We start from the raw sequence: 144,179 nt of genomic DNA, 5'->3' as shown, positions 1-144,179 counted from the left end.
CATGTCGCCCTGTTATGATTTTCCATACGACCGCAACGCCCACATTGGATTTGTTGTACTTCCTCGCCTTTAGACGATATTCTTTTCTTGTTCAGCCTCCCGGGTGGTCGCCGAACAGCGGAGAGGAGCATAACATATTTATCTGGGCTGATTTCAGGTTTCTCAACTGTTGGGATTAAGTATATTGTGTGAGAATATGATGCCCGATAGTTGGCAACGTGGAGATACGGATCAACTAAATCGTTTAAATCTGTGCCACTGTTGAGGATGGTGACCATTGCGTGTTCACAAGGCAACCCATTTGTTTGCCATTGAAAACATGAACACGTAAGCTTTCCAATATCTATCAACATGAATGAGTGGGAGTGAACCTCGTACACATCATTGTTTGGTCGGCTAACTGTCCATGATCTACCCTCCTCGTATACCTTATCCAATTTGTACTCCATTTTAGGACATATTATTCTAGCCTATGTAGTGGACGCCCCCCGATGATCCGCCATCTGATTCATTATCTCAATTCTAATTGCGTCAACTAACCTGGTGATTGGTAAATGTCGTGCTTCCTTTATCCAATTGTTGAGCAGTTGAGTTACGTTAAATGATATCTCTCCATACCGATTGCCCCTATGTATTTGTGGTAAAATGTTAGTTAGATGAACTAATGGCATGTGTACTACGTTTTCATTGATGTGGGTAAAAAATTAGCAAGAAGCGATCAATTATTACGTGAAATACGCATTGGCCTAATGGCGTGGGTCCAAATCCTTCAAGAAATTTATTGCAAACTGGTGGCTAGATTGTATAAATTGTTCTAATTTTTGGTTGAAGTCGGACACGGTTGGTGCATACGCGTATTTACGGAACTTACTAACCAGCCCAATACAGTATGGGTTGTTGACATACTTTATTCTGTCTCTCAAATTCCTTTGTAAATGTTGCATACAAAATGCATGGTGTGATGTTAGAAAAATAACAGGTATGGATTCCAGGAGACCAATATGATGATCCGAAACAAACGTTAATGACCGAGACCCATCAACTATGTTAGCAAGATTTTGTAAGAATCATTCCCAGTTTGATGCATTCTCTAAATCAACAATTGAGAATGCCACTAGAAATAACCCTGCAAGAAAAAAACAGAACATTGTAAAACTATGTGAGACCACCGGTTTTGTGATTTTTGATACGTTGCAAACACATATAACTCAACCGAAAATGCACCAGTCCATACCAACCCTGTAGTGTAAAAAAACTGAAGCATTACAACATGTCAAATAAAATGGTAAACACACATAACCTGTGTTGCCATCTTTGGCGATAACTACGAGCAAGTTACCATTGAATCTCCCTTTTAAGAACGTACCATCCAAAAATAGCAGCGGCCAACACTGATTGAACCTATCAATACATGCTTTAAATGATATGAAAAGCCTATTGAACCGACATGTGTTGCTTGTATCAAATTATAGATTAACATAACTCCTTGGATTGTATTCCATAACGGCATTGCTGTACCACCGCAATTGGTCGAACAAGGCAGAATGATCACCGAAAAATTCCCCCATCGCATTCTCAACCCCCAACCAAGCTACACGATAACTAACCTGCAATCCGTAATCTTTCTGGAAATGATACTTTACATCTATTGGACGCATCAGCGGCTTGTCACGTACGCGTTCTGCCATGACATCAACAACCAGTTCGGAACCCATCCTCTGATTATTTGCAGTTTGCACAACAACCCCGCAGGTGTGCTTGCTATCCCATTTCTTCAAGTAAAAAAACCCATTCACATTCATCACCCTAGCATGGACAAACCATGGATATCCCGTTGACTCGTTAAACATGCAGACCGCTGTAATTCTAATCGAGTCATTCTTCTTGAACTTAAATCGGAACCCGCATTCAATAGCATATTTGCTGAGAACTTTCTGAAATTCTATCGCCCCACCTTCAAAACACTGCCCCACATTATTGATGCCAAAAGCCCATGACTCCAACAACAATACCTTCTGTGTGTGCATGCGAAAATTAGGTAACAAGTCATCATCTTCGTTCACATCTTCTGTCGCGTCAATTCCCCTCCCCCCACATATATACATCCACCTTGCGAATTCTCACTGATGCCCCATTGGCGTTCGTCCACCAATGAGTCCATGCCCAATTCCACAACGATGTCAACGTGATTCACCCAAAAAGAACTAACAAGGCACATCATGTTTTGGAAGTCCAATTCGTTGTCCATGTTGAATTTATTGTACCCGGCAATCCTGAAGAGCATAGACACCGAACCCAGAGACACCCCCGAATCGTTCGCAAAGATGACTAACCAGTTTGCTATACGTGAATGTCGCATCAACCATGACAGCAACGTTATAATCACCGTACGAACACAACAACATTAAGTTATCCTCCATCCCTGCAACTAACAAAAACAAAATATGCGATTAAATCCAAAGAAAACAAATACTCCAAGACATGGATTTAGAAAAGAAAAAATATACACCCAACAATCCATCCAACTCCCCTACATTCACAACCTTTCATATCGCACAACATCGGCATCCCCATTCCCCCCCACACCAACACTATGAGAACCCAGACAACCACATAACCGTAACACCGAATACGTTACCTAAGTGCAATGACAACCTGATGACCACAGATTCCTACGTTCGCAATCTCCTAGCCAAAACCCCAGCTACATCAATCTATTCAGTATGGTACATTACACCACACACACATCCTTCAAATACACACAGAAGCCTACCCTCTACAAATCTTCCTTCCCAAATAAGATTCGTAATCAATGGGATTGTCATACCAAACAAATAAGTTACCATACCGAACAAGGGCAAAGCAGTCACATAATCTTTCCCAAATCAGCCAAAATGGGATCTCCCGGATAACATTACCGACAAAATGGGACTTCCAAGAATATTAAAAATAAAGAAGGATCTTTCGATCCAAAACCGCCCCAAATGTAATTTTTCAATAATTTTTCCTAAAATATATGACCATTATTTTTTAACACAGGGGTTGTTTGGCAAGAAGGTTTGGCTGGGTTAGGGGCTAAAATAGCCACAAAAAATAAAATAGGCTATTTTAGCCACAAAAAACAAAACATCAAATCCAACCCATAATCATTACAATCCTCTCTCACAAAAAAAGTCAAAAAAGTCAAAAAGTCAAAAAGCCCTTCCCAAACCAGGCTAAAATAGCCCATGCTAAAATAGCCAAAAAGCCAACCCACTTCCCAAACGGAGGCACAATTAGGGTGTGTTTGGTAACGTTTACGTTTTCAGTTTATAGTTACAAAAATTTTATAAACTAGTTTTTGTTTATTTTTTGTTTATTTTTAGAAAAACATAAACTACAAACGCGTTTGGTAATTGACAAAATGTTTAAAAAAATTTAAAAATATAAAAAAGAGTGAGAAATAACAAGTGGCGACGGAAGACGGTGGTGGAAAGTAGTGACGGTGGGTGGTGGGTAACTCGTGGTGGTGTGTGGGTGGGTGACGGCGGTGGATGGTAGGTGGTAGTGAGTGGGAGGTGGTGGTGGGTGGTGGTGGCAGGTGGATGGCGGATGGTGTTGGGTGGCGGGTAAGTGGCGGGTGGTGGGTGGCCGATGGCGGGTGGTGGTGGTGGTGGTAGGTGGGTGGGTGACGGTGGCGGGTGGTGGGTGGTAGTGAGTGGGCGATGGTGGTGGTGGTGGTGGTGGCGGCGGGTGGGTGGCGGATGGCGGGTGGTAGTGGGTGGTGGCGGGTGGGTGGGTGACGGTGGCGGGTGATGGGTAGTAGCGAGTGGGTGGTAGTGGTGGTAGCGGCGGGTAGTGGGTGGTGGTAGTACGTGGGTGGCGGATGACGGGTGGTGGTGGGTAGGTGGCGGGTGGTGGTGGTGGTGGTGGTAATGGGTGGGTGGGTGACGGTGGCGGGTGGTGGTGGTGGGTGGTGGGTGGTGGTGGCTAGTGGGTGTCGGGTGGTGGTGGTGGTGGGTGGGGTGGGTGACGGTGGCGGGTGGTAAGTAATAGCGAATGGGTGGTGGTGGTGGTGATGGGTGGTAGGTGGTGGTGGTGATGGGTGGTAGGTGGTGGTGGCGGGTGGGTGGTGGGTGATGGTGGTGGTGGTGGTGGCGGGTGGATGGCAGATGGCAGGTGGGTGGTGGTGGCAGATGGGTGGTGAGTGATGGTGGCAAGTAAGTGGCGGGTGGTGGTGGCGAGCGGTGAATGGTAGTGGCAGGTGGTGGATGGTGGCGGGTGGATGACAAGTGGGTGGTGGTGGTGGCGGCGGCGGCGAGGAGTAGGTGGATGGTGGCGGGTGGATGACAAGTGGGTGGTGGTGGTGGCGGCGGCGGCGGCGAGGAGTAGGTGGTGGTGGCGAGTGGGTGGCAGGTGGGTGGTGGCTGGTGGTAGCGGGTGGGTGGTGAGTGGTGGTGGAGGGTGGGTGGTGGGTGGTGGTGGCGGAAGACGGTAATGGAAAATGGTGGCAGGTGGTGGCTAATGTTGGGTGATAAAAAAAAAAAAACTGAAAACTCAAAATAAAAACACATTTTTTGTATTTTCATTTTTTGACCAAATTTATAAACTGAAACCACTGATTTATAAATCAAAAATTTTACCAAATAAATTTTTATTTAAAATTTTAAAAATCTTATAAATATAAATAGAAAATTAAAAAGTAAGTACTATCAAACAACACCATAACTTCCAAGTTTTAAGAAGTGGAAATGGGTTCATAGGACTCCTGTGTCCAATCGTCTTCCCACATGACAGCCACGCGTCAAAAGAATAACCAATCAGTCCCAAACAAAAACACGCAATCCATTAAAAATCTTTTTATTTTCCTTCCGCCCCCCACAAAACTCCAATTTCTTCAACAAAAATCTACTCTCTGAAAAAAGCCATGAACGCCAGAGCTCTTCTCATCTGTCTCCCCTCAGATTTCCACTCATCTCCCAAACACAACTTTCCTCCCGACATTTTCATTCCGAGAAAATCGCAATTTCGTCTTCATTTTCGGTTTCGGTTTCGGTTTCATGTCTCGCGTGGAATTTCGGTAACGAAGAAAGGTTTGGTTCGGAGGAGGGGAATTGGGAAAGTATGGGCTGAAGTGAAGTCGGAGCAGTACGACGTCGCTGACTCTGTCCCCCAAGCGGTCAAGTTCAAGGACTCTCTCAGCGACGTCGTTTTGGACGATTTGGATGATGCTGCTGCTGCTGCGGTTTCCTGGAGGAAAGAGTTCCCCAAGCGTTGGGTGATTGTAATCCTCTGCTTCTCCGCATTTCTACTCTGCAATATGGATAGAGTAATTACTTTTACTTTTATTACTTGTTAATTATGTTCCCATACCCCCATATTATATTATATTATATTATATTATATAATAAACACTGTTTGCCATTTATTAATAAACACTGTTTATTTATTTATTAATTGCCGTTTGTTAATTAATTTTATTATGTACTATTCTTTAATCTGTAGATGCAATGGCAAAGAAAATGATGCCATGTTTGTAAATCAAAAATATTAGGAGAGGTGATAGTAAGAAATACTCCTATATGAATTTATTTACCTTGTTTGGAAATATATATATATATATATATTGTGCAAATTTGATAAAATATCAAGGGAAAATTATTGTTTATGGTGGTTTTTAAAAAATAATTATATATTAGTGAAAATTTTTATGATATTAATTATTGGGAAAGACTATAGGTGTGTATTATAATTACAGAAAATCCATACCCTCTTTTAGCCATAACTTAACAAAATAAATATAAAAAATAAAAAAAAAGTAATAACCAAACATAAAAAAAATTATGACCACAATCTCAAAATAATATCATAACTAAAGAAAAAAAATGACATTCTGATATAGAGTATGTATAATAGAATTCTCTTTGATTATTAATATTTATAATATTTTTCACTTTTTTATAAATACTTTTCACTGACATCATGTAATTCCCCCAAATATCAATCTCTTACTAAGTTTAAAATAAAAATGATTAAAACGAATATAGATGGTGGGTATGTAGCCCCCCGGAATAAATAAGGTAAAATATATATTTCTCATATTTTTTCATTTACAGGGCTAATGAATTAGTGATAAAAAGGGGGCGGAGTGTTATGAGAATTAAACATTATGGAAGTGCAATGTAAATCGGTAAAACTTATGGGGCTCAAGTGTATTTTTTCCAAACTTCGATTAAAGTTAGTGTAATTTGCTCATTTATTTTATTTAATTCATTTAGCTGACCCATTTGGTTGGAACATAGGTCATGTTTGTTTGGCTCCATAGATAGGGGGATTGGACTATCAATTGTGGGTCCTACATAGCCCATGTTTGGTTGACAAAAATAGAAGGATACTAGTAGTCCTATGGTGGGACTATGAATACTCTCACATAGAGGGATTAGCTTGGTTGGATTTTTGGTGAGATTAAGAAAATAGTGAAGGAATTGAGTCTATTTTATATAAAAATTTTATTTTTTTTAACCAAGTGCACCTGTTTGTTTTAATATTTATTCTAATTTTTTTTAATATAGAAATAATTTATTTATTTATTTTATATAAAAATAATTTAACAATTCCATCACTAATCACCTCCCATACTATAATCAAAATAAACATACCTTTATTTAATCTTCTCACTAACAATCCCCACATTAACAATCTCTTCACTATCAATCCTTTCACTAACAATCTCATCCAACCTAATCCGCCAAACAAACGTGGAAATAAGTTGGGTTTGGTTTATAATTTTAATGTTCATGTCCAAGCATAAATGCTCAATCTTGATTAGATCCAGCAACCCGAAAAAATAAATAAACAAAATAAAATTACTGTTGCTTATCCTGAAGTGCTAAAATTTGTTCAGCTGGAATAGGGTAATAAGACAGTCTAGTAATACTTTATACTATTCTTTAACAGCTCTTAGTCTTGGGAAGATTTTTGTTTCCATTCTTGTGGTTCTGCTTTCATGTCGCGACATTGTGCTGAATGCAGAATGGTCATTGCAATTTCGGTTACGTTAATTAGTCTTATTTTGAAACAAATTTTGCAGTAATATCATGACTTCTATGCCATACCTGTCTTGTTATAGTTAGTGTATATACTAACACAATGAAAGAGTGAATCTAAGAAACTCATGGGGTGAATTGCTCATGAAACTTCCTCAGATGAATAAGTTATTTTAGTTTCCAATGAAGCTCCCTCAGATGTAAAAGGTGAATTGCTTGTTGTACCCAGGCCAATTTTATTTTTCTTTCAGGTTAATGAGTATTAATTTTGATGATTCAAACCTTTGCAACTCATCCATTGCTCCAACATTACAACCCTCTTGCCCTTTTGTCATTTTGAAGTATTTCAAAACTAAAGCAGAGTGCAAAAGGATTATATGTAATGGGAGGATATGCATACTGCATTTCATTGTCATTGGCATGTAAAATGAGATGAGGTCAATGTCCCTTAAAACTGCCTCTTGAACCAGACAACTGATACTTAATTCTTTACTGCCTTAGTTACTGTTCTCCTTTAACAAGTGATCAACCAAGTCAAGGCTTGTATATAGCAGTGGCACACTGCTAGTTAGTAATTTGGGGTCTGATGTCTTCTGTTAGAAACTTTGAACAGTTTATGTTTGGCAGGTAAACATGAGCATTGCCATACTTCCGATGTCCCAAGAGTACAACTGGAATCCAGCAACTGTTGGTTTGATACAATCTTCTTTTTTCTGGGGTTACCTTCTTACTCAGGTAACCAAAGATCTTTCCCTAAATTTGTTGTAATTATCAATTGGCGAATTTTTTTTCTTCCTTTCTTTTCATTTGCGAAACAAGTATCCACGGTAGTATTACAACTACTGTAGTTATAATAATATAAGAAAATCACACTTCACTTTTTAGAATAGAGGGCAAAGTCATTTCTGTTATGAATTTTTTTTACTATTTTTTTTTTCCCCTAAATTTTTATAATAAGCTCAGGTTGCTGGAGGTATTTGGGCAGACAAAGTTGGTGGAAAGCTTGTTTTGGGATTTGGCGTGGTATGGTGGTCTATTGCCACGGCTCTAACACCCATTGCTGCGAGGGTTGGTTTGCCTTTCTTGCTTGTGGTTCGTGCCTTCATGGGAATTGGTGAGGTTGGTTCTCTAATTAACACGTACATTTATTTTCTTCCATTCTCTAATATGTGGGAAAACAATTGAAATGAAAAGAAAGGAAAAAAGGATATACTGAAGATAATTTATATTAGTGTAATCTACTAACGAAGTTGTCTTAGTCTTGCAATTCTATGTTCCATTCTTATTTTCAAATTGGAGACGTGATTTTCATTGCCTAGCAAAATAGTTCATCGTAATATCATTCTTTCTTTTATGACAGTGTCTACCTTTTTCTCCTCTTTCAGGGTGTTGCCATGCCAGCAATGAATAATCTCCTATCAAAGTGGGTTCCTGTAGCTGAGAGGAGTAGATCGTTGGCCCTGGTATATAGTGGAATGTACCTTGGATCTGTGACTGGTCTAGCATTTTCACCATTATTAATACATAATTATGGGTGGCCATCTGTCTTTTACTCCTTTGGTTCTCTTGGATCAGTTTGGGTTGCTGTATGGCTCACTAAGGTAACTTTTAAATTATTACAACCTTTTTTTTTCTTCTTAAAAATCAAATTCTGTTACAAAGTCTGTGGAGCTGATTATATGTTGTTAGTCAGTTCTTTTTTTCCAAAAATGGAATTTTCTTGCTTATCTTTGTGTTGCCTTTATTTTTTATTTTTTCACTTATTTTCTATAGGCATACAGTTCACCTCTTGATGATCCCCAACTGCGGCCTGAAGAAAAGAAGTTAATCCTTAAAAACAGCATATCAAAGGAGCCTGTCAAATCAATACCTTGGAGATTAATCTTGTCAAAAGCACCTGTGTGGGCATTAATAGTGTCTCACTTCTGTCACAATTGGGGAACATTCATTCTTCTAACATGGATGCCTACATACTATAACCAGGTAAATCACTTTTTTCATTGCAATTGTATTCGCTTCTCTACTTTGAGGCCATGAAACAACTAGTGAGCTTACAACCTCAGTATCTTCCTGGATTGTACAATGTTAAATTATTTATGTGGCCCATAGGATTAACTAATTGGTGAATGGTGTTTGCTGATCATTGCTTAAACACTAAAAACATCAATATTTAGGTAAATAATGGAAGGAAAACCTAGACACAAGTTACAGTAACAGAACACCTAAATCCTAGTCTCATTTTTCCCCTATTCATTTGGTGCTGATCGCATAACTAATTTTAGGCAAGCCATGTTAGCAGGACTCTCTATGTTGCCAATTGACCAAAGCCTTGGGCAGGAACCATAAAGACATTTTGTCAAGTGTTATTTGTGTATTCAGTTTTCAACCTGTGAGTTTTAGTTGAACACTGTGTTACACATGCTGATGTAGAACACCATAGGGGAAGAGAAGAAAGAAGAAGAGAGATAAAAAGAAGGGCCACAACCCTAACACAATGGCCACAATCTTAAACACCCAATTTAATTCCAAAACTTTTACACAATGCCAAAAACTAATATTTATAAGCTGGAAAGAAACCCTAATCAAAATAGGAAATTGAATCTATTATTATTTGGAAACCTAATCCTCAATAAAATAAGAAACCAAAGACATCTAATAAAGCTCTTAATTTAATTAAGACTACTAATTAGCTATAATCAATTAAAAATAACAAATAAACATGAATATTACAAATTATAAAATTATAAATAAAATCTCCACCCAAAATTGATGTATGCTCGTTCCGCATCATATAGACTCTTCTATTTCTCCTAAAGTATCTATGTCCATTGGATATGACAAAAGTAAGGGTGTGGGATATGGATTTGATATTTGTATCCAATTTAGACGCTTGAATCCTCTAATTTTTTACGATGTTTGAAGAAGAAGAAACTCATATTAAATGGATGAGAGAAATTTAATATTTTTCGTAAATCCTATTTAATTTCAAGTTCACTTTTACATAATTTACAATATCTTATCTAAGAATATTATACAATATGCAATATAGATGTGAGTTCATCATGTTTCCTCGTTTGGTCATACTTATATCCAACTTTTGCATACTTATCCTAATAGCCTAAGATTTAGGTTTATGAATGTCTGATAATTTTTTTTTTTTTTTTTTTTGGAACAAACAACAACAATGAATGTCTGGTGCTGGAATGTGCACTCGCACCCGATACTCATATCCAAGTCCATGTAATTGTGAAGCGAAGTCCCACATTGCTTGAATCCTAAAGTAATATTATGCATATAAGCGTGAGGGCACTCTTACCTTAATAGCTAGCTTTTGGGGGTGAGTTCTACCCAAAACCGTATAACATGGTATCAGAGCTAGAGTACTCAAGGATGGATAGGGTGCACATATAAGTGTGAGGGCATCCTCACCTTAATAACTAACTTTTGGGGCGAGTTCTACCCAAGATCTTGTAACAGTAACATGGCACAACATGACTGTTAGTTGGATGATGTTGCTGCTAAAGCTGTGGTTTTCTTCTTACCTTTTTGTTGGCAACATTGTTTAGAGTGGAGATTGCTCATACAGTCAAATACTGATGTCGCTTTTCCTATAAGTATCTTGACATCTTGTAAAAGAAAATTCAGATTAGAAGTATTGATTTGAGAATTTCCATTTTCAATTAAATTCTTTTGTAGGTCTTGAAGCTCAATATTACGGAGTCTGGGCTCTTCTGTGTATTGCCCTGGCTTACAATGGCATTTTCTGCAAATCTGGGAGGATGGATTGCAGATACACTAGTGAGCAAAGGTGTATCTGTGACCAAGGTTCGAAAGGTATATCTCATTTCTATAATTTTTTTGATAGCTAATATAAACTAAATGATTCACCGTGTAGTAGTCTTTATTATATAAAATTTTCCGGGAGCAATGTTTTCTTCAATAATAAAATCATACATAAATTCATCAATTATGAATTGTAACTAGTGCTTACCTTACGCATCAGGTGAGTTGTTGAGTTCTGGACTTCCATTTTTTAATGTACGATTTGTAGCCTCAAGTCTGTACCCAATCTACCCCTTCCAAATGCCACCAATAGGAACTAAACTGAGTGTACTTTTTGGCTATTTTTAGCCTCAACTATGTTTCTGAATTTGGATTAATTCATCTACTGGTGGATCTGCCTATAATTGGCTTCTCTCTTCTTCTTTTTTTTTATTCTTTTTTTTTTTTTCCCTCTCTCTCTACTTGCTAGACAGTCATGTTAAGCTAATAAATTTCTTGCAGTGGCTTTCAAAAATCTTTGTGGCATACTCTGTTGATAAAAACACAGCTTGTTCAGTTGATCCATCTATTGCAGTTTTTGGAATATTAGCATGTCTGAATTGCTGGAGTATGTTCTTCTGTAATCTACTTTGCAGATCATGCAGACTATTGGATTTCTTGGCCCTGCTTTTTTTCTGACTCAGTTGAGCCATGTTAATTCTCCTGCAATGGCCATTTTGTGCATGTCGTGCAGCCAGGTTTGTTTTTACTTGCAGAAATAGAAAAATAATAAGAGCGTAATTCGATTTGGTATCGTTTCCTTCCTAAAACATCTTACCTTAAGTGTTTTGCTTCATGGAGTTGCAAGAAATTTTTTGACTGCCGTGACAGACTGCATACATTGGGTTTTCAAATATGCATCTTTTCCTTTATGCACATGCTTCATTTCTTCTCTCATAATAAGATCATTTGTTCAGACAGTCCCCCATGGCCAAAATAAATATGAAGTGAAAGTAAAAATCTGGTGTCCTGTATTATCACAATCTGAAAGCTCAATACATCTTTCTCTCTTAATTCATTATTCAGCACCATGAATTATGCTTCGAGATGATCCTAAGTAGTGCTGTTCCCCTTTAACCAAAAAAAAAAAAATCTCTTTGGAGAATCCCACAAGCAAGATATATCTACTCCTTTCGTATGCTTTTGAATTTATTTATTTTTTCTCCAAGGGTCTTGCAATTTCCTTCGGCTAGTTTTTTTTCGTTCCTTCTGAAAGTGCTTTGCAGTTCTCTTACAAAGTCCATAGTCATCTCCCACCTAGAAAGCATGGATACGGATACAAGATATGGATACGATACGATATGGATATGGCAGTATGACAAAATCTAAAAAAATAGGATACGGGTACGGCTACGATACGTTTGTGAAAAATATATATTTTTAATTTATTATTTAGTGAGTTACACATAATCTAAAGAATGTTGAGTAACCATACTGTAATTTTATAATACAAAATACTAACTTTTAAGAATTAAGTACTAATTTAAGCTAGTAACTTGTTTACCTTTTAAATTTTTAATAGATCTTGCAAATAATTCATTTGAATATCAAGTCTAATATGCTTATATTACAATAATAGAACAATTCACATCTTGTCCTTGTGCTTTTCCTTTTGGCACTAGTAAAAAATGTTGTATTTAAGCTTACTTGCTTATTTATTTATTAATATTTAATTTTACTATTATTATATTATCTTGTTAATCCTTACTTTCTATGTAGTTATAGGGGACATGCATGAAACAATTAGGATATATCAATTTGACAAATTCTATTATTTAACTCACTATTTTCTAAGAACTAATCAAGGTATTAGAAAAGAATATTCTTATATGTATCCTTGCAATTATATTATATTATATTATAATACTGTTAAACAAGTATTACATAACTTCGAGTATCCAATACTTTTAATAATTATCCGATACGTATCTGTTACGTCACCCTATTTGAAATATCTGTGCTTCATAGTATCCCACAAGGGTGAAACAATCCCTAGTGTTATCAAGTTCAAGTCTACACCTTTATGCTTTCTTCGCAGTACTTCATAGCATGTAAAAGCTTATTGCATAATGTTCTTGGCTTCTTTGCAAAGTTGAATTGTCCAGAGAATGGAAAGAAAATCCAAAGAAATTGTTTACATATGTATATTCTTTTTTTTATTTATTATTTTTCTTTTCTTCTTTGAAATAGATATCAGAATGATGGTCCAAATCTGCTGGCGTAATTCAATGTGCAGTATTAAGATTTTTATTTTTATTTTTTCTCCTTAAAACAGGGGACCGATGCATTCTCTCAGTCTGGTTTGTATTCAAACCATCAAGATATCGCCCCTCGATATTCCGTGAGTAGTATTATTATTATTTTTTAACAATGTTCATGTCTAATTTTAATATCTCCTTCTGGGAATATTGTTACCATGAGATAATCATCTAGGGTTTTAATGGTCCATCAGCTAGACTGGTGTGTCAGGAGCAAAGTAGTGTCATCAATACCACCATCATTTTCTCTAAGGCTGTCTTTGGAGCATGAAATTGGGTAGGAATTAGGCAGGGAAAGGAAAAGGGAAAGGTAGGCGAAATGTGAACGAAATATAATTACATTTCACACACCTTTTCTTTTTCCCTTTACCTTTCCAAATCCCTACCCAAATCTGTACTCCAGACACTGCCTAAGGGGATAAAGCAGTGTGTTATGTTTCTTATTTTCAATTAATTATGCAGGGGGTATTGCTTGGTCTATCCAATACTGCTGGAGTGCTGGCAGGTGTTTTTGGAACTGCAGCAACTGGTTACATTTTGCAACACGGTACATTTCATATCCTCACATTATGTATACTGTTAATTAATGTCCAATGTAGATATATATATATATATATATATGTGTTATGCTTCTAAATACTCAAGTTTAAACCGCCTGTTCAATAGTCCTTCAATCTGTTTCTGGTGTCTTTCATGTGAAGAGAACTGCTTCAGAACTGTCATAACATGATTACGTATATACGATTGCAACCCTGATCCCGGTTTGTTGGAACATTTGGGTGTGGTACTTGCCACTAGCTTTGTAATTGAAACAATCCCACCCTGCAGACGTTTCAAGGGAGGGTTATGCAGTTGATAAAGGCCTAGCAAACCATATGTTGCTGTCTGCTGAAACCAGGCTATTGTTGAATTGTTTTAGCTCGGGGTATTGTGTTTCTGAGAGAGAACATTTAAATAATTGGGAGAATATCAAAAAAGTGGAAAGATAGTAAAATAATTTCAAATACATGAAAGTATAATATTTTTTTGCACAAATTAGTGCATGTGCCACTTGTACTTTTATAAATTTCAAATTATTTTACCATCTTTCCACTTTTTGGATATTGCCCATAAATAATTCATGGATCTCTCTCTCGACACATGTTTGTATCACACACACACACACACACCCCTTAATAGTTACAAACACAAGGCTATTAAGTCAGAAATTTGGTATGCCAAATGAACATGGCATTGATTCTTTTAGCCTATACTTCATGCTTGTGTTAGCAATAGATTAATTCAAGTAGTCTTAAGTGGTTCTTGCTTGAGCTTTTTGCTTATAAACTTTGGCAAGTTAAACCTTGCGACTGATAAGGGGCTCAAATTTTAGTATCAAACCTGAAATCACGTTGGCCTGGGTTTCACCTACTCTGAAGTATCATTTGAGCTGTATACTATACACATTTGTGTTTTAGTCCTGCTGTTTGGTTAACTTGGTGAAGACTACAGTGTACAAGGTCAAAACAAGCCTTGATTTTAGCAAAATAGGTTGGTTCAGCTAACACAGAAGTGTGGCGAATGTATATCTAGAAATATCTGAGTTAATCCCTTCTTGTGACGAAAATTATGAGGTGGCATCTACTTCTTGTTGGGTTTCAAACGTGCTTATACACATACTTTAGCTGTTTGTAGACTTGCAATTGCTCTTATACTCATTACTCACCGAAAGGTTTTCACTGAATTTTCAGGTTCTTGGGATGATGTCTTCAAGGTTTCAGTTGGACTCTACTTGGTTGGAACCGTGGTTTGGAATCTTTTCTCAACCGGTGAGAAAATAGTGGATTAAGTCTCATGAATAGGTCATTAGGATGCGAAGATTCAGGCTTCACATGGCCCGAGCCAAAAATGGAGAGAAACAACCGGAGGAATTGATAGAAGTAAACTCGGTTAAATTGTTGTTTGGCTGAAAATTTTTGAACGCCAAGCAAAGAGTTCGGAAACATAATTATGAGAAGGCCATGGCCATGTTGCCGTTGCTCCTGCACCATCTCAATGAGGAGAGAGTAAATATGCAAAAATAACATTGACACAGCTTATACATGTATGTATTGATAAAAACCAACACATCAATTTGTGATCATTAGTGTAACATCTTTTCCATTTTGTAGTTTCTCCATTGTATACTTCTGTTCTTATAGGTTAGAAAAATGAAAAAAAAAAAAATATATATATATATATATATAAGAAATAGTGGATGATAAAAGGCCCTGAAAATGATATGGTTGATCACTAATTGTTCTAAAAGTTTAATATTCTCTTATTAACGGTACATTTAAACAAGTAAAGTTAGAACACCTTAAATTAAAAACATTCAAAGAGGGATAAGACTTGGTATTATGAGAAAGGAAAAAGTTTGGGACCTTAATTTGAGGACTTCCATGACTTTCAAATGTGTGTGATTGGTATATGTGTATTTTTATTTTTGTTTTTGTTTTTTTAATTTTTAATTTTTCCTCTCTCACATAGCATGATGTAGGGGTTGTGGGGGTAGAGTTTTTGTGATGTCTCAATCATTGCTCTATAAGAAACAGCTCCCAAAATACAAATGACTTAGACCCACAGGGCACTCCCATGACCCCCTCTGGCTATGATTGGCCAGTGTGTGTTTTTTTTTTTTTTTTTCTTCTTCTTTTTCTTTTTCATCTTCTCCAATCACCAGTCTCACGTGTATATGGGAGTGGTGGGAATGGTGATTGAAGGGGGTCTCAATCACTCCTGAAAATACAATTTAGGTTTTCACTTTCACCAGTTATGAGAAAGCCACATTGGTTGATGCATGGTTATATACTGATGGTGGACCTTATAAGCTTTGCTTCTTTTATTTATTTATTTTATTTTTTTTTTTTTTTGCTGTGCGAGCCAAGTGTAATTTACCCTCTACAGATTTGATTCTTTGATCCTCAATTAAAAATAAGAACATGTATATTTATGTTTTATTATTATCGACAAATAAAAGAAAACCCATATCTATAAATATTTTTGGATAAAAAACAGAACCTTTTCCATTGACTATAATACCCTCCTGTATACCACCAACGACCATGCTCAAATTGAACCACCCCAACCAAAAAGCAAACACTTTGATGGAAATGTATATAACGAAAGTAAATACAAATTAAATTACCAATTTCCCTTCAACGCACCACCTGAAAAAGCCTTTAAGACGAAAAAGCCCTCCACTTATGCATACGTGGATAACCCAGGAGCTGCCAGGTCACGTGGATGCAAATACACACGAAGCCCATGCTTCATGAACAAAGTCAGGGATATCTTCTGTTCGACCCGGTGACCGGGAACCAGTGATAGCCGGTAACGCAACAGCACAGCCGAAGCCACTGACTTCATTTGCAGGTAAGCCAAGTCCTTCCCGAGACAAGTCCTCGGACCGCCATTAAACGCCACAAACTTGTACCCATCTTTTGGCGGTTCGAACCGGTCTCCCCGCTCCGACAACCACCTCTCCGGTTTAAACTCCAAACAGTCCTCTCCCCATATAGTCTCCATCCTTCCCACAGAATAAATCGAGTACGTCACGGTCGAACCGGCCGGCACTTTCGTTCCGTCGGGCAAAACGTCGTCGTTTACGACGTACTTGAAATCCTCCGGTACCGAAGGGTACAATCTCAACGACTCGGCCAATGCCGCTTTAAGATAAATCAATTTGTCGGCTTCGTCGAAGGACAGAGGCTCTTCGAACCATGTTCTAGGATCATCGGGATCGCGCGAATCTTTTAAGGTATTTACTATTTCATTTATGATTTTTTGTTCGACACTTGGGTTGTTCATGACGAGCCAGAAGAACCAGCTGAGAGCGACTGACGACGTGTCTCGTCCTGCGAGGACGAAATTGAGAGCGATTCGCTTGAGGACTGAGCTCGGAAAGTGATTTCCGTCTATGTCTCGTTTCTTCATGAAACGAGACAAGAGATCGTCTGACGGAGACTCTTTCCGAGCTTCCAGAGCCTCGGTCATGTAGTTTTCGACTACGTCGAGGCTCTTTTTTAACCTCATTTCGGCTCCGAACCCCAGTATCTTCTTCAACCGCCATAGAAAACCCGGGTAAAGTAACCGTTGAAGAGTGGCTTCGGTTGCGGAATCAAATGCGTTTGCAAACGGGTTGTCGGGTAAATCGAGGGATAACGTTTCCGGGTCCTTCCCGAATGTGAGTCCGCAAATGTTATCAAAAGTTAAACGAAGCAACAAATCTTGTAAATCTACAGCAATATTTTCGGTTGATGCTTTCGCTAAAATGTGCCATAACCGGGTCTTGATGGTCCGGTTCACCCACCTAGCCATGGCCTGTCGGAGAGTCCGGGTCGTGAACTCGAGAGCGGCGGTTTTGCGCTGGATAAGCCACGTCTCGCCGTCGCTGTTGAAAATGCCTTGACCCAAAAGATCATGAAAGGCGGTTTGCCAAATCGGACCCTTCGGGTAGTTGTCGAACCGGGTTCGGAGAATGTGTTCGATGTTTTTCGGGTGACAAGTGACTGTGTAAAACCCTTGTTTACGAGCAAGAAAAGGTACACAGATGGTGGAAGTCTGGTACGTGGCGGCGGCGCCGGTGGAGCGGAGATTTTCGGATATCCACTCGTGGAAGCGCCGCTGGTTCAGGAAAAGAACCGGGAGGCTGCCCACGAAAGGCCAGACAGGTGGACCGGTGAGGCGGCGGGCTAAGAGGTAGAACCAGAGGAGATATGCTGACGTGGCAGCAATGACAGTGAAGAAGAGAAGTGGGTTTTCCATGTGAGTGGTGGTGGTGGTGGTGGTTGGAGGGTGGGTGGGTGTGGGTGGGTTGGGTTAGTAGACAGAATTGAGGGAGAAAGTTTTGGTTTTGGGAAGTTCACTTTTTGAAGTGTTTATGTAGTGATTCGTGAATGAGAAAGGTGAGAGGGAGAGTAGGGTTATATAGAGAGAGAGAGTGATGATTTTGTGAGAAAGGGTTTAGGAGAGAACTGTTGGGAAAATTGTGGGAAATGGATTCGGGGGTTGCCGTTTGGTTGATAGGAACTGTGCAGTGTGGATCTTGAATCACGTAAGAAAGAAAGAAAACCATGCAAATGTGAAGTAAAGGTAGGCCGGTGGGCCTACTACAAAACTTCTCCACTGCAAGACGACAACACTTTCTCTTTTAACACGTGGTGTTTGTGACATAATCAAGGGTTGGGTTTTATTACCTACCAAACAAAATGCTAAAAACAAAAAATATATATATAAAAAAATGTATTAAATTATATTGAAATGTATAAAAAGTGTATTGAAATTATAAATTGCTGGGAATGGTTTGTCTCTAGTTAAACTTTTAATTAGATCAGACAGATAAGATTTCTCATCGATAAAAGTTATTAAACAGAAGACTTTTATCAATGAAAGTTTTTTAAAAAAATCAATTAGGTCATATTTTTACAGTTTTATGGTTAACAACTCTTACCGGTTAGAGACCTCAATTGTTTAATTCAGTTCAATTTTTAATTAGAAACAAGCTAAATCCTAAATTGTTTATCATGTTGTAGTATTTATTGAGAGCACATAGGATTCTCATTAGTAGTAGGGACCCATATACAATTAAGACTAATTATATTATCAGTGACAAAAATGTTAGAAATTCAAAATATTCTATCAAAAAAATTATCAAACAATCACATACTACACCTATATAAGTATTTGATAGATTTTTTTTCCTAATATTTAGATATCTCTAACATTGCTCTATTAGTAATGCTAAAAACACTAACTTACAATCCACCGCTTGATGTTAGACTTATTTAAGATTGTGTATTGTTAATATATGTTTGTTAGTAGACTAATAAGTTCATTATTATTGGATAATTTCCCATTATTGGATCCATCGCCTATGAGATCCACCTAACATTATGTTTATTTGTTAATACACGAACAAGTGTTTGTAACTTTATTAAAAATCTTAGATAAACTAATAAATTTTACAAATATTTTTGAGTAAATTAAACTAATTTCCCTCAAAGTTTGGAGGATATAAACAAATCTTACAGTTTTAATATAATTACACTGACATCCTTTTTAGTAAGGTCAAAAAGATTGGTATTAATACAAATGGTGTGAAGACAAAAATAAATAAAATAAAATAAAATGTATATTTCAATATAACAGATATGACAATATTATTTTTGTCGTTCATATAACAAACAAATTTCTAATGAAAATGAAACTAAGTTATATGAATTAAAATATTCAGAGAGTTCAAAGTAATTATATTAAATTTATGAGACTTACTCTAATTTCTTTAAACCTCAACAAAGGACAATGTAATTTATCCAATTTATGCAAAAAAAAGTTTAATTCATTAATATGACAATATTAAATTATTGAAGTGAGTTAGATTTCAAATGTTCTTATAGTTTGTATAATATTACTTTTTCATAGAAAAATATTTTACAAATAAGTTTTTTTTATACCTAAAATTCATACAAAATTATGTGATAATGATATTTTTACAAATTTAAATTACAATTATAATAATTTTGCTTTGAAATGAAAAGACTATATAAAAGGCCATATCATTATGCAGAAAACTTTATTGGTATAGCATCACCCTCTATATTATTAGAAGAATAAAGATAGTAACATGTATATTTTTGAGGCAGAGGCATATTTAGGTCACGTTTGAAAACTTGATTTTTTAATCAAAAAAATTAAAAAGTCATAAAAATAAACAAAAAAAAAAGACAAATTTATAATTTGGTAGGAAAGAGATAATAACTAATGAATTACTGATGAAAAATAGTAAAGATATTATGTGAATTAAAATCTTGATGGACACTGTTATTGTTAATGTAAAATGTAAATTGTAAAATGTAAACTACCATCCACCTACCACCTCCACTACCACCCACTCCACCCACCACCTCCACTACCACCTACACCTACCACTACCACCTACCACCTTCTCTTCTATATATACAGTTGTAATATACACTACATACATCAATCAATACACATCAATCATAATACATGCAATTTATTCTCTTTCTATCAAATTATCTTACATGGTATCAGAGCTAGGTTAAGAACCTAGTATTTTCGTTCCACCGGCGGGCGGCAATCTCGCCTTGGCCGCCCGCCGGACAAACCCAAATTTCCCTAATTTCTTCTTCAATGACAGAACACACCCAGCACACCCAACACAGACCACACACACACAGATACACATGGACAACACATTATACACACACCATGCACACATACACACACGGGAACACACATGCACAGACATAGACAACACACACCAAACCCATTTCTCTCTTCTCTATCTAGACATTCCTAAGAGCATCTCCAATGCACTAGGCATATAATATTTATTAGTTAAAATGCCTAGTGTGATTCATTTTTTTCAATTCCAATGCACTAGGCATATGATTAGGCATTTTGGCTCAACTCATATTCACTAGCTACATGTAGCTAGCCTTCAACGCTAGGCAAAATGTATTCAATCATTAAGATCATTTCCCTCCATCTTTGTTGTTGACGTGGCATTCTGTAAAATTAATAGTATTTAGATAAACAGCTAAAATAAAGAGCATGGTTGGAGTAAAAATATAAAATAGTTGATAGGCAAAATAAAATATATACTTTATAGTAATATTTAGATAGGTAAAATGCCTACTACCGTTGGAGATGCTCTAAGCTGCTTTCTCTCTAAGACACACACCAAACATGCAACACACCTCTCTCTCTCTCTCTCTCTCTCTCTCGACAGATTTGAGAGTAAAAAAAAAAAAAAAAAAGAGCAATGGCATCATCACCAACAATGGAGTCACTGATTCTGCAACTCCACAGACATCTCCGCCGTGAAGTTCGGCAACTTCAAGCTAAAATCCGGCATCTCCTCTCCCATCTCCACCGACCCCTCTGGCCACCTCCAATCTCTCTCTTCTGTTCCATCACTCGACCAACCTCTCTCTCTCGGCGATCGACTCTGCTGAGCCACGACAACGATTTCAGCTGCATCGGAAACTCGTCACTGGGTCACCACATCATCTCTCTCAGATCGGCGGTGGGTTCTTCTCTTTCGATTAGCATCATGATCGCCGGTGTAGACGACGCAGTCGAGATCAGATTGGATGGCCTTGACGGCGCACCACATAACTCTCTCTCCGTAGCTGCCATCGTTGGTGTAGGGGTGGAAGAACCCTCACCGGCCGCCTCTCCACCGATCCCTCTGGCCACCTCCACATCCTCTGCAATGACTCTGGCATCGCATTTGTTCACGCTGAAGCCAAACACATATCTGTGTTCCACCAAACACACCACAACAAAGCTTCCAATGTTACTCTAAAATATTATCCCCACTCATCCACCACCCCACTTTCTTTTTCTTTTTTTTATTTTATTTTTCGTAATCATTATCAAATATTATCTCCACTCATCCACACCCCACTTTCCTTTTCTTTATTTTATTTTATTTTTCGTCATCAAAAAAAAAAAAAAAAAAAAAAAAAAAAACCCTGCCGACCTCACCCGGAAGCACATGTTTTCCACTGGCAGTGTCCCCCTTTTGCACTCCACTTTCTTTCTTTTATTTTCTTTATTTATTTTTTTTTTCATTCAAAAAAAAAAAAACCATTGCAGATTTTCCCACCACCGTGGGCCACGACCCACGTGAACCAATCTCTTTTTTTTTCCCTCACTCTCTCGTTTTGATTTCACATCTCTTCTAATTCTTTCTTTTTTTTTTTTTATTTCTCTTTCACTTTATTTTTCATCTTTTTTTCATTGTTATTTCTTTGCACCAAAAAAAAAAAAAAAAACAACAACAACAACACAGAGGAAGAAGATGAACTTATTTTATTCATGTCGGGGCTCATCCCGATCACCATTTTACACCACACAAAAAAAAAAAACAACAACAACAACAACAACAAAAACAAAACCAAACCAACACAAATCGGCACAGTGGGATTTTTCTTCTCTACTCTGCCGCCGGTCTCTTCTTCTTGCTTCCGTCCTGGGCGGCCCTTGCCGGTGTTGCCGCCGTGTTTCCCACTCCACTGGGCATGATCACTACTCTCTGCTCCTCCACTGCAGCATATGGCGGACCTCCAAACCGGAACATCATGGTGGCCTTCCGCTTCAGCTCCTTATTTTCCGCCTTTAGCACACTTATCTCTGCTCGCGCATCCTTATACATGCGTTGGAGCAGAGCCAGCTGGGAGTTTAACTGCTGCACCTCATTTGTCCTACTCTGCAGCCAGTTCGACAAGTTTGTGACTGCCGTCATGGTCTCCACACATGACTTCAATGTATACTGACTAGCCTCCACATCCGACTGCACTGCCATTCTTTGCTCTACCGACCGCATCGGAAAGTTCAATGGAGCAAAACCAGAGGTGTTTGGTTGAGGTTCACGGGCCCCCACACCAGTTGTCTCTCTTGTTGACTCGTTGAGGTCGGGAAAGAGGGTGAGCAGACCGCGGGAAGACGAAGCCATTTTCTAGGCAACAGAGTGTTACAGAGTCTCTCTCCCAGAAACGACAGAGTTTTTTTTCAGAGGATTTTTAGCAGGTTTTGTCTCTGCCTCAGCCACAGTATCCGCCTTGGTTTATATCGACACTGACGACGCGGCCGACACGCCACTCTGTCGCTCACGTGCCTCGCCGCGTCTCCGGCTCACCTTTTGATGGCTCGACACTTTCTGTCGGGCACGCCTTTTGATGAAGTGGGCGCGCCTTTTGAGGGCGCGACTTTTGAGGGCTCGCTATATATATCTCCATGTATATCTTTTGGGCAGCCTATATACACACTCATACAGTGTCTTCTACACCGGTCCGCTTTATCAATCTCTTTGTTTCCACCTCAAATAGGTTTCTATCTTCACACCTATTTGAGTTTGAGGGGGGGTTATACACAGTATCATGTATAAGTCGCTCATGGCGCACTCCCTAAGTCGCCCCCTTGGTGCACCACCACAACCTGCTACTACGGTCCGACATGACCCCATAAACTGTCCCGACATTGATTCCGGTCAGCTTCTACACCGGTCCGACATGACCCCATAAACTGTCTTCTACATCGGTCTGACACGACCACACAGTGTCTGCTACATCGGTCCGACATGACCTCGTAAACTGTCCTGCTACATCGGTCCGACATGACCTCGTAAACTGTTCTGCTACATCGGTCCGACATGACCTCGTAAACTGTTCTGCTACATCGGTCCGACATGACCTCGTAAACTGTCCTGCTACATCGGTCCGACATGACCCCGTAAACTGTCCTGCTACAACGGTCCGATATGACCCCATAAACTGTCTTCTACATCGGTCTGACACGACCATACAGTGTCTTCACCAACGGTTCGACACGACCATACAGTGTCTCCTATCTCATTTTTAATTGTCAGCTTATTTTTCTGTTTTGTTACTCTCTCCAAACTCAAGTTGGCTAGTACCTATCCTCCTTGAGTTTGAGGGGGGCTGTTAATGTAAAATGTAAATTGTAAAATGTAAACTACCATCCACCTACCACCTCCACTACCACCCACTCCACCTACCACCTCCACTACCACCTACACCTACCACTACCACCTACCACCTTCTCTTCTATATATACAGTTGTAATATACACTACATACATCAATCAATACACATCAATCATAATACATGCAATTTATTCTCTTTCTATCAAATTATCTTACAGTTATTATGTAATTTAACCATAATAAAAAAAATGATATTACAAACTTAAACTTAACTACTCAAAAATTATTCATAATTATTATCTTGTGATTCAAATTTATTCTACACATGAATTCTATATTATATAAATTCAATTTCGACTACACAACTCTCATTCAAGATACATAAGTGGAGTTTATAACATTTTTTCTTGAAAACATGTGGACTTGAACATTGGTCATCAAAGCTAGCAAGAATACAACTTTTAAGTACCAATACAGCAAAAACCATCATTTTTTTCCCTGGAAATCCAAACGACCAATATGATTGGCTACACTCAATTTGAGAGCGAGAGGAGTGGTTGGAAGCGGCTTACCCGAATTGAGAAATTGGGTTAATTCCGAAGTCTGAAAAAAGAGTCTAATTGAGGAATGTGATGGAGAAGCTGTGTGTGAGAGAGAGAGAGAGAGAAGCACACGAATTTGAGAGTAGTTAATTTTTTTAAGAGGAAAGGGTTGGGTGGTGTCGCAAGTCAAATATACATTTCCATTCTTTCCATTTTCTTATGGAAAGTCCACACCAACTATTTTTTTATACTTGCTTTGCTTACACATCTATAATATATATATATTCAGTTTGCATTGCATGAGTGAGTATACATCTAGAACAATCCCAATCATTAACCCGACAAATCACTTTTAAACGTAGCCAACTTGTTACCATGGTTTGTCATGACTAGGACTGCAAATGAATAGAGTTGTTCATGAATAAGTTTGTCTCGGCTCGGCTCGGCTTGTTAAGGGTTCAGCTCAGCTCTACTCGTTTAGTAAACGAGCTGAGCTCGAGTTTGAATATTAGGCTCGTTTAGTAAACGAACCGAGTTCGAACTCACATAAGCTCGGCTGGTTTATCTTTATTTAAATTATATAATAAATATATTATTTATATTTAAATAATATAAATAATATTAAAAAAAATTATCGAGCCGAGCCGAGCTCGAGTTTCATTAAAATTAACGAGCCAAGCCATCGAGCCGAGCTCGACCTCAATAAACGAGCTCGATAAGTAAACGAGCCGAACTCGAGCTTAGCATAACTCAGCTCGGCTCGGCTCGTTTGCAGCCCTAGCCATGACAATTTTACAATCTTTTTCACAATATATCTATCATCATCATCATCCTAGTTCACTTTCTTTCTCTCTCTTTTTATTTATTTATTTATTTTATTATTATTATTATTATTTTGTCTTTCTTTCTTTGTTCATCTCACTTTGGTTTTTTGCTTATTTTTATTTTTGCCACGGGTTTTTATCCCGCCCAAACCCGTACTCTTAACTGGGTTCTGGCCTGACTTGTTGGCCATGAGTCAGCTTGTCAGCTCGGCCTACAAGCCTGATAAAAAAGCAGTGAAAAAAAGAAAAATGCTTGGGAGCACTAATTAGTGCTCCCACTAATTAGGTGGCAGTGGGTCCCGCCATTAATGATGTGATATTTTGGTCTTGGAGTTGTATTTTATTTTTATTTTTTTTACTTTTTTAATGCATTAGTGCTATTAGTGGTGGTGTTTTTAGTGGGATGAATCATTGTTGGTGAAAAAAATTAAAATAAAAAACACTAATGCTTGGGACCCTCAACTGGCCAAGCCTAAAATAAAAAACACTAACGCTTCGGACCCACAAATGTGTGATGCACAAATGTGTGTGGCATCACGGTGTTGACTCTGGGATGGGCGCACCTTGACACTTGGTCAAGCCTAACTTGCTTGTTGGGTAGGGATTGAATATGTAAACAAGAATAATCATGAGTGATTATGTTTAGAAAAATGTTATGAATTTTAAATAAATTACTAATTTTTTTACCAATTCTCTCCTAGGGAGAGATTTAGTAGAAAATTTAATAGTTTATTTGGGATCCCTAAAATAACTCTTATGTCTATATATTATATTTAGACATCATTTAATGTAATACGACATTAATCACATCATTCAATAAATACCTCCTTATATAGGTAATGTCAAGAATAAAAAAAGAAAAATAATGACATTATTAGGGTGTCGTTTGGTAACACTTACGTTTCCAGTTTTCTGTTTATATTTACAAAAATTTTAAAAACTCAAATAAAAACTTGTTTGGTAAAATTTTTGATTTATAAATCAGTGGTCTCAGTTTATAAATTTGGCCAAAAAATGAAAATAGAAAAAATGTGTTTCCATTTTGAATTTTGAATTTTTTTTTTTTTTTACCACCCAATACTAGCCACCACCAGCTACCATTTTCCACCACCGTCTTCCGCCACCACTACCCACCACCCACCCGCCACCACCACCTGCCACCACTACTCACCACCCACCTGCCACCACCACCACCCGCCACCACCACCCACCACCACCCATCAACCACCCACTCGCCACCACCACCTATCTCTCGCCGCCGCCGCCACCACCACCCGCCACCTACTTGCCACCACCACTCACCACCCACCTACCACTACTATCCACCACCAGCCACCCACCACCATCAGCCACCTGCCACCCACCCGTCACCATCACCCACCACCCACCACCACCCACCACCACCCACTCGCTACCACCTACCACCCGCCACCGTCACCCACCCACCCATTACCACCACCACCCGCCACCACCTACCACTACCCGCCATCCACCACCCACCTGTCACCACCACCCACTCGCTACCACCCACCACCCATCCGCCACCGTCACCCACCCACCCACCACCCACCACCCATCCACCACCACCCACCGCCACTTGCCATTCGCCATCCGCCACCCACCTGCCACTACCACTCACCACCCGCCGCCACCACCACCACCACCCACTCGCTACCACCCGCCACCGTCACCCACCCACCCACTACCACCACCCGCCACCTATCCGCCACCACTACCCACCCGCCCGCCACCACCCGCCATCCGCCGCCACCACCCACTCGCTACCACCCGCCACCGTCACCCACCCACCCACTACCACTACCCGCCACCTACCCACCACCACCACCTACCCGCTACCACCCACCACCACCACCTGCCATCCGCCACCCACTTGCCACCACCACCCGCCATCCGCCACCCACCTGCCGGCACCACCCGCCACCACCACCACCCACCCGCTACTACCCACCACCCGCCACCATCACCCACCCACCCACCCACCCACCACCACCACCAACAGCAGCTATCTACCACCCACCGTCACCACTTTCCACCACCGTTTTCCGCCGTCACTTGCCACCACTTGCCATTTTCTCACTCTTTTTTATTTTTTAAAATTTTTTAAACATTTTATCAATTACCAAACGCGTTTGTAATTTATGTTTTTTTAAAAATAAACAAAAAATAAACAAAAACCAGTTTATAAAATTTTTGTAAATATAAACTGAAAACGTAAACATTACCAAACACGCCGATATTCAAAAAAATGTTAAAAACTCTAAAATTTTTATCAAATGTCTTGTATGGGTGTGAAACTCGCGCCACGTGAATCTCATGTAAATCTTATATTCATATAAAATATTTGATAAAAAATTTAATAAAATTTTTATAATCTCTAACATTACTATTAGATGCCCCTCTCAGTCCAAACTAAATGCTCTCAACAAAAGAAATGTTAAGAAGCTTTCACATCCTTGTGAGAGCTTCTAGTGTTGATTTATGACCATTTAGTACACGTGCATAGTATTGTTCCATTATCAATGGTCAAATTTAAATATATAAATTGTACTTTCCTTGATACGATAACAAAACTCAAATATACAAAAAGAATTAGTATTTTTTTTTTCCAACTTATAAAGGGCCTAACTTATAATTTTCACCTTAAACCTTGAGTAAACTTTAATTGTCTCTCTATATATAGCAACTCTTTTGTTCAATTGGTCGAGTATATAGCAGATTTAGAACCACTGTTTATGTAATCAAATATGCAAATTTGAAGAGTTATTGATGGTTTATTCAAATTTTGTTGAAAGTATAAAAGTATTTGGCCAAGTCTAATGCTGACTTCTAGCTTGAATTATTTTGTCCAAGCTCGAATTACAGTTTATCTCAACGAGCTCAAATTATCTAAATTCAACATAATATATATATATATATATATATATATATATATATAGATAAATATCTTGATTTGAGTATTAAGTTATGCAGTTATTCTAAACTGATTATATTACACATTTTTTAAAACAAAAATAAAAAATTTACAAATATCATAATAATAAATTTGATTTATGTGTATTAAATAATAAAATTGATTGCTTTGGAATATAACTTGATTCAATGATAAGAAAATAAATAATATTTCATTTTATTTTATGTTTAATAATATAATTCAAATTATTCATGTCAAATGTATAATTTTTGGATTCAATTCAGATTATTGGGGTTGGGCCATCAAAATGACACCTTTGGACAACTTCCATTGGTTATTACTCTAACATAGAACACAATATAAACAAAACATTCTTTTATGGCCCATTTTATATTTTTTGCGAGACCATCTCATTGATTAAGCTAATAGAGTAGCGTGTTTCGTTCCCTTTGTATAAATAAGAGCAGGGAAATTATACTATGCGCTAAATCTTATTTTGGTCCTTATATATGAAATCATAATAGTTAATTTCTTACATTTTTTGTCAAAACTCACGGTCCCTATAGATAGAATCGTCTTGGTCAAACCCCCTACACTTCTAGTCAAGTGTCAATTTGTCCAATTTGTTACTCCATTATTTAAATTTTTACCATAATCCAGTCATGTAACAAACATGTGGCTACAAAATGAGTGTAAGAGAGGAAAATTATTCTCATTTCCCACCAATATATACTTTGTCCCACATGATAAGCATGTAAGAGTTATATAACACAATATATGTGTGTTTGTTCATATGTTGAAAATTAGGATGAAAATGTAAAAAAGTAGAGCTTTCAAATTTATTTATTTTCTTAAAAAAAAAAAAAAAAAGGCAACTGAGATGTCAAAGACTCTGTTACTATGGAAAACAAAGTTTCATTATTCCAATTTTTGCAAAACCCTAATTTATCCTTTTAATCGTTCACAATTTACGTTTTGTTTGAGCTGAATACAATCAAAATTTGATATAAATTTTAGGACGAAATGTGTATAAACGGAAAATTTGGGTGATTTTCCTCTTTTGCCATCATTTTATAATCATATGTTTGTCACATTATTGACTTCTATTAAAGACTTATATGATTGAGGTAATAAAAGTAAGACATTGACACTTGATTAGAAGTGTAGAGAGTTGATTGTCACGTTTTCATAAATGCAGGAAGTTAACTGTTACAATTTCATGTGTAACGATCAAAGTAGAATTTGACCAGAAGTGTAAGGAGTTGACTATCACGATTTCATGTGTAAGGACCAAGGTAAGATTTGGTGCAAATCGTAGGGGGTACAAAGTGTAATTTTTCCAACAAAAGCAATGCTATATACCAACACTTTTATATTCACATATTCGCTTATAATGATATGATAAGAGAGTTGATTCTTATATCATTGAGTGTATAATAATTTTTTTTTTTTTTTTTGATAAATGCATTGAGTGTATAAGAAATTAAAAGTTGACATATATAATATTACATCATTTCGGTATTTTATGTGGGTCTCAAACATTTTCTGTGTAAACAAATTCATACTAAAATAACACGTGTCAAACTCGTAGCCATGTCCCCAGGAGGATGAGCTCCTTTTTTTCCTACTTGTCAAATTTATCCAAAACAAAAACGAAAACAAAAAACAAAAATTCACAGGATAAAATATTGTGAGTGCTGGTGGTGCAAACATTTCCATCACAATCTTAACTTCCATCACAATCTTAACCTCCATCCAACGGTTGTTATTGACCTAAGAGGAACCAGAAGGATCAAATTGCTACTTTTTTTTTTAGGAGTGTAAAAATGGCCTGCAGCCCGATGAGGGCATGGCTTGTTTAGGGGCCCAAGCCCAGGCTAAGCTCTTAGGTTTGGGCCTGGGCCATCATTTTAAAGCTTAGCCCATTGGCCCCACTCAAAGTCAGGCCCGAGGGCCAGTGTTTTTTTTAGTGAAAAATAATAAATATTGATAGAAAAAATTTTAAAAAATGAAAAAAATGGTCAGACCCACCCAAGCCCGAGGCCAGGCCCACCGATTTGGCCCAAGGCCCAAATACTCCTAGCCCTAGACCTAATTTTTTGGCTCATGGATCAAACCGGTCCGGCCTGAATTTTGGCAGGAGTTCGCAAGGCTCGAATGGGCCGAGCCAAATTTACACCCCTATTCTTACTATCCTCAACCTCAACTCTATCATTCTTCTGGATCGAAAGAGTGAAGATAATAGAGATTTCAAGAGAATGGCTTCCCTGAACCGGTTCTTTTCACTAGCGGTGACCACCACCGGAAGAGTGTACGTGGCCACGGTAGCGAAGAGCTCCAGCGAAAGCAAAGAGAAAAACATCATAGATATGATCATTGGAGGTTTACAAAAGGAAGATCAGTTGTTGGAGACCGATCCAATCCTGAAAAAGGTGGAGGAGAACAATGGCGGCGCAAAGAACTCTGTGGCGGTTCCGCCGAAGAAGAAGAAGAACAACGGCGGAGGCAGAGGATTTGGCGGCCTTTCGTTAAGAAATGAACAGTGACTTACTCTAATTTCATGGAAAATGATTTATGAATTTACATTTTGGCCCACTTTTTAAGCTTAGTGATCTGTTAATAAAATAATTGATTAATAATTAAAAAATATTTAATTATCAACCAATTATTTCCTTCACGCATCTTTAAATCTAAAAAATAAGTTTAACTTTTGGACAGTTGTTTCAAGTATTGCTGATTCTCAAATCGCTAAGTTGTGATCTTGTTTTTGTTTTTCGTGTTTGTGAAGTAGTAATATACTATTTCTATATTTTTACGAGTTCATTATCAATTCATTGTGAAATCTTGGACTCCAAGGTTAGTTAATTGAAATTCGAGCATTGGACTGATTAATTTTTAGGGATACTTATACGTAAGCCTTAATAAGTGAATTTATTGTCTAATAAGTCTTATGAAAAAAATTTGTCATAAAAAAATCACTAATTGTAAGTTTTAGTGACAATTTATAAAAATCATGACAAAAAAAGTCTATCAATTTTTAGCGACGTATGTAAAAAAAATTGTCACAAAAAAATTATTTTTAGGGACAATTCTACGAAGACTTATTTTTAATAGGACTTGATGGGAATTAAGTCTTGTTGGACAATCTTCACTGTATTTAAAAAGATTTAATTCTATTGTGTACACAACAACAAATAGAATTTAAAGAAATAAAGAAAAGGAGAGAAATTGTTTGATTACAAAAATCAAACTCGAAATAAAAATAAATAAATAAAAACAGATTTTATTTTGTTACAAAAACAAAATTAAAATCTGATTTAAATAAATAAAAAACAACACTGAAAATAAATTAAATAACTTACTTGATTTAATTTCTTCGAATTATTTTCTGATCAAGTCCAGTGTTTGACACTGTGTCCTTAAGACAGATTCGTCCTCTCCACGGTGCTTTCAGAATTTGGACGTCTATCTCCCAGGATAAAATGATCTACTACAAACAATAGCAGCACTACAAATTGTTTGCCTTACGAACACACTAAGTGTTTATACTCTCTCTGACAAGAAAATAATGCAGCAAAATGAAGAGGAAGTTTGCAGAATTATGAAGAACGAAAATTAGAGTTTCAAAATCCAAATGAGGGTGGTCCTATTTATAGATGTGAAGGTGACTCTTTGTTTTGAATTGAACAGGTATCATACCTGTTGGGTTTTGAATTCAAACAGATAGTAAAACGGGAAGGGCCCTGTTTGGGTGTGCATTAATTCCAAAACAGTTTATTTCTGTTTGAAAACGAGAAGGGCTCTGTTTGGATGTACACTAATTCCAAAACAGTTTATTTCTGTTTGAAAACGGGAAGGGCCCTGTTTGGATGTACAAAAAATCCAAACCAATTTAATTTGAATTCTGGATTTTATTTTAATAAAAAATAAAATTAAATTCAAATGTTTTTGGCCCAACCCAACCACGCCCAAGCCCAGCCCGCCCGCCCGGACGGACGGACGGCGGCGCGCGCGTGTGGTGATTTTTGGGTCTAATGGGTCTAGCCCATTTTGCCCATAACCTCTCCCTCTAAAACACTTGGGTACCCCTTGGGGCACACCCCAAGTATCTCACCCTAAGCCTTATAAACCCTTTCAAAACCTCCCACCAAATCAATGTGGGACAAGCCAATTTACAACCTTAAGGAATTTCCACCAAAACTCCATTTCCATGGAGCACACTTTGGCTTCAATTTCCCATTCACTCGGTAATGGTTTTGAGCAACCAAATATACCTCGTGAATCACAACGCGGCATAGAACGCGTTACCACTTTGACCCGAGTAAATCGACACTCGGGGCCCACCTAAAAAATAGACCAAACTTGAGGAAAAAATAACCATTTCCAACAAGTCTAACTATTAAGACCTATTGATAGTTTATCCTAATTTTTATCACCGTGCATTGGTTTTTTTTTTTTTTTTTTTTTTTTTGGCGCTAATGCTCACTTTGCTTGGACAAAGCAATATTTAGCTTTTTTCAAAAAATTTAATTTTTTTATTTTTCATATATTTTTTTGTTTCCAATGAATTTTTTTTAATATTTTAAACAATTTTTTTAAAAAAAATTTAGACACACCTAATATAAATACTCTTAAAAAGTATAATATTTGTGGAAAAAAAATCTATAAAAAATACGAAAATTCAGTACAAAAGGATAAACTACCAATAGGTCCTAATAGTAAGACTTAATTCCCATCAAATCCTATTAAAAATAAGTCTTAGTAAAATTATCGCTAAATTATCGCTAAAAATAATTTTTTTGTGACAATTTTTATATATGTCGCTAAAAATTGACAATTAGTGATTTTTTTTTTGTCATAATTTTTATAAATTGTTGCTAAAACTTACATCTAAGTAATGTGTATATAAGAAAGTAAAAAAATTGCTTAAAATTATAAATATATTCACTCAAAACAAAAAAAAAAACAAAAAAGAAAAACAAAAAATTTAATTTTCAAAAAACTGAATTCAAAAAATCAAAATCAAAAGTATTTGAGGAATGATACTTTTCGCTTTTAAAATACGAAAAACATTTTTTGAATTAAAATCTTTACAATATCACTGCGTACTTTCACCTTCACTTTCGTTCTATTACCCCTAAATATAGATAAATATTTTCTATTCGAGGATATTTTTTGTCCGAATAAACAGAACATAAATGTTGTGTACTGAATTATTGCAATCACAGAAATATGAAGGGCATGAAAAAAGGCTAGGACAAATTACAACCCCCCCCCCCCCCCCCCCACACACCAAAAAAAAACTTAATTTAACCGTTATAATAAAATAAATCTTAAATTTTTTATTTCAGATTATTACATGTCACTATGGGTGAAGTCTGTTAGGATATACCTCCTTATTGGAGTGTGGGACCCAATTGGTTTATTAAAAGAGTTTTAATTTGGCTTGGTTTAGTATAATATATTTTTATATATTATATTTGAGGAGACCCAATTCAATTTGGATACAATTAGGATTTAATTATAAAAATCCAAGATTCACAACATATATAATATATATATGGCTTAAGTTTTTTTTGGGGAAAAAATATCAGAGAGTAACAGTAGCGATTCTTTTTTTCGGTGAGTGTGCTTAGTATATCAATCAATTTGATGGAATTTGCTTTGGGGAAGCTACAGTTTTGATTTGGTGCTGCCGCGGCTAATTGATTTCGGGTTAATCAATTCGGTGTTGATTTGTTTGATCATTATTTAGTGGGTTGATTTGGTTCGTTATTTTGGGTCTTCTTCAACTTTGGTTCAGAAGATTTTGGTTCTTCTATTTGGTGAGGTCTTTCCTCTTTGTTTATTTGTGATTATTTGGAATTCACCTAAGGGTGATTTTGTGAGACCATTAGTGTCTCGTTTGTAATCGTTTGGAATTATTTGGTTGATAGTGGAATCGGATTTCGATCCCGTGGACGTACCTCACATTGAGGGAACCACGTAAAAATTCTTGTGTTGCCTTTGATTTAATTTTTCCGCATTAGTTTTATTCCCATTGATTGATTTACTTGTGGAGAATCACATCGATTTTCCCTAACAACTGGTATCAGAGCTTACGGTCTATTTGGGTTTAATTATTTGTGTAAATCAATGGAGGGGAATGTGGGTCGTATGTCTAGCTTCAATGGAAGCAATTGGGTAACTTGGAAAACTAAAATGGAGGACCTATTATTTTGTAAAGATTTATATGGACCCATTGAGGGTGATTCTGGCAAACCCGAGGGTATGAAAGATGATGAATGGAATAGGCTTAATCGAAAAGCCGTTGGTGTTATCCGTCAATGGATTGATGACAGTGTGTTTCATCATGTCGCTACTGAAACTTCAGCACATGATTTATGGAAAAAATTAGAGGGTCTTTATGATAGGAAATCAGCCACAAATAAAGCTTTTCTGTTTCGTAAGTTGGTTAATTTAAAATATAAAGAAGGCAGCCCTATTCCGGAACATCTGAATGAAATAAAGAGTATTGTTAACCAACTTGCTTCTATGAAAATTGTTTTTGATGATGAGTTGCAGGCTTTGATGCTACTGAGTTCTTTGCCCGAAAGTTTGGAGACTTTGGTTGTGACGGTTAGTAATTCAGCACCTGATGGAGTTGTCACAATGGGCCAAGTTACTAGTAGCCTGTTGAATGAAGAAACTAGAAGAAAATCAGCGGGTTCCTCTCATTCGGAAGCATTCGTTGTGAGAGGCCGAAGCAAAACAAGGGGGAGGAGTAAGACTCCTCATGGTCGTGATCAAAGCCGTGACAAATCAAAAGATGGTTCTTTTTCAAAGAAAGACGTTGAGTGTTATTATTGCCATGAGAAAGGGCACATGAAGCGAGAATGCCGAAAGCTCAAGAATAAGGAGAAAAGGCGTGACAAAAGTGTGGACAAGAAGCAAGAAGACACAACGGCAGTTACTACCAATGCTGATCTCATGGTCGTTTGTGAAGATGATTGTATCAATTTTGTGGGCCAAGAGAGCAATTGGGTGATTGATTCTGGTGCTTCTTTTCATGTGACTTCTCGAGTTGATTTCTTCACTACCTACACTGCAGGAGATTATGGTTCTGTTCGAATGGGTAATGGAGGTTTGTCCAAGATTATCGGCATGGGTGATGTTTGCTTGGAAACAAATTTGGGCTGCAAGTTGTTGCTTAAAGATGTGAGGCATGTTCCCGACATTCGCCTCAATTTGATCTCTACTGGGAAGCTAGATGATGAAGGCTTCAACAACAAATTTGGTGATGGAATATGGAAGCTCACAAAAGGTTCCTTGGTGGTGGCTAAGTGTAAGAAGACTCATACACTTTATTCGATGCAAGGAAAAATTTGTAAAGGTGTTGTCAATGCACTTGAAGAAGATACTTCTACTGAATTATGGCACAAGCGGCTTGGCCATATGAGTGAAAAGGGGCTGCAAGTATTGTTCAAGAAAGAGCTTCTACCCGGTTTGAAAGGTACACATCTTAAAACTTGTGTTCATTGTTTGACGGGTAAACAACATAGAGTTTCTTTTCATAAAAATGTTGCTTCTAGAAAAGAAAATGTTTTGGAGTTGATTCACTCGGATGTTTGTGGTCCTTTAAAAGTTAGAACACATGGTGGTGCACTTTATTTTGTTACTTTCATTGATGATTATTCAAGGAAAGTTTGGGCTTTTTTACTAAAAACTAAAGATCAAGTTCTAGAAGTATTTAAGCATTTTCAGGCTATGGTTGAAAGAGAAACAGGGCAGAAATTGAAGTGCATCCGATCAGACAATGGTGGTGAATACATTGGGCCATTTGATGAGTATTGTCGCAGCCAAGGTATTCGGCACCAAAAGACAGTTAAGAAGACTCCTCAACAAAATGGAGTTGCCGAGAGAATGAACCGCACCATTGTGGAAAGAACAAGGTGTTTGCTTTTACAAGCTAAATTGCCAAGATCCTTTTGGGGTGAGGCATTGAAGACAGCGGTTGACTTGATCAATTTGTCTCCTTCCTATCCATTGAATGGTGATGTTCCAGAAAGAGTTTGGACCGGTAAAGATATATCTTATGAGCACTTGAGAGTGTTTGGTTGCCGAGCTTTTGTTCACATTCCAAAAGATGAGAGGTCCAAGCTTGATAGCAAGTCAAGACAATGTATTTTTCTTGGCTATGGGCGTAATGAATTTGGTTATAGATTGTGGGATCCGGTCGACAAGAAAGTCATTCGAAGCCGTGATGTTGTGTTTCTTGAAGACCAAACAATTGAAGACTTTGGCAAAGGTGATCAACCGGTGCCAAAAACTAGTGATCTCATTGACATGGATTCATCTCCTTCATCTTCAGTTGATGATGAAAACGGGGGAGATGTGCAGCCACCTATTGAAAATGTAGAGGATGATGCTAATTCTAATGAAGTTGAGCCAGAAATTGAGGAAGAGAATCCAACTCAAGAACCGCCACCACAACTTGAGTTAAGAAAATCTACAAGGGACCGACAACCTTCAAGAAAGTATCCTCCTAATGAATTTGTGTTGATTTCTGATCAAGGGGAGCCTGAGAGCTACCAAGAAGCAATTGAGCATGCAAAGAAAGGTGATTGGAAAAAGGCAATGGAAGAGGAGATGAATTCCTTGCTTGAAAATCAGACTTATGATTTAGTGAAGTTGCCTAAGGGGAGGAAAGTTCTGAAAAATAAGTGGGTCTTCAAATTGAAGAATGATGGCAAAAATCTGAGGTACAAAGCACGTCTTGTTGTGAAAGGCTTTGGGCAAAAGAAAGGTATTGATTTTGATGAAATTTTCTCACCGGTTGTAAAGATGTCTTCTATTCGGGTTGTACTTGGCATGGCTGCAAGTATGAACCTTGAAGTTGAGCAACTTGATGTGAAGACCGCGTTTCTGCATGGTGACCTTGAAGAAGAAATTTACATGGAGCAGCCGGAAGGCTTTGTGGAAAAAGGGAAAGAGAAATTTGTTTGCAAATTGAAGAAAAGTTTGTATGGCCTCAAGCAAGCCCCGCGGCAATGGTACAAAAAATTTGACTCTTTCATGATGAATAATGGTTTTTCCAAAACCACTTCGGACCATTGTGTGTTTGTGAAAAATTTCCCGGATGGTAAATTTATTATTCTTTTGCTTTATGTTGATGACATGCTAATTGTGGGTCAAGATTCTACCATGATAAACAGGTTGAAATTGGAGTTAAGCAAGTCTTTTGCTATGAAAGATTTGGGACCGGCAAAGCAAATTCTTGGTATGAAAATTGTTCGTGATCGCAAAGAGGGGCTGATTTGGTTGTCTCAAGAAAGCTACATTGAGAAAGTTCTTGAGAGGTTCAATATGGATAAAGCGAAGCCGGTTAGTTGTCCACTTGCGGGTCACTTCAAACTTAGTTCGAATCAATGTCCTACAAGTGAGAAAGACAAGGAAGAGATGCAGAAAGTTCCTTATGCTTCAGCAGTTGGTTCTTTGATGTACGCCATGGTTTGTACAAGGCCGGATATTGCTCACGCCGTTGGTGTAGTGAGTTGTTTTCTCTCTAATCCGGGTAAAGAACATTGGGCAGCGGTAAAATGGATTCTAAGATATCTTCGAGGGACTTCGAAGGTGTGTTTGTGTTTTGGAGATGGTAAGCCGATGCTTGATGGGTTCACAGATTCTGACATGGCTGGTGATGTTGATTCTAGGAAATCTACTTCGGGGTATTTGATGACTTTTGCAGGGGGAGCTGTGGCATGGCAATCTAAATTACAAAAATGTGTTGCTCTCTCAACTACCGAAGCTGAATTTATTGCCATTACGGAAGCTTGCAAAGAAGAGTTATGGTTGAAGAAATTTTTGCAAGAATTGGGTTTGAAGCAAGAAAGGTATGTGCTTTATTGTGATAGTCAAAGTGCTATTCACTTGAGTAAAAATTCTACTTTTCATTCGAGATCGAAACACATTGATGTGAGATACCATTGGATTCGTGATGTGTTAGATTCGAAATTGTTACAACTCGAAAAGGTTCACACAGATGATAATATTTCAGACATGTTGACAAAGACTTTGTCGAGGGACAAACATTTGAAGTGTCGAACTTTGGCGGGTATGGTTGATGTCTCCACCTAAGTCGGTAGGGGGAGAATTGTTAGGATATACCTCCTTATTGGAGTGTGGGACCCAATTGGTTTATTAAAAGAGTTTTAATTTGGCTTGGTTTAGTATAATATATTTTTATATATTATATTTGAGGAGACCCAATTCAATTTGGATACAATTAGGATTTAATTATAAAAATCCAAGATTCACAACATATATAATATATATATGGCTTAAGTTTTTTTTGGGGAAAAAATATCGGAGAGTAACAGTAGCGATTCTTTTTTTCGGTGAGTGTGCTTAGTATATCAATCAATTTGATGGAATTTGCTTTGGGGAAGCTACAGTTTTGATTTGGTGCTGCCGCGGCTAATTGATTTCGGGTTAATCAATTCGGTGTTGATTTGTTTGATCATTATTTAGTGGGTTGATTTGGTTCGTTATTTTGGGTCTTCTTCAACTTTGGTTCAGAAGATTTTGGTTCTTCTATTTGGTGAGGTCTTTCCTCTTTGTTTATTTGTGATTATTTGGAATTCACCTAAGGGTGATTTTGTGAGACCATTAGTGTCTCGTTTGTAATCGTTTGGAATTATTTGGTTGATAGTGGAATCGGATTTCGATCCCGTGGACGTACCTCACATTGAGGGAACCACGTAAAAATTCTTGTGTTGCCTTTGATTTAATTTTTCCGCATTAGTTTTATTCCCATTGATTGATTTACTTGTGGAGAATCACATCGATTTTCCCTAACAAAGTCAGGGGAAAAAAAGGATAAATTAATGGATAAGTTTATAAATTTAATTATTAATATGTATAAAGTTTTTCATTGATTTGATTTTTTTTATATATTTTTTTTTTTTTTTGAAAAGTTACCTTGTGTTATTTTCCCTTTTTATTTTGTCAATTTAAATTCAAACATTTTGATTTTTTTTCAATTTAAACTATTAATTTATTTTCGTTAAATAAAACTGATGAAAAAAATATTATTTTAATTATTAAACTCAAAATAAGTGTACATAAAAAGTTTAATTTTTTTTTCATCAGTTTTATTTAACGAAAATAGCCAGATTGTTTAAATTGAAAACAAATCTAATTTTTTATAATTTTTAAAACAAAAAAAACTCAATATTTATTTTGTTAAAATGGTCAAATTCTGAATTTTTTCTCTTTTTTCTTTATTTATAATTTTTCCAAAAAACTAAAATGAAATTTGGAAAATTGTTAAATAGTGTCGGGATATCAAATGTCATTGCTTAGAGCATCTCCAATGGTGTGCCATTGGAGCTGCTATTACCAAATTATGGCAGTAGTGGATCGAAAGGTAGCTCCAATGGTAACTTTTAGCAGCTGCTATCTTTGGCAAATGCCAAAGCTTGTGTCAAATATGACACAATCTTTGGCAATTGCCAAAGCTGCCAAGTCATCAGCTTCAACCAACCTCTTCCTTTCCTCCCTCCCTTTTTCATCATCCTTTCCAAACACAGTTTCAATATTTATACTCCACAGTTTCATCATCCTTTCCAAATTTCCAAACAATATTCACCCAACAATTTCGAAAATTCAAAAAAAAATTAATTTTAAAAAAATTCACCAATTTGAAGCAATTTCCAAATTCACACAGAAAATAAATTAAAATCAATTAACACAGAAAATTAATTAACACAGCATTTAACACAAAAAATTAATTAAAATCAATTTTACCAATCAAAACCAATTTCATCAATTTCATAGAAAATTCAAAAAAAAAAATAGAAAATCAACACAATGAGGAAAAAAAATTACCTGACAGAAATGGGTTGATCTTCTTTGTTCTTTGGATGATCTTGTTTGTGTTCATCATTAGGGTTTCAATCTTCTTCATCACCGATCCATTGTAGGAGTTAGACAGAGAGTGACAAAGAGGAGTGAGTGAGAGAAACAGAGGGTTTCAATCTTCTTCATCGCCGATCGAATAAAGACAGAAGAGAGTGACAGTGACAGTGACAGTGACAGTGAGACTGAGAGTGAGAGGGATTGACACCATCGCGGAAGATGAAGGAGGTGGGTGGTCTTCGACAGGTGGTCTTCCATGTCCATGGGAGATGGAGGTAGGTTTGTGAGATTTGAAGACATGGATTATGAAGGAGGTGCGTTTGTCAGATTGAAGGTGGGTCTGTGAGATTTGGAGGCATGGATGATCGATTGAGGTGGGTTTGTGAGATTTGAAGACATGGATGATCGATTGAAAGGGTGATAAGCAGACGGCGGGGCTGTAGAAGTGAGACAGCTACAAAGATCTGGGTTCTACGAATGAGAGAAAGCGAGAGAGAGAGAGATGAGTAAGATCAAGAGAGTGGTGGGGGGTAGATAGAGACGGACAACAGAGAGAAGGGTGTCTTTCTTGATGATAAAGAGAAGAAGATGATTATACAGAGAAGTGAGAGCGAGAGGGAGATAGAGTGAGAGTGAGATGGAAAGGGTTGGATCATTCTGGATATAGATCTCATCCGTTGGAAATCATTTACGTGGACGGTGGTGATTTATCTTGGGAAGGAAAAAGAGCCGTTGTGCTCTTTTGGCCTGAAAAAAAAAATCAATTATAAATTAACGGTCATGTTTTTTTTTCCAAACGGTCATATTTTACATTTCTATAAATAGAAACCCCAATCTCAATTTCATTCACAACGCATTTCTTTTCTCCTCTCTTTATCTCAATTGTATTTGACAACGAACTTTCAAAATTACTTTCAAAAATATTTTGTTTTTAGTTTTTTTAGCCAATCACTATGGAAGGTTCATCAAAAACAAAGGGAAGAAAATCATTCACCACTGAAGAAGATGTGGCAATTTGTAGAGCTTGGTGTCACATTACTGATGACCCAATTGTTGGAAATTGGCAATCGCATGCTCATTTTTGGGGAATAATTTTTGAAAATTATTGCTCGCTGCAGAATGATTACTCAAGAACACAAGTGTCTATCTCATCTCGATGGAGTGTAATCATGAAATGTTGCAACAAATTTCGTGGGTGTCTAGTGCAAGTCGAAAATCTACATCCAAGTGGGACATCATAAGTTGATATAGTAAGATTTCATTTTCATTTATCATGTTAGTTTTTTTATTTTGTCTTACATAAAAATTAACTAATTAATTAATTTAATATTTTATTGATATAGATGCTTTAAGCAAAACTGTTATACCATCAAGATGAAAACAAACATTTTCTTTTTGAACATTGTTGGCTAATCTTACAAAACAATATCAGGTAGCAAGATGTAACTCCTACGAACACGGTGAAGTCAAAAATACATACATCGTTTTCCCCTAATTCAGCCCTCGATTCCCCTATGGATAACTGCATTTCTCTTGAAGATGGCATCAATCTAAGTGTTGGTAACAATCCAACTATTCGTGAAGGCAATGTCTCTACAAAAGGTAAAAGGCCTATGGGTAGGAAAGCTGTAAAAGAATTCTTTCGAAAAAATCAAGTTGTTCAAGCTGAAGTTCAAAAAATGAGCATACAATTGGACACATTTAACCAATGCCTTGCTGAGAAGGAAAAGAAAAAAGATGAAAGAGAAGAAAAAAGAATTCAAGCACTGTAGGAGATAAAAGAACTTGAGATGAAAAAACATGACTTTGAGATCAGAAGATAAGAACATGAGATGAAAAAGAAAGAATATATGATAATGACTACGGACATTTCTCATTTGAACCCTCAGATGAAAGCGTATAACACAATGCGAAAAAAATGAGATTTTCGCCAAGTGGTCCTCAAATGTTAGCGGCCCAAATTGCTATTTCTCTCTGCCTCCTGATGAATAATTACAGGATAATGTATTTTTAAATTTTGCAATGTCATTTATTTTTTAATGTAATTGTTAGTCTTTATTTGCAATGTCATATTTTTATTTTGTAATGAAATTTCATATTTGTTTTTATTTTTGAGTATTTTCTTCAAAAGAATGTAATATTATTTTTGCAATGTATAATGTAACAAAATAGTTTAGTATAATTTAATTTTTTCAATAAAGTATAATGAAAAAATAAATATATTTTTTCAAATGAAGGCAATAAAAAGATAAAATTTATTTATTTATTTATTTTTCCAGTTATTCAATTTTTTTTCTTTTTTTATATTTATCTAGTTGGGAATAATATAAATATATAATTTTTTTTACAAACAGTTAAAAAAAAGTCACAAAAGACGAAAAAAAATCACAAAAAAACCTATGTCCAAACAACACCTACAAATTTGGAGGCAAAGTTGGTTGGGATTTGCAAAAATAGCAAATGATCATTGGAGCACCATTGCTATAATTTAGCAAAATAGTCCTATTTATTGCCAAATTATAGTAATAGCAATGGCAATATAGCAATAACCATTAGAGATGCTCTTACATGGTGGTGCTTACCAAAGAAAACATATACTAAGAGCAACTCCAATGCTATTCTCAATTTTTCATTAATTAAATTACAAAAAATATATTATTTTTATTTTACCTAATCAATTTTTCAATCTATGTACTCTAAGGCTATTTTTTATTTTATTTATATATTCATATAAACTGTTTAAAGAGTTTTTTAAGAATCTCCAAACATAGTTAGTTGAAAAGAATTTTGTTAAAATAACTATTATAATAACTAACTTATTAAAAAAGAGTAAAATAAAATGAAAAGTTAATAAAAAAAAATATACAACATAATACGAAATTTTGAAGTTTAAAATAATATGGATTAGTAGGATAACTTTACATTTCTTTTTTCTTTCATTATTAGATTTTAAGTTATTTTGGTCAAATTTATTATATATTTTATTTGTCTAAGCGATGTGGTGATGTGATTTGAAAATACTCTTTGACCCAAGTAGACTTTCTTGATCCTCGAGTTGATACCTGAAATAAGAACGAACGCTCCGGTCGGGAAGGCCGAAATTAGCACTCGGACAAACAAGTTAGTATTCTCTCAAGTTTTTTTATGTCACAAGTTATCACTTTTTTTTACATACCTCTTCTTTAGCTGATACTCTTCCTTTTTATATTGCTCTCAAGGGGGCCACTTTCTTATTATGGACACTCCGCCCTCACAGCTGGGCCCCTAGTCATTCCATAGGATCTGTAGCCTATTTGGCCCGCAAGCTAGGTTCTACTCGACCACGGCCCTGCTCAAATGGATCCAGTCACAGGCCGACTGTAGACGTCCCCGAACGCCCCGGGAGGAAAATCCCGTTTAGTTCGTTGGGCTCACTACAGTTCGGACTCAAATGTCACGGTCCTGTATCTAATCTCGCAAAGTGCAATGCAAGACCGATGAATCATCAAAAAGTCCAAATCCGCCAAATCATTTTTGAAAACAGATTTTTTTGAAAGAAGTGCCAAACATGGACTGCTTTGCCAGATACAGAGTCGCCACCTAAATATTTTATTTTGGGGGAATTTAGGAAACCCTAACTCGTGCCTAAGGCCACGTGTCCGTCATCACCAAAGTTACCTCGGCTCAGGAACTTGGGTACGATTAGGGAATGTCACTTCGTGAGCACCCCCGCTCGCCCGATCAAAGATCGGCCTCTTCTAACCATGATATCGAGTTTTGAAAACATTATGTGCTCTTATTCTGGTTATTAGCCTAGAATTACTATTTGATGCACACAACATACAAGTATAGACTGGATCGTTTGAGCTGGAACAAAACATTTCATGTTTGTTTATTTGAAAGATGGTTTGATGGTGCTACTCGCAAGTAAGCTATGACGTGGATTTGCCACCCTTAAGTGGGCTTAAGAAAACATGATTTTGTCACTCTCAAGTGGGCTTAAAACTCTCATTCAATGCATTGTTCCAATTCAAATAACTCAACCTTCACCCACAGGCATTCAGACAGGTATATCACATAAGCACATAGCCTCATGATAAGCATGCTATCACGGCAGTCACTCACACACATGCAAGGATGCTAAAGCATAAATACTTACCGAGTACTCCAAGCCAAAACAGAAGCTATGTTAGGAATCCATACATGATCCTAACTATGCTGAAATACCTAATACAACACATGCAGGAATGCAACTACAATAGGCTCGGCTATTCTAAAGATGGCATATGAAATGCTACAACTAACAAGTATTCAACTCGGAATTGAAATACAATGCAGTTAGTATGATGCGCCGAGCCCGGTGCATGCAAGACAGATGAATGAATGCAAACATGCTATCATAAGTATGTTAATTGAAACATGCCCTAAACTAACCATCATAAGCTGGTAAATAAAAGGGAGAAAGACGTGAGGTTGGAAAACATACGTCACACACACGCACACTTATTACAATTGTTCCCTCGCTCGGAGAGTCCGAATAAATAATTAATTACTCTAGCTAATTAAATATTACAAAACTCTAATTAATCAACAAATTTACTAGAAAAGCAAATAAATTAGCATGCAAGCTATAAAATGGACTGCCTCAGCTCTTGTTCCGAATGATGAAAGATGCATGCATGCTCGCATCGCCTCGTCAGTAAATTCCATCGCAATGCCTCGCCTCACCCTTGTTTGCAATTGATCACAGAAACTTGCACAAAGCTCCAGAAGGCTGAAACTCCACCTTGGGAAGGCCACCGACCAGTCATTAGCATGGGAGACCACCTGCCGACCACCCTTTGTGGTGTAGACCAAAGAGGGTGGTCAGCCTGCCAGAAAATCTGGTCGGCCGACCAGTTTCCACCTCTGGTTTCTGGTTTTTCTGCAACAAAGGCAAGAGAGAGAAAAGGCAATGTATTTTCAACAAATGTGTGCATGACCACCCTCCCTATCATTGCACAAGCTCTAGGGAGTGTAGTCCTCGATCCTCGTGCCATCAATCACGCATCTCGATGCATAATGGCCGAAGAGTCGAATTGCACGACTCAATGGGACATGAATGCACATATAAGCAACTAAAGCCAACGACTCTATCATGGATAGTCACGAGTGTCGGCGACCGAGAATCGAGGAACGATTCGTCACTTGGAGTACGAAACGTCCCTCGTTTCCCGTGTTTGGACTAAACCCTACTTCAAACACAATGCAACACACATGGCATGCATGAATGCAACTCTAACATGCAACCTAAATGCAATGCCACTAAATGATGCAAACATGCTACTAGCATACACAATGCTATGAACCTAGAATGGCATACTCAATGCACATGAGCTATATGGCATACACAATGCACACATACGAAGATGGACATACAAAAGGCATAATCGAAGCATACACAATGCGATGGTCAAACATTCAACAACATGAACCAAATGGCATACACAATACAAGATGGACTTAAACCAATATGAGTGGACCTCAGCCACACTCACATCAGTGGCCATATGATGGAAATGAGACAACCGAAATACATGCAAACATGCAGGGATGCAAATGACCGATCCTAAGGCACAACATGCAACTCTAACTAAGCATGGCAAATGATGAAGTATGGCATACAAACACACATTTCTCAACTCTGAAACATGATGCACAATGATCCCAAATCATGCAAATATGTCACACAATGCATGCTAGATGGCTCGAATACCGAAACTAGTGAAGCGGGTTACACTAGAGGTACACAAAGCAATGCACAAATGGAAAAACCAGCCCCAAACAGACCCTAGGCAGGTCTGAAACAGTGGGAAAATGGCCTAAAATGATGGCTCAACATGCAAGGAAATTGAGCTCATTCAATGGTTGGTAAATGAGGCATACAAGCCCGACTCTCAAACGCATTTAAAGAGTGAAAAATATGAGAATATGGCATTCATATGAGCTCTAAAATATGATGCAAAATGACCCCAAAGTATGAAAACACCTCAGTATATGCATGCAATAGACCTCAAATCTCAAAGCTAAGCATGGATATTGAACTACAAGCATGCAAAACAAGCATCATTCAACCATGAGACCCAAAAACAGAGCTAAGGCAATCCAAAATATGCACAAGATCAGTTTAAGGCATGGCCAAAAAGTGCTAGAATCAAGGGTCAACAAAGCATGCAAAGTAAGCTAGTGAACCATGATTTGCACTACAACTATATGAAGCACATGAGAGCTCACCAAACCAACCAAAAACAGAAGTATGCCATGCCAAATATTGCCCAAAAACCCATGGAAACATTGTCAACACATGTTAGAATGAAGTGCTCCTTTGGAAGGCCATGTAAGGGGTTGTTCTACACATGCAAGATGGATATACAAAATGGAAAAACCACCTCTGGACAGAGGTTATGAAGGCCCTAAAACTCACTGAAAATTGCCTGAAATGAGTCTAGGAAGCATGCAAGGAAAGGCCCCTTTGAAAGGCCTTGAAGAGGATTACTCTACACATGCATAATAGACATTCAACATGGAAAAAAGGGCTCTGGACAGAGCCTATGCAGGTCACAAAACTCACAAAAAGTGGCCTAAAACATGGCTTTGAAACATGCAAATAGGGGCTCCTTTGTAAGGCCAACAAAGCTAGTAAACAAAACAAAGGGTGAGAGGGTCACCCCTCTCTAATTTTGAGGCTCAAAAACACATGTTAGCCGCTGAAAATCCGCTGGATTTCAGTTAGGGGTGGGCAACGGTTTATCCGAACCGCTTAATCCGCCCAATCCGCATATAAATGGGCGGTTTCGCAAACATAATGCGGGCGGATGCGGTTTGAAATATGACAAATTTGCGGGTTGCGGGCGGGTCGCGGTTTAAACCCGCAACCCGCAAAAACCGCCCGCACTTTAATTATTATTATTATTATTATTATTATTATTATTTTTACTTTTTATATACCAACTTTGTAACTTTTACAGGAGCACCATTATATTATTTATGACACTATAGGATCCTTATTTTTAAGTATTTCTTAACTTTCTTAATGCCGTAGAATTATCAAGTCCTAAACTTGATTTCTTATATGATTTTTATTAGTGATTCATCCACTTTTTCCTAATAAAATTTTCCTTCTAATGGTCGATAGAACTTATAGTTTGATTATTGATTACTGAACTGGCAATTCTAATTGAGTACAACCTTTAATGCATTGATATACATTTTTTTCATGGCAAAAATGGTAGTGTAGGGTCTCTTTGTTTTGGATACTTTCATTTAATGCATTGATATTCAACTTTTATTTGTAAACTCATCAAAAAATTGTTATCACAAATATATAAAATGAATTTGATGCCTAAATTCGCTGAGAAAAAAAACTCAAAAATTAATTTTTAAAGAAAAAAAGTGTAAACCGCAAACCGCCCGCAACCGCCCGCGCATTTGCAAACCCTATCCGCACAAACCGCAAACCGCACTGTGGGCGGTTGCGGGTTGACTTTTTCCCAAACTGCATAGATGCGGGCGGGTCAAAACCGAACCGCAAACCGCACAAAACCGATCCGCGAACACCCCTAATTTCAGTGGCTAAAAGGCCAAACCAAGGCCAACACAAATGCTCTAATGCATAGCTCAAAACAAGAGGAAATGAAGCATGCAAGGGGGTAGATGACCCCCAACAGAAAAATGGCCTTAAACAAACATGTTTAGAAGCTCAAAAAAAGACTTTTTTCAGTTTATGACAATGTCCAAATATGCTTGCAAACTAGGCTAAGATATGGATCAAAATAATGCTCAAAAGAGGGAAAAATGATTACCCTTGGAGACCAGCAAAAACCAGCAGCCTCTGGACCCAAAAACCCAACCTTGAACCTCTGAAAATACCCTCCAAGGGTCTTAGGTTGATGATGGAAGGGTTAGGCTATGGAGTTGTGTGCAAAGGGGCCAAGAACCAAGCAATTTAGAGCTCAAAAGAGAGAGATATAAAGAGAGATATATTGTTTAGCCCTAACAAAAATCTGAACCTTAGCAATGGAAGAGGGCCCTTCCCTTTATAGAGGAGAAGGTCTAAAGCTTCTCCAAGAAGCTTAAAACCAAGCTTAAACATCCTCCATATGTATGGAGGATGCATTCTGAGGCTTCCAGCTGGCACAGCTGGCTTCAACTCAATGAGACAAAAAAACAGAAAGCTGGCCGACCAGTTCAAGTGGTCGGCCGATCACTTGCCCTAGTCGGCCGACCAGGGGTCAAAAGGTTCAAGCTCAAAAGGTGGTCAGCCAGCCCATATTGGTGGTCTCCCAGGTGAATGCAACTCAGTGGTGGTATGGGAGACCAGAAAATGTGGCTCAAAAGTGAGGGAGACCACCTACCTGTCAAGAAAAATCGGCCGACCGAGAAAGGTGGTCTCCAAGAAGAAAATGTGGTCTCCCACCCTACTACCACCTTCCTAACAATGAAACTAGGGTCCATGCCAAAAATGAACCCACACCGATGCGAAACGAAGGTTCGGGGGCCAAAACGCGCAACCAGGGCCCCCGAAAACTAACTATTAAGCATCGAAAGTGACTTGCGACCACGAAGGTGGTCTCCCGGGCCACAGTGTCCCTCTAAGGAGAGGAAACAAGGTGTTTGCCAAAAAACGGAGCAAACGGAGGTAGTTAAGCGGTCCCAAATCGAGGTGCACGGCCGACGGCTCCGAAAATCAGAAACTGGTCTCCAAACCGGAAAAGTGGCCTACGACCACAAAATGTAGCCTACGGCCACTGAGAGATGGTCTACGAGACCTCTCCCTCCCTTCGGGAAAAGAAAATAGAACCTGGTTCGTAAACCGAGGCGAAGCACAAAAAGTCTCGAAGTCCGGAGGCAAGGCTCTCAGCCGATACTCCGAAACCTCAGAACGAGCACAAAATGCAACATCACCGAGCGCTCAGTTGGTGACGTCTGAGTCTTAAGGTCGGTCAAAAATGGGGTGTCTACAGTTGCCCCTCTTTGACAGAACTCGGAAGTCATGAGTGACGGGAGTGAATGTCAAAGCCAAGAGACGACCCATTTTTTACAAGGCCGAAGACTTAGACAAACAGGCGAGATAAACAAAGATGTGCCCGCAGGCAGGGGGCAAAATGCAAAACGATATGCACAAAGCCAAATATAACTCATGATCATGCAAAGAAAGCTGTAACGAAGCATAACATGCAACAGCTTTAAACAAGCATACACAAATCTAACTACATTACATGCAGAAAGGGTGTAAGAGAATTACTGCAATTCTCACTGCGGATACAGTGTGCATGTGTGATAGATACACAAAGCGAATGTGTGATAGATACACAAAGTGAGTAAGCACGTGTGATAGATACACAAAGGGTGAACACAAGGTGTGATAGATGCACTTAGTGAACAAAGTGTGATGAATACACAAAAGGTGAACACGAAGTGTGATAGATGCACTTAGTGAACAAATATGATAGATACACTAAAGGTGAACACGAAGTGTGATAGATGCACTTAGTGAAAAAGTATGATAGGTACACTAAAGGTTAGCACAAAGTGTGATAGATGCACTTAGTGAACAAGTGTGATGGATACACAAAAGGTGAACACGAAGTGTGATAGATGCACTTAGTGAACAAGTGTGATGGATACACAAAAGGTGAACACAAAGTGTGATAGATGCACTTAGTGAACAAGTGTGATGGATACACAAAAGGTGAACACGAAGTGTGATAGATGCACATAGTGAACAAGTATGATAGATACACTAAAGGTGAGCACAAAGTGTGATAGATGCACTTAGTGAACAAGTGTGATGGATACACAAAAGGTGAACACAAAGTGTGATAGATGCACTTAGTGAACAAGTGTGATGGATACACAAAGGGTGAGCACAAAGTGTGATAGATACACTTAGTGAACAAGTGTGATGGATACACAAAAGGTGAACACAAAGTGTGACAGATGCACTAAGTGAACAAGTGTGATGGATACACAAAAGGTGAACACAAAGTGTGATAGATGCACTTAGTGAACAAGTGTAATGGATACACAAAAGGTGAACACAAAGTGTGATAGATGCACTTAGTGAACAAGTGTGATGGATACACAAAAGGTGAGCACAAAGTGTCATAGATGCACTTAGTGAACAAGTGTGATGGATACACAAAAGGTGAACACAAAGTGTGATAGATGCACTTAGTGAACAAGTATGATAAATACACTAAAGGTGAGCACAAAGTGTGATAGATGCACTTAGTGAACAAGTGTGATGGATACACAAAAGGTGAACACAAAGTGTGATAGATGCACTTAGTAAACAAGTGTGATGGATACACAAAAGGTGAACACGAAGTGTGATAGATGCACTTAGTGAACAAGTGTGATGGATACACAAAAGGTGAACACGAAGTGTGATAGATGCACTTAGTGAACAAGTGTGAGGGATACACAAAAGGTGTACACCAAGTGTGATAGATGCACTTAGTGAACAAGTGTGATGGATACACAAAAGGTGAACACAAAGTGTGATAGATGCACTTAGTGAACAAGTATGATAGATACACTAAAGGTGAGCACAAAGTGTGATAGATGCACTTAGTGAACAAGTGTGATGGATACACAAAAGGTGAACACAAAGTGTGATAGATGCACTTAGTGAACAAGTGTGATGGATACACAAAAGGTGAACACAAAGTGTGATAGATGCACTTAGTGAACAAGTGTGATGGACACGCAAAAGATGAACACAAAGTGTGATAGATGCACTTAGTGAACAAGTATGATAGATACACTAAAGGTGAGCACAAAGTGTGATAGATGCACTTAGTGAACAAGTGTGATGGATACACAAAAGGTGAACACAAAGTGTGATAAATGCACTTAGTGAACAAGTGTGATGGATACACAAAAGGTGAACACAAAGTGTGATAGATGCACTTAGTGAACAAGTGTGATAGATACACAAAAGGTGAACACGAAGTGTGATAGATGCACTTAGTGAACAAGTATGATAGATACACTAAAGGTGAGCATAAAGTGTGATAGTTGCACTTAGTGAACAAGTGTGATGGATACACAAAAGGTGAACACAAAGTGTGATAGATGCACTTAATGAACAAGTGTGATGGATACACAAAAGGTGAACACGAAGTGTGATAGATGCACTTAGTGAACAAGTATGATAGATACACTAAAGGTGAGCACAAAGTGTGATAGTTACACTAAGTGAACAGGTGTGATGGATACACAAAAGATAATGAAATGTGATGGATACACTAAAGTAAATGAAGTGAATATGTGTATGATAGATACACAAAATGAGGATGTGTGTGATAGATACAGAAAATGAGAATGTGTGTGATAGATACAGAAAATGAGAATGTGTGTGATAGATACAGAAAATGAAAGAAGTGTGATTGATACACTAAGTGAAGAGAGTGTGATTGATACACTAAGCGAATGAAGAAAGTGTGATAGATACACTAAGGGTTAATGAGGTGTGATTGATACACTAAATAAATGAAGTGTGATGGAGTGTGATTGATACACTAAATAAATGATCTCAAACGGAACTTCTTTGAATGAACCGTACATACAATATCGTGCATGAATGAGAAAGAAACTTGATAGGTACAATGCAATACAATGCATGATGTTTAAGGAACGCAATAAACAAGCGTAGCGGCGCTTTAGAAAGCACCTCATGGGGTGAGTGGCGATGAACCGCTCTACACTGACAGGGATCTCCCTTCGTGCTCTTCGAACACTTACCTTCAACTCACAGTACAAAGGCTCTGAAATACTAACAAGGGTTCTTCACGTAGAACACTTTGGATGCTGCCTTTCTTCCTAATCATATTCACAACTTTCCCTATTCTCCAACAGGGTGACAGACTAGGTTGGTTCGGTATCCAGAATTGAGGTGCATACACGCTATCTCAACCTATGGGGCTTCCATACAGATTTCAAGCCAAGGACACGCCTCTGGGTATTTAAACCAGACTTTAGTCTCGGAAATCCCAAACCTTTGCGTTCTAGGCAACAGCCATTCGAACTCTAGTTTCCACCGTTGCAGTTGGTCTCCTAGAAACTCATTGCGAACAGAGCCAAGATGCCTCTGGCAGGGAATGGTACTCAGGGAGAGCACTTCTGATCGCCATTCTGGCTTAAAGTAGACTTGATCTTGAGCTTGAGGTAGAGGCACACTCATACTTCGGAGCATTGGCTAGACCTGAAGAGGTACACATGGAATGCAATCTCGGAACTTACTGAAGTTGAAACAAACTCAGATACCCGACATTTTCCCTTTTTTCTTGCGTTACAGTCTAGAACCCATATAGCTTCAGATAGGTCCTGGCTTTACTGTTCTGACATGACCTAGGTTGAACCCTGCGGTTTTATGAAAGAACGAATCTTGTTTTGCACAAATGTAGAGAATAGCACAACACTCTGAGCACAAAACAAATCATTTTGAAATTGATAAATGAGTTCTCGACCGAGTATTGCGCCTACGACTGAACATAGCGCACCACGACTCAACAAAGGCAAAACAACCTAAACACAAACACAGACACTCAAAAACAACTCAAGACAAGAATCGAGATAAAACAAAAAGACACGACACTCAGACGTGCACAGGGAGCCTGTTTCTCTGGGTATTGTTTCCCATCCTTTCTCATTTGTGATTCTCACATCACTCGGCCCTCAGGCTCTCCTTTTTTTTTTTTTGTCTAAAAAAGCCCTTTTCCTCACTTTTTCTCTCAGCGCACATCTCTCTATTCTTCAATCTCTCATTTTTTATCCCTCCCCTGGGTGGTTGATGGATAAACAAGAAGTTGCGGGCTCTTGCCCGTAGCATTCTGCTAGATTCTCTTTCTTGTTCACAACAGTGAGTTTCTTCCACAGAGGGGTTGCAATGCGACCAGACGCGCAGCAGATCTGCAATTGACATCGGTTGACGATGCTCCGCTGGGGAGTTTGGACATGATCAGATCTATCCGGATAAGGGAGTGGAATACCTTGTTCCATTCCAGTTCGTGCTTCGCACTTGGCTTGATACCTCGCTGCTCGGAGGATATGAGAGCTTTCAGCCCTTTTCTGTTAGCTTCCACTGTGCCCTTCTTAGCGAACAGGGTGCCCTTTCCGGCAAGTATGATGCCCTTTCTGGAAAATGCATTGACGACGGGGGAAAGACAGGAAGCCTGACTCAACTGTGCCCCTAGTTCATCATTTTGACCAATTTTTTTTTGTTTTGGTTTTCTACTAAAACAATTTTGACCGACATGAGAGTTAGATTAACATGCTTGTTCAATTTTTTGATTTGAAATCATGCAAGTTAGGTTATGAGCACTGAAAAATTTCCTTTTTTGCGTCCAAGAAAATGGTCCAGTTTTGGAAAAAATAGAATAATTTTTGAGAGAATTAGTCAACCTCAGTAAAATTTCTCAAAACTGTTTTTGCAAACGGCCACTGCTCAACGAGCACGGAACCTACTCTCGAGATGCACAACCTCAGATCCGAAAGAGAATTGCCCCTTGTCTAAACGGCACTACATGGCAATGGAAAGTTGCCCCTTGTTTGAATGGCACCGCAGCGCACTGTATGGCAACAAAAAGTTGCCCCTTGTTTGAATAGCACCGCAGCGCACTGTAACCAGTTTTCAAGGTGACGATCATAACTGAACTCTCGGATACAGAGAAGACAACGATAATCAGAACCATCACATGGATACAGTCGAATTTGAAGTGTTTACGGCTGGACTTCAGAATGAAGTTGCCTACGTATCCCAAAGATGGGAATTAAGCCTTGCATAGTTCGGGGTTAAGGTACACTCGGGTATTAACCTCTCCTTTTGCGCTCTAACTTTTGCCATGGCCGCCCTTCCGGGTTTTCAACCTTGCGAGCTATGTTCTTCTTTTCTTTTCAATTCTTTTCATTTCTCTTCTACTTTTTTTTTCTTCTTTTTCTTTTTTTTTTCATTCATTTTTCTTCTTTTCTTTTCTTCATTCTTTGCATTTTTCTTCTTTTTTTTTTTTGTTCTTTTTCTTCTTTTTCTTGCTCTAACTTTTGCTTGGGTTGCCCTTCCAGGTTTTCGGTCCAGCGAGCCTCTCAAGGGTAAAAGTGTAGCTTTGCCCATGTCAAATGGTTTTGAGATCCTGAAGGCATCCGAATCCAGGAGAGTGCCTGCTGTTTGCTGACGATGCAGGAGTCCATCCAAAGGGGGGGCTGAATCTGCCCCTAGTGTTATGGGTAAGAACTCAGTTATCCTTCAACAATACTTTCTTCTTTCCTCCCTTCTGGGATTTGGGATTCTTGCCAGTCTTCGTCTTTGACTCTTCGAGCACCTTTGACATTTTTGCCCCTAGTTCGAAGGTTGCTTCTGATCTAGCTTCACAAGCTTCTATTGATGACATTTGATCTTCTTGATCTGACTTCCCTGCCTCTAGTTCAAGGGCTGCTTCAAATCTGGCCACACAGGCTTCACATTGTGGTTGACCGTTGAACATTCTGAGTCCGAGTTCAAGGTTTGAAAGCCAGGGATCAAGTTTCGAGGCTGAGAGCGATCCTAAGCTGCATAATCTCAAGAGCGATTCCACACAGGTCTTCGCAGGACCGCGCAAAATATTTTTTTGAAATCTTTTAAGAAAGTGACTAGTCACTCGCGCTGAAGACAGTGTAGAACCAATCTGGATCAAGCTAGGGTCCTTCTCAGTACTCATATTAACAAACATGATTTCATTCATTAAGGGCTTAGCATGCCTCTCTTTCTCTCAATTGATCAAACTTTGCAGAACCCGAGGAATTCCTCCATCTTCGTTTTCATCACAGTGTTTGAAAAGTTTTGAAAAAGTTAGGTCAATGCAATGAGTTCGAGGCACAAAAAAGTAGGCAAAAAGTATTGTCGTTTCATTCAAACTTCTGGCACAACTGGCGTAAGGCAGAAACAAACACAAGAGTATGAAAATCACTGCTGTTTCATTCAGATCTGTTGGCATAACTGGCTCCAAGGCAAAAACAGACTCAAAAGAAAGCAAAAAGACAAACACAAAACAAGATAGTGATGTCCGAGGTAACACCCCTGGGATCACCTGACTCCTATGCAACAGGACTGACTCGATACAACAAGACAGACCCGACTGACTCAGTACAAAAAGACTGACTATGCACAAAACAACAAAACTGACCCAATACCCAAGTCAGAAAGTACAAAAACTAGCATTCACAAATGCTCAAAATAGTGCGTGCCATACGCCACATCTGGAGTAAACTAAGCGCCGCCCGCAGGTGGTTCATCCCTTGATCACATCACATTATCCCCCACAAGCTCACTGATCAAGTGCCGATAGACTTTGCTGAGCTGGTGCGACGATGACCTTGTTGTCGAACAGATCTTGTACATCATGGCGAAGACGAAAGCAACTGTCAGTGTCATGACCGGTTTATTGATGGTAGGCACAGTATTTAGTGTGGTCATGCTTTGGAAGGATAGGATCGGGTAGAGACCGTTGTTCCAATGGTTTCAGATATCCCTTCCGGAGTAAGGCCTCTAGAGCCTTTGACAAAGGCATATAAAGTGGGGTAAAAATCCTCTTGACTCGAGGTAGATATTTGGTTTTTTGTGAGCTACTTCCGGACGCACCGGTGAATGGGGTAGCTATTTTTGATGCGGTGGTGGTAACCATGCCCACTTCAGAAGATCTTGCAGCTGCATCACCACTGGTGGTCGCATTCGAACTACGGGAAAACGCCCTCCTGGGTTGCTCCTTCTCCTGGTCAATGAGGCCCTACTTCATAGCATCCTCAATTTGTACCCCCATCTCATGTAAATTTGAAAAGGTAGGGAATGGGAGAACAATCATTTTCTGCATAAGCTTAGGCTGGAGATTGCGCACAATCATCCGAATCTGATCTTTGTCAGTGGGCCTAGTGGTCATCATTGAGGCCTTGGCCCTCCACCGGGTTATGAAGTCAGAAAAACTCTCCTTAGGCTCCTGCCTAGTCGTCTTGAGATCACGGGTTGTGACCTCGATCTGTGTATTATAGGAGTACTGAGCGTCAAAAGCCTCGGCCATCTCATCCCAATTCCTCTTAACATCGTCTTCCAGTTTTGCGTACCAGATGGCTACCACACCCGATAGGGTCCGGCCGAATAAAGAAAGCTTTTGTAGTCTAGTGAGGCCCATCCGCCTTAATATGTCTGAAAACAGCCGTAAGTGCACCATGGGATCCCTGGACCCGTCGAAGCGGTCAATATGTGGCATTTTAAAGCCATCTGGCAGCGTCACGGCCGCATCGGTATACCCATCCTCAATGTCCGGGATAGACTTGACGCCTTGAGATTTCTTGAACAGCTTTTCAAACTTGCTCACCTTCAATGCTGTGGGGTCCACCTCGGACTCAAAGGGAGAATCCGGTAGGTTGATGGGTGTTTTGGATAATTGGGGTAGGATTGGGGGCGGAGCTGGTCCTGTTGGAATGTCCGTATCTCCCTGGACATTTGGTGCCTCCTCGGGTGCTAGAACTCTTGGTGGGGGAGGGGCTTGGTGCGAAGCAGATGCTCCGGTTTGCTGCTGTAGTCGGGTAATTAGCTCTGTCTGTTGGGCCACGACAACGGCCTGCTGTTTGGAAAATTCTGCTTGACAAACAACGTCCTCCTGCATGGCTTTCATGCTCTCTTGGAGCTGACGCACCATGTCTTCCATCACTGACATATTGCCCCCTGACATACTGCCCTGATTTATCTGAACTGCCAGTGTATCTATCTCTGTAAAAACAGATATCTCAACCCAACTGCGCACAGGTGAGATGGATAATGACTGTTGATCCGAAGACTGTTGCACTGATGATCTGTGCCTAACTGGCCTTTTTATCCTGCCTCTGGCAAAGGAACACTAATTTCCCTTGAACTGAATCTTTGACCTGAAAAAGTCTATCAGCACAAGTCCGATGAACCTCAGGGGATATTGAAGCCTTCTGAAGCTACGGTTCCAAGACTACCCCCTAGCAAAAGAGAAAACATGCAGCATTTCAGCCTGATTTCACCAAAACAGATATGAGCAGCCAAATGACTGTGCTCTCTACTGAATTCTGTCCAAGATTTTGCCTGTAAGCTGATACCCTCAGGTAAAACTGATTCCCAAATACTAATGCCCGCAGGCCTGATACCCAGACTTGCAAACTGTTACATGCATTCCTGTAGGGACACACCCTAAAAGCACATAGCAAGCAATTGAGAGCCAAAACACCCCTATGTTGGGGTAGGGTTTCCCTGTCCTATTTTGTCAGGAGCTAGGGTTTCACTACGCACGCAGCGGTTTCAAACAACCTATAATTGGGTAAGCAACCTGTCCTAGCTTTGGAATGGTCACTACGAATTCCGAATATGCACTAGGTCGAATGGTCAAAAAAGGTGCCCCAGTAAAACCGGGGTTTGTGTTCCCGTCGTGGCAGAGCCTGCAACCGGTCAGCCTTATGGCACGCTTCTCGAAACGAGCCTCCGGCAAACCGTTCAGGAATAGCATACGGAAAACACGGTGTCCTAGGCGCACCAATGCACATGCAATGCAAAGAAACACATAAGTGTAATCAAAACAAGATATCATGAGTTCGAGTCAAGTTCTCTAACTCCCCAACAGAGTCGCCAGAAACTGTAGACGTCTCCGAACGCCCCGGGACGGAAATCCCGTTTTATTCGTTGAGCACATTACAGTTCAGACTCAAATGTCAAGGTCCAGTATCTAATCTCGCAGAGTGCAATGCAAGACCAATGAATCATCAAAGAGTTCAAATCTGGCAAATCGTTTTTGAAAACAGATTTTTTTGAAAGAAGTACCAAACATGGACTGTTTTGCCAGATACAGAGTCGCCACCTAAATATTTTATTTTCGGGGAATTTAGGAAACCTTGACTCGTGCCTAAGGCCACGTGTTCGTCATCACCAAAGTTGCCTCGGCTCGGGAACTTGGGTACGATTGGGGAAGGTCACTTCATGAGCACCCCACTCGCCCGATAAAAGATCGACCTCTTCTAACCATGATATCGAGTTTTGAAAACATTATGTGCTCTTATTCTGGTTATTAGCCTAGAATTACTATGTGATGCACACAACATACAAGTATAGACTGGATCGTTTGAGCTGGAACAAAACATTTCATGTTTGTTTATTTGAAAGATGGTTTGATGGTGCTACTCGCAAGTAGGCTAAGATGTGGATTTGCCACCCTCAAGTGGGCTTAAGAAAACATGATTTTGCCACTCTCAAGTGTGCTTAAAACTCTCATTCAATGCATTGTTCCAATTCAAATAACTCAACCTTCACCCACAGGCATTCAGACAGGTATATCACATAAGCACATAGCCTCATGATAAGCATGCTATCATGGCAGTCACTCACACACATGCAAGGATGCTAAAGCATAAATACTTACCGAGTACTCTAAGCCAAAACAGAAGCTATGTTAGGAATCCATACATGATCCTAACTATGCTGAAATGCCTAATGCAACACATGCAGGAATGCAACTACAATAGGCTCGGTTATTCTAAGATGGCATGTGAAATGCTACAACTAACAAATATTCAACTCAGAATTGAAATACAATGCAGTTAGTATGATGCGCCGAGCCCGGTGCATGCAAGACAGATGAATGAATGCAAACATGTTATCATAAGTATGCTAATTGAAACATGCCCTAAACTAACCATCATAAGCTGGTAAATAAAAGGGAGAAAGGCGTGGGGTTGGAAGACATACGTCACACACACGCACACTTATTACAATTGTGCCCTCGCTCGGAGGGTCCGAATAAATAATACAGTCCGAATAAATAATTAATTACTTTAGCTAATTAAATATTACAAAACTCTAATTAATCAACAAATTAACTAGAAAAGCAAATAAATTAGCATGCAAGCTATAAAATGGACTGCCTCAGCTCTTGTTCCGAATGATGAAAGATGCATGCATGCTCGCATCGCCTCGTCGGTAAATTCCATCGCAATGCCCCGCCTCACCCTTGTTTGCAATTGATCTCAGAAACTTGCACAAAGCTCCAGAAGGCTGAAACTCCACCTTGGGAAGGCCACCGACCAGTCATTAGCATGGGAGACCACCTGCCGACCACCCTTTATGGTGTAGACCAAAGAGGGTGGTCGGCCTGCCAGAAAATCTGGTCGGCCGACCAGTTTTCACCTCTGGTTTCTGGTTTTTCTGCAACAAAGGCAAGAGAGAGAAAAGGCAATGTATTTTCAAAAAATGTGTGCATGACCACCCTCCCTATCATTGCACAAGCTCTAGGGAGTCCTCGATCCTCGTGCCATCAATCACGCATCTCGATGCATAATGGCCGAAGAGTCGAATTGCACGACTCAATGGGACATGAATGCACATATAAGCAACTAAAGCCAACGACTCTATCATGGATAGTCAAGAGTGTCGACGACCGAGAATCGAGGCACGATTCATCACTTGGAGTACGAAACGTCCCTCATTTCCCGTGTTTGGACTAAACCCTACTCCAAACACAATGCAACACACATGGCATGCATGAATGCAACTCTAACATGCAACCTAAATGCAATGCCACTAAATGATGCAAACATGCTACTAGCATACACAATGCTATGAACCTAGAATGGCATACTCAATGCACATGAGCTATATGGCATACACAATGCACACATACGAAGATGGACATACAAAAGGCATAATCGAAGCATACACAATGCGATGGTCAAACATGCAACAACATGAACCAAATGGCATAGACAATGCAAGATGGACTTAAACCAATATGAGTGGACCTCAGCCACACTCACATTAGTGGCCATATGATGGAATTGAGACAACCGAAATACATGCAAACATGCACGGATGCAAAGGACCGATCCTAAGGCACAACATGCAACTCTAACTAAGCATGGCAAAGGATGAAGTATGGCATACAAACACACATTTCTCAGCTCTTAAACATGATGCACAATGATCCCAAATCATGCAAATATGTCACACAATGCATGCTAGATGGCTCGAATACCGAAACTAGTGAAGCGGGTTACACTAGAGGTACACAAAGCAATGCACAAATGGCAAAACCAGCCCCAAACAAACCATAGGCAGGTCTGAAACAGTGAGAAAATGGCCTAAAATGATGGCTCAACATGCAAGGAAATGGAGCTCATTCAATGGTCGGTAAATGAGGCATACAAGCCCGACTCTCAAACGCATTTAAAGAGTGAAAAATATGAGAATATGGCATTCATATGTCTGAAATATGATGCAAAATGACCCCAAAGTATGAAAACACCTCAGTATATGCATGCAATAGACCTCAAATCTCAAAGCTAAGCATGGATATTGAACTACAAGCATGCAAAACAAACATCATTCGACCATGAGACCCAAAAACAGAGCTAAGGCAATCCAAAATATGCACAAGAGCAGTTTAAGGCATAGCCAAAAAGTGCTAGAATCAAGGGTCAACAAAGCATGCAAAGTAAGCTAGTGAACCATGATTTGCACTACAACTATATGAAGCACATGAGAGCTCACCAAACCAACCAAAAATAGAAGTATGCCATGCCAAATATTGCCCAAAAACCCATGGAAACATTGTCAACACATGTTAGAATGAAGTGCTCCTTTGGAAGGCCATGCAAGGGGTTGTTCTACACATGCAAGATGGATATACAAAATGAAAAAACCACCTCTGGACAGAGGTTATGAGGGCCCTAAAACTCACTAAAAATGACTTGAAATGAGTCTAAGAAGCATGCAAGGAAAGGCCCCTTTGAAAGGCCTTGAAGAGGATTACTCTACACATGCATAATAGACATTCAACATGGCAAAAAGGGATCTGGACAGAGCCTATGCAGGTCACAAAACTCACAAAAAGTGGCCTAAAACATGGCTTTGAAACATGCAAATAGGGGCTCCTTTGTAAGGCCAACAAAGCTAGTAAACAAAACAAGGGGTGAGAGGGTCACCCCTCTCTGATTTTGAGGCTCAAAAACACATGTTAGCCACTGAAAATCCGCTGGATTTCAATGGCTAAAAGGCCAAACCAAGGCCAACACAAATGCTCTAATGCATAGCTCAAAACAAGAGGAAATGAAGCATGCAAGGGGGTAGATGACCCCCAACAGAAAAATGGCCTTAAACAAACATGTTTAGAAGCTCAAAAAAAGACTTTTTTCAGTTTATGGCAATGTCCAAATATGCTTGCAAACTAGGCTAAGATATGGATCAAAATAATGCTCAAAAGAGGGAAAAATGATTACCCTTGGAGACCAGCAAAAACCAGCAGCCTCTGGACCCAAAAACCCAACCTTGAACCTCTGAAAATACCCTCCAAGGGTCTTAGGTTGATGATGGAAGGGTTAGGCTATGGAGTTGTGTGCAAAGGGGCCAAGAACCAAGCAATTTAGAGCTCAAAAGAGAGAGATATAAAGAGAGATATATTGTTTAGCCCTAACAAAAATCTGAACCTTAGCAATGGAAGAAGGCCCTTCCCTTTATAGAGGAGAAGGTCTAAAGCTTCTCCAAGAAGCTTAAAACCAAGCTTAAACATCCTCAATACACCTGTATGGAGGATGCATTCTGAGGCTTCCAGCTGGCACAGTTGGCTTCAACTCAATGAGACAAAAAAGCAGAAAGCTGGCCGACCAGGGGTCAAAAGGTTCAAGCTCAAAAGGTGGTCGGCCAGCCCATATTGGTGGTCTCCCAGATGAATGCAACTCAGTGGTGGTATGGGAGACCAGAAAATGTGGCTCAAAAGTGAGGGAGACCACCTACCTGTCAAGAAAAATAGACCGACCGGGAAAGGTGGTCTCCAAGAAGAAAAGGTGGTCTCCCACCCTACTACTACCTTCCTAACAATGAAACTAGGGTCCATGCCAAAAATGAACCCACACCGATGCGAAATGAAGATTTGGGGGCCAAAACGCGCAGCCGAGGGCCCCGAAAACCGACTATTCAGCATCGAAAGTGGCGTGCGACCACGAAGGTGGTCTCCCGGGCCACAGTGTCCCTCTAAGGAGAGGAAACAAGGTGTGTGCCAAAAAATGGAGCAAACGGAGGTAGTTAAGCGGGTCCCGAACCGAGGCGCGCAGTCGACCCCCAAAACCGGAAACTGGTCTCCAAACCGGAAAAGTGGCCTACGACCACGAAATGTAACCTACGGCCACTGAGAGATGGTCTACAAGACCTCTCCCTTCCTTCGGGAAGAGAAAACAGAACTTGATTCGCAAACCGAGGCGAAGCATAAAAAGTCCCGAAGTCCGGAGGCAAAGCTCTCAGCCGATACTCTGAAACCTCAGAACGAGCACAAAATGCAACATCACCGAGCACTCAGTTGGTGACGTCTAAGTCTTAAGGTCGGTCAAAAATGAGGTGTCTACACCGACTCATCTTCACCGTCTTCTCAGCAATCTTGTCTTGAGGGTAAAGCCTAGTTTAAGCCGACTTTTATACGGCTCATATTAAACTCAGCCCCCATAATTGCCCCACAAACATTCGAGTAAGGTCATTCCGGTCAGCATGTTTGGTTAATTGATGTATTCCTCTCGACTACCAGATCAGATAGAAAAACCCTCGAAAGTCAAAAATACGGCAGTTGCACTCCTTTTAGTACTGATTCATCAGAACATGGGCGATATTTTAATCATTACAGCTTCTCGCCCCTTCGTATTTGACAGTCATTTAATGTTCAATTTGAAAAGTGTCCCTTAGTATATTCTTGACTCGAAAGGCTCTCAACTTCCTTTGGCATCCTTCACAACAACCTTCTTCAAGACTTCTGCAATTCCGCTCCCCACTGTTCATCTTCTTCATCGACCTATAAGTTCCCCTTTCTTTTCTCATTCTGTTCTCATTCGAGTCCCCTTCATGCTTTGTTTTTCAGTGCACATTTTGTTTGTATTACGTCTTCAATGGCGAGGCACTTGAAAGCTCTCCTCTCAGAGGAGCGAGTCACAGCCTTCTGTCGTCATTTTTCAATCCCAGACAACGTCCACGTATCTCTTGTTGCAGACAGTGTGGTGGACATGGAAAGGGCTGACACAAACACCATTATCTTCCCTCTTTTATTAATCGCTAAGGGTGGAGTCTAATTCCCCCTCCATCCTCTTCTTAGGACAGTCCTGCATTATTGGGGACAAATTCCCTCCCAACCTAACGTGAATTTCTACCGAATAATCATGGATATAGTAGAATTGAATAGATGACTAGGTCTTAACCTAGGAATCCCAGCTATTCGGCACTGCTACGTTATGGCGAAATCAACTGGTCGGCAGGGCCGTTACTTTCTGAAAGCCAAAGAGGTAGATCACCACTTGGTGACCATGCTCGCCAGCTCTGGCAAAAGGGTTGACAATGTCATGGTCACTGTCTAAGGCAATTGGAAATTCAACGAGGGAGAAGATCGCCAAGACCTAGTGCCGAGGCAAAAAGGCAAGCCAGGTGGCTAACGAGAATTGTTATCATGTTTTAAATAAACGATTTATTCGGCTTAAATACTGGATGCTGATCATTATTTTTATGTCGTGCAAGCAACGACTTAAAAAGAGCACTGACATCAGCGGATGAAGCCGTTCTTAAGCAAGTGAAAGCGGTCCTTAATTACAAAGGCCGTGCAAACCTTTAAGGACAAGGGCGGGCAGCCCATATTTTACTGAGGTACGACCCAACCTACTCCACTTTCTCGGCCGCAGATAATATCCCTGTGCCGATAGGTGAACGGCAGCTCACTGTGCTTATATTCCCTAGTTACAAAAGTCTAAGGAATAGGTGTTAAGGGTTCCGACGCCAGCGAACAAGTCAGCAAATACATGCAATCAAAGAGTAGTGTAAAAGATCAGGAGCTTAATAGAGAAATTGAATTAGCATTTGAGCACATTAGCCCCGACCATCATACCAATCACCCCTCCACCACTGGTCGAGTAACTTTATCTGCTCCAGATGACGACATCTTCACCGGTTTGGAGGATTTACCTAGGGCCGAACCCAAAGTCGAAGAGATGAGTGGAGAATCTCTTGCCCAATTTGCCAGAAGACGAAATGCAGAAAAGATGGCGGCCAAGAGACAAGTCGACAGTATTGGGGGGAGCCAAGTAACTCCAACACGCGAGCTTTCTCCAGTAGAAATGGTCCATCAGACGGTTATGGCCAACCTTGTTCCTGAAGAGCGCCAGGATGAAGTCATAGGAGCCAATCTACTAGGGTAAAAACGACCTACCGAGATCGTAACCGATTTATCGGAGGCACCGATTAATAAACGGCCAAGGATGGAGATGCAGTCCACAGATGATTTATCTAAGCCATTCGTCATCTAACCATGAATGAAGAGTACGCCAGTTCTCACTAATGGGTCAACCATCAAAGATCCCGCCGTGGCCTTAATTGTGGCTTCGGTGCTTTCTTTGCCAACAAACAAGGCTACTTTTTGTGTCGAACCGAATGTCATCTCGATTGTTTTAGCAGCACAATCAGCCATATTGATAAGTTTACAAATAAATAAAAATTTCTTTTCTGACTCTGACTAACATACCTTGGCTTCATTGCTTTTGTTAGGCGGTGGGAAAGATTGTCAAGATCGGCCGTCATCATTACGACATCGTAGAGCAATTTGGCATCCTTGAAGGCTAGCTAGAAAATAAGAAAGGCAAGGCCATAGCTGCTATAGTCGATTTGGCTGTGGTGATGGCAAAGGCCGAATCCGAAGCCACGAAGGTGGAAGAAGAGCAAACGAGGGTCGTTGTTGTACAAGAAAAAGCGCAACATGCCGACCTGCTCCGTAGGGCCACTGAAGAGAGAGCAAACTTGATAGACGGCTCCCTCAAGTTGGCTCACAAAGAAATCTCAAAACTAAAGGCCAGTCTTGAGGCGGAGAAAAAAGCAAGGAAGCTTGCTGAGGTAGATGCAACCAAAGCATTCGATGCCGGAGAGCTTAAGGCCAAGGAGTTTTACGCCGATGAAGCCTTGAAGTTCGAGAATCGAGATTTCAAGCACGGATGGCTCAAAGCTTTGGCAGCCGCCAAGGTGACTCTCGATCAGCCGATTTCCTACAAGCAGTTGGAAGTCAAACTGCTGGAATCGGATCCAGAGGATTTGGACTTTTGATCAGTCGTTTTTGTAATAGATAAATTTACCTTTGTTTTTGTTTGTTAGCTATTTATTTTGTTGATTCTGTTAAACGGTTTAGTTTTTGTACTAAGGCCATTTTCATGTATAAAGTGATGAATGTACTCTTGCAGTTTATTAATGAAAATGTCCGTTTTGCTTATGATTATGTGAATGATAATGCCTTGCTTGGTTAGTGGAAATGCATCGAAACCGAAATGTGCCACATCACCATACCAAGAATAAGTTGAAAACAAGAAAATCATTGACAAACCAAATAGATTAATAAATCTGCCCTTGCCCCAATTGACCATTGAGCGTCACCGCCGAATACAATAAAAACAAAGCATGTTCATGGGGTCAAGTGGGGCACTGTCATAATTCGACAAAATATTGAAAAGTCGAATAGATTAATAAATCTGCTCTTACCCCAGTTGACCAATGAGCGTCACCGCCGAATACAATAAAAACAAAGCATGTTCATGGGATCAAGTGAGGCACTGTCATAATTTGGCAAAATATTGAAAAGTCGAATAGATTAATAAATCTACCAATGTCCCAGTTGACCAATGAGTGTCACCACCAAATACAATAAAAACAAAGCATGTTCATGGGGTCAAGTAAGGCACTATCATAATTTGGCAAAATATTGAAATTTCGAATAGATTAATAAATCTGTCCTTGCTCCAGTTGACCACTGAGCGTCACCGCCGAATACAATAATTCGGCAAAATATTGAAAAGCCGAATAAATTAATAAATCTGCCCTTGCTCCAGTTGACCACTGAGCGTCACCGCCGAATATAATAATTCGGCAAAATATTGAAAAGTCGAATGAATTAATAAATCTATCATTGCCCCAGTTGACCAATGAGTGTCACCGCCAAATACAATAAAAACAAAGCATGTTCATGGAGTCAAGTGGGGCACAGTCATAATTCGGCAAAATATTGAAAAGCTGAATAGATTAATAAATCTACCATTGCTCTAGTTAACCACTGAGTGTCACTGCCGAATACAATAATTTGGCAAACTATGAAAAGCCGAATAAATTAATAGATCTGCTCTTGTCCCAATTGACCAATGAGCATCATCGCCGAAAACAATAAAAACAAAGCATGTTCATGGGGTCAAGTGAGACATTATCATAATTCGGCAAAATATTGAAAAGTCGAATAGATTAATAAATCTGCCCTTGCCTAGTTGACCAATAAGCGTCACCACCGGATACATAAGGAGGCAGCGGCGACTGCGGGTGCTTCGTAATCGTTGCATCCGCAATTAATAAACGGGGTACCCAGGCGTGTGTGGGGCCTATGGCCTCTTTAAATAGACACTTCTCAAACCTAGCTGAGTGTGAAAGGGAAAAAAACACTACATCGACCTAAGCAAGTTTGTATGTCTGGCAAATTATTCTTCAACAGTAGAGGCGAAGGAAAGACATTAGCTGAACTAGACATAGAAATAAACTGCGGAGCTGGTGGCAAACCCACCCGAACGGAAAATATGATGTCGGATGAGCGCAACTGGGAGTGCACATACCTCAACGCGAAACAAACCGAGCAGGCCACCGCGCCCCTTAAGTTTTTCGGTATTTATTACGAACAAACCCATGACCGAAGCAGACTCAATTATTAGTGATCTGAACGTGGCAGTGGAGTTTACTCGGCAAATTTTTTCACCCGAAGTGCAATAATCAATGATTGGACGGGGTGACTACGAAATTTTCAGAGAAGGCGTCCATGGAATGGTCAGGGGACTCTATAGCTCATATGAGATTGGCATGCGCCTTCGCGCCGTGCAAAGAGAAATTGAACAGAAAGACAGGCATATTCAAAACTTGAAGCGCCGCGTAGAGAAGGCCGAGAGTGAGCTGAGAAGAGCCAAGGCCACCGAGACGCAGTCGGCGGGCGTAACGAACGCAGTCGTAATAGACAAAGTAAACCAACACCTACTAGATCATGCCATAACCGATTGGGATACAGCAAGCGTGTTCGCAAAAGAAGCAATAAGAACACGGGCTTATGAAAAAGGCTTTTTTGATGGACGAAAAATCAGCATTGAGAAGACTAGGGAAAAGTTAGCGGATAATGTTTACCGATGCAAGAACCATGTCTTTAAACACAGATGGATTAAGGCTTTACAACCCGCTGGTATCAACTCAACGTCTTCGTTGCACCAAAATTATAAGTTTCCCTTCGAGGCTTATGATGCTGAAAAGACTGGTGATGAAGAAGAAGGTGTCGATCCGGAGAAGGCCTAAATAACAAGAAACCATGTATTGTACTTTTTAATCTAGCAAGATCCAGTATTTGTAGCAAGAAACCATGTTTTGTCGTTTGAAATAAATATTTATTGTGCTCGTTTGATTGATATCTTAGCTAGCATTGTTAGAGCTACGTGTTTATGGTCCCATGCGACTCTATTGCATTTAGCTTAATGATGCATTTGTAAAACTACTTGTTTATTGACCCCCTGCAATTCCAATATTAGAATCTGCCGATTTCAAAAATTCTTAAAACTGTGCGATGATCGCTCTAAATCTAAAGGCTTATTCAGTCAATCGTACTGAGCACGAAGGGCGCTCCGAATTCAGAGTCTCTGTAATGGCTAACGTGATGAAGCATGAAGGGCGCTCCGAATTCAGACACTTATTTGGCCGATCGTGCGGAGCACGAAGGACGCTCCAAATTTGGAGTCTTTGTAACGGCCAAACATGATTAAACATGAAGGGCACTCTGAATTCGGAGGCTTATTCAATTGATTGTGTAGAGCACGAAGGGCTCTCCGAATTCGGAGTCTTTGTAATGGCCAAACGTGATCAAGCACGAAAGGCTCTCCAAATTCGGAAACTTATTTGACCGATCGTGCGAAACACGAAGGGCGCTCTAAATTTGGAGTCTTTGTAATGGTCAAACGTGGTCAAGCACAAAGGGCGCTCCAAATTCGGAGGCTTATTCGGCCAATCGTGCGGAACACGAAGGGCGCTCCGAATTCAGAGTCTTTGTAATCGCCGAATGTGATCAAGCACAAAGGGCGCTCCGAATTCAGAAGCTTTTATCAATCGGCCATTTTAAACGAGACGGGAACGGGACGAGAAAGACATACTGTATTGCTGAGCAACTATATAGATACATACACGGTTGCATAACAACAAAAACAAAAATGAGGAAGAACATTGTTCAAGTTAGTTTTAAAGAGAAAATTTGTGAAAGTGGGTCAAATTCCAGGGTCGGGGCAGACTTTTACCAGCCATGTCTGAAAGGCAATATACTCTTGTGTCAGCAACTGAATCAATCTAATAGGGGTCGTCCCAGTTGGAGCCTAGTTTTTCGTCCGCTGAGTTTTTAGTAATAGGAAGCACTTTCTTGAGGACCAATTCTCTAAGGGCATAACGACACAGCTGCACGCGCTGGTTATATGATTTGGTGAGCTGCTACTGATATCGCGACATACGTACAAGAGCTCAATCTCGACATTCCTCAAGCAAATTCAGATCCAAGGCCAACATCATGTCATTACACCTTGTCAAAAACATTTGATTTCAGAGTAGGGAGGCCGATTTCAAGAAGGATGATAGCTTTTGTCCCAAAGCACAAGGTGAATGACGTTTCTCTGGTAGGCTGCCTCAAAGTGGTGCGGTGAGCCCACAATACACTAGGCAGCTTTTTAACCTACTTGCCATTGGCCTTCTCCAATCGTATCTTGATTTCGTCAAGGATCACTTTATTAGAGGCCTCGGCCTGACCGTTGCTTTGTGGGTATGCTAGTGAGGAAAAATAGGATCGGATACCATATGTTTTGCACAGTTCCCGATAGACGCCATAATCGAATTAGGTGCCATTGTCAGATACAAGTGCTTTGGGTATGCTGAATCGGGTTATAATATTTTTTCACACAAAGCGTTTAACATCGACATCTCAAATTTGTGCCAATGATTCTACTTTAACCCATTTCGTGAAATAGTCTGTTGCAACGATCAAGAATCGTTTGTTTCTCGAAGCCCACGGTAGTGGTCCAATAATGTCCAGGCCCCATTGAGCAAAATGCCAAGGATTAGTAACGAAATTTAATTCTTCAGCGGGCAAGTGAGTTAAAAATGAGAACTAGCATTATTCACACTTCTTTACGTAGTTCTCGGCATCTGTACGCATGGTCGGCCAATAATATCCCTACGTTACAGCTCGGTGGGCTAATGAGCGCCCTCTAGAATAGGCACCGCAACTACCTTCGTGTATTTCAGCCAAGAAATCCTCAACTCTGTCTAGGTGAACACATTCCAAATATGGCCTTAAGAGAGATTTTTTGTAAAGCTTGCCCTAGGGATCCAAGTAATATCATAGGGCTTTATTTCGCAGCTTATGGGCTTCTTTTTGTCTGTTAATAGCTATTCTGAGGAAAGAAATGTGGCTATGGGGTCCATCCAACTCGGTCTTGATTCAATGGTGTTGACATGAATAGGTTCAGGAGAATTGATACTCAGCTCCGGAATGAATCCCACTTCGATGGTTCGTTTGATTTTCAAGTTAATGGCAAAAGCCAAGCAAGTAAGGACATCCGCATGTGTGTTCTGATCTCGGGTTATCTGATTCAGCTCGTGGTGGTCGAACTTCATAAGCAACGAATTCGTCGTTTTCATATAAGCTGTCATTCGGTCGTTTTTAGCCACATATTCCTCTTTCAACTCGTTGATAACTAATTTTGAGTCATAAAAAACCTATAATCATTTGGCGTCTAGATAAAGCACGTTACGGAGGCCGGTTAACAACGCTTCGTATTAGGCCTCATTATTTGATGCATCGAAACCCAGTTTGACTGCGTACTCGATTATTGCCCCTTCAGGGCTCATGATTACTACACCTGCCCCACTGCCACGTTGGTTAGATGATCCATCACAATACATCTGCCAAATGTCTCCAACATACATTCTCCAGTCTGGTTAAGGCTGAGGGGCAAGTTGGTCAAACTTGAAGTCGGCGTGGCATCTTGTAAACTTAGCTATGAAGTCAGCCAACACCTATCCCTTGATGGCCGTTTTGGGCAAAAATTTGAGGTCATACTGGCCGAGTTCCAATGCCCATTTAGAGACTCGCCCTGATGTTTCTGCGCTACGGAGCGCTGCTCGTAAAGGATAGTTTGTTAGTACCCCCATGGTATGAGCCTGAAAATAGTGCATCAGCTTTCTGGCAGCCACCACAAGAGCCATGATGAGCTTTTCCAGTGGTAGGTATCGTGTTTCAACGTCCACCATCGCCTTACTTACATAGTAGATTGGTCACTGCTCCCCGAGTTCCTCCTTTAATAACACGGCGTTGATCGCCCGATCGGATACCGCTAGATACAAGATGAGGGGGTTGCCTGGAGATAGGGTTGCCAAGAGTGGCACTAAACGGAGATATGTTTTCAATTTGTCTAGCGTGACCTAGCACTCGGGGGTCTATTGAAATGCTTTGCCCTGCCAAGGTGTGTGAAAAAACGATCGGCAGCGATCCGAGGAATGACTGATAAACCTATTGAGAGCGGCGGCCATTCTTATTAACTTATGAACTTTTTTGGCCGACTAAGGTGAACCGAGTTCTTTAATGGCCGTGATTTGCCTTGGGTTGGCCTCTATTCTGTGATGGTTCACGATATAACCAAGAAACTTGCCGAATCCGATGCCAAATGCACACTTCGAGGCATTGAGTTTCATTTTGTACTGCTAAGTTGGCTAGATGAGCATGTTTTTCCTTGGATTTTACCACCATATCATCAATGTATACTTCCATAGTGCGGCCAAGTTGTTCTTTAAACATAGTGGTGACCAGCCTCTGGTACGTTGCCCCCACATTCTTCAGTCCGAAGGGCATGACCTTGTAGCAATAGGTTCCCCATAGGGTGAGGAATGCGATCTTTTCCTAGTTCTCCAGATGCATGGCAATTTGGTGGTAACCCCTGTATGCATCCAAGAAACTCATGTGTTGATGGTGCACAGTTGCGTCCACAAGTTGGTCGATTTTAGGAAGAGGAAAGCAATCCTTAGAACAGGCCTTGTTCAAGTTTGTGAAGTCCACACAAACACGCCAAGATCCTTTTTTCTTTTTTACAACCACGGTATTAGACAGCAACGTGGAATAAATTACTTTGCGAATTGCCCCGGCTTCCAACAACCTGTCGATTTCGTCAACGACAGCTGAAGTATGCTCCACGGTCGACCGTCGACTTTTTTAAATGATTGGTTTAACTTTTAGGTCGATGTTTAAATAGTGTTGGGCCACGCTCGGATCCACCCCCCACATCTCATATGGCATCCAGGAAAATACATCATTGTTGCCGAGTAAGAAGGAAACCAGCTCTTGTCGTTCAGCTGCATCTAGGGAAGTGTCGATCATAAAGAACTTGTTAGGTTCCCCTTTGATCCCAATCCGATCGAGGTCTTCGGTTGCCTTATCACTTGGGGTTTTTCCAACGTCCTCAAGGTTTTCTCAATCTGGAACTTCAATCGAGTTCACTTCCAGTTCTTTCGGCTTCTTTACCGAAGCAGTAAGATAGCATGCATTTGCCAATTTTTGAGAACAAATTTGCTCAATGTCATGTTGCGTTGGAAAACAGAGTAACTGATGGTAGGTACTTAGTACAACCTGCATTGCGTGCAACCAGGTTCTCTCCATAATGAGATTGTACGATAATGGAAGTTTGGCGACCAAAAACTCCACGTCGACTAATTTGGTACCTGCACATACTGACAGTATGATCTTGCCCAAAGGGTATTCGGGGTTGGCGTTGAAGCTGAACAAGGGATATTCGGCCAGCAGCAAGTCTGAATCGGTGAAGCTGAGTTTTATGAGGGCGTTTGTTTGGACTTTTTTGAGCCAACTTATAGCTTTAACTTTGGAAAAGCTATTTTGGACTGTTTGGTTAAACTTATTTCAAACAACTTCTGATTTTAACAACTTATTTTAACTCAAAAAAGCTGATTTTGAAAAGCTACTCACCCCTTGCTTCTGATTATCAGCTTCTGTTGTGGACATGTTAATTTACGGTTATACTCTTAGATTTTTTTTATTTTTATTTTTTTGTTAAAAAAAAAGACCCAAATGGACTATAGATTATTATTATTATTATTATTATTATTTATGAGAAATGTAGACAAGTAATGAATAACAAAAAATAAAAGTTAATTTAAAAAGCTACTTCATAGCTTATTTAACAAACACTACTCAGCAACTTAAATCTAGAATCCAACAGCTACACCAAACAGATTAACAACTTTTGATTAAAGTCATAATCTATAATCTATAATCTGTTAAGTATAATCTATAATCTGTTTTAACAGCTACACCAAACGGGACTAATAAATGTCTTGTGATACATTATCTCCGAGGTGCTTCCCTAATCGATCAGAATGCGTTCGACAACGAATCTGTTTACACGCAACTCAACGACAAGAGCGTCATCGTGGAGGTGAGTTACTCTTTCAAGATCGGCGTCGTCGAAGCTAATTTTTCTGATCTCATGGGGTCGTTTGGCTGGTGTGAACGGCTTGGACAGGCTGGGTTGCAGCTGAATCGTATATACCTGAGTTGGCGGCAATAGACTATATATCATGTGAATCACACCAAGTAGAGGTGAGTCCAGGCATAAAGCTACCGTGTTTGGTCGATTGTCCTTACGGACATGTTATACCAGTCGGTCGTCTTGTATCAACTCCTCCAAATGGTCTTTCAGTGCATAACAATTGTCAGTCTCATGGCCATGGTCCTTGTGATATTCACACCGCTTATCCCTTCATCTAGTGTCAGGGGGTCCAATCATCTTGGACAGCCACTTAAAGAACGGCAGATACTGGAGCGAACACTGTTCACTCGACTAGAGCAAAGCCCGCCGATTGTCTCGTTTTGCCCGGCCTCACAGTTCAGGGCTACCTGGTGGTATGGCGCTTATCGGCGGAACCAAACCAGATGGTGCAGACTTCATAACTTTTTGTCCGGCCTTGACACGAAGGGCATCATCTTCCACCTTGCAATGCTCCTCCACTTTCTTCATTAGCGCCCAGACTGTTTTGGGAGACCGTCTGGTCAACGAGCTTCTAAGAAGACTATCGGGGTGTAATCCCATTTTAAATGTGGCAATGGCCGTGGAATCATTGCAGGCATCGTTCACCAATTTGAAACATTCCCAATAGCACGCCGAATATTTATAGAGGGTCTCTTTAGGTTTAATTTGCATTGCCCAAAGGGACTCTGCTTGCTTTGGCTGGACCTCATTGGTGATATATCTTGCCCTGAAGCTGATGAAAACTTTTAACTAAGGTCAGTTTCAATTTATAATACCATTTGACGGCTAATGGTCTCAAGCTGCTCAGAAACATTCGGCACATGAGTGCTTCATCATCAGCATGCAATGTCATCGCTTGCTTATAATGACGAATGTGATCTATAGGGTCTGACTTATCGTCATACAGGGTAAACGTCAATGCTTTAAACTTTTTAGGTAGTGCAACCTTTGCAATGCGTCGTACGAAAGGATCGTGTTTATCATCTTCATCCGAACCATCATCTCATTTTCCTCGCCTGTGTCGTACATACAGACTCCCTTCGGATAAGCTAGACATGTCAACTCACCCCTTCTTCCTGGGTTCCTGAGATAATGAGTCGGAGGCACTGCTTCTATCATGTTTGCAATGCCGATGTCGTCGATCCTCATTATTCTTCTCTGGTGACCGACCCCAATCTTGGTGCGGTACAGTCTGCTGGGACTATGCCAACTCCATGGCTAGCTCTTTATGTAGACGTTTGTTATCAACCGCCATATTTTCCAAACGCTGCTCATTTCACTTTGCTTGGTCCATCATTGTCTACATGGTTTCCTGTACCGAGGTTAAAGGCAATGATAGAGCAGTCAAATCAAAGTTCAAAACTCATCGTGCAGTGGTATTTTCTGGACCAAGCATGGCTCTTGGTGTAACAACATCCACAACGAGCGAAGAATCATCTATTACTGTGTCTGCCATAGATGAGCTTGAGTATTTCCACAAACAGCTCCAATTATGGTGATGTGGTTTGAAAATACTCTTTACCCCAAGTAGACTTTCTTGATCCTCAAGTTAATACCTGAAATAGGAACGAACGCTCCGATCGAGGGTGTTGGAATTAGCACTCCAAAGGATAAGTTAGTATTCTCTCAAGTTTTCCTATATCACAAGTTATCACTTTTTTTACATACCTCTTCTTTGACTGATGCTCCTCCTTTTATATTGCTCTCTAGGGGCTGACTTTCTTATTATGGACACTCCGCCCTCACAACTAGGCCCCCAGTCGTTCTGTGACGACCCAGAATTTTTCCCTCCGCTCGAGCGGAGGAGTTTACGCTCGAGCGGACTTTTGGGGTTCTCAGCAATTTTGCAGACGGCCTGAGATTCTGGGAGTTGTGAATCTCCGCTCGAGCGGAGAAGTTGACGCTCGAGCGGACTGCTTTATTGGTCTGTGCGCGCTCGAGCGGTTGAAGCGACGCTCGAGCGTGAGAAGTAAGATTTCCCTTGACATTGTAGTGGTGTATTTGGAACCTCGTTATTTTATTTTGGGGTCTTGATTGTGGTGGTAATATGATGGTAGAGTAAGATTGGATCAAAAACTTTAGTTTGAATATTTTGTCTACGATCAGCCGTCACTCTTTTGCCCTTTTCTTTTTCCACACTTTGAATTTGGATGTGAGGTTGGAACCATTAGAAAGCTTATTTTCGGGGCTTCAATTTGAGCACAAGAACGACTTAAAATGGAGTCTGGATGGGAGAGTTATGCCTATTTGAAGTTTTGACATCTGTACTGAATGCATGTACGCTCGAGCGTGAAGATGTGCGCTCGAGCGGGTTTTTCGGACCAGCAGCTTTAAAAACGGGATTTTGGATCATTTTAGATGTTTTTCTTCTTTCCTCTTCCTTCCTCTCTTCCATGTCCGAAACCCTAGCCCCCAAACCCTTGAATTCCTTTACTTTGATCACGATCCACCATGGTTTTTGGCATCAAGGATGAAGAACAAGGGAGGATTAATGTTTTTACCCGATTGGAACTTGGATTTGCGAAGGCTTCTTTCCAAGCCCACTCTTTTGCTTGATTATTGAGGTAGGGGTTCTATTTCTCTTCAATACTTACATCCATGGTTAGATTTGAGGTATTTTCATTGTATAAATGTATAAATTTTCATTTTGAGCATATAGAGGAAATTATGAGATTTTGGGAATTTTGAGTTTGAAACATTGAAGATTCAATTGATGGGTTAAAATGATGGAGTATGATCCCTAGATGTATAATCAAGGAGGGAATTGGGATGTAAGGTCATGGTATGAGAAGTATGAATTTTTTTATGGAAAACTTTATGTTCTTGAAACCCTAGATGAATTTGTGATGATAAAGAATGATTTTGCTCAAATTGGAAATAGAATCATGGAATTGGTGGGTTGAGTTATACGTGTACAAGTTTAATTGGATTTCTGAGATGTTTTGCAATAATGTTAAAAATTTATGAATGAACCTTGTTATGGGCATTATAAATCATGTTAAATTGAGAAAGGAAATTAGGGGAAATGATTTAAAGAATTAATGTGTGACTTCATATGTGTGTAGGACACGCTTCGGGAGGAATAGATGCTCCACCAATGCACTGTGAGTAATAGTACGGAGATGTACATTTTATTTATTATTGATGATTATTATCACTAACGCTCTGTTTCTTGTAAGTGTTACACAAACATGTTACATGAACAATTATGATGAGTGAAAGTCAATGTGAACGTTGAAAGATTGGCATATATCGGTATGACTTTGGAATGACTTCGTTCTATCAATAGCGAATAATAATTCTCTATTATCTATAAGCAAACTACTTCATTTCTTAATGAATAAATAGAGTTATGTTCATCTTTAAGCCAAGTATCTGTATGAAACTGAGATTATTCTATTGTGTTACTTATGGACCCGAGGTCATCAAGAACCTATGACACGCATGCAATGTTTAATATTATTATGTGGCCTCAGTTAATAATTGTTATGATTATTATTATCCAGTTGTTCGCGAGACACTTGTATTAATTTGTAATCAGGCCATGGGAAACTTATGTGCACTATTGCATACTGATACTTTAAGAAGACTGAAATCATCCTCATTACAAGGGCTTTATGCCATTACAAGTTTCATGGGCTTTATGCCATTACAAGTTACATGGGCTTTATGCCATTACAAGTTTCATGGGCTTTATGCCATTACAAGTTACATGGGCTTATGCCATTACAAGTTTCATGGGCTTTATGCCATTACAAGTTACATGGGCTTATGCCATTACAAGTTTCATGGGCTTTATGCCATTACAAGTTACATGGGCTTTATGCCATTACAAGGGCTTTATGCCATCACAAGTTACAAGGGCTTTATGCCATTCCAAGGGCTTTATACCATCACAAGTTACAAGGGCTTTATGCCATTCCAAGGGCTTCATGCCAACTTTTCAAGGGCTATATGCCATCTTTCAAGGGCTTTTAATGCCATATGTTTCAAGGGCTATTGTGCCAGATGTTCCAAGGGCTTTTATGCCATATGTTTCAGGGCTTTAATGCCAATGTGTTTCAAGGGCTTTATGCCGTTTTGATAAGAGCTTCATGCCATTTTGTTAAGGATTTCAAGCCGTTCTGTTAAGGGCTTAAAGCCATTGTGTTCAAGATTAGGCTCAAGGCCGTTCCGTAAAAGATACTTAAAATATAAATGACTTTGATGAAATCCGTATTTGGAGTTACGAAATGTTTCATATGATAAGTAACTTCTGAAATGAGAAAAATGCTATGAACTTATGATATGTTTATAATATGATATGCTTGTCGGATAATTTTCCCCAAAATGCCTAGATGCACTATGGAACCCCGAATGTTCAAGATATGACAAGTTTTCTGAAAAAGATACTTAGCTATGCATACAGAAACAAATAAACCATATGTTCTCTTTATTGATAAACACACGGATATGGATTATAATTCACGTTGAGCATTGAATTGTTATGTGTTATTATTCACTGAGCTTGACTCACTCTATTTTTATGTTTGTTTCTGTAGGCACTCAACCTGGAGATCAACCTTCACTTGTGGCTTTTGTTACCCAGTTGTCAAACCCTGAGTATCTAAGCCTTTAGATGTTGATTGTTCAAGTCATGGAGTTTTGCTAGTTTTAATTTGTACCCTAAATGTCTGTTAAGATCGGCGTATATGTATATGTACATAGCTATCTTCAGGTGCACGTCACTGTATATTTAACTGCATTATGTTCTGTTTGTGATCCTGGCATGGTAGTGGTAGCTCAATGGATATGTTGTTACTATTATTATTATTTTTTTTGTTTGCTATTATATACTATTAAATGCTTCCGTTCAGGCCCCGTAGATTATATTCATCAGGTTTTATGTCCGTTTTTCTGAGGTGGTCATGCCCAAACTTTTAGGGGCGAGTTCTGGGCGTGACACGTTCCATAGGATCTATGGCCTATTCAGCTCGCAAGCTAGGTTCTACTCGGCCACGGCCTTGCTCAAATGGATCCGGTCACTGGTTGACTCATCTTCACCGTCTTCTCGGCAATCTTGTCTTGAGGGTAAAGCCTAGTTTGAGTCGACTTATATACGGCTCATATTAAACTCGGCCCCCACAAGCGATGAATACGTGTCTCCACATTTACAAAGTTTGTCCAAGTCTAAAAAAATTTAAAAATTTTAAGACATGCTTAGATTAGTGTTTGACACACTTCCGAAGTATCCAATGAGTGTCAGAAAAGTGTGTCGAAATTGAACACAACATTTCTTTAGAAAGGGTTAATTACATAGACCTCCCTTGAAGTTTTTAACAATTAGAGAGACTTCCCTTATTGTTTATGAAATTACAGAGTCTTCCCCTACCAGAATTGTTGGGGAAATTATATTTCCACACACCTACTTACCTCAGTGCACATCATTTCTTAGTGCACATACTTAGTAATTTGATTATTAATTATTGTTCTCATTCTACACACCAAATATTTCAATCATACCCTTAACTCATATCTTATACACACACCACCTCAACCCTCTTTCCACACACTCTCACATCAATCTAGGCCATCTCATGAAGTTGATGAGCAATTCATCCAAGGCCAAATCGATGAGGTCGATCTATGGTCGAAAGTAAATTCTGATCAAGAGGAAATTGAAACTCTAACAAAGAGCAACTTTGAACTCAAAAGAATTCCATCTCCATTATCTTCATTAACCTCTATCATCAAACCCATCTTTTTTATTTTCCAAACAAGCCCTAGTATTTCTATTTGTATGTTGATTAGTTGAATGAAATCTCATCAGGGTCTTTGCTATTAAGATGTTCAATTTATATTTTTGCTACATCATGGTAACGATTTGGTAGTAAACAAACACATTGGGAATGGAGGAAAATAGCAGCAAATGGAAAGTGACTATGGAGATAGAGAATGGGAGGGATCTAATCCACCATAGAAATTGGGATAAGATTGAGATCAACAACTTCTTCTCAGTTAAGGTCTGCAATATATATGGTTTTTAGGGTTTAGTTCATAAGAGTTTATTATAGAATGTAAGATTTAGCCAATCAAAAAAGGGGTTTTTTTTTTCAAATAAAAAAAGTTTAATATGTAATGAAAAATCCTCCACACAATCAAGAATTTTTAATTATTTTATAGTGCTTCTATTTTCGGTTGGATGTATAAATATGTGATCTTAATCTGTTTGGTTGACTAGAAAATTGATGCTAAGAAGAAAGAAAAAAAGATCATAAAAATCCCCTAATCTACTTTGTTTTCTATTGCTTTTGTCTAAAATTGAGAAATTAGGGTTTAGTTTTTTTATTTTTTATTAAAAGATGTGCACTGAGATTTTTTATTTTTAAAAGATATGTACAAAGAATATTTTCATATAATATTGAGTGTGTTTTGATTCTATTATGATCATTTTACTTTAGGATATAATTGTCATTAAAATAATGATTCATTAAATATGTGTACTAAGATAAGTTGGCGTGAAAATAAAATTTCCCGAATTGTTGGCTAAATAGATGTACAACTACCTAATTACACCCTTTTACAAAAATCATATTTCCATTATTTTAAAAGAATATCTAAAAAAAAATTTGGATAAATTACATTAACCTTCCGTAAGATTTTAAAAAAATACAATAAATTTCACAAGTTTGACATAATTACACTAGACTCCCTTAGGTTTTAAATCATATGACACTCCCATTTTTATCAAAAACTCGTTAGTCGTATGAATAAAAAAAATGATACTGTCATCTCTTTATATTAAAATGTACATTTTACATCACGTGTCGTTGTGTCTTCATACCATCTGTATTAATTTTGATCTCTTTAATTCTATTTAAAGAGAGATCATTATAATTATATCAAAATTATAAAACTTATTATATTTTCTTCAAACATCAAGGAGGTCAATGTTATTTATCCAAAATTTAATACTTATAACTAAGCACCTCTTCTATTTTAACTCTTTTCTCTCTCCATTCTCTCTACCAAGACTTCTCTACCATCTCTTCTTTCTCGCAGGCCAGCCACTCCAATGTATAAAAGCACCATTAGACACCCCAACCCCATAACCCCACTGTACAACACCACCTAGAGGCGCCCCTACTGGCTGTCATACCATACCACCACTCCTATATAGCACAACCCCAATAGTAGCAAACACCTCTAACCACCGCGTTCAAATCCTCTAGGGTGAAAAACCCTGAGGTGTTTGTGCAATCCACAGAACGCCGTTGTTTTGTGGACTGAATACCAGAAAAAAAATATCCAAAAAACTAACGCGTGAGACAGAGAGAGAGAGAGAGAGAGAGAGAGAGAGAACGACTTTGGAGAGAAGAGCGAGAGAGAAGACAAAGGAGATAGAGGCGGTGACCTCAAGATCAATTAACACAAACACTCACATCGGCGAAGATAAACGCTGCCGCTAGAGCTCTCTCACCAGAGGAAGCGAACTCAAGATCAGCGAACACAAACACTCACGTCGGCGAAGACGGATTGCCATCGGAGCTCTCTCAGCTTGGCAAACCAATAACAAAATTAGATTGCAAAACAAATAAGAAAAAAATATTGCAATATCAGAATCCATGATCTATTTTATTGCTACTGCCAAACAACTCTTCAATCAATTTCTTGGCTCATAAACCCACCCAAACACACCAACCCTCTCCTTAGGCTCTGGCGGGAAGCAAAGGTGCAATTCAGCTCCGGCGGTCTCTGTTGGCAGATTGCGCGAAGACGGTGACGGTCGCCGGTGGGTATTCCTCCTTCGTCTCTTCTCTCTCTTGGATTTCTCTTTTTCTTTTTCTTTTGATAAATTCTTCTCTCTCTCTCTCTATTGCGTTTTTCCTTTTTTCCCAAATTTCAGTCCACAAAGCGGCGTCATTTTGTGGACTGCACGAAAACCCCAGGGCTTTTGACCCCAAAGGATCCAAACGCTTAACCACCCACCGCACCATATCAGAGCCTCCCCACCTACTGTCACCACTATATGGGTCTGATTTCAAAATTTGTAGAGATTTCAGTACTTTGCTTTACAGAACCATCAATGGAGTTCATGACCACATATTGGTTGGGTTGAGGTTGGGTTAGGATAAACAATGAGAAAATGAGAGATGGGGTTTCTTGAAGATGGCTGAACAGGTGGAGAAATGGTGGCTGAAGTTACTAATTTCTTGCAGATGAGCTCTACTGTGTGCATATATAATATGATACACAGCTCCACAGTGTACAACCCAGAGGCACTTGGTGTCTCATATCAAGAACTATAAACAAAGATTCCAAAGATCCCCAAACCCATCTCAAGTTACAATTTACTATAAGCAACAAGAACTCTCAAGCAGCGTGTATCTAGTTTAGGTTCTCACTTTAGAAATTGCTTCTCATCATGATATTTGCACTGCCATATCATAACATTTGAGTAGGCAGCTTAGGTGAGTAATTTTGTTATGGTTTGTGTGAATTGACATTGCAAAACACAAAAAATTGAAGTGGGATTTGAAGTTGTACAAGATGTAGGTCCTAAAGCCAACAAATTAATGGTTAATTAACCTTAACAGAGTAAAACAATTACTCAAAAAACAGTCTGTATGTGTCCGAAGAAAATTGCGAAAAATGCAGTCTGCATTTCAATTTTGAAAAAGGAAAGAGATACCAAAGAGCAATAGTGCTCTCTCTATAAACCTCAAGAAATTAGAGACACCAAGAAAGATTATAGTCTATTACTAAACCCCAAAACCAAAAGAAACTTACAGCAGAAGAAAGACAAGGCAAAGGGATGCGGAACATGCGCACATGGAGATTATATAATTTTGTCTTTAGTATTTATTGTTTTATTTTATTTCATTTTAATTAGGAGTTTTATTAAAATTTGTGTTCCTTTTCTATTAGGATATGGTTTCCTATTTTGAATTTGGTTAATGTCGGAGCATCTCCAAGGGTAAGAGGCAAAATGTCTTGCAAAAGTACACATAAAAGTGCAATTTTCATTTTGCCTAACTAGTTTAGCTAATGTGCACTCCAACTATACTCTTTATTTTAGCTAATCAATCAAGCTAACTTAACCAATTTTCAAAAGAAAAAATATTATAAACATAAATAAATGAATAAACAATTTTTTATGACATACTACATATATTGACATGGCATTTGCAAATATGATTTTAAACTATTGATGAGGTCATTCCCCATGACGACTACTCTGACCTATTGAGGAGGTCATCTCCCAGGACAACCGGTGTGTCTGTTGTATGATCACCAATGGTACGACTAGCCGAACAATCGACGTGTCTGTTAGGAAGAAGATGAACAGTATTTTTGGACAATATTGTTGTGCTAACAACTTTTGCCTATCAATGAAAGCTGGCTAGATGTGGAGAGTGAAAATCAAAATGGGCAAAATGCCTATCCTAATACAAAGTCAATTGGAGGAGAAAAAAATAGGGTTCACTAGCAAAAATGCCTAACGATATTGTTTTGCCTCTCCCCTTGGAGATTACAGTGGTCCAAGTTTTACCCCTACCTTTATTGTGTTCCAGACTCGGGTTCCATGGTTGTTTGTTGTTGTCTTTATCTCATTTCCATCCTTTAATTCTTTGTATTTGAGTTTTGGGATGTGTTGGGCGAGTTTGGAACAGGTTGGTTGTGAGTTGGTGCAAGTGGTTGTTGCCCAGGTTTTGGTCTCTTCTCTCGAGCGAGGCTTTTTGCGCTCGAGCGAGCCTTGGGTGTTTGCTTCTTCGCTCGAGTAAGGGTTTATGCGCTCGAGTGAGTATTGTGGGTCTTCAGGTTTCTTTTTCAGACGTAGCTTCCGCTCGAGCGAGCTTTCTTGCACTCGAGCGAGTCTTGTGTCGTGTGTCTCTTCGCTCGAGCGAGCAGTCTTGCGCTCGAGCGTGCGTCTACGTCTCTTTTAGACCTAAAGGGTGGCATTCTTAGCTCGAGCGAGCTTTCTTGCACTCGAGTGAGCCCAGTGTTTTTTGTTCCTTCGCTCGAGCGAGAACTCTTGCGCTCAAGCGTGCGTCTGCGTTGGGTCAGACCTGAAGCTTCGCGTTGTTCGCTTGATCGACGCTTCTTGAGCTCAAGCGAGATTATTGTTGTGTCTGGTCGTTCGAGCAACAACTCCTTCGCTCGAGCGAGCCTCGCATATATCAGTTCGCAGCAACATGATTTTTATCACTTTTTCATCTCCTTTTTCACTCCAAACCCTAAATCTAGCTGTCTCTCTCTCTCTAAACTCTCTCTCTCTCTCTACAAATACACTTTGTTCTTGGGTCTCTCCACCCTAGTCCCTTTGTAAAAAGGGTAGAGCTTGGCGTGGGCTGTCTTTTGATCCGAAAAAGTGTGGATTTGGAGCATCTTGGTTTTCCCTCTTCTTCTCCTTTGAGCTTCTCCTTTTGAGGTAGAGATAATCTACTCCTTAATATGAGTTTTGACATAAATGTTAATCATTTTGTATAATGGTGGGATTTGAGAATTTTGGATAAAGTTAGGGTTTGAGTTTGAATATTTAAAAGAGGGGTTTTCTTATTTGGGTTTCATATATGTATGTGAGATCTTGACAATGGGTTAATTGTGTATAATGAGTGAAATTTGGCCTTAGGGGCAATATTTGAGAAATGGGAGAAAATGCCCTGATTTGAAATAATTAACTATTTTGTATAAATAGTGAAATAAATGTGGAAATATGAAATTGGTTTGAGAATGATGAAATTGGGGGAAAATGTAATTAAGTGATGTAGTTGGATCAATGAATCACTCACCTATGAAAAATGTGATAATTTATCTGTTTGATAAATTTAATTATCTGTTTAGAAATATCTGTTTTGAGCAATCGGTAGAGGATAGCCATGATTGTTGTAGAAACTGCATGATGATTAGGTGAATTGAAACTAATCAATTGGAATATGTCATTGAATATGACGGTTGAATATTAACATTGAATATGTGATTTAATTGGTCATTGTATATGACGACGTGTTAAATACATTGTATATGTATCTTGTTTGGAAGGAGATAGGGGATGTACTCCATTGTGTGGAAGGAGATAGAGATGGACTCCATGGATAATTAAGTTGGCCGGAGTGTCCAGAGTGAAAATCCCGAAATCTTATATATATTTGGGTGTCGGTTTGTTCGGACGTAGTTCCGAAAAATGGCAAGAGAATGGAAGTGTTTGAATGATGTTTATGGTTTTTAGTGTTATTAATATCAGTTGTAGTCTCATCTTGAATTACTTGGGTAATAATGATCTATGTTAATGAATTGGTTCGGATAAATAAATGGAAGTTCGGAATACAGACGTGAATGTTGATTGGTTGTGGAAAGGATGTACGTAATTTACATGTGTTAAACATTTATCGAATGCTAATGTTTTAGTTAATTCTCATATCCTGTTTAGCATATCTCTACTGGGCATTGGCTCACCCTGCTTGGGACACCATTTTTCAGGTACAGGTGAGATGCCGCCTCTAAGATCTTAGCTTGAGAGGTTTATGAGTTAAAGGTTCCGTTTTGATGATTTATTTTTGATGTTAAATGTAAACTCAAGCCGAGGGCTTTATATGTAAAAGAGTTAGAACTCTTCTTTTGCTGTAACCAAGTGATAGCTTGGAAAAGATGTAAGCCCTTAGGGCATTTACTTTGTTATTTGGAGTTAGAATTACATACTATAATTTCAGGATAAACATCAATAAAAATGTAATGCATGTGATATCTTTTGTAAAGAAAACTTTAATAAATGAAATGTAACTTTTCTATTATGTTTATAGATCTTATGCATGATTGTCACATGCTTTAATTTGAGGCTGTTACAGTGATGCTCAATATTAGGCTTTGCATTGTATTATTTAGCTTTGAAATAAGATTATTGAAGGTTGTGGTCATTTGTGTTGCCCTCTTCTTCTTCTCTTTACAGCATTCTACATCACATAGATGCACTAATTATTATCTCCCACCCAAATGATACACCAAGAAGAATAGCCGCCCTGGGTTCAAGTGTGAGATGACGGGAGAACCTCTGCGACAAGGTTTCCATGTGACAAGATGACTTGGGCTCAAAACCATATTTGTAGAATAGCTTTTTGGTAAGAGCAAATCATTTTAGTGGAGAGGTACTGGTCTTTTGATAGAGTATGATACTGTAATCTAATTAACTATCATACTCTTATTAGATTTGATGGTTTTTTCTTAAGTGAAAAACAAATCCAAAAGGCCGGCAACGACAGAGTAATGAAAATTCATGGGTCAATAAAGCAAATAACCAGAAAGTAGAGAAAATACACATGGCAACATTTTTTGTAATGCTTATATATATATATATAATAGACAAAATATGATCATCAAAATCAAAAGCATGGTTAAAACATTCTAGATATTGTTTCACTAACCAGAAGACTTTTGGAAGGAAAATTGAATTCAATCATCTACACCAAAATCAAGCTTTTGTCTAACAGCTCAAAATCAGTATCCATGACCATCCATTGATGGTATGTACAATGCTCTCTTTTTTCTTCAGATATCTACATGCTTTGTTCAACTCTGATCCAATTAAAACCCTGAAAATGAATCATCAGAATCCACATATTGAATCAAAAGATGTCCTCACAAATGGAATTTCAACTGAAGAAATCATCCAAGGAACAGCCACAAAAAGCCCAAATGGAAACAGAGATCCATCACTATGGATAGAGAACAAACAAAAGAAACTCCCTCTTGATCTAGGGCGGGGCAGTAACTAGAAGAGCTTAACATATGCACTTTGAAATTCAATCGCAGCATTTCCATTCAAGGAGAAGAAATTTCACCGCTTATCATTCATGACAAGCAAAACTTCCGCACCACCACCGATGATGGCATCCAAGAACTCCCTCACTTCTTCAGTATCTTTAAAAGAGTGAGGAGCAGAAAAATCACTGTCCAAATTATACCAAACCCCTTCAATCTTTTTCAACGTAACCCAATGCCTACCTCTCCAAAGGCCACCATACTTCCTAACTGGGACGTTAAGCACAATACCCATTAATTTATCTACAGGCTCATCGAGGTCAATTGAAGAAGCTCCACTACGCTTGTCGTGCCAAATTACCTTTTTACCTTTTTCTTCTAGCGCTGCAATTAAAACGTTTATATCGTAGTTTCCAGTAAGTGCATTATGATGTGGTTTGAAGATAACGGAAACTGGTGTCCAAGTTCCCTTGTTTGGATCATCATGATTGAGTTTTTCAGCAATGGCATTCAAATGTGCCCGAGTGAATGCACCTTTTTCCTGAATTAGAACATAATTTCATTACAAACCCATATAAGACATAATCAAAGAAAAGTTTAAAGACCGACTAATAAAACAAGGTCAACAATATAATGTAACAAAAACATTAACACAATTTTTAGTTCAAGAAAACTAAGCAAAAGGAAGAGAAAAAAAAACATTTTAATCTTCCTACAAAAAATTTTTTTTTGTAATCTTCTTCAATTTTTTGGTTTTGCCAAAAACACTAGAAAGAATCACCTCAACTAAGCCAAAATTGCCATGTTTGAGAGATTTTATTTCGTAGTTCTTATTTTCTCAGACCAACTCCATGCGCTATCCGCAATGCCAAAGCTGAAATTTGGCAACAATTCTTCAAAATTCATCTCCAATTAAGTGCTATCTTCCATGCTAAATTATAGCAATGCCAAACAATATGCTAAATTAAACTTTGCAACAATTCTTCCAAATTCATCTCCAATTAAGTGCTATCTTCCATGCTAAATTATAGCAATGCCAAACAATATACTAAATTAAACTTTGAAACAATTCTTACAAATTCATCTCCAATGGAGCGCTATCTTCCATGCCAAATTATATAGCAATGCCAAACAGTCTGCTAAATTTGGCAACATTTCTTCTCTCCCTCTCTCTCTCTCTCTCTCTCTCTCTCTCTTTCTGTGTTATGATGTTTGAGATTTTGTGAAGAAAATAGAGGAAACAACATTTACACCATTGAAGCAACACTGTCAAATTAAGACATTTTTGGCTTTGAAGCATGCCATAATTTGGCTTTAGCATTACCATTTTTGGCACCAACTATTAGAAATGCTCTCAATTTTAAAAACAATTACGCATCTAACACAAAGAATTTAATCTCTGTTGGAATTATTAGACGCATCCAACCCAAAACAAATTGATTTTAGATGGACTGCCCAACACCCAACTCTGATGTCATATTAGAATTATTGGAACCCAAAACCAATTGACTTCATGCCAAGCCCCTTAGATTATATTAACAAATCTCTAGTATATGAATAGCCTAGAGAGATGATGTAGGACTAGTGCCTCAAGACATCTTCAATCCTTGACTAAAACCTAAATCAACTTAAATTTGGGTAAAAATCACTCAAAAGCCTCTCCACTAGTTGAATCAAATTTATAAGGTTTACCCATTTTTAAGCCAAATCAAGTAACACTGTTGACTCAAAAATTTTAATATCATTTTGTAGCTTCCAAATTTATAACTCTTCCATTATTAAAACTTTTACCCACCTTTATGCTTAAATCTGAGTTCATATCAAATAAATTTTTTACCCTAAACCCTAACAATATCTTCGCTTTTTTCCCATCTTTCATCAGCAACCGAAGGAAGCAGTATAGACAATTGCCAAAATTAAAAAAAAAAATTAAAAAAAATTAAAAAATTTTCAACTGAAATTAGTAGTTTCAGATACAAGTATACCCATATACACAAATATTAAAGAAATTTGAAGAGGAAGAAAGGGTTTTACCTGAAAGAGATTGTTGAGGGAGTGTAAGAGACAGAATTGCAGTCTCTGCCTCTCGTGATAGACCTCTCCTTGTGCTTTCTTCTTCTTGTCCTTCTCCTCCTCCATCCTCTTATTCTTCTTCAATTGAGAGCACAATTGCGTTTATATGTAATTTCTCAGCTACAAATTACAATAACAACGTAATTAAAATTCCCAAAGGATGTTCGATTACGATTTGGATCGTCTCGGCCGAAGTTTTGTAACCGACTGGGAAGGAAAGCGAGGACAGAGCGAGAAACCACGGCAGAGTAACCCCAGAAAAACCCATGTGAGACGTGTGAGAGAGAGCCGATACATTTCGCTATAAATATTAGATTAGGCAAAATTACACTTTATCGCTTCAAATCATTCGTAATTACAAAGTCTACCGCAGGTTTTCTTTAATTGTTTGGTGTACCTTCTCAATTACTTAAACTTTTAGATAAATTAAAAATACATTTCTTGAGGTTAGTTTAAAATACAAATTGTCTCTTGTGATTTGAAAAATTACAAATATCCCTTTGTATACTCTTTTATTTATCAAAATTAACTTTCATTACCATGATTGTAATTCATGAGATTTCATTGTAATAAATCAAATCTAAAATAAATAAAGAAAAAAGAGAGCTCAAGTGATAAATCCATTTTTGAATTTTCTTTGTTCAAAAGTCTAGACGTTAAAACATTATGTCCATAAGGACAAACTCTTATAAAATTACCAAATTACCTATTTATATATTGTTTCTAAACCCTAAGCAAACCAAATCACTTTTGTCTCTTTTCTCTCTCTCTCTTTCTCTCTCTCTCATACTCACAGCATCTTCTCTCTCCACCGCCTCTTAGTCTTTTCACATCTCATGGACTCTTCCTTTGTCGTCCGTCACCAAAGCTCTCTCTCTCCTCAGATTTTCATCTTCATCATTGATAAGAACTCCTCTAATGGTGATTTCCGATGCCATGCTCAACTCTCCGTTCCCTCGAAAACCCCGCCACTGACCAACGATCTCGCCGACTATTGAAGGCTTCAAATCTTGCCGCAAATCTTGTCACCAAAGACTTCCGATAGCGATCACACAATCCACATGCGATAAAAATTTGAACAGAAAATTTGTACAAATAAAATTTAAACATAAAATTCGTATAGATAAAAAAATTTACAGATAAAAATTTCACAGATAGATATTCCAACAGATAGATTTTATTTGTATAGAATATTTGAATAGATAAATTTTATTTGGACAGAATATTTGAACAAATAATGGAAAATTTTGAACAGATAAGAAAGCAAATCTGAACAAATAGATATAAATTTGAACAAATGGTCAATGAATGTCAACAGATAAAAAAAAAATCAACAAAAAATATTAAGGGGTAACATTGGAAATAAAATGTCCTCTAAAACTAATAAAAAAACTTCTCACCAAACTATTTCACAAAAGGTAGACCTCTCACTAGTCAAAAAAAAAATTTACTAAATCTAATATCTTATACCCTCCTTACCTTAAACTTTTCAACAATTAATCTGAATGAAAAAAAAAAAAAAAAAAAAAAAAAAATCTCAAAAGTCAAAATTCAAAACTCAAAAGTCACCTTTTAAACTTACTAATTGAAAAACAGAAGAAGAATAGGACATCAAATCTCTTGGATAGGAACCTAAACGAATGGCTATCCCGTACTCGCCTTCCATTGACAAGAACTAATAGCAAACAACAATCCATACATAGGAAGATAGCTTCCCCAAGGGTGGTTCTAGAGTTAGACAAGCTTATTTCATTAATTATTGAATAATCTTGGGCCATGTGGAGGTTTGGGAGGGAGGATTGAATTATCAATTCGTAAGATTGAATTATCAATTCGTAAGACTCACCAAACTCATGTTTGTGTATAACAAAATATATTGCTTGGTTGTGTTTTTTCAAAAACACTTTTTAAAAAATTCTACTTTTTTGTTTTTCGTATTTTTTTATTTTTACTGAATTTTTTTAATATTTTAAGTAATTTTTTTTACTTTTTAGACATACCTAACATAAATGTACCTAAAAAATAAAAAATTTGTGAAAAAAACCTTTTAAAAATTCACTAAATATTAAAAATATAAAAAAAAATACGAGAATTCAGTACATTTTTTATATTTTTATGTATTTATTAAATTTTTAAAATATTTTTCACAAATTTTTTACTTTTTAGATACATCTAAGTAAAGTACATCTAAAAAGGTAAAAAAAAAAGTTTAAAATTTTAAAAATATTTACTAAAAACAAAAAAAAAAATACGAAAACCAAAAAGCTGGGTTTTCAAAAAAATTAATCCAAAAAACTCAAACCTAGTACACTGAATAAGATTAACAATCTCATGAGAGTATAAATCCCCTCCCGTGGTGAGATTAACATTCTCATGGGAGAGTTGAGATAACTAATCCCCTTACCATTTTTTCCTCCACTTTATAAAAACTAACAAAATTATATTTTATGTGAGAAGGGTTTTTAGGTCTAACTAACTAATACCATCACACTAATATACAAATAAACACACTTTATCTTACATCTCCAACCTAATATCACCACACTAATAATTTCCTCATTCAATTTCACCGTTCTCATAATCTCATCCAATCTAATCTGCCAAATAAACGAGACCTTAAAATACAATATAATATTATTTATGTAGTGTTGTTAGCTTATTTAGTTAATTAAAAATATATAGTATAGATAAGTTTTTTTATTTCGATGTAAAATAGTATCAAGCATTTTATACTGTTCGATTGAACAATTTAAGAAAATTATTTTTGTCATAGTTCCTAAAGTGACTTCAACATTAAAAATTCCATAATTAATTTTTAACAAATTCACTTATAGCATATTAATCTTTCCAAAAGTAACATGATGGCACTTCGTTCGCCTTTTCAAGTGTATAATATTTTACATCAAAATAAACTTCTAGCGAAATAAATGAAGCTATAATTACTACGATATTCATTAAGAAGACAAACCAATCCCAGCGCAATGCAACTTTATATATGAAATTATGCGTGATTATTCAATAATCGTAAAATATGATCACCCTGAAATATGGTCACATGATACTTCCTTATAATATAATTAATAGAGAAGATGGATTATTGATTATTATGTTAGATAATTGAGAAACATAAAAAAAAAAAATAATGAATGATGATTGCTAAGAAAATATAATGATCATTTTTTCCAAAAAAATAATAAATCGTAATAATCATACTTATTTTATACTCTCAATAGGAAAATGTGATAGAAAAATTCTTAAAATTACACTCCAATACTGACATCAGCTCCAACTGAAGCAATTGTAGCAATTCTGGCACCCATTGATTGCACCTTCAACATCTCAAGTTGCGAATTCTCGTCACACTTTTTCATTCACTCCGCTAGTGCAACCGACTGAACTACCTCTTACAAACTACGGCAACTGAATGAATTACCTCTTATAAACCGGAACAAGAAAGAGCTCATAACCACTTCTTGTGAACAGCTCTCCTCTAAAAGTTCCATTTGTTCTAGGATTTCAATTTCATTTGAACCTTCTTTCGGTTTTGCAATGCGCATGCAACGGACCCACAGTTTTTAACTAGATTAAGGATCTACTCCAAGTAATCCCAATAACGATTGGATTCGGATCCTGTGGGCCTTTTATTTAAATTCATTCAGGCTAATAAGAGCCCAATGGGATGCTAATCAGGAGAGGAAGTCAAAATAGTTTACTCCCTGTATTTTTTTACATATTTTAAAATATTTGTCACACCATTCTAATCAATTTTCTATGTAATTTATTTGTTTGTATAACATTTGTGATCTCCCAATCAGCATTGTTTTCAATGGAAGGACAATCAAAACATCACAAATGCATTGCAAACAAAACTATCATTCACTATTACAATGAAATGATTATTCAATAATTTCCCAGTATAGAAACCGGGGTCTTAGGTCTAGCCTTCATATTGTTTTCCACAAGAACACTAACGTTATGTTTGGATTATGAATTTAAATAGAAATTTAGAAAGAAAAAGAAAAATGTGAGAAATGTAAATGAAAATATTAGTTAATTTTTTTCTAGGAACTTCTTTTCCCTTTCAAAATCCCTAAGCAAATCCATGATCCAAACACAAGGACATTACAGTGGAGCAAAATTCATAACTAGCAAGCGAATACCATCCATATATTCATAGACACAAGCAAAGGATTCAAGTTTATCAGCAAATTAAATGATGTTTCATCATATGTTCTTGAGCAGATGGTTGGCTTTATTATGTTGTATGAGCAAGGTGCAAAATATTTTACGTAATTTTCAAATCTGTTGAAATCGAAGTGTAAATCCCTGGAGAAAATAAGCATGCCTGGTCTCAGATTATGTTCCTGCATAATTGTAAACTACAGGCAACTACAGTGATTTTGTTAGCAACACAAGTTGCTACCATCCCAAACAAAAACCATCAATGTTCTCCACTGTTGTTTTATACAGCAACACAAAATAGATATAGCACTAAAAGTCTGCATTAAACATTTTGAACCGGCACGTAAAATATTTGTTCAATTCAAGGAGTAAAGTGTACAACAAAAATTACAATACATAGTGTCATATTGTACAAAAATAATAGCCACATATACAACAGAATTCAAAAACCAACATGCAAGTAATAAACATAAGAGCTCCTTTTCCTTTTGATGTTGACATCGTATAACAAGGGCAAGGGAAGGCTCTCTTACAACATTAAATCCTTAATTGTTGCCCATGTTTGTATGCTTTTCAGATGATATTAAAGTATAAGACAGAAAAATAACAATAACGCTAGAAACACTAACCAGTGTACCAATAAATATACGAACTATGCATATGGGATCACCACTTGATGTGGGCACTTGGCGTGAGACTCACTTAACATTGTGTCTAGTTAGTATATTTGCTGATACTAGTTAGTGTTTGTAACATTACTTGGAAAAAGAATGTAGACGTTAAGATCAACCCATAATTACCTTATTGAAATATACAAAGTTGCAAGGGCAAGTCGGTGTTGATCACGAACACGTTCAATGAGGTGACAATAGCATGATATTAGCCATCTTTGCTTGCAAATGATGAAGCTACAAGAAGAATGTAGAATTTTAAACCTGAACTTTCACTTGAGGTTGATGGGTCTACAGTATGCTGTAGATGTTATCCAGAACTTGTCTGCAATGGAAGAAGAGACCCCTGCTTGCCACTAATGAAGAACTTAAGCTCTGCTGGAGCAACCACCAATTTCAACCAGTATTGGAGCTCTTCACCTTCTACTTTCTCTTTTTCTAAACAAAAACATTGATAGAAAGCCATTGTGAGTGACAAAATTTATGACGAATACCCAGGTTTTGAAAAACAGGTGCAGCCGCCATAACAGTTGCAATAACCGGAATCATGAATTTTTTTATTCTCGCACAATTTGAAAAAAATTTGCTAATACGCATAATTTTTTTTTTCATAATCACATTTATTGGAGTTTAAAATAAATTTTGATCAATTTTTGTTAGTTTTTAAATATGATCCAATATATCACATATTTTTAAATCACTATAAAAGGAGTCTTTTACATTTTATTTCAATAGTTAATGATTTTAAGAATAATTGATTTTAAATGTCTACAAAATTATTTTTGATCAATATATGAACTAACTAAATAAAAAACATTTACAATTATTAAATGAAATGATTATAAAAATAAAAATTGTATCATAAACAAAGATTATTTTTGAGCTATTGATTTTTTTTTTAAATACATTTTTCTAGACAACACTTTATAGCTAACTAGATAAAATTATTTACAATTAAGTATTAAATGAAATGATTATAAAAATAAAAATTGTGCCATAAACAAAAATTAGTTCTGAGCTACTGATTTTATTTATTTATTTAAAGACATTTTTTAGACAACACATTACAATAATTAGAACTTGTGAGGTTCTGAATCTTGTGATGGGTTTAATATCGTATACAAATACATAGTCTTAAATTTATCTCACTTTGGTGATTTGAATTTTTTAGCTAGTTGTATGCTGGATATTGGATTCTTGTTTCCTCTAATTTATAGAAGCACATGAATCTATGGATTGTCATAAATCATAGCATAATCAATAATGTAATATAGGACTATGGATCATGGGGAGTACACAAGGCTTAGTTTGATTTGGTTCAATTATTTTAGAAATTATAACCGAATCTTTATGATTCACAATTCGGTTCGATCAAAAGTTCTACAAATTTAAATCAACTGGCAGTTCTGCATTACCTTCCAAATGTGCACCAAGCCCCTCTAGAACAGTAGGATTAGCACGCACAACAGAGAGTGCCACATCAAGTGCAGACTGCAACAGTAGTTTAACCTCTCTTTGAACAAGGTCAACAAGATGTCCCTGTTGTGATTGGTCTACAATCAATACATGCTCCAAATAAAGTAGATAAATAAATAAATAAAAACCAGAACAAGAAAAGATAACCTGATCCCTTCCCCAAGGAATACCTCCCCCGGAATCATCTACCCCACCAGCAGAAAGTGTTGCCACAGAAACAGGGCCAATTGTCTGGTTAAGACCATACTCAGCCACTGCTTTGTACGCCAAGTCTGTTGCTCGCCGTATATCATCAAGTGCACCTGTCGACACACGGCCTGCATAAACAACTTCTTCTGCTGCACGTCCTCCAAGAAGAGTAACCAAGTGTCCACGTAACTCGTCGACAAATAGCAAATATCTATCTTCACTGGTGGGAGGAGTGTAAGTAAAACCCAATGCCCCTCCTGACCTTGGCAGTATACTCAGCTTCTGATAAAACAAAATTATTTGTCATCATTACATCATCTATTTGGTGAATACACCATAGGTATTAAACCCCACACTTTATAACATATTTAAAGTACCTATTATTTGCACATCATTTCATAACATGTACTGCTACCAACAGGTTTGTTCGGTTTGACTTTTCAAAAACTATTTTCTATCTTCTTTTTCATTTTTTGTTTGTAGTTAACTTTTCTCATATTTTAGTCAATTTGCATCTATTAAAAAAATAAAAATAAAAATAAAAAAGAGACTAAAATATGAGGAAATTTTCACTAAAGACAAAAGAAAACCCAAAGCCTTGCAGCCCAGTGGCATGGAGGCAAGATATAAGTGCCTGCAAGGAGAGGTTGAGGGTTCAACTCCCCCAAGTGCTAATCTAATAACTAATCATTAACTTTCGCTGATCAAAAACAGGCAACAGAAACCCAAAAATATATATATATATATTAAAAAAAGGCAACGCATTTCCATTTTTTTTTTTTTTGTCTTTAGTATTTTTTTTAATTTTCAAATTGCTTCACATATAATTTATTTTGTAGGTGCATCTAAAAATAAAATAAAATATGAAAAAAGTTCACTAAAGACAAAACAACACAAAAATTAATATATCTGAAAATAGTATACGCATTCTAATGGGGAGTCCAATGGCTAACCTCAACGCGTGGTTGCCCAAAGAGAAGTTTCGCAACAGCAGTCCCTACTACTGCATGACCAGCTTCATGACGTGCAACTACAGCCTTCTCAATTCCCTGCAACTTGGCAGTCTTCTTTTCAATTCCCTACAATAAATTAAACGAATTTAGTTTCTATATAATTACAATCAAGAGTTAAATGTAACAAACACATCTATCTAGAAGAAATTGTTGAGATTGAGACATAACCTTATGTTATCTCAATAAACTAGTGGATCATAAGCAAGAGAGCAATGACAAATTCGATGCACTCAATGATAACAAACTCATGCAAGCAAACATGACAAAATCAATCACACCAAATCATCATAGGCGTTAAAAGAAGATAATGGATATGCAAAGAATCCCAAAAACAATCCAATATACTGTATTGTGCCAAAATATAAGTACCCGTGGTTCAAAATTCAAGGCGAAAGTGAACCAAGTGACCCACTCTGAAGGTGAGTGATTTATTCTCCATTTAAAAGAAAAAATAAAGGAAAAAAAAAGTAAATAATTGTAACATGCATAGCAGTCAAATGCAATTATACATCATATGTGGTGGGAAGAACAAGAATCTTCAAGTGAAAAAAATTTCATGCAATATTTTGCCAACCAAAGGGCAAAACTGTGAGCATATTATTTTCTTATGAAACGAATATTAATAATGTCATTAGGAGGAAAAACAACTTCACTCACAGAGTAACACTCCCCCCAAGGGTTATGTAGACAACCAAAAAAATTGGCCATTTTATTTCTGTGCACCAAGTCAAGCAAAAAATTAATTGTTGACACTAGGCACTAAATAAGCTTGTTATCCAGGATTGGGGGTTACAGTATTCTGATAACAAGCATCCCATGAGATCTCATTTGCTACACATGGATTACAAATGTCATCAAAATGGGATAACTAAACTAGATCCAAATTATACATCAGATGGAAGCAAAAACAAAAATATAAATAATGGGATTTTAAATAAAAAATGAAAAAAGACAGCAATTTATAATAACACATACACTCAGAGAGAGAGAGAGAAATTGTTACAGCTATTGATCGCTCCACTGCTTGAATAAAATCAATTTTCTCCACAACAACTTTAGTTTGTCTTCCTGCCAACAAAGCGGCCTCATTTACCAAATTTGCAAGGTCTGCCCTGCACAATATCAAAAATCAACAAATAACTTTCAATGTGTTACATAAACACATAAATATGAAGATTAAAAAAAAAATTTAAAAAAAACATCACTGGATTAGAAAGGAGAGTGATTACCCAGTAAAACCAGTAGTCATAGAAGCAATATCGGCAAGATTAACATCCTCTCCCAATGGAAGCTCTTTATTAGAAACATGTACTTTTAAAATGGCTTCTCTTCCGGTCCTATCCGGTGTTTCCACCTGAAAATCCACATGACACAAAATAATTTATGATAGCACTTAAGCTGTAAGGAAATTCTTTTGACGTCAGATGTCAACAGGAATATTCAAAATAAATAAATAAATAAAGTAAGAAGAAGAAGAAGAAGAAAGAAATACAAACCATAACCACACGATCAAATCTCCCAGGTCGGCGAAGTGCAGGGTCTAAGACATCAGCGCGATTGGTTGCTCCAAGAACTATCACAGCAGAGTTGCTATCAAAGCCATCCATCTCCTGCAGTGTAATTTCAAAACACATGAACCTCAGAGACATACCGTAAATGTTCCAGAAGCACAAGGACTACTGTGCAGGAACCTTACAGTGAGCAACTGGTTCAATGTCTGCTCTCGCTCGTCATTACTGACAATACGAAATTTACCATCCCGGCTTTTTGCTACAGCATCTATCTGCACAAAAGAAAAAGACATCTAAGAATCCACCAAGAAGGCTCAGAGGTCTAAGATGGACACTCAACAGCAAAATGGACCCCACAATTTTAACCTCATCTATAAATATTATCGACGGTGCTTCTTTCTTTGCTCGCGCAAAGAGATCTCTAACACGGGATGCTCCCATGCCAACATACAATTCTACAAACTCACTTGCAGAACAACTTATGAAAGGTACTTCAGCTTCCCCAGCTACAGCCTTTGCTAAAAGAGTCTTGCCCGTGCCAGGAAGACCCACCTGTAAGATAACCAAAGAAGGATTACAATTCCTATGCCAAACTTTACATAAAATTAATTAGTTATAACAACAAACTGGTGTTTCTACCCTGGCACCATGTTTACCAACATACACAGTCATGCAAGCAGTTGGACTCTTACAATTCACGACTCGATTCATACAATTCGATACAAGTTTCAACCAAAACGATTCAATTCATGAAATTGAATCTTAAATTGAGAGAATCTTACAATTCAAATGCATTTCACTACGATTCTTTGTGATTCACTAAGATTTAGTTACATTTGCATAATGCATGAAACAATGTCATATTTTCAATATAAAAAAGAGCCAAGTTAGTTATATTGATATATGTGGATTTATATGTAGATACAATGAGATTTATTTCATTTTAAACAGTGTCTTCATATATATATATATATACATATACAAAATTATATATTATGTATATGTTAAATAAAGTAATTCTTATGATTCACGATTCACTATTTCAGCAAAACAATTCACGATTTGATAACAATGGTCCAAACCATACACTGATTGATCTCAAAAAGAGACTTTAGCTAATCATATAAACAAAGCACCCTATATGTTGTAATTTAATAGAAAGAATGGAAGTATATAGATTAAGATGAACTTGCCAATATATTTACATAGTATCTGAGGTAGGAGATTTCCTCCAGTGGGAAAAAACTTAATATATTGGTCCCACGCATCTGAATCACAATTGCTAAACTGCTGCTGGTAGACAATGTGCCATCTCTGGCAGTAACCTTTTATCTTTCAATTTTATTTACAAAGTTGAGTAGTCTTTGCAGCCAACTCTGTCAAAACTCACCAGGAGAACACCTCGTGGAGGACGGGCACCAAGTCGAATGTACTTGTCTGGATTCCTGAGAAATTCCTGGACAGCAAAATGTCAGCAAAGGAGTTTCCTGAATGAGGACAATGCCTTTTAAAGCAACTATAAGCTATGATTCATTAGTATAGTAAATAAAGTTGTGGAATGTCTGACATACCACAATTTCTTCTAGCTCCTCCTTAGCCTCATCAACACCAGCAACGTCAGCAAATGTGATGACTTCCCCTTGTTCAGACACTTTTGCTCCACCAGAACTCCTTGACTTGCGGTTCCTAAGCTGACCAGCTGTGTGCTGTACACAAGTTACAGTTATCAATTCAAAATCACTTTCTGTAACGAATTAATTTCAAGGAACAAGAAGTAACAAGCTGGTCTGCACCTGAGAAAAGCCTAAAGGCAAGCGATGAAGAAACCCTGCAAGCACAGCAACATAGAACAAAGCAATCTGCAAAGCATATTTCGAAGTCAAACGTGTAGAACTTTACATTACATCTCATATGCAATATTATGAACTAAAAAATAGCATGGATTGCAAGATGTGCAGCAGTACTTTGTTTGCGTTTCAAACAGATAAAAAATTATAGGAAGTATACAGGAAAAAGAAAGAGATGACAAAGCCGCAATACACACTACTAGCAGAAGTATATAATACTACAGAGCTGCAATATGCTGTAGTGGTGAAAGTAAGAGGACACTGTAGAACCCTGATGATGTAGCCGTTTTTTAAAAATTTCAATTTATAGTAGCCCTTCTACTCTCTGTGTGTGTAGAGATGGGGAGTTGGTGCTGTATGGCTACCACACTAGAAACTACAAACTGCTCTATAAATGAAGGGAACATCAAAAAAATCAAACTCTGATTGGTTTCACAAAAAATATATATATATAATATAAAAAAAAAAAATTGAGAGAGAGAGAGAGAGAGAGAGAATCTGTCGGCAATAATGATATTTCAGAGAATTTTCACAGGTGCTGAAAGGCATGGGGTCATCCACCACCAGACTTGCCAATAGAATATTTGTCAAAATAATCCCTTTCCTCACCTTCCTTAAAATCCACGAACACAGAAGAGCTAGAGTTCCCATAGAAGAGATGGGGTACATGTAGGGCCAATAGGTATATAATGCATTCATAGTTTGTCTCATCAATGCCTTCACCATGTTGCAGAGTTGTACCAGTGTCAGGTATCAAGCTGTTGAGCAGCTTCCAAACCAATATGCTTGATATGCTCAAACAAACTGGAACGTGATGATGACTGGTGGTACTCCATGCATCCTCGATTTATGGCTCTCTCATTTAGACCAGCAGTTATGGATCCAATGCAGAATATTACGGTCAAGGTGGTGTTTGTTGTCTTTTGATTGATTACCCTAGAGACTATGATGTTCTGCCATGACCCACGGCCGAAAACATCCATCCCACATATCAATAAAAGAATGCATTGGTGTCAACAACTAAATTATAGACCAACATAATGCTACATGTGATTAAGGGCTCGTTTGGAAAGATAGGAAAATAACCCAAAAGACATATAAAAAAAGTTGAGATTCCTCTCACTCACTCTATTTTTTGCACTCTATTTTTTTTTTTTTTTTTGTGTAAAAAGTCATTCCCAAACACTTCAATATATTTCACCTCATATTTTAGCCAAAAAGCCATTTCCCAAAGGACCCCTACATTATTAACTTCAATCTAAAAGAAATTTAAATAATGGCCATTTAAGGATGTCAGCGAGTAAAGATATCGTCAGTAACAATAATACATAATTATAATCATAATTAGTGCAAATGTTTCCAAAATTAAAACAGGTAAACAACATTGTCATTGCAAATGTTGATGCTTTACTATTAAAAGTGACTTCATGAGTTCTTATCAAAAACAGTGCTACTAAACGTTGTAACCATTTGACACTAGGAGGATGTCTACAGGATAAGAGGACTTGAATGTTATAAAATAAGCATCCAAACTCAAAGGGCAAGTCAAAGATGGGTGCCGATAAAGGACAAAGATTACAGGCTCATTTCATTTGAGTTTTTCAAACAAATTTTTGATTTATATTCTTTATGAACTTTGGCATTTACCTAGACTATCAGAAGATTCAACTTTGTACATCGAGGTTCAAGTTTTGCCTCTTCTAATGAGAATACAAAATCATTTTGTGGATCACACTAATGTTAGTTGTGTAGTAAACTGCATTTGCTTGTTGAGAACATGCTTAAATAATTATATTGGATAACAGCAAGCCAAAATTTTGAATATTAAACATATTTGATAACAGAAAACTAAAATTTTGAATTCTCACTGAGAAATAAAAACATCTACTTTTGAGTCTAATGCAACAACTTAACTCACTTGAGTTGAAATTTCATCTTGAAAACAATAAAATAATATTTATGAAGTTCCCCTCAAAAGACCAAGAGAAAAAGGTGCTGCTTAGTGGATTTTTTAAAGAAGAATGCTAGAGACCCACAATTTAAACCCCCAAATTTACACACAAATACCGTGGTTGAGTTTGTAACAACTCAAAAGTTAATACGTAACTTGCCATGTCATTGTGAGTAAAATTAGGGGAGGCTTTTTAGTTTCAATCTTTTTCCCTATTAAAAAATTACTACTTGGTGCGTGGTATCTTGTGGGTGGCTGAGAATTTGAGGAGGACAAAACAAATGCAATTAATCTAATGCAAGACATGGTAGAAGACCCATACAATTCCTCTAAACAATCCTATGAAGCATGTCGTACCCATACCAGGTACTGATACTTTGCATGGTACTTCTATATGCATTTCTCAACCAGAATAATATTTTCTTTCATACAAAAGTGAAATAGGTGTCATTGGACTTTATACTATGCCTAGCATACTTTTAAAAATTAAATTTTTGTTTGTAAGTAGTTTAATATAACGACATTTAACTTTGGTTTATACTTACTTTTGGCATTAAAATGTGGGTTGTAGGTTGTTGGATCCTTAACCGACTAAACCATTTAACTAATTTTTGTATTAATTTAAATTAAAAATAAATATTTTTTTTACAACCATACCTAATTGTACCTGTACCTTATTTTTTTTTTAAGATTTTACCATATTGATGTACCTATTCCGATATACATGTGCTTCGTAGGACTGAGCTAATTATCTCACAATTGACCAATTTCACTTTTAGAAAATTGATCTTGACATCAAAGAAAGGGAAGAGAAATAGCAAAGCACTGAATTTTTTATTCTCAAGGCAACGTCATGAGTTATAAAGAGCATCCAAGGAATTTTCATCATAAAGGACATTTTGCAAAACATATTTTGCACTGATGATGGTTAAAATAAAAAAGTGGCCATAAGCAAAACTTTTAGCTTCCATGAAAGAAGTTGACTTCCTAATTTTCTTCATTTCAAAATGCAGCAGACCACAACATGATAGACGTTCTCTGACCTTTTTTTTTTTTTTTTTTTTTTTTGGGTTGGGGGGGGGGGGGGAGAACTAAGTAAAAGAAAATAAAAAGCAAAAAAAAAAAGTGACAAGATTATTTCAATTAATTTTTCGTCCAGTAATAACACATTGTTTCACTTCCAAGCATAACAATTTTTTCCCCTATCAGTTTGGTTTACTTAAAAGGAAAACAAGCAAGCACCTTCCTCTTCTTCTTCTTCTTTTTTCTTTCTTTTTTGCTTCCTTTTTTTTTTTTTTGGTTTGTATTACACATAACATGCATGGTTCTTCTTCAAGATTGTCATAACACTGACCAAATAGGTATCAATGAAGATATAAACTTTCTGCTCTATGATAACTTAGCAAGTTACTGATCAAATTTCAGTCAAGTAAAAAACTTCAGCCACACAAATAACGAATCCATAGTAATTGCTTGCAACACACAAGTTCTGAAAAACTTACCAATGCAGAGTTCAAAAATCCGCCAGACCGCTTATCCGGAGACCCAAACTCAACATCATTCTCAAGCATCTTCTCATATGGAGTCTTAATATCAGTTGGACGAGTTGTCGTGTAAACAATTCGCCTCGTCGGAGCAACACTTAGCAACAATGACTCCGAATCCTGCAAGTTACTACTAATGCTTCCCAATTCACTTTCTTGAGCACCCAACTCCGATTTCAGCTTAAACATAATATGAACACCATCTACTTCAACCTTATGTACCCGATTACTATTGATTTTACTCAAAAAATCACTATAAGGTACGCTCACGAACGTCGTGGGAGTCCTCGGCTCCGACCCGGGCAAAGGAATTCCGGGCCGGAGCAACCTCATAACGAACATTACAATCCCTAATTGCAACAGCAGCATACCAATCTCTTGCACCTGAATTATCGGCTGCCACCGCCACTTCCCACCCTTCCACCACCCACCTTTCCCTTGCTTCTCTCTCCTCGAACTCGAATTTGAACTCGAGCTCGAATTCGAACCCGCCGAGTTCTTCTTGCTCACCCCATTACTCTCACCGGTCTTCGAATCACTCTTCTCGCTTGAGCTCGCCTTCGAATCCGTGTCTTGCTCGCATGAACTGTTGGCTCGGATTCTACTTCTCTCTCTCCAACTTTGGTTCCTCAAAAACCCTCCCCATGGGTCAAACCCGTCTAAGCTCCTCGACACCCTAGCTTGAATCGGACGGAACGACAGCGAATTAGTGAGAAAACGACTTGGATTTTGATGTAAAACCCTAAATTGATTACAGAGAGAGCCATATCTATACAAATCCTTGCGATTATTGTTCGAATTTAGAGAAAAATTTCTATGAATTACTGGTCCCAGAGGTTCGATCGCTGGCATTGAAAACCCTAGAAAATGGAAGTATACACTCGGAAAATTATACTATGATGTTGAGAGTCGTGAGGGAATTTGTGTGAAATTGGACCTTTCAATAATTAAGAGAGAGAGAGAGGAGAAGGTTCGAAGAAAGATGTGAGGATAAAGTTGGGCCGTCCGATTAACTGGTGGAGCGTTTTGAACCGTTGACTGAATGTCGCCTTGTATTCTTATGGGGTTTCTTGCGTATTATCCCTATTTATCGTATGGTCTGCTATTGGGCCATGTAATCGAACTGTAGATCAAAAAGGATGAGGAGGACTTTTAACAGTTATTCTTTTGGTAGGGGTATTATAGGTAGGTGAGGAAAATATTTATAGTATAGAAATAGAAAGAGGTTTGGTGAGGTATTTTGTAGTGATAAACAGTAAATTCATGTAACAACCCTCATACTGTTTACTGATTAATGACTGATTGATTACCGATAATCACCGATTACTGCTAAACGGAACTGATAATGACTGATAACTGACTGATAATTGAACTGATTTAAGTACTGAACTGACTGACCGAACTTTAAACTGAATTAAATGAATACATCTGTTTGAATTGCATTCTATCTGTTTGACTGTATGATTATCTGTTCATTCTTATATGTTTAAACTGCTAATTGAAGGCCTTATCGGCGGCCGAATCCGGAATTGGTCAGTGTTTTATGATCCTCATAATTAATGTAATTTTATGGTATAATTATCTGAAAACCGATTAGGTATGAGTAAATTAGATTAAAATAAGCCAATTAAAGAGTTTGACGTAATTACACTTTTGCCATCTAGTGAGGCCTTTGTTTACTCATATTTGAGCCTTGTGTATGCTTTATCAAAACATTTCTTCAGCCATATTTTGAGCACACCACCGAACTAGAGAGAGAGGAAGTGAGAGAGTGGAATTGTTCTAGAGAATTGGCTTGAAAGGCTTGAAGAGATCATAGGAGATTTGCCTAATTGGACTCCTAAACCTTGAATACAAGTTCTAGGTAAGGATTTTATCTTCTCATTCTTGTGTTTGAACTGGTTCTTGCATGGTTCATGTCTAGTTGTAGAGCTAAGTCATGAATTGGTCCATTAATGGTGAATTGAAGCTCAATTTTTGCATGCATGTTAGTATTGTTGGATTTTGAGTTGAGTTCATGGCAAAAGGTTACATGCATGTTCATAATTTTGTAATGGTCCATGTTTTGAAAAGAATTGGCTCCTTAGAGCATCACATTGGAGCTTCAAAATGGTTTGAATTCATGCATGTTGCATGTTCATATTGTTCCTGAAATTGGTTTGAAATTGGGTTTGAATAAAACACCCTTGGGCTTTGATTTCTCAAATTGAGTTTTGAACCATGTTTAACTATGAGTTCACATGTGTTTTCTGGAAATTTAGCCCAAGAGGTCGAGTTTTGATGCTTTTGAACTTGGTTTTGAGCTTGGAGGTGCAATCTGGGTTTTCCAGATTTCGCACTTCCGCTCGAGCGGGTGAAATGCCGCTCGAGCGTGGAATCCGAGCATCCAGCATCTCTCTGCACTGTTTTACAGTCCGCTCGAGCGGAGTCTTGTCTCAAGCTCGAGCGGGCGTCGAGCGGAGATTTCACCCATCCAGTACTTTTACAGTATGCTCGAACGGGTAAGTTTACGCTCGAGCGTGTACCTTTGTTGCGTGACCGCTCGAGCGGGGAAACATGCGCTCGAGCGGGACCCTATTTTTCTGAAAATGCTTTTAAATGTACATCTTTGCATCCTCATTCCATTCTAGGCATTCTTAGGCCTAGTTTAAGGCATCTTGTTGAGGATATAGATGTAGAACACACCGAGGCATTAGGAATTAAGTTATTACCGTTCCCAATTGGGTAGCTTAGTGTGTGTTCAATCTGTTAACTGTGTAGGGTTGGCGACTGGGGAGACACGCTCTAGCATACTGTAGCCCAAACTTTGTGAGTAACAATTGTGTAAAGATATGTTCAACTGATATCTTTTGAATACTGAACTGAACTGTTTACTGAACTGGTATTACTGAATGAATGTATGTCCTTTATTTCTGAACTGTACTGTGGCATCCTTAGTACCTACTGTTTACTGTTACTGTTACTGTTACAGAGATCTCTGTCGGTTCCCTCGTGGAACCACTACTGTTTGCTGACTGATGGCCATCATTACTGTTCGGTCTTTTAAGACCTACTGTTACTGTTATGTTAATGGATGTACCACATATGACTGTTTACTGTACTGAACAACTGAAATACTGATTGAATTGAACTGCTTTCATTACTGTAAGGACATTCATTCTAAACCCCTTTACGCTTTATGTTATCCACTGGGCTTTAGCTCACTGTTCATATATATATGTAGGTGTACAGGCACCAGATCGGAGCTAGGAGCGTCAGGGTAACTCCAGTTTTGTCAAGCCAGCCTTTGTGCCTCACTGCGAGGTTCCGAGTTGCCATGCTATGGCTTGGGGGTGTTTTGTTTGTTTTCCCCCGCCTGTCTTCATACTGTCTAACTGTTCTGTATAGACTGAATGTTTACCGTACTGTTATCAAGGGATTAGGTCCCTGTACTGTGTGACTGTAAATTCTGTATAGACTGTACTGTTTGTGTATGTGTGAATGCATGAAAGATCTTTTTGGCATGCAGACCGTCGCAGCTCATTGGACATTGTTTAATTACTGTTTTGGCTTCCGTCAGGCCCTGTACTCTGTTTTACTGTATTACTGTTCAGCAGGCCTTCGGTAATCTCGGATTACTGGCCGGTTACGGTGCTAAACCCATAGGGCCGGGTTTGGGTCGTGACAATTCATACCAGCCATACACAGTCTTCTTATTAATTAAAAACCTGCTATGAATGGTGTAAGTAGTGTGACTGAGGACGCTGTATTAATATTATCAACGCCCCCCTCCGCTAATCTTAGTCATCAATTGTTGTACTTATGGACACATGAATGGTTTGAGTTAAAAGGAAGTCACACTCGGGTCCAGGTATGAGTGGTGTGAGTACTTTTGATCTCTTTGCCGAATAATGTTATACACGTGTCATATTTCTGGTGACTTGCGTGGTTATAAAGTAAAGATATTTTCAAAATAATTGGCATAAAACAAAAGTAGGAAAATAAATGTGTTAAAATTATTTTAATTAGGGAATCTTCGTACTTAATCACGGGGTAGTTTTGCTACTTATTTGGTACCATAACACATTTGATAGTATAAAGGAATATGCTTTTGCAATAGGATAGCTATTGTGGTAAAGTTATTTTTCTGGTACCTTGTTTCGTCCCTCCTTTTTAGTCTTTCTTTTTTGTTAATTGTTTTGGTATACAATGTTGTACTCCTTATAAGAGTATCCCGAAAATTACAAGCAGTTCACTTAAATGTGCGTGGATCATTTTTTGACGTGGCAAATAAGATTGTGGGAAGAGACGGCGGTCAGCTCCGACGAAGTTTGTTCGTGGGTACGAGGAATAGAGGGAAAAAAATATCAAAGCTAAGGTGTCCGAACAGAAGGGTTAGCAAAAGTAAGAGAATCTACAAAATTTGTAGGATAAAAGATTTGGAGTGTTTTATCAAAAATGGAAGGAGTAATAAGCAGGCAGTATCGGACTCCCCTTGCGTACCGCTGGTCAAGGACACCGGTGGCCAATAGATATAAGTGTAGTTACCATGGTCATGCACCTTGTAAGGCGGCGTACATTCGTAGACGGTATGTTTAGAATATTTCCCGATATATTAAGAAGACTAAAAGGGGAGTAAGAAAGTTACAACTGTACGATGAACAATTAAGGGACGTTAAATTTGATAATAAAAGTTGTGGCGAGATTACTTAATGGTATTGAGTTAGGTAATAAAAGATGTGACCGTCAATCAGACAAGATCGTAGTTAAGGGTATCAAATTAATTAGGAATGTTCAATTGGGACAAAATGCTAAAGACGAAACTGTGGTCCACCACGTTTTGTTTTTCGTCATAAGTAATAATAGTCCGTCAGATTCTATCCCCACACCTAACAAGATAATTATTAGAGTTAGAGAGGGTAATCTTGAGACCTGGATTGTTGATCTTAACCAGTCCGACCGGTTTCGAATACTAAAAAAAATGCGATTCAAGCTCGTTAGTGGCAAGGACAAAAAGTACGTTCGTCACGGAATATAAATTGTGGACGAGTTCTTCCCAGTTGATGTTTGGACGAACTACAAAGATACGCTGTTGGGAAATATTAGAAGTATTCTGAAGGGTGTCTTATATTTAGTGGCTACTACTGTTAATGGAAAAGAATACAAAATTACGTTAAGGAGTCAGATGTACTTTAAAACTGTTTAGAATTATATGTTTATGTATTTTTATTTTTAATGTTCAGGTGAATGAAGGTGAACAATATAAAAACTGATGTTGTTGAAGATGCTTCAGCAAATTATTTCAGTTGTATTGAACTTGCTTTGCCTAATTTATTTTCTCAATTGAGGTTGAGATGCAAACAAAAGAGTATTAAGGATGATAAAATATTCCCCCTTTATGCACTCAATGCTAGTGGGTTAGTCAGAGTAAATGTTTATGATCGGAGGTTAGATGGTAATGACGTCTGCAGGCCTGGTTTATTTTCCCTGTGGATTGTTAATGCGAGTTAGTCTATTATGAGAATGGTTATTGTTCGATTAACAATAAACAAGTGTCATGGATGGTGAAGTATTGACATTGTATACCAAAACAATCAACAAAAAAGAAAGACTAAAAATGAGGGACGAAACAAGGTACCAAAAACACAACTTCACCACAATAGTTATCCCACTGCAAAAGCATATTCCTCTATACTATCAAATCTGTTATAGTACCAAATAAATAGCAAAACTAGTACGAAGATTCCCCATTCAAAATAATTAAAACACATTTATTTTCCCACCTTTGCTTTATGTCAATCATTCTAAAAATATCTTTACTTTACAACCACGCAAACCACCAGAAATGTGACACGTGTGTAGCACAATTCGGCAAAGAAATCAAAAGTACTCACACCACTCACACCCGAGCCCCAGTGTGACTTCTTTTTAACCCCAACCATACACATGTCCATAAGTACAACAATTGATGACCCGATCAGCGGAGAGGAGGCGATGGTAATATTAATACAATGCCTCTCCAGTCACACCACTCACACCATTCACACCATTTTTTTTAACTAATAGGGAGGCCTTATACGGCTGGTGTGAGTTCACTGTTTACCACTATAACATGCCTCGCCAAACCTCTTTCCGTTTTTATGCCAAGAGTGTTTTCCTCACCTACCCACAATGCCCATGTCCAAAAGAACAACTTTTAGAACTTCTCAAATCCCTTCTCCAACTAACATGTCAACCATACTACATACTTGTTGCAAAGAAGCTCCACAAAAATGGAAACCCTCATTTTCATGCCATGGTTCAATGCACAAAGAAGATCCAATCCACCAATTCGAGATTTTTCGATCTCATTGGAACCAACGGCAGAATCTATCATCCAAATATAGAAAAACTCCACTCTCCAACAGCAAGTCGACAGTATATACAAAAAGAGGGCGAGTTCGTAGAATAGGGAGACTTTTTATCTAAGAGGAAAAGTCTTTCGAAGAACAGAAATGAACTCTGGCGGGGAATACCTGTAGAAACAGAAATGGAGGAACAATTATTTGTACTCTGCAAAGAAAGATGTCCCATCGATTACGTTACAAAAATATCCCCAATTAAAAACATTTTCGAAGAATCATTACAAATGAGAGCGGCCTCCATATACTAGCCCTTTTAATTTATTTATTTTTTTTAAATGAAGAAGTAAAAAAATGGACAGAAAATAATATTTTGTTTGTAAATCAAAATTTTGTACAATACAAGTTATCACAAAAATAATATCAATAATTTATATACTGACGAAGACCTCTCTTCCTTCTCTGATAACAGGAACCAGAACAGTGGTCTATTCGCCCAATCTCCCTCTACCTCGAAGGACCCTCAAGAACAGGGTGCATTGTGTTTGTTTGTTGTATGGTGTAATTTTTTAGAATTTATTACGTAAAAATAATTTAAATAAATTTTTAATTTTTAATTATTTAAAAATTGATGGAGAAATATTTTTATTTTTTATTTTTTTGTTATTAATTTTTAACTTTTAATAAGTTACTCTAAACACAGCTATTATAACCCACGTTTTGAAATGGTAGGGTTTTTTTTCATGAAAATGATTTGGTTTTATTTATTTGTTTTTTAAAATTGTAGGTAAATTACAGTGACATCCCTTAAAGTTTGCATTTAGTCTATATTCTCCCATCACGTTTTGAAAATTATCACCTTGTTTGGTTTCAATTTTAGAACTCAAATTTTTTGAAAATTAAGTTTTTTTTTTTTTGAGTAAATTTTTTTAATATTTAAGGGTTTTTTTTTTTTTTTTTTACTTTTAGATACACCCAACCTAGATGTACCTAAAATGTAAAATATTTATAAAAAAATATTTAAAAAATCAATATATATATAAGAAGACAAATATACACTGAATTTTTTTTTATTTATATTTTTGACATTTAGTAAATTTTATTGAGAAATTGACCAATAAATCTCATATTTTGGACTTGTGATCCATATAATCCCATTTTTTTTTTCTTGTGATCCATTTAGGCCATGTTTGTTTGGGTGAACATGAGCTTGGGATTGGATTAATAGTCCAATAAAATTATTAATCCGATATTTGGTTAAACAATTGAAATACGGATTAACAATCCATCCGGATATGGTATCCCACATATGATGGACTATTCAATCCCATAGAGGGGGTGTGATATAAATTGGAAGACTAAACTAAAGTTTAGACTATTAGTCCCTTCTTATAATCTTAACAGGTTGTTTGGGATGATGTAAATAAGTACACTTTTTGACTTTTTATAAAATATGGGTTGGGTTTGATGTGATGTGGTAGAGAGGTGATGTGACTTAAATAAGATGATATAACTTAAATAGGATAGTGACTTTTTGGCTTTTTAGCTTTTTTGAGTTATGCTAAACTTAGCCTTAATCCAAACATAGGATATGATACACAATCCAAAGGGATTTGTAGCCCTAGGACTATTAGTCGTGGAAATGCTAATCCTACCTAATTCAGTCCGTCTAAACAAACATGGCCTTAGTATTTTTGAATATGTAATGACTTATTTGTCTGTCACATTAGAGTGTTACATTTGAAGAGTTACATTGGAGTGTTACGTTTGGAAAAAGTACCCTAAAAAGTCTTTTAGTGTGTTACGTTAGAGACGTGTTACATTTGTAAAAAATACACTAATGAGTTTTTTAGTGTAATGTGTAACATTGGAGTGTTACGTTAGAGAAGTTTTTCAGTGTGTTACGTTGGAGGAGTGTTACGTTTGTAAAAACTACACTAAGGAATTTTTTAATATGTTGGTGTTACATTGGAGTGTTACGTTTGGTAAAAGTATACTAAGAAGATTTTTAATGTGTTAGTATTACATTTGGTAAAAGTGCACTAAGAACTCTTTTAATATATTACGTTGGAGTGTTACGTTTATAAAAAGTACATTGATGAGTTTTTTAGTGTGTTATGTTGGAGAAATGTTACATTTGGGAAAAAGAATATGCTAAAAGAATCTTTTAGTGTAGTGTTACATTGGAGGAGTTTTTTAGTGTATTACGTTGAAGAAATATTACGTTTGTAAAAAGTACACTAAGGAGTCTTTTAATATGTTAGTATTACATTGGAATGTTATACTTGGTAAAAGTACACTAAGAAATCTTTTAATGTGTTACGTTGGAGTATTACGTTTGTAAAAAGTATACTGAGGAGTTTTTTAGTGTGTTACGTTAAAGTGTTATGTTATTAGAGTGTTACATTTGAGAAAAATACACTAAGAGGTCTTTTTGTGCGTTATGTTAGAGTGTTTAAGGAGTCTTTTAGTACTACATTGGAGTAGTGTTATGTTTTTTAAAAGTGCTCTAAGAAATTTTTTAGTGTGTTACGTTATTACATTGGAGTGACAGAAATGTAAATTGGATCCAACTTCCCTAAGATTGCATTCCCTAATGAAGAAGGGTAAAAACATCCACCAAATTATACCAAAATTTAAAACAGAATCTCATGGTAAGGTTGTCAAAACAAAGAGGACCTATCAGTGTATTAGATCATCCATGGAATTGTTTGGAGTAACTGATTCCCATATAGTACCTTCTGATAATTTTTCCAATTTTTAAAATATTTTTTCACAAATATTATACTTTTTAAGTGTATTTATGTTACGTATATCTAAAAACTAACAAAATTTGCTTAAAATATTAAAAAAAATCAGTGAAAGGAAAAAAAAATATGAAAAACAAAAAACTAAATTTAAAAAAAATTAGATTCAAAATTCTAAAATCAAATAAGGTGGCATTACCAATTGCCCCTTCTGTTAATTAATTGTTAGATAATTAACAATTTTTGCTGATGTCATCTATTGGTTTTTTTAGAATACCAAATTTTATCCACAAATGCAATCCCCACCAGAAGTTCATATTCCTTCTTAATATGTTTCCCCATCATGGTTTTCCACCATCACCCTGCTTTGCCATAACTCATCCAATAGGAATGGCAACGGGGCGGGCTGGGGCTCGTGATCACACTCCCCGTCCCTGATCCCCGATGGTAAAAATTTTCCTGTCCTTAGCCCCGATCCCCAACAGGAAACCTATCATCGAGTTTTCCTGACCCCAAAAAATCCCCGGCCTAAATCTGTTTCAACAACATTATCAACCACTTTCAACATCAACAAAATCATCAACAGCAACAGATCAACTACCAAAAAAAAAAAAAGGACAGATAGAGTCACACACACATACATGTATACATATACACATACATGAGATCTGAGTGTCATTAAACAGATTTGAGATCGGCGATGGTGACTATGACGAACGACGAAGGAGATCGGTGATAATGAACGACGAAGATGGATGACGATGACTGCGACGAATGACGGAGGAGGATGGCGATGATGAGAGGAGGGGATGAAGGAGGTGGCGGCGACAGAAAGAGAGAGAGGGCAACGACGAATGTAGAGCGAACGACAGAGTCGACGGAGATGAAACGATGGTACGAGGTGGACGGTGACTTCGACGTCGCGAACAAAGGCGATGGCGCTGAGGAAGAGGAGAGGTACGGGAGTGAGAGTGAAAGTGAAAGTGAAAGTGAGTAAAGAGAAGAGAGAGAGAAAGAGAGAGAGACAGACAGACAGACAAATAGAGGGGTCATAACTTAATAGAGGGGTATATATAGTAATTTTACTTTGGGGGGTAACGGAGACGGGGTTGAGGGCCGGGGCTGGGAAACATATCACCGTCCCCGGCCCGAAAATCATCGATGATTCATTTTTGAATAATGTCCTCGACCCGTCGTGGGTATTTTTCAGGAAAAAATCGCTTTAACCGGGGTCGGGAAACGGGTCCTCGTTGTGTCGGGTTCAAATTGTCATCCCTATTAGTGGCTGTAATGATGTTGATGTTAGTATATATTGATGGTGCCTTATAATTGGAATTGATGAGGGCTAGCCAAGGAGAGATGAGAAGAAGAAGATTGAAGAGTGTTAAGGGTTACTGGGTCACATAGTAATTTCATACTATCAATATAGGGCATTATGGTCATTCTATATTTTCTGTCACTTACGTTAAATAATAAATACTTATAAGAGGTGCAGTGTAATTTCTCAAACGTGAAAAGAGTATTTGCATTAGCCTAAACCTTAGGGAGTGTCGGCGTAATTTACCCTAAATTTTACTATGAGTTTGTTTAGGATGTAAATTGGTTTTTTGACTTTTTTAACCTAACGCTGAAAAACCTCGTTTGGGATCGATTTTTTGACTTTCACGAGAGAAAAAATGAAATGATTATGGATTGGATGTGACGTTTTATCATATTTGACTAAAATAGTCTATTTTGTCCTATATGACTATTTTAACCCCAACCTTTATTCGAAACGGGGCTATATAAAGTGACATAACACGTCACAAAATTTATAATTTCTTTATCACAAAAATTTATAATTTTATTATTAAAAGAGTTTATATAGAAACAATTTCTAATAATTATAGCTCAAATGACAAGACAATTAGGCCTCGTTTAATTAACATGATTAATAGTGAGGAAATTAACAATCCGTGAAATTAAGGAGAAAAACAATTTTCTCTTGTCCACATTTGTTTTGCAACGAATATGGAAATATATCATTCCAATTATATTCTTGTTTTGCATTTCTAGTTGTAAGATTAAAAAATTCATCAATTTTGTTGAATAGAATATTAATCGGAATCTAATCCCGATAACAAAAATTACAACCAAACAATGAAATATTATTGGGAATAGACTATTTTAATAACTTTTTGACTTTTTATGAAAAGATGCGTAAAAAATAAAGAGAGTGATATAACAACTTATAATAATTTTTTAACTTGTTGACCAAAACTTTAAATTGCCAAACGAGGCTAATCTCATGGATTAATAATGCTAATCATATATTATAATCCACCCAATTAAATATGTCCTTAGATGTCTAACAGTAACGACCACCCCCACTTCTTAAGGTACACCTACATTCTATTTTAGAGATGCTCTAACAGCAATAACCACTATTTCTTTTTAATCAAATTTTTAACTGCCACATTCCAGATTGATCCCATCAAAATAGGAAGGAAACAAAAACAAAATAGTAGACAAGTCCTAAATTGCAGGATCTACCTACGTTGTCAGCCAAAAAAAAAAAAAAGTTTCTAAAAATGACTTGACCCAAAAACACATACTTGTAAAACAAAAACAAAGAAAACTAGCCATTTTGATTGGTTTCCATTTCTAGATGAAGTAAAATCTCTACCCTCACTACACCTCCATTTCTGTCCCACAATCTCTGGGAATTTCAATACAATGTCGCATGTGAAAAGAAGCATTTCTGGCTGATTGAGTCAGATACATAAATTCCTTCATATTTTTTCTACTTTTGATTTCATTTTCATGGTCTCCTCTTAGAATCAAAAAAGGGAGGAAATTAAACAATATATTTTGATTCTATTTTGATCTATCCTCTTCAAGAGTTTAATTAAAAAATACATGAAAAAGTAGATCATTAAGAGGGATCAAGATGAATCTCGATGCAAAGGGCATCCAAGTTTGTATGCGAAAAGTTCTTAATTTTTTCAATATATCTTGTTGTACATTCATAAAAAAATACCCAGTAGTTTCGGGTATTTTGTTTTTGTTCTTCCTTCTGTACATGTTTATTCCTTCTCTCTTCACTTTTCTAGTTTTCTCTTTGCCTATTCTTATCTTCATTGTTGTGGCTTTTAGATTAATTTTCAATATTCATCAACAAAATTTAAAAAATGCCAGAGGTCAAAAGATGAATTATGAGATTTCTTCTCAGATTCCCAATTCTGCTGAAGATGATTCCATTACCGCCAAGAAAGAGAACTCTTCTTGTGTACGACCTCTATCAGTTAGACGACGATATGCCAAAGAGAAAGACAAAGAAGTTAGTGTGCAGGAGGGTGTGAAGAAAAAAGACATGGTTTCTTCAACAATCTCCTATGATGATTTGGTTGATAAAACTGCTCTGATAGAGGAAAACCTAAAAGAAATACGAGAAGTAAAAGTAGATTCAATGATTGATCATACTGAAAGTTCGTCTACTGCTTCTCAGCGATTAAGGCCAGAGTGTCCTGATGACTCTGAAGAAACGACTGACAAATTCAGTGGTGGTGGAGGTGAGCTAGAGGCAGAGAGTTCAGATGATGCAGAAGACGATGATGGAGAAGAGACACAAGAGGATAGAAACAAGGCTGTAGAATGGACAGAGGATGATCAAAAAAACCTTATGGATCTTGGAATTTCAGAGATTGAAAGGAATAAGAGGCTAGAAGGTCTGATTGCCAAACGAAAAGCAAGGAAATTATTGAGTATACAGGTCAGAAAAACACTGATGAACTTGGGCAACAATAACCCTCGCAGCCAAATAGCTAATATTTTGATACCAAGAGGTAACCCTTTTCCTGCCAACAATTTTAGTGAGCCTCAGGTTTCACCCACCCCCAGTTCAGCTCCTTCTGTTTTGTTACCAATGCACAACCCTTTCGACCTTCCTTATGCTCCTCAAGAGGAAAAACCCAATCTCACTGGGGATGATTTTGAAGAAGAGTTCATATCAACTCAACAAAAAGACATGATATTCTGCAGGCACGAGAGCTTCAGTTTGGGGGCTTTTTTTCCAGGGCCAGGGGAATTTGATCAAAGTCGATGTGAAAATTTTTATCATAACTTTGGTACCAGACACAGGACTGAATGCTCCAGATTAATAAATCAAACAGGTAAATGAGGTCTATTTACTCATCCCCAACTCCAACTCAGTAAGATGTGGAATTAAGGTATTTGTGTGTTCTACTAATATGTATCCATTGGCATGCAGATAAGGAAGGTACCAACCAAATAATTCAAACAAAATCAATTCAAGAAGGTAAGCCCATGTATATTAACAATTCTTATAATCATTCTAGACAACAAGGCCAAACCTCTGAACAAGCGCTTAATTTGGTTGATGTTCATTATCAAGAGGATAGAAGTGAAGTTCACACAGAGCCAAGATTAGTCAAAGATGCCCTTGGTGGGTCAAGCTCATTACCTTCTTCAGAAGTGAATGTACCAATCTCCATGGCTAACAAAGATGAAACATTGAAATCCCTTAGTTTTTCAGTTCTGAAGAATATAGCTGTAGATAAAGAGGACAATGCTCGAAGAAATGAGCTTTTGTATGATAGTAGTCCATCTTCATTTGAGAAGAAAAGACCTCCTGAGGAATGCTTATTTTATGTAGATGGGTTAGATCATACCCGTTCACATTCCATGGCTTCTGACTTGCAAGTGGAGGTGTCTGAAGTTAGTTCACCAGCACAGACAATAGATGGAATCACTTCACCTTCGGATGGAGAATTTATGGTGTATGATGTGGATGTGGACACGGAAAAGAAGACAACTTCTAGCGGTGAGGAAATGTGGGCTGCCTCACCTAACCTATCCAGAGTAGAAGAAAATGAGTTAAAATCAAAATACGTAAATGAGGTTAGTGAGCAAGATATTATAGAAGTCGGATTTTCAAGTATCAACAAAAAATCTGAGGATCCAGCTGAATCAAGCGTGTTGCCAGAAAAAGTAGTTAAACAAGATTTACCTGAGAACAGTCAAACCCATGCAATGGATTTCAATGACAAAGTGTATGAAAATGTCCAACCACTCAGTACTTCTTATTCTTCCAAGGCAATATTAACTGAAAACTTGGCTTCATCAACACTTGAAAATACACAACAATCGACTGAGGAATCAGAGGCTCGCTCATCTCATTGTGGCGATTCTCGGAAACTAGAGGTCAGTAAGTTTTTCTAATAAATTATTGACTAGCAACTTTGGTGAATAGATTTAAATAGCATAACCGATGGCATAACAGAAAGAGAGATTTATATTCATTTTCTTTGAAAATATATGTGATATTTTCATTATTGCTATTGAAAGTGATTATTTATTTAAATCTACTACATATATGGTGTGCCTGTGTGAAAGAGGAAAAAATAAATAAAGTGATTGGACTAATCATCGTACCTATCATGACATTTACACAGGAACAACCATCTTCTTTACCAGAGACATCTGCTCGGGAGGTGAGCATTATTTACAATATGAACGATCAAGCAGCCTTAACTAATGACGATAAAGAAATCTGGGGATTTATCAAAGACACATATGCCGAAGCCCCCATATTGATCAAGCGAGAGGCTCCAAGGGACCAATCAGTTCCTAACAAGAAAAATGATGCAAAATCTACTGAGCTTATCGAAAACAATTCTGGAGATCCAAAAAATGATCATTCAAAGTCTACTACATATTACGAAGGAGAATTACAAAACCAAAGTGAACAAAAACACACTGCTGAGGATTCAAATTTGATTGGGAATATGAATGTCCAAGATAGAAAAGATGAACAAGGAGTTGCAGACATTGGATCTTCTAGGCCTAACCAGAATTTTGATGATCCCACCATATCAAGCATACAACTAGAAATGGTAGTTGAACAAGGTCCTAACAATTCAAGTTCATCATTGTCTCCCATTTCCATGACAAAGGATACACTGCATTTGACAGAGGGTCCAGTAACATATCCGTCTAATGTTAGAGATCCTGGAAAATTATTGGTAAGTTTGCATAACTATATTTTAAATAATGATTATGTAAATGGATAAAATCATGACGGTAAATAATCATTGAGTTCACACTAGGGTTTTCTTATTTATTTATTTAATTTTTTTTTTTTTTTAAAAACTACAACTAGATTAAGTTTATTAAAAAAAAGGTTACATTATGTAAACAGTTTATTTCAAGTTGTTACAGTCTATTGTATAATAATCTCTTTAAATAGTTATAAAAGAATTGAATTAACAACTGAAGCTTTGAGAAATGTAGACATTACAACTATCATGACATAAAGAAAGTTACAACTGGTACTGATTTTCTTGGATGGCAAATGAATTCTACATGCCCACTTTTTATTCATTTCCTTGAGCAAATTAATAGATTAAAATCTTTTTTTTAATGTCATTACATACAACAAAAAATATTATTTTGACTGACCACTACAATTGTTTTGATGTTGAACAGGAGCCATGTATCCCTCCTGAGAATTCTATACGGGAGTTGAGCATAATTTCTGATATGAATGATTCAAAAGTCCCTATGAACCATGATATCGGAAACTTGAAAATAGTTAAAGACATAGGTATTCAAGAAACCATTTCAAATCCTATCGTTTATAATGAAGGCCAACATGAACAACATGGTGAGAGCGAGATTTTGGAGTCGTATAAATTGGATGAGCAAATTGATAATTCAAAGTGTTTTGAAGATTTTGAAGCAGAGCTTGAAAAGGAAGCTAAACATAAGGGCATGGTTGCACCATCAAGGCCACTTAAGAAAACAGCTATTTGGGAATCAAAGAACGAAAGAGAATGTGAACAAGGTGAAGTTGATGTTGAATTTTCTGGGGTCAACCAGAGTTTCAATAACCTTATTCCATCAACCATGTTACCAGAATTGGTGGTTGAACAAGTTCCTATTGCATTAAGTTCATCTTCATCTCCAAAATCCGAAACACAAAAAATGGTTTCAGTGGATCCAACCCCCTCATCAAATATTCATCTAGAGATGCACCTGAAGGTCCAAAAACTCAATGAAGAGCAGGTAGAAAATAAATTGTTGAATGAATTTTTTCTTCAACATGTAAGTCCAATTTCCCTCTAAATGATTTGTCATCAGATTCAACAACTTACTCATCTATAGACAAAGATCATGAATAACTTCAAGTAGTCAGGGTTTTGCAATAATATAAAAAAGAAAACATATATAGCACCAACATAGTAGTATAATTGAGACCAAACACTAACTATAGCATGTATTTCACTATAGTATCTTAGATTTGATTATATTTTCTTACTCACAATATAATAATTTTTTTATGATATTTAACAACCATAGTGTAGAAAATTTTCTTTATTTTTTAGGCCTTGTGCATGAATCTATTAAAATCATCAACATCATATTTCCTATATGTTAATAGTGTGACCACTTCCTAGTTCAAATGTTGTAATTATCATAATGGAAGAATCTTAAATTGCATATTGATTATGCTATCCTTTGTATTCATTGGTTATGGAAAAATCAATATTTATTTTTAATGTTCATGCATATAATGTTTTATTTATGCTGAAATGCTTCTTCTTTTTTTTTTTTGTGTGTGTGTGTGTGTGTGTGTGTGTGTGTGAGAGAGAGAGAGAGAGAGAGAGAGAATGGAAAACATAATTGCCCCTATGGTGATATTGAACAGGAACCATCAAATCTTCCTATGAAGTCTACACAAGAGTTGAACTACATTGATAGTGTAAAGGATTCACAAGTCCCCGCAAATGATGAGATGAAAAATTTGAAAACCACTGATGACACAAAAAGTGAAGTCCACGGATTGATCAAGGAAGAAAATAGTGGGGTTGTCTCAAAAATGTCTGAGGAAGGTAAATCAAAGTCTATTGACACCAACTATATGGAAGTCCAATCCGGGAAAATGGATGAGAATCAAACCATCTTGGAGTCACATGATCCAACTGAGCACAATGACAATTTAAAGAGTTCCAAAAAGTTTGAAGGAGAGTCTTTAAAGTTGGCTGAATGTAATAACACAACAGAAACTTCGAAACCAATTGGAAACACTGACATTTTGGAATCAACTCAAGAGCATGTACAAGAAACTGTAGAACTTGGAATATCTGAGGTTAGCCAAAGTACTAATGGACTCATTACCTCGCTTACGCTACCAAGTACTGCAGAAAGTGGACTTTATGGGCTTAACCAAAGTTTTACTAATGATCCCAATCCACCATCTGTGGTATCAGAAGTGGTTGAACAGGTTTCCAATGCCTCAAGTTCATCATCGTCTCCCAAGTCTGTGCTAGAGACAAAGTTATCTATTGATCAAGCCTCCGTATCAAGTTTTGATCAAGAAATGCATGTGGGGCTTCAACAACCTGAAAGGGAGATGGAAGAAAATAATATGTTAAATGGACTTCCACCTGAAATTTTAATACCAACCGTGCCTCAAAATACACTACATTTGATGGAGGATTCAACTGATCGCCCATCTAATGGTGGAGAGTCTAAAATATTACAGGTCAGTCAATGTTTGCATAGTAATTAAAGAATATATGTTATTGCAAAACGAGAAGAAAGCAAATTTGAGGCTTAGGAAATAAAAAAACACACATGAAATTAGCAGTACGAGTGGCATGTCCATTACATTATTTTGTTAGGCACAAATCTCTAAAACTGTTAACAAAAATTAATTCCGAGATCTGTTGCATTCCTTCTTTCTCTCTCTTTCTCTTAAAGAATTGACACACACACATACACGTGGGTGCGGGCACACTGATACAGTTGCATTTTTATGCATGTTATAACATGTTGGAATATGTTAAAACCTATCACCTACTTCACCCACTTAAACCTACTCCACTAAACCTAACCCACTACACCACTACCACCTCACCTATTCCACTAAACCTAACCCACTACACCACTACCACCTCCACTTCACCTACTCCTTACCTACTACACACTCACCCTCTTTTATATATAGGAATCATGAATCATTGTAATATATCAATAAACATCAATCAATAATACATAAATTTTTACATGGTATCAGAGTAAGGTTAAGACCTTAGTATTTCTCGCTTCACCGGCGGGCGGCAACCTCGCCTTGGCCGCCCGCCGGACCTCAACCTATTCCGCTTATTTTCTACACATACCTTGACTTCTTCAACATTTTCTTACACCCCTCCTCCGCTATGTCGGCGGCGGCACCCGCATCATCGTCTAGCCTCTATCGCCGTTCACCTCGCCTCTCACATATCCGTGGTTGTACTCTTACTCGTCGTCGTCGTCGTCGTCGTTGGCGTTTCTGGCGCTGCTTTTCTGCTCGTCACTGCTGTTTTTTTTTTTTCCCGATTTGCTCTCTCTCTCTTAGCCATGGATTTGGGTGTGGGGTGTAGAGCTGTGGCTCTGTTGTTGGTAGCCATGTTTGCTGGCTTGAAGGTTTCAATGGCAGCAGTGTACAAGGTTGGGGACTCCGCTGGTTGAACCATCATTGGGAATATTGATTACAAGGCCTGGGCTGCTTCCAAGACGTTTCATGTTGGAGATGTCATCATTTTCGAATACAATTTTCAATGTCACGTGTTGCAAGTGCCCCACAAAGAATACCAAGCCTGCAGAAGTGTAAGACAGTAACATGCATCTTCACATACAGCTTGGGTAATGTGTAACTATCAAAAGCACAAGCTTCTTGGACATCCCTCTCTCTCTCTCTCCAAAAAAAAAAAAAATCACACTGCTGTTTTTCTTATCACCCATCCACAAATATTTTTCTCTATTTTCTTTATCCATTATTTTCTTTTATTTTATTTTTCTTATTAAACAAAACAACACCACAAAATAACACCAACAACATTCCACAACCTTGTCATTTTATTCATATCAGGGGATCAACCCCGATCACACTTTTACATCAAAAAAAAAAAAAAAAAAAAAAAAACCCACACAAACAAAAACAAAACTACCACACCCATAGTGGGATTTTTCTTCTCTACTCAGCCGCCGGTCTTTTCTTCTTGCCTCCGTCCTGGGTGGTCCTTGCCGGTGTTGCCTCCGTGCTTCCTAGACCACCAAGCAAGTTGCCTCCTCCCTGCTCCTCCACTACAGCATACGGTGGACCTCCAAATCGGAACATCACGGTGGCCTTCCGCTTCAGCTCCTTATTTTCCGCCTTTAGCACACTTAACTCTGCTCGCGCATCCTTATACATGCGTTGGAGCAGAGCCAGTTGGGCGTTTAACTGCTGCACCTCATTTGTCCTACTCTGCAGCCGGTTCGACAAATTTGCAACCGCAGTCATGGTTTCCACACATGACTTCAATGTATACTGATTGGCCTCCACATCCGACTGCACTGCCATTCTTTGCTCCACCGACCGCATCGGAAAGTTCAACGGAGCAAAACCAGAGGTGTTTGGTTGAGGTTCACGGGCCTCCGCACCAGTTATCTCTCTTGTTGACTCGTTGAGGTCGGGAAAGAGAGTGAGTAGACCACGGGATGAAGAGGCCATATTCTGGGTAGCTGAACGGGAAGAAGAGGCCATGTTTTTTGGGTTGCTGAGTGTTTCCGAGAAGGGTTGGATACAGAGTATTTACAGATTGTTTCAGAATGACAAGTTCAGAGGTTTCAGTCTGGTTTGGTTTCCTCCGCCTCCGCATTGGTTTATATTGACACTGACGACGAGGCCGACACGCCGCTCTGTCGCTCACGTGCCTCGCCGCGTCTCCGGCTCACCTTTTGATGGCTCGACGCTTTCTGTCGGGCACGACTTTTGATGAAGTGGGCGCGCCTTTTGAGGGCGCAACTTTTGATGGCACGTCTTTTTATGGATTGGGCACGCATTTTGATGGCACGCCTTTTGAAAGATTGGGCACACCTTTTGAGGGTGCGACTTTTTAGGGGTCCGACAAGACTCTGTAAACTGTCCCGACATTGATTCCGGTTAGCTCCTTCATGGGTCCGACAAGACTCTGTAAACTGCCTCGACATTGATTCCGGTTAGCTCCTTTATGGGTCCGACAAGACTCTGTAAACTGTCCCGACATTAATTCCGGTTAGCTCCTTTATGGGTCCGACAAGACTCTGTAAACTGTCCCGACATTGATTCCGGTTAGCTCCTTTATGGGTCCGACAAGACTCTGTAAACTGTCCCGACATTGATTCCGGTTAGTTTCTACAAGGGTCCAGCAAGACTCTGTAAACTGTCACAACAACTGTCACAACATTGTCTGCTACAACGGTCCGACATGACCCCATAAACTGTTTCTACATCGGTCTGACACCACCATACAGTGTCCTCTACAACGTTATGACACCCCCATACAGTGTCCTCTACAACGTTATGACACCCCCATACCGTGTCCTCTACAACGTTATGACACCACCATCCAGTGTCTTCACCAATGGTCTGACACGACCATACAGTGTCACCTATCCTCTTTTATTTTTATGTATTTTCTTGTTTTGTAACTCTCTCCAAACTCAAGTTGGTTAGTTCCTATCCCCCTTGAGTTTGCGGGGGGCTGTTAAAACCTATCACCTACTTCACCCACTTAAACCTACTCCACTAAACCTAACCCACTACACCACTACCACCTCACCTACTCCACTAAACCTAACCCACTACACCACTACCACCTCCACTTCACCTACTCCTTACCTACTACACACTCACCCTCTTCTATACATAGGAATCATGAATCATTGTAATATATCAATAAACATCAATCAATAATACATAAATTTTTACAGAATATGTACATGAAATAATTGAACTGTCAATTCCACATAAAGACACCAATTCCAAATCCATCAAAGACACTGACAGCATGTCCGAAAACTGATTAAACACGAGGCTCGATTGCCTTATCAAATCAGCAGAGCAAAATGACTATTTTAGTGTCTCCATAACTAAAGATGAGGTAAAATTATGTTGGATAGTAATTTCAATGAATTAGCCACAAAAGTTAATGGTGACAATAGTTGCATGTTTCACTTAAAGTACTCCAAAAAATATTAAATCTTTTCAACTTTTTCTTCATTTCCTTTTTGTTATTTTTCTTAATATATATATATATATATATATATTGGTTTTGCATTCATGAGATCATACTTGCATATAGATAATTTCATACGTAACTAATATGAAAAGTAGAAAAGAAAGATTGCTATACTAACATTTGGATAATCTGGCAATTAATAGGATGCACCCAATTATTCGGGGAAGTCCATCAAAGAAGATAATGTCCATTGTAATATAAACAGTTCAGTCAGTAATGAGAAGAAAGAAAAACTCAACTTACAATCTACTGAAGATGTTGAAGCTAAGGCCTTACTATTAACTGACAATAGTGTAGTGATACTAGTGGAAGAAAATGAGCATTCAGGAGCCATTAAAAGAATTGAAGAGTTTGGAGAATCAATGAAATCTAAGGATACTGAAAACCCATCAATGCCAACCCCTAAGGATAGCTTGGAAGCCACAGAAGTTGTTGAAGACAAATTCGATGTTTTCACTGCTTATGAAGCTAATGATGTTCGCTCATCAAGACCAATGGAGCAAAATAATGATTCAAGCATTTCTGTAACTTCTGTAGAAAGTAAGGTAATTTGAAGTTGAACGGGTTTTTCTTTCTTTTCTTTTTTTTTTTATTTTTTAATCAAGAAGATAGAAATAATACTTTCATGCTCTTTGGTTTTAACCCTAAGTTCAAGCAACTAAAAATATATTTCGAATATTTAAATTACCTTATGCCAAAGAGTTTTTACATTTAACTTTATTTCATTTTTTGCCTTCTTTAGCTAATAAGCTCATATGTTTCTCTATATTACTATAACATACAATAAACTACTATACTTGATTATATTTATCTTCTCCAAATAAATATATAATTGTTTATTCGTTTCTTTTATGGTAATTAACTTATTGTTTAAAATACATTTTGTTGATAATGGCAAAAAAAATAAAAATAAAACTACCTTTAATAATTGAAAGGGATTATGGATTCACATAAGCAACTTTTGTGACACTGGACAGGAACCATTTAGGGCTGACCCAGGGAGGTCCATTGAAGAAGTTGATAGCACTTCCAGTGAGTATGAGTCAATAGCCAATGTGATTCTTAGCAAGGAGGACTTGAGCTCTGGTGTTGGTGAAACTCAATGTGAGTCCCAAAGATTAATAAGACCAATTGTTGTCGTTGAACAATCAGAAAACGCTGAGGTGATTAATCCAAGTTCAATAAAAAATGAAGGCAACTCCAAGAAAATTACCGAAGCTGAAGATGTGGGAGGATCATTGCAACTAGAAGGGAAGAATGACAATTTAACCGACACCAAAGATAATAAAGAACTAGAAAATAATAATCATGAGACCGTTATAGACATACTGAAGAGTAGTCATGGCAATGATGGCTTGAACCAAGTAGAAAAATAGCAAAGGTGAAACCAAAGATTTGATTAATGACGAAGTTTAGTAGCATAAATCTTTCAACAAAACATCATGATGGAATCAAAACCAATGGAATAAAAAGGAAATGTTTGCAATATAATGGCAGAAAGGCTGCATAATGTGGCAACCAGAGAGACTGCATGATGTGGCTTGCAGTTGCAAGTCTGTAAACTAGTTAAGATGAAGTTGGCTATAAGTTTTTGAGCAACTTCATCCTTTTCAATTAGCTAGAAGCCCATGTTCAAGGACACTTTTTTGGAGTCCAATATTCACAAGGGTAAGTCTGCTATTAGTTTTTGAAGCAAATCTCGTTCATCCTTGCTCATCGGCCTTATTTTATTCCTCTTCCAAAATCCCAAAACTGAGTGACTGAAGCTCTGTGACATGTTTCAATTCAGTGGATTGAGAAGCAAGTATGTCATCATTTCTCCCTTTTTGCTCATGAACATCCTTCTTAGTGTCATGTTTTTGTATTAGAAGAAAATGTAGACTACTCAATAGCAGGAACAGTCTCGATGTTGTTTAATGTTCTGTGTACATTCTGTATTTGTTATGTTAGTGTAATATGAGCTAAATTTTTTGTATAATAAGAGATGAATGAAACTGCTGTAAAAAAGCATTCCTTAGATCAATAGTTGGAAAGTTGCTTTATTTTTCTTTGAAGAATTGTAAAAGGTGTTTGATTATCGAGGTCAAAAAGCATTGCTTAGATCAATAGGGTGACCCAGTGCATGAGGATTTTGTATAAAATGATGAGTTGAGTGCTCAACTGTTTCCGAATCTAGTTTTTCCTCATGCAAACTTGAAAGATTCATCTGTAATGGGATCAAGAAATTAATAGAAATGGTGATTTGATAAGAAATCTCACATTACAGGGTCAACGTAAGTTCCTTTTTGAATGACCAATCTATTGGTTGATGATTAATGCACTAAAAAATTAAGGACAAACTTCACTTTACCCCCTGTAGTTTGATCCATGTGCGGTTTACCCCTCTAACGTTTGGAAATGACCATATAACCCCACGTGATTTGTGGACTGAAATGCACCGTTAAACATTCCGTCTAACTTAACAGTAAGTGTGAAACACGTGGCAGACTAAGGGGGTTATATGCTCATTTTCAAATTTCGAACATGGAATAAAAACACAAGAGGTTAAAGTGCACTTTGCCTTCCAAACAAATAACTAAAAGACAAGGGTATTTTAGTATTTTTCATTAAATCGTTAATGGGCCTAAAGGTGCACTTCAATCCACAAACCATAAGGGGGTTATGTAGTCATTTTTAAATGTTAGGGGGTTATGTAGTCATTTTCAACGGTGCATTTCAATCCCAAACCACAGGGATAAAGTGAATAAAGTGAAGTTTGCCCAAAAATCAATCCACAAAATTCATCTACAAAAAGATTGGATCCCATGTTCATGGAAACCAGGGGTGATCATGGATCCGCCCAACCGGACCCAACCGACCCTACCTGATTGATTTTGGACGAATGCATGTCTTTTAGCGGACGAATACGGATAAAATATTTCAAAATCCACAGATATGGTTCGGATGATAGTATCCTATGAAGCACGGACACGGGACACGACACGGACATGGGGACACGCAAATTTTAAAAAAATGGGGGACACGACACGCTTGGGACACATTTAATATATATAATTTTATTTATTTATTATATGTCTAAAATAAAAAGAAAATTATTAATTTTTATACAATTACAATAATAATAAAATTAATAAATATATTTTTAAATTTTTTTAATAAAAAATGAGTTTTTTTAAAATAAAAATAATTTATTTTATGAATTTTAGGTTTAACAAAAATAAGGATAAAAAAAAAGAAAAAAGAAAAAAAGAAAAAGAGTGAGAGAGAGAAAGAGACAGGTGAAATAAGAAACAGAGGAAAGTGAATCAACAAAAGGAGGAAAGTGAAATCAGAGAGAGAGAGAATAGGAGAAGTTGAAGAAAATGGAGGAGAAGAATATGGAGACAGAAGACGAAGAGGACGAGGCGAAGAAGAAGAGAGCAGACGAAGAATACCTCAACTTCTTCAATTGATCTGAACAGGTTAGGGCTCCTCTCCTCTCCTCCCTCGATCTCTTTCTCCTCTCCTCTCCTCTCCTTCCTCGATCTCTCTCCTTCCTCGATCTCTGTCTTCTCTCCTCCCTTGATCTCAACTTCTTCAACTGGCCCGACCTGACCCAATCGGCAATCACCCCTAATAGAAACAGTGGAATGAAACTTCATCTACTGTAACTTATACGCTCAAAGCACAGTAATAAAATGTGTCTAAGGAAGGACCACCCAACTTCAAAACTAGGATAAATAGAGACATCCTAAACTCAAAAGAAGACCTTTACTTCTGAATGTACAGAGAGAATTCTTCACATTGACTAGGGGCCCGAATTTTTTTAGAGGTTGGACAAGATATTTTAAATTTGGTACAAGTTTTGGTAAAAATTCAGAAGTCTGAATTAAATTTAAACAGGCTTGGGCAAAGATATTAAACAACCCGATCAACCCCAAACTCGAATTATAGATATATAAAAATATTAAATATACATATCATACGAGTAAGAAATATTCTTCTCGTATAATCCTGTTGACCAAGTCTGCACTCCTCCAAACGTCGTCGCTTTACTCCCTGAAAACACAAACGTGAGCTAGCCGGCGGGTGTGTGCCGAATACCTCTCCGATGTCTAAGTCAGCAAAATAGACAAATAGACAAAAACTTTGTGTATTCGAGAATCAAAGTTGTGTTACCTCTCCATAGGTAATGTTATGAGCTTTTATAGGTTCCGCGTGGCACAATCCTAGTAGGACTCTTATTCCTCCATGCAGAGTCCTCCTAGGAATCAAACTCCTGAAAGATAATGCTTATCCTTCAACATCCTCCTCACTGCTTAAACCAAGTGAGATGGTTTTACCTCGGTGGTATGACAAAACGACCGAGCTATCATAGCCATGCTATACTGGCTGAAATGACCGAGCTTTACCTAGCTCGGTTCTCCCCTTCACTGCGTGCACATCAGCTTCTCCAGCTGAGACCGTGCTAACCATAACGAGATTAGACCGAGCTAAACTGTAGCAAGGTCCTGAGAAAAGCTCAAAATACTTCGGTTCAGAAGGGTATGGCCGAGCTAACGGCCATCACTCTAACAGCGATGACCGAGCTAAATACAAGGCTTTCTTGGACCGAGCTAGCTACAGGACTCTTTTGGACTAGGTTAACTACAAAGCTCTTTTTGGACCGGGCTAACTACAAAGCTCTTTTACTCGGCCCTTTTTAATGTGGCCCACAGAACGGCCCATCACCCAACTCGGCCCAATTTACATATAAATTACCCTCTCACATATAAATTATTAGCTGTAAGAATTTATGTATTATTGATTGATATTAATGTTCTATTTATTACAATGATTCATGATTCCTATATATAGAAGAGGGTGAGTGTGTAGTAGGTAAGGAGTAGGTGAAGTGGAGGTGGTAGTGGTGTAGTGGGTTAGGTTTAATGGAGTAGGTGAGGTGGTAGTGGTGTAGTGGGTTAGGTTTAGTGGAGTAGGTTTAAGTGGGTGAAGTAGGTGATAGGTTTTAACAGCCCCCCGCAAACTCAAGGGGATAGGAATTAGCCAACTTGAGTTTGGAGAGAGTTACAAAACAAGAAAATACATAAAAATAAAAAAGGATAGGAGACACTGTATGGTCGTGTCAGACCATTGGTGAAGACACTGGATGGTGGTGTCATAACGTTGTAGAGGACACTGTATGGTGGTGTCATAACGGTGTAGAGGACACTTTATGGGGTCATGTCGGACCGTTGTAGAAGACAGTTTATGGGGTCATGTCGGACCGTTGTAGAAGACAGTTTATGGGGTTATGTCGGACCGTTGTAGCAGACAATGTTGTGACAGTTGTTGTGACAGTTTACGGAGTCTTGTTGGACCCTTGTAGAAACTAACCGGAATCAATGTCGGGACAGTTTACAGAGTCTTGTCGGACCCTTGTAGAAACTAACCAGAATCAATGTCGGGACAGTTTACAGAGTCTTGTCGGACCCTTGTAGAAACTAACCGGAATCTATGTCGGGACAGTTTACAGAGTCTTGTCGGACCCTTGTAGAAACTAACCGGAATCTATGTCGGGACAGTTTACAGAGTCTTGTCGGACCCATGTAGAAACTAACCGGAATCTATGTCGGGACAGTTTACAGAGTCTTGTCGGACCCTTGAAAAGTCGCACCCTCAAAAGGTGTGCCTAATCTTTCAAAAGGCGTGCCATCAAAAGGCGTGCCCAATCCATAAAAAGACGTGCCATCAAAAGGCGTGCCCATGTTTTCAAAAGGCGTGCCATCAAAAGGCGTGCCCAATCCATAAAAAGACGTGCCATCAAAAGGTGCGCCAGACACGCGGCGATGCACGTGATCGACAGAACGCGTGTCGGCCTCTTTGTCATGGTCTTTATAAACCGAAGCGGAGGCTGAGGCTTGGAAGCAGAGACAAAAAACTGCTAGAAAAACTCTGAAAAACTCTTCGTTTTCTGAGAGAGATTTCTGAGAGAGATACTCTGTAACACTCTGTTTTCTGAGAGAGATTTCTGAGAGAGATACTCTGTAACACTCTGTTGAGAGAGATTTCTGAGAGAGATACTCTGTAACACTCTGTTTTCTGAGAGAGATTTCTGAGAGAGACACTCTGTTGTCCAGAAAATGGCTTCGTCTTCCCGTGGTCTGCTCACTCTCTTTCCAGACCTTAACGAGTCAACAAGAGAGATAACTGGTGCGGGGGCCAGTGAACCTCAACCAAGCGCCCCAGGGTTTGCTCCGTTGAACTTTCCTATGCGGTCTGTGGAGCAAAAAATGGCAGTGCAAACTGACATTGAAGCCAATCAGTATACTTTGAAGTCTTGTGTGGAGACGATGACGGCAGTCACAAACTTGTCGCACCGGCTGCAGAGTAGGACAAATGAGGTGCAGCATTTAAACGGCCAATTGGCTCTGCTCCAGCGCATGTATAAGGATGCGCGAGCAGAGATAAGTGTGCTGAAGGCGGAAAACAAGGAGCTGAAGCGGAAGGCTACCGTGATGTTCCGATTTGGAGGTCCGCCATATGCTGCAGTGGAGGAGTATGGGGGAGTGATCGTGCCCAGTGGAGTGGGAAACACGGAGTCAACACCGTCAAGGGCCGCCCAGGACGGAGGCAAGAAGAAGAGACCGGCGGCAGAGTAGAGATAAAAAAAATCCCACTGTGGGTGTGGTTGTTTTGTTTGTGTGTTGTTTGTTTGTTTTTTTTGTTTTTTTTTTTTTTTTTTTTGGTGTAAAAATGGTGAACGGGGTGAGCCCCGACATGAATAAAAGGAGTTTGATGTGCAGGTCATCTTCGTCTTTTTTTTTTTTTTTTGGTTTTTTGTTTTTTTAAGTGGTAGGGAATAGTAAAATAAAAAGAAACGAAAAGAGGGGACAAAATCCATGTGAGAAAGTGGAGTGAAGGGGAGAGAATCTAGAAAGAAGGATGGGTTTGTGTCGGGCATTTTTTAATCTGCTGCAAGTGAAGAAAACATAAGGACATCTTTCCTTTTAACCGTTTTCAACAAGAAAACCCTCACAAAATACTGTGGCCTGCTTAGCATCATTTCAAAAGCCATTCTGCTTTCAAAATAGGAAAACAAAAAACACAGAAATCATGTTTTCTCGACAGTTCTCTGCTTTCAACTGTAACAGAAAATGGAAGCAAATCCCAATATAACCTTGCTTCCAAATCTTCATCGTTTTATTTCCAAAAATTCAAAGATGAAAAACAAAATAAAGCTCTTGGTATTCACTTTGTCCTCAAAAAAAAAAAAAAAAAAAAAAAAAAAAAGAGAGAGATTGTGGCACAAAAAAAGAGTATGTGCCTTGAGAAGGCAACTGGCATTCCACCTCTGGCACGCACCGTGAGCACCTTAAAACCAGTATATTGAGATAGAAATTGCATCAGTTCATCTTTAGTGCAATTTGGACCACTTTTCGCAACTGCTAATTCAATCTTATCGCCAGAGTCAGATTGGTTGGCCCCAGAAGGTTCATTAGATTCACTAGCACCAGAATCATCATCACTCGATGTTTCTTGGGCAACAGCCGTAGTGCTGTTGGTGAGCCATCGCTCCTCGCTCGCCAGTGGATGCGACTTCGCTGATGGACGGCTGTGATTGAGAGATAGCGAGTGAGACACTCCTGTCCTGTCCTGTCCGTGAGGGCCGAGGGGGAAATGGTTCGGCTCCTTTGGGCCTTTCTCGGATCTGAGTTCGCCGGTGGAGTCTGTGATGAGCTCCACCGAGACAGAGAGTGATGAGGACGATGACATAGCTGGGTTGACTCGGAAAATGGCTCACTCGACGCTCCTCGACGATTTCTGGAAACCCGACTCTGGTTTTGGGTACGAGACCCAGAAGTCGTCTTGGGCTATGTCTGAGTCGCCTCAATCGACACTATGCAAGGGTGGGTTTGGTTGCAACAAGTCCAGGTATCGGCTGAGTAGGTGAGTTGTGAGTCTGTCCTCTCCTTTGTTGTGTGTGTGTGTGAGTCCCGGTGAGATTGTGATGCAGAATCACCAATTCATCTCCGTGTATCCCTCTGTATGTTTTATCTCAAAATCGAGGGAGAGAGGATTTAGGCAGCGATGGGAAGGTATGTGTAGAAAATAAGCGGAATAGGTTAAGGTCCGGCGGGCGGCTAAGGTGAGGTTGCCGCCCGCTGGGGAAGCGAAAATACTAGGTTCTAAACCCGCTCTGATACCATGTAAGAATTTATGTATTATTGATTGATATTAATGTTCTATTTATTACAATGATTCATGATTCCTATATATAGAAGAGGGTGAGTGTGTAGTAGGTAAGGAGTAGGTGAAGTGGAGGTGGTAGTGGTGTAGTGGGTTAGGTTTAATGGAGTAGGTGAGGTGGTAGTGGTGTAGTGGGTTAGGTTTAATGGAGTAGGTTTAAGTGGGTGAAGTAGGTGATAGGTTTTAACATTAGCTATTATTAAATCATATTAAATATATATTATATACATAAGTAACACAAAATCTTACCTTTTTTATTCACTCATAAATTGTAAAAACTATGCATCTCTCGTACATTACATAAATTATTTGTTTTGATATTATAATGATTTTTTTAAAGGGTTAATTGTTGAAAAGTCCAACTTAATGAGGGCATTAGGTCCAGTAAATATTTTTTGTTGGTAAAAGATCCACCCTTTGTGAAATAGTTTGGTGAGAAGTCCTTTTATTTGGTTTGAATGACAGTTTGTTTTCAATTTTACGCCTTAATTTATCTGTTGACTTTTTTTTTTACTGTTGACTTTTTGTTTATTATCTTTTCAAATTTATATCGATCTGTTCAAATTTTTTGTTTATCTATTCAAATTTTTTGACTATCCGTTGATTTTTTTCCCTATCTGTTCAAAATCTGTGGGCTTCTCTCTGTATCTGTTTAAAATATTCTATCTATCTGTTTAAAATCTGTGAGTTCTTTCTTTATATGTTTAAAACTACAAAGGTCTGATCTATTTGTTTAAAATTACCAAAACTTGTTTTCCATCTGTAGGAATTATCCACTGCAACAGCATACCAACAAATTTTTGATCTATCTGTTTAAAATTTCGCAAACGTGTTTTCTATCTGTTGGAATTATCCACTGCAACGACACACCAACAAATCTCTCTCTCTCATTACTTATCTGTGCAAATTACATACATACATTCATACACCAATCTCTATTGCCGTTTCTCTTATCTGTGCAAATTACATACCATATATATATCCAGAAAAATGAATAGAAATAGGGATCTATGATCAAACCAATCATAATGGACCAGTTGTTTGATGCTATATATCTGTCAAGTAAATTCACTTAAATTACAATGAGTGAAACTGAATAAAAAACAGAACAAATCCAGAAAAATGAATATAAATAGGGATCTATGATCAAAACAATATAAATAGTTTTAATGTCCGTGAAAAGATTAGGATTGAGGCTCAGATTTGCTATGATATCAGGCTGAGAACTATGATCTGATTCGTGAGTCTTTATGGTCGTCGCATCATCATGGTCCTCTCAGCTATTGGATCGGCTCACCTCTCTATGCCAATAAACAACAAGAACAGTGGCGGTGGTTGTAGGAGCCAGATCGGCGGAGTGGGAATTCTCTAGAAAAAAATACAAAAACGAAAATAGAGAGAGAGACAGACGAGAAAAAACGGTTAGACGATGAGAGAGAAAACGAAGCAGACGAAGGAGGAAAATGCGAGAAACGTCGGCGGTGGTCGCCGCCACTACCATCGCCACTGCCCTCAGCGATGGTTAATATGTGAAGTGACCTCTAAATTTGAATTTCATAACCTACCTGCTTGATAAAATAAATCATGTTTCCATAGCTCAATCACAATTGAAGTTTCATGGTAGAGCCAGCCTTGACTTCAAAATTTTCAATTGAAACAAAACAATCAAACGTATAAAAGCTCAATCAAAATCAAAAGCCCTAATTTAAAAATCAAAAATCCCTACATTTTCAAATTAAAAATAAAAAAATTTGAATTAAAAACCTTGGGTATGTTTGGTTTGTATTTGAGAGATGTGTTTTAGAGATAAAAAGTACGAAAAGTTGTTTGGTTTAGTTTTTTTCAAAAGATGTTTTGGAAAATTATTTTGAGAGAGAGTTTTGAAAAAAGTGATTGATTTGATGTGTGTGAGAGAGATATTTGTTTGGAAAACTTGTTTGGTTTACAAGTTTTGAGAAATTTTTTTGAGAAAATTTGTTTGGTTTGATTACTTTTAAAAACTTATTTGTAGAGAAAATTTCCCAAAATTTTTTCCGAAATGCAAACCAAACGAACCCCTTATTTCTTAAAACAAACCTGGAACGGTAGGAGGGAGAGAGTTGCAAGAGCTCCGGCAGGAGGAAGAGATCGCCGGCTTCGTTCGCTGGTGCGAGATCATTGAAACAGTTGCGCCGCCGGTCACGAAACGACGGTGACGGCTGTCGCCTCCTCTTCCTGCTTCGTCTCCTTCGTCCTCTCTCTCTCTCTCTCTCGCTCTCTTCATTTTTTTTTTTTTTGTTTTGTTTTGTTCTTGCCCCTATGCCTCCACTTCAGGGATTACCCGCGGCAGAGTAACTAAACATGACTTGGATTGGTTCATGAGTAAATCACGCAGACCATTTTCTTCTTCATATGTGGTTAAAATTTAATAATTACTTTTTTTTTCTTCTTTTTTTTTCTTTTTTTTTTTTACGTTTTTTTATAAATTATCGTTAAAGTTTATAGTTAGTAATTCATTTTAATGTTTTTTTAAAATTATCATTGAAAATTGAAAATTAATAACATTTTTTTTGACAATTTTTTTTTAAAACTATAGTTCAAATGTATACTTAACAATATTTTTTATAATAAAATTTTTAAACTATCGCTAAAAATTAATAATTGGTGACATTTTTTAATAATATTTAGGGGTGATTTGAAATGTTCTAAATAAGTGTACTTTTTAACTTTTTATAAAAAGATATGTAAAAAAGTATAGAGAAGATGCTGATTAATGTGACCCAAAAAAAATAAAAAGATGAACTAAAATAGTGTATGCCAAACAACCCCTTAATAAAAAATTCTCCCATCCATTCGGACCTACAAGTAAATTTCTCTTTTTCTTTTCCTTTTCAATGGATAGGATATTAAGGGGTTGTTTGGGGCGTTCTAAATAAGTGGACTTTTTGACTTTTTAGACTAAAAAGTTGAGAAAAAAATATAGTTGTTTGGGATAATTTTTTGATTTTTTACAAAAAAAATGTATATTAAAAAATTGTATAAATTAGTGTATAGGAGAAGTTTGGGCAGAGTAGTGTATAGAAAAAACTTGCCTCCTTTTCGGATATTGAATTGGACGGTGCTGTTCGGCCCGTTGAGGCCCACCACGGGTCCCGTTTTGCTAATCGGAAACGTTCAATGTATAGAACTCGTTGAGTACTATATACTTATAAGAAATCACGTTAATCAGATATCGATAGCTATCTAATCAAATTAGTTTTTTTTCAACCGTTAACTATAACACTATCCATTTTTTATACAAAACTGATTTGATCATATAGTTAGCGATATCCGATCAACGTGATGTTTTACAAGCATATATTACTCGACGATTTCTACATATTGAACGGTTCAGATTATCAAAACGGGGCTTGTGATGGGCCCTCTTGGGCTGAACAACACCGTCTTGTTTGTTTCTCCGCCTGTTCCCTTTGTACAAATGGTAGGTAGCTAAAGTACAATTCACGTGACATGTGAGTTGTACTTTTTTTTGTAATTTTTTTTTTTGTGAATAGTGATAACTTTTTAGTAATTTTTTGACTTTTTAACTTTTTTAAGGTATGTCAAACCAGCCCTAATTACATTTTGAGAAATATTTATATCCTCAAACAAATCACTAGCCTACAATAGTTAGAAAAGTCAACCAGGTCCAATAATCAATTCACCAAGCCTACCAAGCAAAGCCGACACCTCCATAATAGAAGAAAAATAAATCAATCACTACAATGAGAATCAAATTCCTCTTTATAAGAATTTAGAACCGAATTAATGTTGGAAATGGTTAATTTTTTCCTCAAGTTTGGTCTATTTTTTAGGTGGGCCCCGAGTGTCGATTTACTCGGGTCAAAGTGGTAACGCGTTCTATGCCGCGTTGTGATTCATGTGGTATATTTGGTTGCTCAAAACCATTACCGAGTGAATTGGAAGTTGAAGCCAAAGTGTGCTCCATGGAAATGGAGTTTTGGTGGAAATTCCTTAAGGTTGTAAATTGGCTTGTCCCACATTGATTTGGTGGGAAGTTTTGAAAGGGTTTATAAGGCTTAGGGTGAGATACTTGGGGTGTGCCCCAAGGGGTACCCAAGTGTTTTAGAGGGAGAGGTTATGGGCAAAATGGGCTAGACCCGTTGGACCCAAAAATCACCACACACGCGCGCGCGCCGCCGCCGCCGTCCGTCCGGTCGGCTGGGCCTGGGCTTGGGCGCGGGTGCGTGGTGTGTGGTTGGGTTGGGCTTCTAATCTTTTTGGGCCAAAAACATTTGAATTTAATTTTATTTTTTATTAAAATAAAATCCATAATTCAAATTAAATTGGTTTGGATTATTTGTTCATCCAAACAGGGCCCTTCCCGGTTTCAAACAGAAATAAACTGTTTTGGAATTAATGCACACCCAAACAGGGCCCTTCCCGTTTTACTATCTGTTTGAATTGATTCAAATCTGTTTGAATTCAAAACCCAACAGGTATGATACCTGTTCAATTCAAAACCAAGAGCTACATACCTGTTTAATTCAAAATGAAGAGCCACCTTCACATCTATAAATAGGACCACCCTCATTTGATGTTTTGTTAATTCAGAAATTTCGTATTTCACTTCTGTTAATTCTATTCTTCATCTTGCTGCATTTTATTTCCGAAAGAAAGAGTGTAAACACTTAGTGTGTTCGTAAGGCAAACAATTTGTAGTGCTGCTATTGTTTGTGGTAAGATCATTTCATCTTGGGAGATAGACGTCCGAATTCTGAAAGCACCGTGGAGAGGACGAATCTGTCTTAAAGACACAGTGTTAAACACTGGACTTGATCAGAAAAATAATTCAAAGAAATTAAATCAAGTAAGTTATTTAATTACTTTCAGTGTTGTTTTTATTTGTTTATTTATTCAGATTTTAATTTTGTTTTTGTAACAAAATAAAATCTGTTTTTATTTATTTATTTTTTATTTCGAGTTTGATTTTTGTAATCAAACATATTCTCTCCTTTTCTCGATTTCTTTTATTCTTGTTGTTGTTTTGTACACAACAGAATTAAATCCTTTTAAATACAGTGAAGATTGTCCTACAATCTTAAGACAGAATCCTTTTTGGGTATCTTCATTGTATTTAATTTTCTGTGTTTTCAAATTAATATTCTGGTTGGAAAAACAAATAGTGATTTATGCTATTTGACAGATAGTAGTAATATACTGTCTCTTTTCTTTGACAACAACTAGTAGTACGATACTGGTGTCATTAACAATTCAGAATATTATTTGGTATTACAGAAAATTTTTGTGATATTTTATTTTTCTAGTTTTAGTAACAAGGAAAATAAAATTATTTTGTTGTTATAATTTATTTTCTGGTTTTAGTAACTAGAAAATTAGTTTGTGTTTTAATTTGTTCTGATTTTTGTAATCAGATAGTTTTGTGGTATTTTATTTTCTAGTTTCAGTAACAAGGAAAATAAAATTGCAGTATTTTCTAGTTTTAGTAACAAGAAAAATAAAATGATTTTGTGTTATAATTTATTTTCTGGTTTAAGTAACTAGAAAATTAAGTTGTGGTTTGGTTTTCCGATTTTTGTAATCAGATATTATTTCGGTATTTTATTTTACTAGTTTTAGTAACAAGGAAAATAAAATTATTTTGTATTGTAATTTATTTTCTGGTTTTAGTAACTAGAAAATTAATTTTGTTAATCAATCATGTAACTTTGTGACTCGGTCACAATCTGTTAATTTGTAACTTATGGTTTCGTTTGGTAGACCACTTATTTTTGAATCCTATGTGAAAAGGTATTAATTATTTTGATTTTATCATAGTTCATCATGAGTATACATGGAAGAATTTGTTTCTAGAATAAAAATATTTTATTTTTATTGCAATGTGGATCCATAGTCTTGAATTATTTCTGCACTTGAGTCGGAAAATATATATATATATATATATATATTCAGAAGAACATTTTAATGCATATTTAATTTGTTTATTTATGTACAAATCAAACTGATTAAATGAAGGTATGTTTTGTCATTTTGAAGTTTAAAGTTTAAATGCGTTGGATTTTATTTATGATTTGAGAATCCTTTTATTTCATGATGCAAGTGATAGGATCGTGCATGATTAATTTATTTTGTTAATTCATTATTTTTAGTTGATGCGTTTGATATGCATGTATGATATCAACTCAAGTTATTTCTTAACAATAATTTCAAGTGATTTGGAATGATAAATTGTTATGTCGACTTAGGACATAAGCAGGTTAATTTGAATATTTCTAATCAATTTTGAATGAGTGTTTATACACCAAAGAAATTTAAACATGAAGATGTATGTAATTATATCGGTCTGTTTAATTGGAAAGTAATTTAAGAAATTTTTATGTTGATTATTGAATTATGTGACATGAGATGTCATTAATAATTATTTTACTTGCGTAGTAGAATTTGTTAAACCACGAACCATTTTATTAATATGGGGGTGTATCTCTTGCATTAGTTGAGATAATTTAATTTTCTTCTGTCACAAATATTTTTATGACAGTGACATTTATTTGTTATTGAGTTGCAAGAATGTATACAATCAAATGGGTTTTTGAATTGTTTAATTCTTAGGCAAAATTTTTTATGAGGATATGATTTTGTCAAAACATTAATTCTGACTTGAGTAGTCATAATTATTTTGGTTTTTTCTTGAATTTGTTTTAAAATTCATTGATTTATATTAGAAGTAATAGGGGTGGTGAATATGATGCACCATTAAATGAATTTTGTGCACAACATGGCATTATTCACCACACTACAGCCCCTTATTCTCCACAGCAAAATGGAATTGCTGAAAGGAAGAATAGAACCCTAAAAGAAATGATGAATGCCATGTTACTAAGTTCAGGTTTACCACAGAACTTGTGGGGGGAAGCAATATTGTCTGCTTATTATGTTCTTAATAGAATACCCCACAAGAAAACCAAAAGCATTCCTTATGAATTGTGGAAAGGTCGACCACCTTCCTACAAATACTTAAAAATGTGGGGGTGTTTGGCAAAAGTTGAAGTACCTGTTCCTAAAAAGACAAAGATTGGACCAAAAATAGTAGATTGTGTATTTATTGGTTATGCTCAGAATAGTAGTGCATATCGGTTTCTGACTTATAAATCAGATATACCTGATATAAATGTGAACACTATTATAGAGTCAAGGAATGCTGTGTTTTTTGAACATGTCTTTCCTTACAAGAAAGGACAGGAATTAAGTTCACAGAAAAGAACTTATGATTGTACACAAAGTCAAGAGACTAATGACAATCAAACACAAGAGACTAGTAATAGTCTCGACCAAAAGGATTTAACTAATGATGAACCAAGACGGAGTAAGAGAGCAAAACCATCAAAATCCTTTGGTCCAGATTTTCTGACATACTTGTTAGAAAATGAACCTCAAAGCTTTAAGGCAGCAATGACAGGTCCTGAAGCACCTTTGTGGAAAGAGGCTGTTAATAATGAAATTGAATCCTTTATGCAAAATCATACTTGGGAATTGGTGGATCTTCCACCAGGTTCTAAACCTCTTGGATATAAATGGATATTCAAGAGAAAAATGAAAGCAGATGGTTCAATTGACAAGTATAAAGCAAGACTTGTTGTTAAAGGTTACAGACAAAAGGAAGGTCTGGATTATTTTGACACGTATTCCCCTGTGACAAGAATAACATCCATTCGCATGCTTATTTCTATAGCAGCGTTGTTTAATTTAGAAATACATCAAATGGATGTTAAGACAGCTTTCTTAAACGGTGATCTAAATGAAGAGATCTATATGGAACAACCCGAAGGGTTTATAGTATCAGGGCAAGAAAAGAAAGTTTGTCGACTTGTAAAATCCCTTTATGGATTAAAACAAGCACCTAAGCAATGGCATGAAAAATTTGATCATGCAATGCTTACTAATGGGTTTAAGATAAACGAATGTGACAATTGCGTCTATGTTAAAAACACTGACCAAGGATATGTCATAGTTTGTCTTTATGTGGATGACATGCTTATCATTGGAAGCAGTCAAAACATGATCAAATCAACTAAGCAGATGCTTAACAAAAGATTTGATATGAAAGATATGGGGGTCGCAGATGTTATATTAGGAATGAAAATTACTAAAACATCTGACGGATATGCATTATCTCAATCTCATTATATTGAGAAAATTCTTGATAAATTTATCAAGGATGATTTGAATTTAGCTAGAACACCTGTAGACATCAGTCTTTATTTATCGAAAAATAAAGGTGATGCAGTGTCTCAGTTAAAATACTCCCAAATCATTGGAAGCCTAATGTACCTAATGAATTGTACTCGTCCTGATATAGCTTATGCTATAAGTAAATTGAGTAGGTACACTAGTAACCCTGGAGAAGACCATTGGAAAGCGATCATTCGAGTTCTTAGATATCTAAGATTTACTCGTGATCATGGTTTGAACTTTACTCGATATCCAGCAGTACTCGAAGGTTATTGTGATGCCAATTGGATATCGGATACTAAAGATTCAAAATTCACTAGTGGATATGTCTTTACTCTAGGCGGCGCTGCTGTTTCTTGGAAGTCCACGAAACAAACTTGCATCGCACGATCCACAATGGAATCCGAGTTCATTACTTTAGACAAAGCAGGTGAAGAAGCAGAATGGCTTCATCACTTCTTAGAAGACATTCCAATGTGGCCAAAACCTGTGCCAGCTATTTGCATTCATTGTGATAGTCAATCTGCAATAGGCAGGGCACAAAATCACATGTATAACGGTAAGTCACGACATATACGTCGTCGACATAATACCGTAAGGCAAGTGTTGTCAAACGGAATAATCTCAATAGATTATATAAAATCTAAAGAGAATATTGCGGATCCGTTAACAAAAGGTTTGACAAAAGAGCTAGTGTATAGTTCATCGAAGGGGATGGGATTAAAGCCTATTACATAAGAGTCGTCATAATGGTAACCCTACTTATATGACTGGAGATCCCAAGAACTAAGTTCAAAGGGACAACTAAGTTATGTATGGCTCGCCAGAAATCACCAAGGGATTTAATTTTCCTACCCATTCCTATGGTGAGAGTGATATCTGCAACATATGTTGTCTGCAGGGGTATAAGGATAAGTTTTGCTTTTAATGATTACTTATATCTTGATTAAGGCATAAAATCAAGACGAGTATAAAGAGATACTCACAATAAGAATCACCTATATGAGTGTTGAACTGGGGCCGGTTCTATGAGAATGAAAAGGCTAAATTCTCTAGAAACACTTATGAAAACCAGGCGCGTTCAAGGCCGAAATGAACACAACAGTGAGAACCACGATGTGTTAGAAGATATTTTGTGTGAGATCTATTGTCTTGGCTTACACAAACGGCTGAACAATTCAAGGCATCGCGTCCATTGGTTAGCCAGTAAGTCCGATAGGTTATCACTAGGGAAGGTTCAAAGCCGAAAACTACCTATCCTGATGCAAGATATTTTCGACTTATACTCTTTCGTTAAGTCTGCATATTGTTGCATTTCCGTTGTCATCAAATTCCATTCATGTGGGGGATTGTTGGAAATGGTTAATTTTTTCCTCAAGTTTGGTCTATTTTTTAGGTGGGCCCCGAGTGTCGATTTACTCGGGTCAAAGTGGTAACGCGTTCTATGCCGCGTTGTGATTCACGTGGTATATTTGGTTGCTCAAAACCATTACCGAGTGAATTGGAAGTTGAAGCCAAAGTGTGCTCCATGGAAATGGAGTTTTGGTGGAAATTCCTTAAGGTTGTAAATTGGCTTGTCCCACATTGATTTGGTGGGAAGTTTTGAAAGGGTTTATAAGGCTTAGGGTGAGATACTTGGGGTGTGCCCCAAGGGGTACCCAAGTGTTTTAGAGGGAGAGGTTATGGGCAAAATGGGCTAGACCCGTTGGACCCAAAAATCACCACACACGCGCGCGCGCCGCCGCCGCCGTCCGTCCGGTCGGTCGGGCGGGCTGGGCCTGGGCTTGGGCGCGGGTGCGTGGTGTGTGGTTGGGTTGGGCTTCTAATCTTTTTGGGCCAAAAACATTTGAATTTAATTTTATTTTTTATTAAAATAAAATCCATAATTCAAATTAAATTGGTTTGGATTATTTGTTCATCCAAACAGGGCCCTTCCCGGTTTCAAACAGAAATAAACTGTTTTGGAATTAATGCACACCCAAACAGGGCCCTTCCCGTTTTACTATCTGTTTGAATTGATTCAAATCTGTTTGAATTCAAAACCCAACAGGTATGATACCTGTTCAATTCAAAACCAAGAGCTACATACCTGTTTAATTCAAAATGAAGAGCCACCTTCACATCTATAAATAGGACCACCCTCATTTGATGTTTTGTTAATTCAGAAATTTCGTATTTCACTTCTGTTAATTCTATTCTTCATCTTGCTGCATTTTATTTCCGAAAGAAAGAGTGTAAACACTTAGTGTGTTCGTAAGGCAAACAATTTGTAGTGCTGCTATTGTTTGTGGTAAGATCATTTCATCCTGGGAGATAGACGTCCGAATTCTGAAAGCACCGTGGAGAGGACGAATCTGTCTTAAAGACACAGTGTTAAACACTGGACTTGATCAGAAAAATAATTCAAAGAAATTAAATCAAATAAGTTATTTAATTACTTTCAGTGTTGTTTTTATTTGTTTATTTATTCAGATTTTAATTTTGTTTTTGTAACAAAATAAAATCTGTTTTTATTTATTTATTTTTTATTTCGAGTTTGATTTTTGTAATCAAACATATTCTCTCCTTTTCTCGATTTCTTTTATTCTTGTTGTTGTTTTGTACACAACAGAATTAAATCCTTTTAAATACAGTGAAGATTGTCCTACAATTAAATCATACAAATTTTGAAATCCAACTAGGTCAAACCATTAAAATGCCATTCAATTTGTTTGAAATCATGATTTTTCAAAATTTTGGCATTGTTTAAATGGAAATACTATGATACACACTTATCAAAATGTGTACTATATGAACTTTATAATTAACAATGAAAAATGAATAACTTTACTTTCTGAATCCTAACTAAAAAAAAATGCCATAGCTATATACAACATGAAACATAATTAAAATAATGTCATAATCAAAGAAAATTTTTTCATATCTAAAGAAAAAATGACATAATTAGGAATGTATATAATGCACCTCTTTCAATGATGTGTATGCTAGAATTTCCTTTATAACTTAATCACGAAATATTATTCATAACTTAAAAATTATTTAGACAAAAGTTTATAATTAACTCTACCATTACACAATAAGACGGTTACAATAATAAAATATTTGTAAAATATATATTTAATATTAATGAGATATTTGAGTATTTACTGTGATTAACAAATTATATATAATTACGGAGCGAGTCCTAAGGTGTGATTTTTAAGACCTAAAACCAAATCATGAAATAAAAAAATAAAAAAAATCAAATAAAATCAAATAGTTTTTATTGTATCTAGTTTGTGATTTTTTCAATTTTTATAATCAATCCTAGCAAAAAAAAAAAAAAAAAAACCATGTAATGGTCTTAGAACAAATTTACATGATGGTTCTATTTCATATTTATTGGTTAAAATTGTCAAATTCAATACCTTTTATTAAATAAAAAATTTGTGAAAAATCTAATTTAAAAAGAGTGAAAGATATTAAGTCCGCTGTTATTATTATTATTTTTTTATAAGAAGTACAAGTTGAACTTTTTATTTTATCTATGTAAAATTCTATCTGTTGAATTAAATCTATATGAAATTCTATATGTTGAAATTCTTGTCATAATTTTTCCTATTTGTTGAAATTGACCAACCCAATCTTTCCTATTTGTCTATTTCTTATATGTGCAAATTATACTATGGTTTCTATATCTACTATTGTTTCTCCTATCTATCCAACTTTTTATCTGAAAAAAAGTGTATCCCATTTGGGCAACTTGAAAAATTGTTCAAATTCATATCATAGTAGCAACTTGAAAAAATGTTCTATGAACTTCACTATGAAATGAATTAGACACATAGAGACAACTACAAACAAATTACCAAAATAATTATCTAGTTTCATCTTGAGAAGCTCTTCTTCATATTTAAACCTATAAATTAGAAGGTGCGAGAGCAATAAAATCATAGAGAAAGAAAAAAGAAGAAGAGAGTTTTGCTTTGTACACTCCATCGAGGAGCTCCTCTAAATAAAAAAAGTAATAGTAGGGCTTTTCACTCATTACATCTGCATCTATATGTAAACATACATAAAATATCTATAAGGCAAGAGAGTTTTTGAAAATGTGTCAAAATGTCTTAGAGATACATTTTATTTCTAGGGTTGAGATTAATTCCAAAATTCATTAAGAGTCGAAATTTATTTAATTCTCACTCACCCACCTTTTTTTCCTTCCATTTTTGTTCACTCATGCAATCTCTCTCTCTCTCTCTCTCCTTCCTGTCCACCTTCCTTCCTCTTTCCTTTTATTTTTTATGTTTTCCCATTTTTTTTATTTTCCTTCATATTTCTGTATTTTTTTTTTATTTTTCTCCTTTTTGTTCACTTATTTTATTCACATCTTGCCTTCATGCACGGGCATGCACTAGTCTATATAACAAAACAAGGGCGTTGATAGGACATTTATCTTACGTGGCATACAAATTAAAAGCTGAGATAACACTTCTTGGCATACATTTCAAGGGCTAAGATCACACTTCTCTTTTATTATTTTTCTTTCTCTCAGGCTTTGCTTTTTCATTCAAATTTCAAACATTTCAAAGGTTTGATGCCATTCTCTCTCTAACAGACATTCTCTTCTCCATTCCTCCCTCTTTTTCTCTCAGTCAAACACACTCTTTGGTTCTCTCTCTCTCTCTTTTTTTTCCCGCTCACTCCCCATTGAAGCCCATTCTATGCGAGATACCCAACCCCAACCCCAACCCCAACCCCAACCCCCTATTTATTCTCGGTTTTGCCCATTGCAACCCCGACCACTCCATTCAATTGTTCAAAGTCGAGTGAGTTGTCATCGATCAAATGGTGGGCTTTGCAAGTCGTCTTCGCGAGTCATCTTCAACCAAGTCAACCTATTACAACAGGTGAGACTGATTTCAATTTCAAATTTTCTTCAATTTCATTTTTCAACAGGTCATATTTTCTTCCAGCAA

General features: G+C 37.6%; 5 protein-coding genes and 4 long non-coding RNA genes across 10 annotated transcripts; 4 read left to right on the top strand and 5 right to left on the bottom strand.

The window, feature by feature from the left end:
- The first annotated feature begins 4,690 nt into the window (after positions 1-4,690).
- On the top strand, positions 4,691-15,254 carry PHT4;1 (phosphate transporter 4;1). 2 transcript variants are annotated; one of them, XM_028271494.2, is made up of 10 exons: positions 4,691-5,308; positions 7,653-7,760; positions 7,989-8,144; positions 8,411-8,626; positions 8,799-9,008; positions 10,722-10,859; positions 11,444-11,545; positions 13,123-13,188; positions 13,568-13,652; positions 14,836-15,254. In XM_028271494.2, the coding sequence occupies exons 1-10, from the start codon at positions 4,907-4,909 to the stop codon at positions 14,931-14,933; spliced, it is 1,581 nt and encodes a 526-aa protein (XP_028127295.2). In that variant the 5' UTR covers positions 4,691-4,906; the 3' UTR covers positions 14,934-15,254. The 2 variants fall into 2 exon arrangements, 1 of the variants encoding a protein (XP_028127295.2); XR_014364039.1 differs by having other exon boundaries at positions 4,803-5,308; positions 11,444-12,191.
- Positions 15,255-16,123: 869 nt separating this feature from the next.
- On the bottom strand, positions 16,124-18,018 carry LOC114323827 (cytochrome P450 86A1). The gene has a single exon (XM_028271507.2). It carries the CDS (start codon positions 17,888-17,890, stop codon positions 16,328-16,330), a length of 1,563 nt encoding a protein of 520 aa, XP_028127308.2. The 5' UTR covers positions 17,891-18,018; the 3' UTR covers positions 16,124-16,327.
- A 61,393-nt stretch (positions 18,019-79,411) lies between these two features.
- Positions 79,412-84,213, top strand: LOC145822575 (uncharacterized). The gene is made up of 2 exons (XR_014364036.1): positions 79,412-80,213; positions 83,903-84,213. It is a non-coding gene; the product is annotated as an uncharacterized LOC145822575 (long non-coding RNA).
- Positions 84,214-85,036: 823 nt separating this feature from the next.
- JOSL (JOSEPHIN-like protein) lies at positions 85,037-88,603 on the bottom strand. Its single transcript, XM_028271487.2, has 2 exons — positions 87,212-88,603; positions 85,037-85,718 (listed from the first exon to the last, which is right to left on the bottom strand). Exons 1-2 carry the CDS (start codon positions 87,314-87,316, stop codon positions 85,254-85,256), a joined length of 570 nt encoding a protein of 189 aa, XP_028127288.2. The 5' UTR covers positions 87,317-88,603; the 3' UTR covers positions 85,037-85,253.
- A 3,133-nt stretch (positions 88,604-91,736) lies between these two features.
- Positions 91,737-102,743, bottom strand: LOC114323793 (ATP-dependent zinc metalloprotease FTSH 9, chloroplastic). Its single transcript, XM_028271474.2, has 13 exons — positions 101,593-102,743; positions 98,086-98,151; positions 97,864-97,998; positions 97,683-97,748; positions 96,659-96,844; positions 96,478-96,564; positions 96,278-96,391; positions 96,011-96,135; positions 95,785-95,893; positions 94,722-94,847; positions 93,727-94,050; positions 93,519-93,642; positions 91,737-92,541 (listed from the first exon to the last, which is right to left on the bottom strand). Exons 1-13 carry the CDS (start codon positions 102,484-102,486, stop codon positions 92,414-92,416), a joined length of 2,484 nt encoding a protein of 827 aa, XP_028127275.2. The 5' UTR covers positions 102,487-102,743; the 3' UTR covers positions 91,737-92,413.
- A 10,887-nt stretch (positions 102,744-113,630) lies between these two features.
- LOC114255819 (uncharacterized) lies at positions 113,631-119,305 on the top strand. The gene is made up of 5 exons (XM_082917358.1): positions 113,631-114,852; positions 114,951-115,903; positions 116,155-116,578; positions 117,348-117,766; positions 118,293-119,305. The coding sequence occupies exons 1-5, from the start codon at positions 113,631-113,633 to the stop codon at positions 119,271-119,273; spliced, it is 3,999 nt and encodes a 1,332-aa protein (XP_082773484.1). The 3' UTR covers positions 119,274-119,305.
- Positions 119,306-122,270: 2,965 nt separating this feature from the next.
- LOC145822576 (uncharacterized) lies at positions 122,271-122,409 on the bottom strand. Its single transcript, XR_014364037.1, has 2 exons — positions 122,366-122,409; positions 122,271-122,323 (listed from the first exon to the last, which is right to left on the bottom strand). It is a non-coding gene; the product is annotated as an uncharacterized LOC145822576 (long non-coding RNA).
- A 3,680-nt stretch (positions 122,410-126,089) lies between these two features.
- Positions 126,090-135,822, top strand: LOC145822577 (uncharacterized). Its single transcript, XR_014364038.1, has 2 exons — positions 126,090-126,248; positions 135,719-135,822. It is a non-coding gene; the product is annotated as an uncharacterized LOC145822577 (long non-coding RNA).
- Positions 132,005-133,358, bottom strand: LOC145822574 (uncharacterized). The gene is made up of 2 exons (XR_014364035.1): positions 133,072-133,358; positions 132,005-132,363 (listed from the first exon to the last, which is right to left on the bottom strand). It is a non-coding gene; the product is annotated as an uncharacterized LOC145822574 (long non-coding RNA).
- Positions 135,823-144,179: the final 8,357 nt, after the last annotated feature.

This window comes from Camellia sinensis, chromosome 3 (genome assembly GCF_055761805.1).
Source record: "Camellia sinensis isolate YWXY chromosome 3, ASM5576180v1, whole genome shotgun sequence".
NCBI classification, from domain to species: domain Eukaryota; kingdom Viridiplantae; phylum Streptophyta; class Magnoliopsida; order Ericales; family Theaceae; genus Camellia; species Camellia sinensis.
The sequence above is the reverse complement of the archived record's forward strand: the minus strand, read 5'-3'. Positions and strand labels throughout refer to the sequence as shown.

What these genes read in the sequence shown, in the direction of transcription:
- LOC114323827 (XM_028271507.2), bottom strand. Translation starts at nt 17,890, where the DNA reads ATGGAAAACCCACTTCTCTTCTTCACTGTCATTGCTGCCACGTCAGCA.
- JOSL (XM_028271487.2), bottom strand. Translation starts at nt 87,316, where the DNA reads ATGGAGGAGGAGAAGGACAAGAAGAAGAAAGCACAAGGAGAGGTCTAT. An exon ending in CCCTCAACAATCTCTTTCAG is followed by an intron (nt 85,719 to 87,211) that starts GTAAAACCCTTT and finishes GTTCTAATTCAG; the next exon opens with GAAAAAGGTGCATTCACTCG.
- LOC114323793 (XM_028271474.2), bottom strand. Translation starts at nt 102,486, where the DNA reads ATGCCAGCGATCGAACCTCTGGGACCAGTAATTCATAGAAATTTTTCT. An exon ending in AGGAGCTAGAAGAAATTGTG is followed by an intron (nt 97,749 to 97,863) that starts GTATGTCAGACA and finishes TTTGCTGTCCAG; the next exon opens with GAATTTCTCAGGAATCCAGA. An exon ending in ATGACTACTGGTTTTACTGG is followed by an intron (nt 95,894 to 96,010) that starts GTAATCACTCTC and finishes GATATTGTGCAG; the next exon opens with GGCAGACCTTGCAAATTTGG.
- LOC114255819 (XM_082917358.1), top strand. Translation starts at nt 113,631, where the DNA reads ATGAATCTCGATGCAAAGGGCATCCAAGTTTGTATGCGAAAAGTTCTT. An exon ending in GCGATTCTCGGAAACTAGAG is followed by an intron (nt 115,904 to 116,154) that starts GTCAGTAAGTTT and finishes ACATTTACACAG; the next exon opens with GAACAACCATCTTCTTTACC. An exon ending in TGATGATCCCACCATATCAA is followed by an intron (nt 116,579 to 117,347) that starts GCATACAACTAG and finishes TTTATAATGAAG; the next exon opens with GCCAACATGAACAACATGGT.